A 102,515-nucleotide genomic window follows, 5' to 3' on the forward strand; every position below is an offset into this window, starting at 1 on the left:
GGGTCTGTGCCCTGGCGTTTCCCTTCGCCCGGGCACCATGGGCTGCGGCTGCCAGTGACCTGAGGGCTCCAGGCGAAGAAGTCACCAAGCCAGGTGTGCACGCAATGCTGTGGTCCGGCAGCAGGGGGCAGCACCTGTCTGAGTTGTGGCAGCGTGACCTTTACAGGGCGATGCCCCGGGGGAAAGAATCATTTGCAAAGCCAGGTCTCTGCTCCAGGGAGGTGCTGCAAGAGGCTGGCGGGGGGGCTAGGCCAGAACCCACCTACCCCACAGAGGGCAATGATATGCGGGGGGGGGGGGGGGGGGAAGCGAGCAAATCATCCTACCCCTCCCCTGCCAGTCTCAGCCCTGCTGCTTTGCAAGCAGGGGGTGGTGCTGGGTGGCACCTACCCTCCTGCCCCAGCTCACGGGAGGCCACGCGGGGTAGGACCCAGCCACTCCTCCAACCTCCCTGCTTGCGAGCGCTGCCCTCTGGCGGATCTGCCTGCTGCCTTGGCCGCTCGGATGTGGAGGTCAAAGGCAGCTGATGGCACCCGTGCAGCCCCCCCCCCCATCATACCGCCTCCCCCCACCGCTCCCTCGGATGGAGCTGGAAGCAGGACCCCTCGCTCTCTGTCTCACTTTGTGCCCCTGGTGCTGGCCAGCTGTTCCCCTTCTCCCAGGCATGTGCCCCAGTGGGATGGGTAGGAAGGCCCGTCGTGTCACCTTTTCTCCAGCCCCTATGCCTCACCCAGCACTTACCAGCAGCCAGGCTGACGCAGGCGGGGATGGGTAACGGGCCAGCCCAAGTTTGAAGAGCAGGAAAACAATGTCCCAGCTCATGAGAAAGTTCCAGGCCTGGGCAGGTCCCGAGCTCGCCCTGAACTGAACTGTTCCCTGAAAATCCTTTCCCTGTTTGCTCTGCACACTTGTTTAGCCAGCAGGCAGGGCCCCTCTGTGCTCAGAGGCCTGGCCACCTGTTCAGCGAATGATTAACCACCCCCGGGTTGGGAGGGGATGGGCAATGGGGGTGTGAGGGCCTCACTCCTCAATGTGGGAGCGGGATGCGGAGAGGCTGGCATGGGTCCTCTGCACCCAACATGCTGCCAGACAAAGCTTTGCTCCTCTGGGGTTTGGGCGTAAATGGTGCCAGCTGTGGAGAGCGCCAGCCGGTGCTCATGGCCGGGCGGGGCAGCCTCGTCCCAACACCTGCAAAATCAACCTCGGTCCCTGCACGCCCCGCCCCAAGCGCCTCTCTGAACCTCTCTTCCCTTGGCACCAGTCAGCACCCGTCATGTGGCTGGCTGCATGTGCCCCCTGCAGGGGGCAATGCCAGTGGGCACCAGCTCCTGGGAAGGGGATGGACCTGCCCCCTGCTGCCGCTCAAACCCAGCTGGTGTTTGTACAGCAGAAGTGACGGTGGCGTTACCCAGTTACTGCTCCAACAAGGAAGAGCTCAGTGTTTGCTTTATCTGTCAGCACCTCTGCTTTGCTCCTTCCCCCCACTCCTCCCAGCAGCTGGTTTCCCAGGAGCATGTGTGGGGGTGGGGTGGGGGGGAGACAGGCCACCATCTCAGATCAGGGCCTGGTCGTGCTGGCCACCCCCAGCCCTAATCTCTGCCCCTAAGGGCTAGCGAGCGAGAATCCTCCATGGCTCGTTTGGAGCTAGGCCAGCGGCGCTGGGAGATGGGTGCAGCTCAGGGCAACTGCACCTGTGTGCCGCCTCCAGCAAAGGCCCCCACCCTCAGGTTCCCGGCTGTCACCTGTCTCAGGTGGAAACACACCTTGCTCCCTTCTGAGCGGTGTATCTCCAGGCTGAACGGTTCCCTGCCTCCCTGGGTTAGGGGCCCTGCTTGCTCTCCCTTCTGTGCCGGCCGACATGAGTGCCACCCTATGCCAGCCAGCTGCTTTTCTCCTTAAAGGAAAAGCTCTCGAGAGACAATATTAAAAACACCCATGCACACGCTAACAAGCTGACCGGAGATCACCCGAGCCTGGGCTCTGGGGGAAACCCCCAAGGGGTTTCAAGTTCATCCCCACTTCAGCTCAGAACAAGCACACGCTCTTATGGGGTCTCGGTAGTGGGCTTGCCAATTTTGGTTGGACGTATTCCTGGAGATTTAATCACATGACATCACCTTTAATTAAAGATTCAGCTTTAATTCCTGGAGACACCAGGCCAAGCCTGGAGGGTTGGCAACCCTACTTGGCAGGCCCAGCCCTTCCAGGGGTCTGACCAGGTGTCACAGAGTCCCCGGGCGATGCTCTGGGACTGCTCCCCATGAAGCCAGGCAGGACTCTGGGGAAGTCTCCTCTCTGGGAGCAGCCTGTCTGCAGGACACACAGCTCACCCGGCTCCACCTTCCTGGGTCTGACCTCGGAGCATTCGGCATCCTCTGCCCCTCCCTGCGCTTCCCACAGCGAGTCCGCTCAGGCGGGCTCCTGGGGAAGCCAGAGGGTCCTGCCCCCCAACTCCGCAGTCAGACGTGACTCTCAGCCGGCCAGTAAAACAGAAGGTTTATTAGACGACAGGAACACGGTCTAGAACAGAGCTTGTAGGTGCAGAGAACAGGACCCCTCAGCCGGGTACATTTTGGGGGGCAGTGAGCCAGACAACCCCGTCTGCCCTTCACTCCATGTCCCAGCCAGCCCCAAACTGAAACTCCCTCCAGCCCCCCCTCCTCTGGGCTTTATTCCTTTCCGGGGCCAGGAGGGCACCTGATTCCTTTGTTCTCCAACCCTTTAGCTCTCACCCTGCAGTGGGGAAGGGCCAGGCCATCAGTTGCCAGGAAACAGGGTGTCGGTCATTCTCTGTGTCCAGACCCCTGCACACACCTGCCCTCTAGGGCGCTGCAATGATTATACACCCTTATCCCACCCCCTAGAGACTTAAGAACTCCAAAGGGGAAACTGAGGCACCCCTACACTATTCAGAAGAAACATTAAGAACAGTCCCACTTCGTCACATCTCTCCCCCCTTCAAGATCAAACTGAGCGGGGTCACTTTAGCCGGTGACCTGGGGAAGTTCGAAGCCACCAACATTCCCATGGATGCCCCAGCATCTCTCCCGTTCCTTGGTGGGAGTTACACCAGGCCCTTCCAGTTTCACGCCCTCCCTTAGGTCGGGGGTGGTCGATAGCACTCGCATGCCGCATATGGGAAGGTTTATGCGGCCCGTGCCCTTTGGCCACCCCAAAACCCCAGGGAGTCAAACTGGGATTGGGTCTTCTCCCAGCGCTCCAGTCTGGAGGGCTGCAATTCGGGCTCTCTTGGTTAAGGGTCACCATCTTGACCTGGGCCACATACTGTTCACTGACAGAACTAGCATGGAGACATCCCTTTCTCCACAACCTTGTCTCCCCAACAAGCTGGCCAAACACAGCCACTTGGTTATAGGACTGTTTAACTTTCTTAACAGCTTTCACTCCATCTGAGACCTTCTCAAAGCTATCCACACTGGATCCTTCAACAGGAAAGTCAGTGGATCCATTCACGACAGAAAATTTCTGGCTGTCAGGAACTGAGACTTTCTTGATTAAATCACTTTCACACCCTTCAGTGGCAGTAAACTGCTTGCAAAGACTCCATGAGGATTCCTTTCCCTAGGGCTTTTCTATGCAACAATTCACCCCTCACAGAAATTCTGCCCTTACCCTCTTTACCTAGGGCTTGCTCTAGAGGAACACTTTCCTGAGCAACAACAGACTCTTTCTGGGTCGCCCTTACATCCAGAATTACCTCTGGCCCATCCGGCGGATTCCTACACAATCCCCTTTCAGGCAAACTTACAGACTTCCTAGATAAAAGGTCAGAAGCCTTCTCCTTCCCTTTGCCACACACTAGCAACAGGCAAAATACAAGCACCACAATTGTCTGGTCTCTGGGATTTTACATAGACACTAACTGGATGCAACCTAGTTACAGGGCCATTCTCCCGAGCAGACACAAACTTAGGACCCTTCCCTTCCTGGGCTTTAGCTGAATCCAGAACCAACTCTGAGACAACTGCATTATTCTCAACCATCACAGGCTGAAAGGCCCCTTCTGTCTGCTCCACAGACAAAGAAGAGCCGGACACACTTTCTCCTTTCCCAGACACACAGCTTGGGATCTCATTCCCCTGGTCCCAGCACACAAGGCTGGTCACAGACAACTGCTTGGAGATCAGGGTAGCTCCCTCCATAGGCAAGTCAATACCCCCGACAGACACAGGCACGTTTCCTTCCCTGTCACACTTCTCCACCCAGCTAACAGGTAAGGTCCAGGGACACTCATCTTCCGCTCTCCTCGCCTTCCCACCCTGCTGACTAGTCAAAGCCATCAGCTCACAAGGCTGCCTAGGCTCATCCAAACTTCCGTTACCAAGCACCTTGCCACTCCCAACAGATCCCCTGCCTGTGTCTCCCCCCACTCAGCTGGGGTCTCAGCTCCCACTGTGCTCAGGGCTGCCCTTGCTGTCCCAGTGGGGGCAGGCCACTGCTTTCCTCACTGCATCAGAGCCAGCCTGAGCCCCAGCTCCGGTGTGCAAGGGGGCGGGGAGCATCTCTCTGTCCCACCCAGCCCCAGGGGTCTGCTTACAGGCAGGCAGGTAGCCTGATCCTAGACACTCCTCCCTGCTGCCAGCCAGGTCATCTACATTTTCTCTGACCATTTCCCTCTCCACCGATTGGTTCCCTGGATTCAAATTCAAACCCTTGGCCATTACAGGAGCAAGGCCTGGATCCTGTCCCAAAGAGACACAGTCACCCCCCAACAGGGTCTCGCAGCTGGTATCCTGGAGAACCCCAATGACCAGCCAGCCTCACCCCTCCTGGGTCTGCACAGGGATCTGGGCCATAGGCAGGGTGAGGGGCATCGTCCCTGGGACCCTCACCCATCTCACACAGCCCCTCAGCATCTGAGACTGCACCACCCGGGGCCTGACAACAGTTCTCTCTGTCCCAGGATCTCGCCACCCCAGGAATGTCTCCCCATTGACCATCACCTTCTGCTCCCACTGGAGGTCCGAGGGGCCCGACCCCAGGGGAACTCCACACAGACATATAGGTTGGGGTCAGGAGTGGGAGCCTGTCCACCTCCCCACCCATCTGGCTGACGGAGTCTATGGCCTTGGGACCCAGCAAGGGAGCTAGATACCAGGGCTTTTCCGCAGGGTTCCCCTGGTTCAAATCGCCAGCCTGCTCAAAGGCAGTGAGGTGGGCATCCACATCCCCCCCCTTAACCAGGGGCAGCAATTTAGTCTCGAGGTTCCCTGCGGAACTGGCCCCCCGGGGTCTATCCCCACTCACCCTTGGGGGGTCCCCTATGCCTCTCCGCTCCACCACCGCCAGTTCACGCTGCTGCTGCTTCTGCAGCTCTTTCTCGGGCTCTCGCTGTCTCTCACGGTCCTCTCGCTCTCTCGGACTCAGCTCCAATCCCGTCCGTCTCCGATCCTTGGATGGGGAACCCGATCGTGAAGACCTCCGTCTGGTCGGGGACAGGAGTCTTGGGGATGCCTGGCTACCACTCCAGCTGCTCCCAGATCCTGCTATAGCCCCATTTGGGGTCAGGAATCTGTTTCTTAGAGCGGTCATCCTCCTCCAGCTGCACGATGAACTGTGCTTTGGTGAACTTTCCAATGCTCAACCCTCTCTTTCTGCGCAGGGTTACAATGTCCTTCTTCAGGAGACGGTGACAGGCTGTCACTCCGCTCTTCCCAAGTTGCTGTGGACTCACAGGCCTGTGTGCTCTCAGCTCCCCACGGTTTCCAGGGAGAACCCCTAGTGTGCCAGCCCTTCTCGAGGTCACCACCTCTTTGCCAGGGTCGAGCTGCAGACTCCTCCGCCCCTGGGACTGCTCGCTGCAATCCCCCAGGGGACCCTGTTACTGCAAAAGTCCTTCTCTCTGGTCACACACTCCCAGGGATTAACCGCCCGGTGAAACCGTCTCTCTCTGAATCTTCAGCAGCACGCCTGGTCCTCGTCAATCCCCCTTCGTTTTACTGCTCCCCAGTCACTTACTGCATCACGGGGTGCAGTAGATCCCACCTCTGCCACCAGTTGTCACAGAGTCCCTGGGTGATGCTCTGGGACTGCTCCCCACGAAGCCAGTCAGGACTCTGGGGAAGTCTCCTCTCTGGGAGCAGACTGTCTGCAGGACACACAGCTCACCCGGCTCCACCTTCCTGGGTCTGACCTCAGAGCATTCAGCATCCTCTGCCCCTCCCTGTGCTTCCCACAGCGAGTCCGCCCAGGCGGGGTTCTGGGGGGGCCAGAGGGTCCTGCCCCCCAACTCTGCAGTCAGACGGGACTCTCAGCCAGCCAGTAAAACAGAAGGTTTATTAGACGACAGGAACATGGTCTAAAACAGAGCTTGTAGGTGCAGAGAACAGGACCCCTCAGCTGGGTCCATTTTGGGGGGCAGTGAGCCAGACAGCCACGTCTGCACTTCACTCCTCGTCCCCAGCCAGCCCCAAACTGCCTCCCCCTCCAGCCCCCCCTCCTCTGGGCTTTGTCCCTGTCCCGGGCCAGGAGGGCACCTGATTCCTTTGTTCTCCAACCCTTCAGCTCTCACCTTGCAGGGGGGAAGGGCCCAGGCCATCAGTTGCCAGGAAACAGGGTGTCAGCCATTCTCTGTGTCCAGACCCCTGTACACACCTGCCCTCTAGGGCTCTGCAATGATCATACACCCTTACCCCACCACCTAGATACTTAAGAACTGCCTAGAGGAAACTGAGGCACCCCCACACTATTCAGAAGAAACATTAAGAACAGTCCCACTTCGTCACACCAGGGTATTGTCAAGCTGTTGCAGACCATCCTTGGCATCAGCCCTCTGGCCCCTGCGGGTATCTAGCCAGCCAGGCCACATCCGGGTCCTGCTGGATCCCGGCTTTCTGTTTTTCTAGCCTTCGCAGCAGGTCCGCTTGTGCAATTGACCCGGGGGCTGGCTGCAGCCAGGCTCGGGAAGGGGCTGTTGACTTTTTGCCACTCCGTGGGGTGGATTTACTCATGCACAATTACTTCAGCTCTGTGGGCAAAGTGGGCCACTGTGTGTGCAAATAGAGGGCTCGGGGCGGGGGGAAGGGGGGGGGAGGCGATCAGACAGGGCCTGCAGGAGTCTTATTGTTGCCCATTGGACCCGTCCTCCCACCGGCCCCCAGCCTCCTGTCCTAGCGTCTCCATCTGACGCTGCCAAATCCAGGCCTGTGCCATCGGCCCAGTTCAGGAATCCCCTTCCTTGGGTAGGGGTGGGGCATGCTTTGGGCTGTCCCACAGCCGCTGCATGCAGGTGTGCACAGGTGTCCCGGGGCAACTGGAATAGGGCTCCATCCTGGGTTGCTAACAGCCCCCCCCCCCCCCCCCCCCCCCCCGGTCACAGGGCATTTTGTGCCAGCCCCAGGAGCAGCTGCTGTGTGCGGTTAGCTCAGTGGATCAGATGAAGGGGTCGTTTAGATCCTGCTCTATGTTTCTACTCATCCAGGTAAGGAGAACAAACATTTATCCTGCAGAGAATAGGCCCCAGCCCAGCAAGGACCAAATCCTGCCCTGGGGCATGTGGGGTGTCAGCAGGGGTAGGAGGGTTCGACCCGCAATGAACATGCCCCCACCCCCAGCGCTCTGCACAATGACTGGACTCCATCCTGCTCATGTAGGTCCAATCTGGCTTCACAGGGAAGGGCAGGAAACGGATTTCCTGCCAAACCGGTAAAACCACCAGCCCGGCCAGGTGAGCAGCAGGGAGACAGGAGGTGTCAAGGCGAGGACACCTCCCCCCAACAGGGCAGAGGGCATGGGACACACCCGGCTATGGGACATATGGAACATATGTTCCCCACACCCAGCTATGGGGCAGGAGGACAGGTGCTGGGGTGGGACCACACCTAGCTATGGGGCCAGGGGGACAGGTGCCCAGGTGGGGTGGGACCACACCCAGCTATGGGGCAGGGGGACAGGTGCTGGGGTGGGACCACACCTGGCTATGGGGCCAGGGGGACAGGTGCTGGGGTAGGGTGGGACCACACCCGGATATGGGGCAAGGAGCTCCCCAACCCGCCTCCCCCCATTCCTCCTCCCCCTCCCCCTCCCCAGGGTCCCATTTCTTTGCTGAAGGGGGGGAGCGGCTGGGACTGGGTCCTCTCCCCTTGTGACTACCCCTCCCCCTTCTTTGTCCCCCCCCCCAATCCGCGGGGGGGCAGGGAGTCTGCCCCCCAGGTCTCCTCCCATGCGGGGAAGAAACCTGCCCCAGGCCCCCCTGTATGGGGATGGGGGGTCCTTGAGCCAATGAGGAGCCGGTTGGGGTGGGGGCTGGCAGCCCGGCGGCCAATGGGCGCAGAGAGGGGCGGGGCCTTACGGCCGAGCTGGATACAATGTAGCGCTGGGTGCTTCCGCTGCGGAGACTCCGCTGGCAGGCGGCGGCTGTGGGGCGCCTGGGGTGGGGGCTTTGCTGGGGGTCCCGGGGCGGGTCCGACCGCGCCCAGCCCCGCTCTGCTCTGCTCCCGCGGCCCTGGGAAGGTAACGGTGCCACGGGTCCCTTGACACCCCCCCAGACTTGGGGGGCTTTAGATCAAAGCGGCCCCACCCCCTATCTCTCCCCACACCTCTGCCCCACTCCCACCCGGTGTCTCCCCCTTCCCTCCCCACGCCGTCTCCCCCGGGGTCCCCCCGTCTGCCCCATCCCCCTGCCACTCCGTCTCCCTTTGGGTGCCCCTTTCCCTCTCCCTCCCACGTCCTCCGGACTTCCCCCCCCCCAGTGCCCCCCATCCTCTGCCCCTGGATGCTCCTTCCCTTCCCTGGCACTGCCCTCTCCCCCTCTTACCTCTGACCCCTTCCGTCCCCACCCCCAGGGTTTCTCTGTTCTCCTCCTTCTGCCCACAGAGAGGGCATCTCTCTCTGCCCACCCCGCTCTCTCCCCTGCCGTGGGGCTGCCCCATCTGCTTGGGTCCTAGGATCGCTCCCTCTGGAGGGTTGTACCCTGGTGCCCTTTGTCTTGCTCTGCTCCTGTCCCTTAATTCCCCTGGCCCCTGCGCTCCACTCGGATGGGAAGGTGACCCCTACTGCAAACAGAAGAAGAACCTGGACTGTGGGTGCTAGGGGGTTAATTTAATTCTGGGACCGGTCCCACTTAGGGAGAGGAGACCAGCCTGGCTCTGAGCCCTCCAGGGGCTGGCGAGTAAAGAGCCGAGCTCTGAACGGAAGGTGGGGGGCGGCTCGGCGTGGGTGCCAGGTGTGAATGTGTGTGGGGGGGGCGCCCCTGGAGCGGGGAGATGGAGGTTGCAGGGTGGGGCTCGGGGGCTGTCTGGATCACTTGAATCAGAGGGTGTTCTGGGTGGAGGGGGGCAGGAGAGGGGGGGTGCTGGCGGAGGGTCCCCTTGGATGCTGGGGTGGGAACCTGGGGCATATGGAGGGTCCCTTGAGGGCAAGGATACTGGCTGCACTGGGGGCGGGGATGGAGGGCACTGCATGGGGGTGCCACGAGGAGGGTGGGGGGGCACTGGGTGGGTGGAGGCCTAGGTGGGGAGGAGATCCAGGGGGGCCATGTGAAGTGCGCTGGGTGGGTCTGTCCCTCTGTCCATCCATCCCCTCCCTCCAGTGGGGTCTGGCTGGACAGAGAGCTCCCCCCCGTTGCTATAGAAACCCCCCCTCGATGCTCGTCAGCCAGCTCCGTTTGCTGTGGCCACCAGCCCTTCCCAGCAGCCTGGGGGGGACAGGGGTTGGGGCCCTCGTTGGATCCCAACCGCCTGTTGGAGTCTCTGGGGCGCTGTTGGCTGCCTAGGGGCTACGCTCTCCTGGTGAGTGATGGGGGGCAGCTCCCCCCAGATGCTTGGGGGGCAGGGATGGCAAAGGGGCTGGGAGGGGGAGACGCTTCCCATCATGGGGCGGGGAGGCTTGAGCTGGTGGAGGGAGGTCTGGTTCCCCCACGCGTGGCTGCCCAGCCCCATAGACTCCCTGAAGGTCCTGGCGTCACCCATTGGGATGGATTGACCTAGTTTAGACCCGACTGTCGCTCTCTGGTTGTCTGCCTCTGCTTCCCCCCCGCACTCCACCGCTCTGTGGGTTTGGGGTTATTTCCACCTCATTTCTGAGCCAGCTGTGAGCCCGGAAGAGGGCCGGGGTCCCCGGAGCAGAAGGGCAGGACCCGTCCCGTGGGGGGAGACGCGGGCCCGTGAGGGGCGGAGGGGGTGGAATAGCCTCTGCCAACATCCTGCCTCTGGTAGCGATCGCCCAGGCAGACCCGTGGGCTGGGTCCCCCTGGAGTCGCTAGCATCCCCCTGGGGTGGGAGCTCAGGTTAGGGTCCCCTCTGAAGAATGATGCCCCCCCCACCTTTGTTGCCTCACCGCCCAGGGGGGCAGGCCCTGGGGATGAGCCCCCCATCATCCTCCTGGCATGTTTGCTGGGGCGGGACATTCCTGGCAAATGTGCCTCTGGCTGGCTTCCCTCTTCCTAGTGCCCCATCTCTGCCACGACCCTGGGGGCTGTAGGGGGTGGGGGACTGGGGATCGATCCCTGTCCCAGCTCGCTCAGGGCTACGAGTGTTGCAGAAGGAACTGGGGAGGGGGGATAGTGTTCTGAAGGGGCAGAAATCCCAGCCAGGTGGGGGGAACAGCTGGGACAAAGTGGTCAGATCCTGGACCCTGGCAGGGCGCGGGCACCGGAGCCAGGGGGGCAGGCGGGGCGGCGTTTCCCACTGTCTCTGCCCCTTTATGGGTTTAGCTTTGGACTCTGCTCCTGTCCCAGCTGAGCCTGGCTGTTAATTAATGATTAAGCTGCAAGGTGCGGGGAAGAGTCGCCCCTTCTGGTGGCTTCACTCAGCGCCCCCCACGCCAGCATCCTGACCCGCTCTCTCCCCCTAGGCCGTGTGAAGCCCTCCCTGGGCAGCATGGTGCTGGGGGGTTTCAAGGGCTCCTGGCTGGCCTTCCATGTGGGCATCGTGATCGGCTTCCTCAGCACCTTTTACCTGCTCAACGGCCTGCTCTGGCCGCAGCCCCCAGGTCCCGAGAGCCAGACACCCCACCCTGATGTCGACCCCTTCTGGGTCGTCCAGCAACTGGCGCTCCTCAGCGCTGGCCACCCGCACCTCTCAGGTGGGCGATGCCAACGGTGGGGGGCACTGGGGGATGGAGGGATCCTGCAAGGGCCGTGGGGCGCGGTGGCTGTACGGGAGAGGGGGTGGAGGGCTGTGGATTGATTGTGCAGAGGCTGGGAGAGGGAGTGGGGCAGCCAAGCTGGGACCAGGGGCTGTGGGGTGGGGTGGACACAGGCGGGCCAGGGCTCTCCAGCAGCGCTTGCCCCTGGGGGATCCCCTCAGATTGATCCTGGCAGCCGCACTAGGGGGATCGGGTGCCATCCTCCACTCGGCTGCAGCTCCCCTCCTGTGCCAGCTGGCAGGAGACCCCCGGGAAATCATCAGCCCCCTGCAGCCTTCACACCCCCACTCCCCTGTCCCCTTCGGGAGGCTGCTTGGCGGAGACGGAGGGGATCCTGGCGCCGGGGCAGGGATCGTTCCTGGCGGCAGGGAACCCCTGACGCAGCTGTGCGGCTGGCCAGCGCGTGCACTGGGCACCAAGGCAGGAATTGCCCCCCGGAGGTGGGTGGCAGGGGGAACTGGAGAATGGTCCCTCCTGGGCAGTTTCACGCTGGCCTAGATTTATTGGCCTAGATTTATTGCACTTTCAGTAAACGAGAGAAGCCTGCCCCACCTCACCTCCCATTGTCCTTGCCCGGTTCAGCGTGTACACCAAGTTCGATGGGCTCCGGGAGGCCCTGGCACCGGCGCCCGCACCTACCTGCCATGCCAGGGGCTGGCTCAGTCTTGGGGCAATTGGGGAGGTGGGGGTGTCTCCTCCGGCCGCCCCCGTGCACCTAATGCTCTTTCCGTGCCCAGGGGAGGTCAGCGCCACCGCGGCCGAGCTGTACAGCAAGGTGCGGATCCTGTGCTGGGTCATGACGGGCCCCAGCAACCTGGAGACCAAGGCCCGGCACGTCCAGGCCACGTGGGCGCGGCACTGCAACGTGGTGGTTTTCATGAGCTCGGTGCGGGACGACGGCTTCCCCGCCGTGGGGCTGGACACCAAGGAAGGCCGGGACCAGCTGTACTGGAAAACCATCCGGGCCTTCCAGTACGTCCACCAGCACCACCTGGAGCAGGCCGACTGGTTCCTCAAGGCGGACGACGACACCTTCGTGGTGCTGGACAACCTGCGCTGGCTGCTGGCCAACCACACGCCCGAGGCGCCCGTCTACTTCGGGAAGCGCTTCAAGCCCTTCGCCAAGCAGGGCTACATGAGCGGCGGGGCGGGCTACGTCCTCAGCAAGGAGGCCCTGAGGCGCTTTGTGGAGGGCTTCAGGACCCAGGTGTGCAGCCACACCTCCTCGGTGGAGGACCTGGCGCTGGGCCAGTGCATGGAGAAGATGGGGGTGCGGGCGGGGGACTCCCGGGACGCCGCTGGGCGGGAGACTTTCCACCCCTTTGGGCCCGAATCCCACCTCACCGGGAAGTTCTCCAAGAGCTTCTGGTACTGGAACTACTGCTACTATCCCATTGTGGAGGTATGTGGCCGCCTGCATGCCTCCCTCCCGTGGTATCCCCTGGGCGTGGGTGCCCTGGCTGCGTTCCCTTCCTCTCCCCTGGGCCTGGGTTCCTGGGCTGCTTTTATCCCCTCGTGGCATCCTTCGGGCGTGGGTGCCCAGGCCGAATTGAGCACAGGCCCTGCTGTTCTGGCTTCTCCGTGGCCAGGGGAGGTGGTTCCGTGGTCCAGGCCGGGGTGCCAGGTACCCAGCCCGCAGGCCTCTAAGACACCCCAGCAGCACGTGGACCCCGCGTAGCTGCCTGGGTCCCACTGGTGGCCTCCTGTGGAAGGGGTGGGTCTCAGCCCCACGTTGGCTTGGTCCCTGGGGCCTCTGGTACTTTTGCGTGCCAGGGCTCCTGCAGATGGGCAGCTCACAGAGCTGCGGGGGATCGCGGTGCCCCGTGGAACCCAGTGGATAAGCGGGCAGAGTTAATAGCAGTAGCCAGCCAGCGGTGCTGCCCCGAGGGGGGCCAGATCCTGGTCCAGAGCCAACGCCCCTTCTGCCCCCAGGGGAGCAGGGATGGGATTGGGGCCACGGAGTTGGGGGGAGGTCCAGCACGCTGCCTGTTTGCTGCTCATTGGAGGCTCCTGGCAGGACGGTCCCGTGGCTTGCACCAGGGGGGTGGGTGGGAAGGGGGGGATCTCTATTGGGGCTGCTCCTCCTGCCCTATTCACACCCCTTTCCCTGGCTCGGGGCCTCTCCCGTGAACCCTTGCCCTCCCGCGCTCTGCAGGGCCCCCAGTGCTGCTCCGACCTGGCCATCTCCTTCCACTACGTGAGCCCCGAGCTGATGTACACCCTGGAGTTCCTGACCTACCACCTCCGGGCCTATGGCTACCGCTACCGCTACCAGCCGCCCCTGCCGGAGAACGCCGCCCGCCTGCTGCAGCGCCAGGGGCGGCCGAAGGCGGCCAAGGTGACGCTGCTGGTGCAGGGCACCAAGAGACTGTAGGGGGGGCTGGGAGGCTGCGGTCGGTCTGGGGTCGAGCGTCCAGAGGCTTTGTGCCTGAGGTGAGGCGGGCGCCCTGGGCGAGCCGTGGCCGGGAGCCACGTGGCAGCCCCTGGACTGGATGAGGGCGCGGGGTGTCTCGGTCTAGCTCCCGTCCCAGTTGGCACTGACTGACCCCCTTGCTGGTAGAGGGGCGGGGAGACCCCACATAGAGGGTCCCCTCCGGGGCAGGGGGAGGCCTGGGGTGGGGGGTTCAGCCTCCTGGGCTGTGTCTCTGGTTTCTGAGGGTGCCACCCTGGCCCCTTCCGACAGGCCAGATCCCTCCGAGCCCTCAGAGATAACTGGAGCCCGACAGGTGGTGAGTTGGGGAAGGGGAGGCTGGAGCTACATTTGGTGGGGAGGGAGGGTCCTCTCAGCCTCCCCTCCCCGCCCCCCACAGTCAATAGGGCAGGGTCACAAGGCACAGGGGAGATGAGGCAGGTAGCCCAACCACTGAGGAGCCTTTGGGGCTCTGTCTGATGGGCCCTTCCAGGAAGGGGCAAGTTTGGCTCAGTCCATGGGCCCTGGGGGCTTTATAATGGGGAGGTGGTAGGCACTGTCCTAAGGAGTGAGGGGGCGGGGAGCAGCCATCTCTCCCCCCCCTTACCCCACAGAGGGGCCTGGAGGGTGTGAGGTCTGAGGAGGGCACATTTCCCCCTTGTGGGGGGAGGAGGAGGAGCTGGGATGCCATGATGGGGGCACATGGGGTGGCATGTGATGGGGGTGGCAAGGAGTTCTGGGGGCAGGGTCTGGCTGGGCTGGAGAGGGCGCCGGGGAGAGAGGCCCTTGGCAGTGGGGACGCCGAGGCGGGCGGGCATGCGAGAGGCAGAAACGCTGCCCTTGGCTGGAGGTCCCCGACGCAGAGCTGCCCGGCGCCCGGCCAATCGCAAATTGTGGGCGGAGAGAGACCCCGTGGCAAGCCACGGGCAATACCACTACATGGTGAGGGGGCCACGGGTGTATCCACCGCCTCCAGATTTGGCTGGAGCCCTGCCACGGATCAGTCTACTGCATGGTGAGGGGGCCACGGGCAATACCACTGCGGCATGAGCTGGAGCCCTGCCAGAGATCATACCAGTACGGGTGAGCAGGCCACGGATCATACCACTGCGTGGTAAGGGGGCTATGGGTGATACCAGCCACGGATCAGACCACGGCAGGTTGAGGAGGCCACAGGCTGAGCTGGAGCCCTGCCACGGACGGCAAGCAGGAGCTCGGCAGTGGATTGTACCACTGTGGGGTGAGCAGGAACCCCGCAGCAGATGGCACCTCTTCACAGCCTCACTTGTGGCTTCTCTTTGTTTTGTGAAATGCCCGTGGCAGCCCCCCACTGCCACGTGGTGGACTGGAGCAGGGGGGGTCTCCTCACTGTCTTGATGGGCAGAAGCGAGGGGCTGAGTGGGCTGTGGGGTGAATAAACACTGCTTTGGTTTTTTTAAAGAGAAGAGCCGTGACCTGGTTTTAGCTTCCCCTCCCTGGGCTCCCGCCGCTGTGTCTGGGCTCTGTCTATGGCAGCACCCAGGGCTGAGCGGGTGCTGACCGCGGTGCCCACAGGGCCCAGCTACGCCCAGCCCCAATGGGTGGGTTGAGCCCAGCCTGGAGGCACCTGCACTCGCCAGCCAGGGGTGACTCCTTGGCCTGGCAGGGTCAGAGCAGGCAGCTGCTGGCATCTTGCTGGGGGTGGGGTTGGGGCTGCAGACAGGGCAGGGGAACTTGGCTGGCAGGGCGGGTGCAGGGGACCAGCCAGCTGGGGCCCTGAGGCTGATCAGCGCCATGCGGGACAGGTTCCCTGCACCCACTTTGTGGCTGGGGTCAGACTCCAGGCTGTGGCTCCGGGTGCTTCCTCTGACTCCCACCCCCCCACGCACACCCCTGGCTGAGGTGTTTGCACAACAGGGCCTGAGCTGGACGCTTCTTGTCCAGGGGCCTGGGCCTGGGTCCCAACCTGAGCAGGGCAGCCTTAGCCCCGGAGGTGTGGAGGCATTAATCCCTTCCCCCCCAGAGTTGAATCCGCCTACGCTTTGCAATGTGGGGATGATGACATGGCCCAAATGCAGCTGGCTCTGGGGTGGAGGGCAGCGGCTGCACGGCAGGGCTGGGAGGTGAAGGGACGCCAGGGGGTGAGATCTGTGCTGCCAGCCGGAGGGGAAGAGGTGGTGGTTCAGAGTTAACTGTGGCTGTGCCGGCTGGAAGGTTCAGTGGGGGAACGGCTGGGTAAGGACACGTGCCTCCGTGGGAGGGAGCTGCTGGCACTTTGCTCTGTTCTTCACCCCCCCATCCCTGCAGTTCTTAAGTCTCTAGGGGGTGGGATAAGGGGGTGTGATCGTTGCAGAGCCCCAGAGGGCAGGTGTGTGCAGGGGCCTGGACACGGAGAATGACCGACACCCTGTTTCCTGGCAACTGATGGCCTGGGCCCTTCTCCCCTGCAAGGTGAGAGCTGAAGGGTGGGAGAACAAAGGAATCAGGTGCCCTCCTGGCCGGGGAAAGGGACAAAGCCCAGAGGAGGGGGGGCTGGAGGGAGTTTCAGTTTGGGGCTGGCTGGGACATGGAGTGAAGTGCAGACGTGGCTGTCTGGCTCACTGCCCCCCAAAATGGACCCAGCTGAGGGGTCCTGTTCTCTGCACCTACAAGGTCTGCTTTAGACCATGTTCCTATCGTCTAATAAACCTTCTGTTTTACTGGCTGGCTGAGAGTCCCGTCTGACTGCAAAGTTGGGGGGCAGGACCCCCTGGCTTCCCCAGCACCCCGCCTGGGCGGACTCGCTGGGGGAAGTGCACGGAGGGGCAGAGGACACTGAATGCTCTGAGGTCAGACCCAGGAAGGTGGAAGCCGGGTGAGCTTCTTGCCCTGGGGACAGGCTGCTCAGAGAGGAGACTTACCCAGAGTCCTGCCTGGCTTCGTGGGGAGCAGTTCCAGAGCATCGCCCGGGGACTCTGTGACAGCCCCCTCAAGGATTGAACTCACAACCCTGGGTTTAGCAGGCCAATACTCAAACCACTGAGCTATCCCTCCACCCGGCCTCCTCTTCCTCCCCAAACCCCTGCCACACCGCCTCCGCCCTTTGCACTCTTCTTCCCACATCACCTGGCCCCACCTTCCCCCCCCCCCACCCCGGCGCTCCTCAGGCCCCAGCCTGGCCCCTCCCGTCCAGCGCTTGCTGACGTGGGGAAGGGAAATAAGGAAACTGTTCAAAGTACTTTTAGCAGCTGGAAAGGCTGCAAAGGATCTGGTGCCATGTGCCCAGCCATGCCCCCTCCCCCGCCTCCCACTGTCCCCCCGCCAGAGCTCTGCGGGTCGCCCGTCAGGAGACCCTGGCTCAGGGCGGCACTGAGCTTTGCATCAGGCATCCAGGACTCAGGCTCTGGGTTGCCCACCGGTCTCTAGAGGGGTCAGGCAGGGTGGGATTTCTCCCCTGGGCTGCATGGGGGCCTTGCTGGCCCATGAGGCATCGGGAGTTGGTCACGGTGGGAGACCAGGCCAGCTGGACCAATGGACCAACGTCCAGCTGAGAGCGAAGATCCCAGTGGAACCGTGTTCACCCCTGGAGAAAGCCCCGGGAGCCCCTGGCCTTGTCCCTCTGCTCTTGGGTTCCCATGACGTGGAGGTGCATCAGAGCAGGATCTGCCCAGGGCAGGTGCTTGGTGTCAGGCCCCAACCGGGGTGCCGCAGTACGTGGGAGAGACTCCGGGGTGGGGCTTGGGTATAGTCACCGTGACATGCTGCTTTTCTGTGTGCACATTTCCGGGGCCAGGACAGTCTCTTTGCGGCTCCCCGGGGAGGCGAAGCTGCAGCCTCCGGCGAGAGCTGGATCCTCGGAGCTCAGGGAGTGGTGGCTGGCTTGGGGCAAGCCGGCCTAGCCCTCTGCAGGAATGAGAGCAGGAGCTTGAGCCGCAGCCTGAGCAGGGGGAGCCGATCCCTTGGGCTGATGTGCAGGAGGATAAAGGTGAGCAAAAGTCTGCCCCGTGCAGGAGGTGATGGGGACAGACACGCTTGGCTGCCTTCGCACTGACCCAGGCCCCGACGATATGGCAGCACCAGGGGTTAATGAAGGTAGCCAGTATTCCCTCCCCTCCCACAGGGATCACAGAGCCAAGCAGCACCCCAGGACCCCAATACTCCTGACCTGGCTCTGGGGCTGGGGAGGGGACGGTGGCTCCCCACAGAGGAGGCGGGGAGTGAGATCAGCGGTCCCTAGACAGACGGACCCCTCTCACCTGCCAGGCTACAGCCCGGCGGAGGGTGCAGGTTTCATGCCGTGGGTGGCCACCAGACATGGTTGGTGGGTTCTGGGCAGGAAGCAGCGTGTATTCTAGGACCTTGGCACCTAGTCCCTGCGGGGGCCGAGTCGCTCCCTGTGAGCTGTGCCCGGTGGGAGGAAGTCTCTGATGAATCTCTCCTTGCGGATGCCTGATCAGGCCCTGAGTTGCCCACCGGTCTCGAGAGGGGTCAGGCAGGGTGGGATTTCTCCCCTGGGCTGCAGCATAGAATATCAGGGTTGGAAGGGACCTCAGGAGGTCATCTAGTCCAACCCCCCTGCTCAAAGCAGGACCAATCCCCAATTTTTGCCCCCGATCCCTATATGGCCCCCTCAAGAATTAAACTCACAACCCTGGGGTTAGCAGGCCAATGCTCAAATCCCTGAGCTACACTTCCCCTCAGTGGGTGACTTAGAGACCCAGCCCGCTCTCAGATGAGGTCGGGGTGTTGTGGGATTGTTGCAGGAGGTCTGTGCATGCTGCTACAGGGGATCAATGCCAATGCTGGCAAAATTAACCGGCAAAACTGCATAGCATAGGCCAGGCCCAAGGCAAAAGCTGTCAGGTGATAGAGACAAAGCGGGGCTGGGCTGAGGGGAGGGAACTGGGTGCTCAGATGAGATGTGGGAGGGGTAGGGTGACCAGATTTAACGGAGAAAATACCGGGACACATGGGGGAAGCCGAAGCAAAAAACGCCGGAGCGGCCAAAGCCGCAATGTCGGGATGCGGGACAAAGACTAAAAATCCGGACAGTCCCGATTTTATAGGGACGTCTGGTCACCCTAGGGAGGGGATCGGGGCTGAGCACAGGAGCAGCTGTGGGGGACTCAGTATCCAGGCAGCGTCTTGACCCAGCATGTGTCCCAAGTGTCCCCTCTACCCCCCCGAGAAGTGGATGAAACGCAGGGTCCCGGATCGAGGGGAGTTTCTATGTTTTGTTTGGTTCCGATTTGGACCCAGACCAATTTAAGGGGAATGGTGTTCCCCACAGACCAGGCAGCCTGAAACTGACGGAATCCTTGTCAGTTTCACATCTGCAATCCAGGGCTCCCCAGAGCCCTCTGGCTTTGGGACAGCCCTGCCATGCACACTCCCCAGGCTCAGGACTTGGGCAGGCCGGGGAAGCCAGAGGGCCAGGAGCAATGAACCCAGAAGCCCTGGCTTGGACTGCGGTTCTCTTGGGGCTCCAGCTCTGCGGCAGGGACCCCGAAAGCCCTGGATGCAACCACCGACCCTGGAAAACCGGGGACCCCCACAGCCCTTCAGAAACCAGGCAGGTGCCATCAAAGCCCTGCCTGTGACTGGCTGAAAATTCATTGAACCCAAGGTGGTTCCGCGAAATGTTTCAGTTTTGACGAATCGGCAAAAATTCCTGCCCAGCTCCAAACTTACCTGTTCTGTTGCCCCCCAGTTCCCCGCCAGCCCCAGCAGCCCACTTCTCCATGAACCAGGCGGATACCGACCCACAGGAACAAAGCAATGGCCAGACTGTCTCAGAACTGAGGTCCATTGAACCCAGGGGCCTGTCTGACAGTGCCTGCACCAGACACTTCCGAGGAATTTGCGAGAACCCCCCCAGTCAGCAGATATGGGATAAACCAGCCCTCACCCCAAAATCTGTCTCTCTCTCTCTCGTCTCATAGAGATTAAAGCAGGTGGTTTCATGTCTCTTCCAGAATTTGCCAGCATTAACTAGCCTAACACTTGTTACCGATTGCAATGTCCAATCCTGCTTTGAATGCTTGGCCTCAGACAGTCATGTGGCAAGGAGTTCCGCAATCCAACCACATGTCATCTACAATAAGTATTTCCTTGGCTGTGCAGAGAGCTCTGTGGGGGTGGGAGCCAGCTCTGCATGCGCCCCTTGCTCCTGCATCATGGGCAGGCAGCTTATTCTGGGTCACCTCATGCAGATCGGACGTGCCGCCTCGCCATGAAGCTCCTCCCCAGGAGACAAGAGCTGTGGCTTTGCCTCGGCATGGCTGTGGGGCTTGCCATGGGATTTACCTTCATCTACGCCTTCAGGACAGAGCAGAGCACGTCAGCGCTGGTGCGAAGAACCCACCACTGTCATCGCCCAGGTGAGGGATGGACATAGTCTTTCTAATGCCAGAGCTGACCCCCTGCCCCCAGACCTGGGTCAGGGAAATCCCCTATGGCCTGATGGAGGCGAGTCATTGAATTGTAGCCCACTTGCAGGTCAATGGCTGTTGATGGTTGGTTGACACCCGTCCGGGCGCTGGTGACTTTCCTGGCTGTTGTCTCTGGAGAGCTAAAATCTGGCTGATTCCCCAATTTACAGCACATTTTACTGACAGCCATGTAACATAATCGCATGTAACACAATCGCATAACTCCATATGCACTAATGATACAGCTGTTTAGAGAGAACCGTGGCTTTCAGCAGATCATAACTTTTCCCCCGATACCTCACATGACATGCCTTATATGGAATATCACAATTATCTATACGTGAGGAATATGGGAGCTACAGGGTGCCCCCCGAGGTATAGAATGTCACACCACCCCGCTTCGTTTATTGCAAGAGGGTTAGTCACTGATTAGCTCCAAGGCAGTTTGTGTTATGGTTCTTTTGGCATCCAGCCATCAAGGCCATGAGGTGGCGTGCCTCGGTTTCCCCCTTCACACAGCAAACCAGATTTGTTATGGTTTCTCTGCTGTGGTGAGCTTTAAATCTGTTTACAGGTATTAACTGAGAAGCAGCGTTATCAGAAGCTTTCTTAATATGACAGGTGTCTTCAATTACCATCTCTACTATGTCCCAAGGCTCGTCCCAAAAATTGTGCATAATGTATCTTATCACAAGGTTTAACATTGGTATCAAAATTCTTATCCCAAGACTTAACATTAATATCAAAATTTTTATCACAGCTGGGCATTTACAAGTATCTTTATGATCCCATGCCCTCTGTTCAGACAGTCTGGTTTGAAGTTGGTTTGTTTATTACCCATGGTGTCCTTTGCCTCCCACCCATGTAATCAGTCATTGGCTTTTCTTTCCCTCCCTCCAGTGTTCCCGTCTGCCTGGGTTCTTATTTTAATCATGTTTCTGGGATTTTGGGATCTCAGGGTCTGGCAAGACAGGGATCCTGCACATTGACTGGCCCTTTGGGACGCTGTCTTCCAACCCCAGGACTGTACATATGCAAAAACATTCAGCTTCCTTTTTGAGGTTAACCTGTTTTTCCTCCCTCCCAGCACTGGGTTCTTCCCTGCCCCCTTTCCCAAGAGGGCTTTTATCTGTGCTCTCTGGGCTAGGTGTGTTTACCCTTTCATCAGATTTACCTTTTTCCAGCAGCTGTCCCATAACTTTTCCCTGTCTCTCACCAGCCTGGGGGAAAACACCCCCCTCTCTGTCAGTTGGGTCATTTGTATTCTGCCAAACTACTGTGATGGAGTAGGGAGTGGGGAGTTTTGACCTGGGAGTTTTACTGGTACGGTCTGCATTGGTGCTGGATGGTGGTGGGATATCAGGGGGGGACTTCACTTGAGGGATGAGGCATGTAACCTGAGCCCAGGAGGGGGTTGGGGGCCAGGTGACACCTTCTGCCCTGGAAACTGGACAAAGGCTGGAGGAGGAGCCGGGAGTGTGGCTGGGGGAGACAGCTGGAGGGGGTTTCAGTTTTGGAGCTGGCTGGGGAAACGGAGGGAGGCCCAGAACCAGGGTCTGGCTCCCTACCCCCCAAGATGGACCTGACTGAGGGGTCCTGTTTTCTGTACCTACAAGCTCTGTTTTGGACTGGATTCCTGTTGTCTAATAAACCTTCTGTGTTACTGGCTGGCTGAGAGTCACGGTGAATCGCAGGAAGTGGGGGGTGCAGGGCCGTGACTCCCCCGCACTTTTTGACAGCAACCACCTGGCAATTTCCTGGTTCCAACTCCTCTGCTGTCCCAGGCATTGGAGCTGCATCTTGATGTAATGGGACCCAGTTACTTTCCAAAAACATACCAGAAATAGCATCCTGACAAACTGGGCCCTGGATTGGGGTGTCCTCCACCACCCCTTTCTCTGTCCCTGAGAAGTCAGCTGTGTGACGGCTCCCCTCCAGGACGTCGGTTACACAGTTCCCTCTAAAAAACCTGGGGCACAGGCTGAGTGCCTGGGTGCACGGATGTTGACCCAGCCATTCAGTCCTGGGCATCCTCTCTCAAGTGATCACTGTGGAGACATTCCTGTACCCCCACTATGCCTTCCCCAGTTCCCTCCTCTGGGACCCCTTCTAAGACACATCTCTCTGTGCTCCTTAGGAAGGGATCCATCACTTGCTCACCTGCAAAACTCTGCCAGCTAACAACTGGGGCAGTTTCCTTGGTCACTGACAACCCCTCTCCTGCCCCCGATCCTGGGGCATGTTGCCGTCTGCTGGAAAGGAGCTAGTCTCAGCCCCTCCCATACTTGGAAGCACCCTGCTTCCCTGTGTTACAGGGTCACAGGAATCCTCACCCACTTCAACGTGGTTTCTGAGATCCCCTGCGCCTTCTCTGGGCTCTCCTCTGGGCCACATTGCTCTCTGCTCCCTGGAGCGGGGTCTTTCTCTGTTTCGTCTGCAACCTGCTGGCAGCTAACAACCTGGACAGTTCTCTCCCTGGCAGGCATTACACCCCCCTCCCTTCCTGAGGTGGTGCTGCCTCTAACTGCAATGTAGGACTTGGTCTCAACCACCCTCCCACCTGGAAGCATGTGGCTTCCCCCTGCTGCAGAGGAATCAAGGAGACTCTCTCCCATTCTCTCAGTGGTTCCTGAGACCTTACCCTTTCCCTCGGGGGTCCCAGCATAAAACTCCTCCTTGCTGCAGGCAAATACTTTAACCTGAGCGACATGGAAAAAATCCTTACCAAGCAGCAGGTCGACAAGGAGATGTTCCATTACCCCCATGGTCAAAACACTTTCCAAACCTTCCCACACCACATGGATTTTAGCTAGTGGTACGAGGAATCTGCTTTCACCCAGCCCCACAATCTCTGCCGTTTGGCCAGGTAATACAGTAGCCTTTGCTTAACCAGAGGGATCTGGGCCCCTGCATCCCTCTGCCCCAAGTACTCCCTGCTGTTAATGCTGACAACCTTTACATGCTCCATATCTGGTTCTGCAGAGGCTAAGCTCACAAAACCAATACATTAGGTTTCCATCCCCTGGGGGTTTTCTGGGTTGAGGACAGCAGAACCATAGGCGCCAACTCTGAGGGTGCCCCGGGGCTGGAGCACCCACGGAGAAAACCTGGGGGGCACTGAGCACCCACTGGCAGCCCCCCTATCAGCCCCTCCCCCCCAGCACCTCCCGCCTCCCCCAGTGCCTCCCACCCGCCATGATCAGCTGTTTCGCGGCATGCAGGCAGGAGGATCTGGGGGGAAGAGCGAGGATGCGGAGTGCTTGGGGGGAGGGGCCGAACTGGGCGGGAAGAAGCGGGGTGGGGGTGGAGCCTTGGGGTGAGAGGTGGAGCAGGGGCGGGGCCTGGGGGGCTGAGCACTCGTGGGCACTTTGGAAAGTCGGCATGTGAAAGTAGAATGAATTATATTTAAATTATAATTCATTAAAGAAATGCTGCTTGAAAGGTTTGTTGAAATATAGTTGTCAGGAAGAGAAACATTAAGAAGTGTGAGACAATGGGTCCTCAAACTAATTAACTTAGAGTTGCTACTGAGCTAGGAGATTGGTAAACGTTAGTATGCAAATAAGATATGTATGTATAGTTGTCAGTTTCTCTTCCTTTTGTCTCTTATGTTAAATTGGCTTTGGCGTATCTGTATAAATAAGTTAGCTTGAGCTTTTGCATGGGGCTCACATATCTGGGCGCATTGGCAAAGCACTTTGCTAATAAACAGAGTGGTCTGACAAATTATGTGAGTCCTGAATCTGACTTTGACAGGTGCCTGTGAGCAGAGCTAACGTTCACTATTGGTTGCCTGCTTCCTCCTAGCACAGGGCATCTATTTCTCAGGTGATCAGAGGAATTTCACGGCTCACACCTTTTGGGCTCTTCTCTTCAGGAGCTTTGGGAGGAGGGTTAGAGGAATGCTTTTGGGGAGGTGAGGGCCCAGCCTCCCAGCCACTCTCCTTCTTGCTAGAGATAAAACAGGATCTTCCCTTCCCACCGGGTTTAAACCCCTCTTTTGGTGTTTGCTTCCAGTAGACACCTGGGTCTGTTCAAAGACATCAGCAGGAGATGCCGTTTCCTCCGCAGACTTTACATCTTTGTCCCAGAGACTCTGCTTTACGTCCGCCCGACAGATGCCTAGGAAATGCTCTTGAGTAACAAGAGCAAACATCCCCTCAAAGCTTGCAACACCTTTGCCCCTCGCCCACTTTCCCATCAAGTCTTTCATTTTTTTCTCATGCTCCCCATTACTCATACCAATATCCCTCTTAAGATTCCTAAATTTAACTCGATACGTTTCAGGGGGAATCGGAAACCTTTGCAAAACAGTGGTTTTGGATTTACAATAGTCTCAAGCACCCTCAATAGGCATTTCATTGAATACATTCAGCACTTCACCAGTTAATTTTGCAATCAGGGTAGAAACTCGCTGATCATCAGGGATTTCAGGCACTGCACACAGCCTTTCAACAGTGCGCAGATATTCAGCAATCTCGTCTGACATAAGTGGTCCCAGTTGTGGATTTTTGGAGTGACGGGAATCGCTGGGGTCGGTGGGTTCTGGTTGGTGTTTTCACTCTCTTTCTCCTTTATCTCCAGTTCTTTCAGTTGTAATAGTCTCTGGTGCGCTCTCTCTTTTTCTACAACCTGCAGTCTGAAAAGCTCCAACTTCGCAATGGCTTCACAGCTTTCACTCATTTTCCGGCTTTTCTGTCCCTTCGTCCCTTTCCCGAAATAAGCAACCAGAAAATAACAAACCGGTAGCCACCTCCTGACTCTCCTTAGCCACCACACTTAAAGCCTCATGTAAAAATCTTTACACCAGTGTGTGAAGTGCAAATCTTGCTCAGTACAACACACAGCAGGTGTGTATTTCATCCCGCTTGCTGCACCCCCAACACAACCCCTACAGTTAGAACACCAGGAAATTTCCGATTTAAATAGCTGAAAAAATGAACTTAACAATTTTAAAATCCCATGACTGTGAAATTGACCGTGAATTTGGTAGGGCCCTCGAAATAAGGCGTTGCCCTTCTGTTCCCAGAGGAGGACAACGCGATCGCGGCCGAGCTGTACAGCAAGGTGCGGATCCTGTGCTGGGTCATGACAGGCCCCAGCAACCTGGAGACCAAGGCCCGGCACGTCCAGGCCACGTGGGCGCGGCACTGCAACGTGGTGCTTTTCATGAGCTCGGTGCGGGACGACGGCTTCCCCGCCGTGGGGCTGGACACCAAGGAAGGCCGGGACCAGCTGTACTGGAAAACCATCCGGGCCTTCCAGTACGTCCACCAGCACCACCTGGAGCAGGCCGACTGGTTCCTCAAGGCGGACGACGACACCTTCGTGGTGCTGGACAACCTGCGCTGGCTGCTGGCCAACCACACACCCGAGGCGCCCGTCTACTTCGGGAAGCGCTTCAAGCCCTTCGCCAAGCAGGGCTACATGAGCGGCGGGGCCGGCTACGTCCTCAGCAAGGAGGCCCTGAGGCGCTTCGTGGAGGGCTTCAGGACCCAGGTGTGCAGCCACACCACCTCGGTGGAGGACCTGGCGCTGGGCCAGTGCATGGAGAAGGTGGGGGTGCAGGCAGGGGACTCCCGGGACACCGAGGGGCGGGAGACTTTCCACCCCTTCCCCCCAGAGAAGCACTTGATGGAGAATCTCCGGATTGATCGCTTTTATCCCAGCTACTCCTTCTACCCCGTCCTGGTGGTGAGTATAAGGGAGTCCCGGCTTGGGGCAGCTGGGAGGTGGGTGGCCCGGGCCGAGGAATACTGGGCCTTGTATCTCTTAAGACGAGACCATCATGGTCCCCTGATTCCTGGCACTGTTCTTGGCTCTGCCCATCAACCCAGTTCTGCCCTCAAAACAGGCTCCGCCCACCTTCCCAGCTCCGCCCACTCCCTACAGTTGGTGCTGATGCCGTGGGGCTCGATGTGCTGCTCTGTCCCCCCTACTCCCCCCACATGAGCTGGGCCACATGAGCCTGCTACAGCCTGGGCCAACAGATCTGGGTCTGCTGGCTCATGCGCTTAGATCTAGTGGTCCTGGGTTCGATCCCCATGACCCAGCCAGTCGGCTCTTGGTGCGTTTCAAGGCCAGCGGGGACCCTCGCGAGTCACGTGCTGACCCTCTGTCTAACCCAGGCCGGTGAACATCATGCAGGGGTTCAGGTGGGCCCCCCCTTTGCACGTGGCTGAGCTGCCTGCCTGCCCGGCTCAGTCACGCGGCCATTTGGGGCAGGATTCTGTCTCTTCCTGTGGTCCAGATCAGCTGTGTCCCCCATGAAACCCGCCCCCAGGAGGCAGTTATAGGAGCTCCGACCCCCCCGGGGCAGGTTTCTTTCCTAGCACGGTTGGCTGAATTCACATAGTCCTGGTCTCCAGCAGGGCTGAGCCACCGTCTCGCCATCAGGGTCTTGCCTGGGCTGCGCTGAGCAGGGCTTTGAATAAGTCGCTAGGCCATATTAGCGCCACCAACATGCGCCTCGTAACGCTTCAAGGCCCCGTCTGCCGATGAGCTGCTAACCACCCGTGACTCCCGGCAGCAACCTGGTTATAACAGAACTGACCCCTTGATAGCCAGACCCTTAAAAGGCCGTGGGAGCCAGTAGCTTGACTAATGGTGCCTCTCAGTCACCGGCTCACTAGGGTAAAAGTTTTCTGCCACGCTGGGCTCCCTCCAGACCGGGCTGCGAGCGTATTAAACATGAGAGCGGCCACACTGGGTCAGATCAATGGCTCATCTAGCCCAGTGTCCTGTCTTCTGCGCCCGTGGCCAAGGCCAGGTGCCCCAGAGGGAATGAACAGAGCAGGGACTCATCATGTGATCCATCCCCAGGCACCAGACTCTGTGCTGGGCTTCCAAGTGACATGGGTGTGTGTGTGGGGGGGTTCACCTGTAAAGACCCCCCTTTTCCCCATGCGCCGCACAGCCGGCCTCTCCCCGCACGGTGCCGGAATCCTGGGGCCGACGGCTGCGCATCGGGGCACGAAGGTGTTGTTGCGGGGGGTGGAATTGTGACTGGCAGCGGCTTGGGGCAGGGTGGCGTCAATTGCTGCCCTCGGGGTATAGCTGTGTTGGGTCCAAGGCAGCTCAGTCTGGGGTGGGCTGCAGGCCCCTGAGCGCGGCTGGCTCTCGTCCCCACAGGGTACCCAGAGCTGCTCGGATTTATCCATCTCCTTCCACTACGTCAGCCCGGAGGAGATGTACCTGTTGGAATATTTGAGCCAACACCTGCGCCCGTACGGATACCGGCCCCGCTACCAGCCGGCGTCGAGGACCTGGAACCGCACAGAGCCCAGGGAGGGGTGACTGTCGGGGGCTCCGCAGCGGGACGCCAGCCAAGGGTGCGAAACCCTAAGGGCCGGGGTTACCCCAATGGTGCTTCAGAACCGGTGTGAGGCTGGACCCCCGGTGCCAGGGGCTGTATAAAAGCGACCGAGGGGAGGGAGGGGGCATTTGACGCTGGAGGGCTGTGTGTAGGACGGGGGCGTGGTCACAGTGGGACGGAGCAGAGCCTGATTAGCCCCTTGTCCGGAAGATGCCAGGACCGGACATCACGTGCCGGGTTAGCCTCTATGGGTGTGGAGCGCAAGCTCAGAGCAGAGATGTGGTTCGGGGAGGGGGCTCTCAGGCAGGGCACCCCAGTGGGTTTGGGGGGTATTCTTGGGCACAACCCCGGAGGGAGTTTGGGGGGCCCCCAGTTAAGGGGGGGGGCAGATCTTGTCTACATATAAGGTGTCCTATTGTCATTGCAAACCTCCCTTCTCTTTAGCTACCTCCGGGTGAAACGAGGGTTTGTCTGTGGGGGAGCCCACTGCACTAATCACTGGAGGCGGGTCTGGGCACCCGTGGCCTCTCGGCGTTGGGGGATCAGGCCAGCTGGCGGACAAATCCCCTGTGTATCCCCAGGCCTTCCTTAGGGGGTGCCAGGCTGTGGGGCCCGTTCGGGCCATGGGATCTCTGCTGACCCAGTCCCCAAGGGAGCAGGTGCTGGTAATGGGAAGGCTCCGTTTCCCGTCAGCCCCCATCCTGTTCCTGCCAGTCTGGCCTTCGCTGCTTGACGCCCCCCTCCCCTCCCTCATCCCCCACCCCGGCTTCGCTGGGCCACTTTCCTGTGGGCACCAAAAATGCTGAAGCAGAGTGAGTTACAGGCGTCCTGTTCCCCCCCATCTCCCCTGTCTGATTCCCCCCCCCAGCCCCCCCCCCCCCAGCCCCAGCTTGCTCTGCAGGAAGGGTCGCTCCCAGCAGAAGGAACCAGGCACACGCTACAGCTCTAAATCTGACATTGTTACGTACTTACAGTTACAATCCAAGAGATTAAAACACTGTACACAGCCACGGGTGTCAGTGCTGGCTGGCCATGCCCGCACCCCCACCCCCACATACACACGCCCCCCCGCTACGATCCAGCCACGCCCGCGGCCGGCGTGGCCCCTGCAGAAGGCTGCTTCCTCCCCCAGCCTCCCAGACCCCCCTTCGCTGCCGAGGGGTAGCGCACTTGCGTTGTCACGCAGGCCAGTCAGTTATGCACCGTCCCCCCCCCGGTTCAGACCGGTGGCCCCGTCCTCTGGAGCCCACGGCAGCACTGGCGGTTGGAGGGACGGGGCAGCGCCCCTGCCCCCTAGGCCTGGCTCTGGCCTGCTTCTGGCGTCCCGGGGCCGCCACAGAGAGGGAGGGCAAGGCTTTCTTTGTGCAACACGGTAGCCGATACATTCATGAACTGAGCCACCCAGCTGGTTTGGAAGAACGGGGCCGGGGCGGGGGGAGCTGAGGGCCGGCTGCGGGCCCCACAGAGAGCCATGGAGCTCTCGGGCCACTAAGCTCAAGGTCGGGCCCAGCCACTCGGCCTGGACCCCCCGGATCAACCCCTGCCCAGGCTTGGACTTAAAGCAAGGACCGGCGGGAGCGGCTTTCAACTCAGCATTGGGGGGGTAACGTGCCAGCCAGCGCCCCAGGCAGCTGCAGGGATGGCCGATTGGTGTGCGGGGTGGGTCGGTATTACCCTGATCGCGTATCGCGCTAAAGCCTGAAACCACGTCACTCACAACAGCCACTTTCGGAGGCCTCGGCCGGGGGCCACAAAACACCGAAGGGTCACACGCGCCCTGTAAACATTGTGCTGGGGGGAGCTGCCAACCCAGCCTCTGGGAAGAGACAGCGGGAGGGCGATTTCTGGCACGAGCCTCAATGCTTGGCGAAGCAAATAAATTAAAACAGGGTCCCGAGAGGAGGCTGGAAAGGCCAGTCAGTGGGGAAAGGGACAGGGCGGGGGCTTTGCACAACAGGAACGGGTTGAAAGCTGGATCTGGCTGTAAGGAGGCGCTGTGCCAGCTCCTGCAGGGGTGAGCCAAGGGGGTGTCAATGCCCACAATGCCCCGTGCCAGGCGGCCCCCTCGCTCAGGCCTGGGAAGGGGGTGCTGCTTTTCAGAGAGGTGCTGACTGGGAGGGGCGGGCAAGGGGCAGCCCAGCGCCTCTGGCTGGGTTGGGAGCCTGGCTCAGTGGGCGTAGGCTGGCAAGGGGGGGGTTGGCACCTCTGCCTCGGGTGGGGAGGGGGAGGTGACCCTGCTGGTAAGCAGCGAGGAGATACCTGCTCCCACCCTCCCCGCCTCTCTGCCTGAGCCATCCAGGGAACCACCTTTTCTACAGCAGCGAGAACCCAGGCATCCTGACTCCCAGCCCCCGCCTGGCTCTATCCCACCAGACCCCACGCCCAACAGAACCCAGGAGTCCTGGCTCCCAGCCCTCTCCCCACACCCCACCCCCACTCTACTCATTGGACCTCACTCCCCTCCCAGAGCCATGATACAACCCAGAGATCCTGACTCCCAGCCCCCCCACTTTAACCCATAAGCCCCCACTCTCCTCCCAGAAACCCCAGTGGAACCCAGGAGTCCGGCGCTAGGGGGCTGGCTGAGACATCCACTGTCGCTCGCCTCACAAATAGTAGCAAGGACACTGTCACCCTCTGGTGTCTGCGCAGGGCCAGTGCACCCAGTTGGGAGCCCCCAGCCGCATGGGGTGGGGGCACAGCTGTTCCCTCCCCCCGCCCCCCCCCCCCCCCCCCGACCGCCATTGGTTTCCATGGTGGAGACGGAGAGCAGGGGAACAGGGCAAGCTGCTTCCCTTCCCCCGCCTTCATGGAATGGGAGGGGCACTAATGGGGGGGCCGCAGGGATTGGAGGTTCAGGGCTATGGCAGCTGGATCAGATGGATGGGGGGGGGTTCACCAGCTCAGAGGCAGCTGCAGGCCCCACTTGGCCCATCACCCCCACCCCCGGTAAGTCAGCCCTCTCCCCGTGCTGCGGGTCCCTGTCTGTCCCTGGGGGGGCTGGGAGGCGCAGAGGCCGCAGGCCGGGAACCCAAACACCTTGGAACGACACTGAACATGTTTCACCGTCAAAGCTCATTACGGACAGGAACGAACGACCCCCCTCCCCACCCCGGCCGTGTCCTTAAACCCCACGGGAAGGACGTGAGGGTGCGGCCAGCGGGGATCACAGGGCAAGTCAGTGCCAGAGCTGAGAACAGAACCCAGGAGTCCTGGCTCTCGGCCCTGTGCTCTGACCACTAGACCCCCACTCCCTTCCCAGAGCCAGGAACAGAACCCAGGAGTCCTGGCTCTCGGCCCTGTGCTCTGACCACTAGACCCCCACTCCCTTCCCAGAGCCAGGAACAGTACCCAGGAGTCCTGTCTCTCATCCCTGTGCTCTGACCGCTAGACCCCTACTCCCCTCCCAAAGCCAGGAACAGTACCCAGGAGTCCTGTCTCTCATCCCTGTGCTCTGACCACTAGACCCCCATTTCCCTCCCAGAGCCAGGAACAGGACCCAGGAGTCCTGGCTCCCGGCCCTGTGCTCTGACAAAACTGTCTCTCTTTGTCCTGCATGTTCCCGTCGGGGGAGACAGGGACATAACGAGCCGCACCAGCAGGGGCTGAGTAATAAATAGAGCATCAAAAATACAAATTGTCCGACACTGGCCATCCTGGAGGATGGGGACGCCCAGCGTCCTGCCCAGCCAGCACCCAGGGGCGGCCTCACCTGGGCACCCACCTCGCCCGCCGTGCCTGGAAAAGCTGGGTCCGTTGGGCCGAACGTCCCTTCGGCGTCCGGCAGGTGCGGCCCGCATGGGATGAAGTTGTCCCCTGACCACCCCCGCGTCCTTCCCCTCCAGCCCTGCGTCGGGCTCGGGCTCCGTCGCACCCGGTCCAGGTGGCCGGAGGCAGGCCCGGAGCCTGCTGGGGAGGGCTCTGCAGGGGGCCCAGGCATTGACAGTCTCCCCCCGGCTCTGGGCTGAGCCCCGAGGCCCTGCACGGGGCAGTCCGGCGGGGCTGGGCTGGCTATACCAGGGCGGTCCGAGTGTCACACCGTCCCATGCTGGCGGTGCTGCTTTTCCGGCGCAGGCTGGGCGTGGCGATGGTGCCGTGGCCCTCGCCGGGGCAGCCGTGCTGCAGGAGGATCTCGGCGCACTCCTGGCTCCCGGCTCGCCTGGCGTAGAAAAGGGCCGTGTGGCCCAGCGCGTCGCGGGCCTTCACTTCGATGCCGTACTGCGGACAGAGAGGCATGAGGGGATGATGAGGGGGCGCGGCTCCGGACCAGAGCGAGCCTGCCCCAGAACTGGGCACCAACCCCCCGGGGGGTCCCGGAGCCAGGAGGATCGAACCTCCGGCAGGTGAAACAAGCAGCCAGGGGCACCGGGGTGTGCGACTGGTCCGGGGGATCCCCAGGCTGGGCGATCTGGGCTCATCACCCCCAGTGCGGGGTAAGGAGGATCCCATCTGTCCAGCTCCGGGGGCTGCCCTGGGCTCCACCTGGCAGGGCAGGAGCCCTCGCTGGCTCTGATTGGCCGCCACGTATACGTCTCCAGGTACCCGTACAACTGGTGATGTCACAGACATTTCCGGAGCAACAGGCAGCGATGTCACAATGCCCAGGTTTATGACATCACGGCAGGCCTGGGCGGAGCTCTGCCATAAACTCGCTGCCGGAACGCCCTCCTTCGCCCTGCAGCTGGCACCCCGGCCCCGCAGCCCACGGTGCCAGGGGGCACATGGGCCCTGCCAAGCTCAGCGGGAGCCCCTGGCAAAGGCTCTGCGGCTCCCCCTTCCCCATCTGTCCCCCGCTCGCTATGAGCGAGGGCAGCAGCCTCCCCTGTGCCAGGGGGGAGGGAACGGATCCCCCAACCCCCCATGCCCCGGGGTGTCCCAGGCAGCCGGACGTACCCAGACCAGCAGCTGGGTGATGACCACATGGGGCAGGTCGCAGGCCAAGTGCAGGGCCGTGCGCCGGTCCTTGTCCCCGGAGCAGGTGTTGATCAGCTCCTTGGTGCTGTGTGCCAGCAGCAGCAGCAGGGTGCCCAGGTCCTTCTCCTGCACGGCCCGGAACAGCTGCTGCCCCAGCGGGATCTCGGGGCTCGGGAACGGGGCCAGGAACACCCGCTGCTCGTACTTCGCCCGGATCCACGACTCCCGCTCCTCCCTGCAGCGAGAGACGCACATGGGTGGAGATGAGTGCCCGGCGATGCAGACAGACTGGGCAGAGATGCAGAGCCCAGAGCTGGGGACCCCCAGGGGCCTGCAGTGCCTGGAGCCAGGGTACCCCCCAGGGATCTGCAGTGTCCAGAGCCAGGCATCCCCAGGAAACTGCAGTGCCCGGAGTTGGGTACCCCCCCATGCCAAAGTCCAGAGCCAGGTACCCCCAGGGACCTGCAGTGCCCAGAGCTGGGTACCTCCGCAGGGGCCTGGCAGTGCCCAGCTCATGACGCCTGCAACCTCCACCCTGCAGAAGTCTGGCAATGTCCACAGCCTGGTGCCCACAGGGTCCTGCTAGGTGAGAGAGGACTGTTATTTCCAGGGGCCTTTCAGCATCACCCCACTCCCCCCGGCCCCTTCCTGAGTCATTAGCTATTGCCCCCAGGAAACACCGGCCAGCTGAGTGGCAAACCCCACAGGGGGGCTGCATTCTTCCTTCTCTGCCTCTTTCCCTAGCAGCTCCCGCCCAGCCCCCGGGGGCTGGGCATGGGGCTGCCGCCTGGGGCGGGGGCTCACCGGGACGACTCGCAGGTGGGCTTCCGGCGTCCCTGGGTGTTCTTCTCCCAGATGCTGTTGGCGGTCTCGTTGCCAATGGACGTCAGCACCAGGGTGAGCTCCAGGGGCCAGTCGTCGAGGTCCAGCGAGCGCACCCGCGACAGGTGGGTGCCCAGGTTCCGGTGGATGCCCGAGCACTCGATGCAGATCAGCGCCCCCAGGTTCAGGCTGGCCCAGGTGGGGTCTGGGGGAAGGGGGGGAGGACAGGTCCCCATCAGCACCACGGCCTGGGAACCAGCCAGGCAGGGAGAGCCCCCCGGCGCCAGCCTCGGTGCCGCCCGCCCCCCAGGAGTGAGACTCACTTGGTGCCCCGCAGTCCACACACAGGGAATTGCCTCTGGCGTTCCGGATGGCCTGGATGGCCACCGCCTCGCTCTGGCTGTCCATCCGGGCCTGCAGGGAGCAAAGGGGGGGCAGTTGGCCAAGCAGCCGGGGAGCTGGGCACAGGCGCTCCAGGAGATCCCGGAGCCAGGACATAGACCCGCGCCCTGAGGTGTACCCCAGCTCTGGCCGTGGGGCTCAAGGCGAGCCACATCCGAGCTGAAACGCCCCAATTCTAGTCCTGGCAGTCTCCCCTCTGCCTTGTGGGACATCAGTGGCACCCACCTTGGGCTCCCCCTCTGCTCAGGGGTGAATCGCTTAGACCCCAGAGAAAGGGGTTTGACCCTGTTCCACCCCCAATACATGATTATGCCGGGAGCTGTACACTTTGGTTGCTGTCCCCCAGAAGTGGCTGCATTTCCCTCTCTGAAGGGACTGACTCAGGGCAGGCAGGGCCCTGCCCAGGTGGCGGGGCAGGGCAGGGCTCTGCAGGGAGTTCCCATGCTGTCCTGATGGCTCCGCAGCCGGACGGCAGAGAGAGGACTCTGGGGAAATGCCCCAGGAGGCGGCTGGCCCTGGGGAGCAGCTGGGGCCGCCATACCTTGTTTTTGCTGCTCTCGCAGCACTGCAAGCTGGCCAGGATCTGGCTCTCGATCGCCTGGACCCAGGCGTCCCTCTCCTCGAAGCTGCTGGCCTCGAAGTGCCACGTCTGGCCCGTGCTCGACACGATGATGAACTCGAAGTTCTCCTCCTCTGCAGAAGAGAAAGGGGGGGTGGGGAGGGAGTGTCACCACCTGGGCACCCCACCGGAGCGACCCAATGGCTCTGCACGGTCAGGCTGGGGGAGGTCTGTCTGCCGGACAGGGGGCGGTAAGGCTGGCCGAACACCCCCCCTGCTTACAGGTTTATTTGTAGGGAGGACACAAAATACCCCTTTAAAGGAGCTGGGGCCAGCTGGGTAGTGTCAGGAGGAAGCTGGCAGCTCGGTCCCCGGGGCGGGAGCGCCAGCGAAGCGGCACTTACCGCCCCCTGCTGGCCAGAGGGTGGCTGCGACGCGGGGGAACCCGGCTGGGAGGAGCGTACCAGAAGCATGCGGGCATGTAGCTAGCTGGGCGGGGCAGGGGCCAATGGCAAGTCGTCAGAGCAGTGCCCCTGCCTTCATCCGGTGCCAGCCAGCACTTGCGGGATGGGCATGGAGCTCAGCACCCGGCTGTCTGCCCTGCCCCTTGCCCTAGGCACGGCCGGGCTCCTCCCCGCCCCGGGCGGCCGTCGGCACCACACGATGGAAGCACATCGACATGCATGAGTGACACCAGCACCGCGTGACGGCCGCTGCCCGTTACCTGTTTTATAAATATTTCTTAAACTACCAAAGGTTTTTAATTTCCACATTTTGCGCTTGGCTGCGGAGCGTCCGGGGGTGGGGGGCAGCGGGAGGCAGGAGAGAATAAAGGGAGACAGTCAAGAGAAAAAGCCAGAAGACGGGGATCCCACCCAGAGGGGGGCAAAGCGCTGGCGGGGGAGGGAGGAAGCTGTGAGCAGTGTCAGCCACCTCCCCGCCCCCCGGAGAGGTGGGGAGAGCTGGATGGGGGCGGGCGCGCGTGCTGGGAAGCCATTCGCAGAGCGGGAATGAAACGCTTTCTAGCATCCGGTGGAGGGGCCAGCGCGGTGCCCGGTGCAGGGTCTGGCTGTCAGAATGGACCGGTATCGCCTGGACCGGGCCAGGAGGAGTTGTGCTGAGCGTGCCCCCCTGGGCTGGGCGTGCCCCATGCCACGCTGCTCTGGGTCAGAGTCGCCCTGCCCCCCAGTCTCCGTGGCAGTCCTTCCCCGCCAGGGCGGGTCTCCATGGGTATGCCTACGCTGCAGGGTTCGAACTCGGGCTCAAGCCGAACCCACTCCTGTCTACACACAAATCGTGCTAGCCCAGGGCTTGGACCCAGGCTCCGGACCCCCCAGGGGCGGAGGGTCCGAACCGGAGTCAAGCCGGGACCCTGTTGCTTTGCAGTGTAGACGCAGGCCCACTCATGCCCTGGGAGCCCGCCGAAGATGTCCAAGAATCCCACGGGCTGACTCTCTTTGTCCTCTCCCTCGAGGGCCCCCAGACTCCCCCTTGCCCCCCCGCTCAGCTCCAGGCACTTTCTCCGAGGCCGTTCCCAGGATGCTCTAGGGCCCCCGAGCCAGGGGTGCTGCTCACAAGGCTGCCAAGGGACGGCTCCCTGCATTACCGTGGTGACAGCCTCCCTCACCTTCCGCCTGTCCCGTTGACCCCTCGGTTTTTGAGGGGGTCATCAGCTTCTTCCGGCGGTGCTTCTTCCTGTCAATCATGGGCGAAGGAGGCGGGTCTTTGCCGCTGGGGCTGGAGCTGGACACCCCTTCTCCGGCCAGGGACCCCTCTGCAGAGAGACATGGGCGGGAGAAGTCACCCCATGTCCCCCCCATCTTCCGACCCTCTTCCCCCCCCCCCCCCGGCGCCTGGAGAACCCCACTGGCATTCTCAGGGATTGGGAGCCAGCCACCCCCTCAGGCTCTGGAGAGGGATTTCTGGGGGCCCCTGGGCGCAATTGGGGCTCCAGGTTCTAGGTATCAGCCAATCTCTGGGGTCCTTGGGCAGCAAAAAGCCGGGGTTTGCCTGAAACATTAGCGCCTCCATCACCAGAGGTCCTGCTGGGAGTCCAGAGTGCCCCACAGCCGCCACGTACCCCCCAGTGGCCTTCCCTGCCCCCTTGCCGCTCGCCGGCCGTTGGCAAGGGACGCCGGGCGCTTCAGGGGGCAGCGCCGAACCTACCCCCGCTGGAGGTCTTGGTGCTGGCCGCCGAAGCGCAACGCTGGAGCGGCCGATCCGTCTTCCCTGAGGCCTTGGCCGCTCTTTCTGTCGGGATGGTCAGCGCCGCCGGGGAGAGGCTAGCTGTGGGGAGAGAAGGGGAGCTGAGGGGTCTCCCCAAAGCGGAGGACCCTGGATCCAGCCGAGACAGCGTGCTGGGCCCGTATGATGACATATGGACCCACCGTGCACCGGTGAGCACAGCTAAGAAGCAACCCACTGGGCCACTAGGTGTCACCGTTGAGCTGTGTTCGACGGCTGGGCATAGGGCTCGGGCTGGGGGGACCTGGAGTCACCCCGGAATGCCAGACCCTCCTGGGGCACCCAGCCCAGCCTCCCTCTCTGTCGCAAAAGCCCCAAGTGCCCCAGCAAGAGCCAGCCCCCCTCGTGCCCTCCCAGCTGCCCCTCCCCCCGTTGTGCCAGCCTCCCCTACACACACGAGCATCAGGCCGCCCCCCCCGGCCTCCCCCACTTCCCTGTGGGCTCGGCAGCAGGGAGACGCCCAGGCCACCCTCCACCTGACACTGACGCCCAGGCTGGGAGGTGGCACGGGCTGGGTCCCCGCACAGAGCTGGGCCCTGCGGTCACTTACCGCCACCCTCGGGCGCCGGCCCCCCGCTCACGTCCCGCAGCAGGCCGTTGATGCTGGAGGAGGGGCTGCAGGCGGAGATGGCCCTGGGGGGGGCGCTTGCCGGGCACCTTGACGGTGGTGCGCAGGAGGTCCATCCCCTTCCCGTGGGTGCTGTGAATGTAATCCTGGGGGGAGACGGGAAGTCACCGCAAAGCCCCCGGGCAGCCGAGGATCTAATTCCACCCGGCTCTCCGCCCTGCGTGCCCATCCCCACGGCGCCTGGCCTGGCCCCAGCCCCGTACGGCGGGGCGGTATCCCCTCTCCCCTGGTGGGACGGAGCAGATTGGCCCCCGGTCCTGAGTGCTGGCGCTCAGTGGGCCCGGGGGAGATGGGGGAACCAGAAGAACCGCTGCGTGAGCCACATCTGGCTGGGGGGCTGCTGATCTTGGAGCCAGGAAGCAGCTGGCACCCCCCGCCCCCGGCCCCCTGGGAGCTGCAGCGACGGGCTAGGCTGGGCGCTCAGCCACTGCTCATGGCAGTCGGCTCAGCTGGGCAGGGCCCTGGCGCGGGGGGCGCGGCCAGGCACTTACGTTGATGCTGGGGTGGTAGAAGAGGAGGCCGTTGCTGGACAGGGTCACGTATTTCTTCTTCCACTCCTTGTTGAGGGAATTGCCGCTGCGTTTCAGCAGGAAGCTCTGGGGGGAGTGAGGCAGGTTAGCCAAGGCCGGGAGGTGGGGGACTGCCGGTCATTTATGGAGCCCGTCCAGCCCTGAGGCACCTCCTCCCGCTGGCCTCGGCACGGACCCTGTGCCCTTCCCGGGGCTGCCTGCCGGCGGCTCGCAGAGTGTGTTATCCGTGCCAAGGAGGGCCCCCCCCCATTTTACAGAAGGGGAAACTGAGGCACAGACCGAGGCTGTGCCGGGTCACCCAGCCAGCCGGTGGCTCAGCTGGGAATAAAACCCAGGTCGCCTGGGTCCCGGTCCAGTGCTCTGTGCCACCGCCTTCTCCCAGGGACCCCTGCGGCTGGTATCCCGCTCCGGGAGGGCCAGGGAGGTGGAGACAGCGTTTGCCCATGTGTGCGGTGGGCTGGCTGGGTGCACAAATGCCAGGGAGGCTGAGCTGAAGCCATGAGATCTGTGCGCATCCCCAGGTGTTGTGTTCCTGGGTGGGCATGCGTGTGCCAGGGTGTGTGTGTGCGTACGCAGGGTGTGTGTGTTTGCTCTGTGTGTGTGTGTGTGTGTGTGTATGTGTGCTGTGCGTGCATGTGTGTGTTTGTTGGGTGTGTGTTTGCTGGGGGTATGTGTGTGTGCGGGTGTGTGTTTGCTGGGTGTGTTTGCTCGGTGTGTGTTTGTGTGTTTGGTGGGGGGGTGTTGGCTGGGTGTGTGTTTTCTGGGGTTGTGTGTGTGTGCATTTGTGGGGTGTGTCTGCTGGGGGGGTGTTTGCTCTGTGTGTTTGCTGGGTGTGTGTGTGTTTTCTGGGAGTGTGTTTGCTCTGTATGTGTGTGTTGGCTGGGTGTGTGTTTGCTGGGGTTGTGTGTGTGTGCGTTTGCTCTTTGTGTTTGCTGGGGGTGTGTTTGCTCTGTGTGTGCGTGCGTGTGTTTGCTGTGGGTGTGTTTGTGTGTTTGCTGGGGGGGTGTTGGCTGTGTGTGTGTTGGCTGTGTGTGTGTGTATGTTTGCTGCGGGGGTGTTTGCTCTGTACGTGTGTGTTGGCTGGGTGTGTGTTTGCTGGGGTTGTGTGTGTGCGCGTTTGCTCTGTGTGTTTGCTGGGTGTGTGTTTGCTCTGTGTGCGTGCGTGTGTTTGCTGTGGGTGTGTGTTGGCTGTGTGTGTGTGTGTTTGCTGGGGGTGTGTTTGCTCTGTACGTGTGTGTTGGCTGCGTGTGTGTTTGTTGGGGTTGTATGTGTGTGTGTGTTTGCTCTCTGTGTGTGTGTGCGTTTGCTGGGTGTGTTTGCTCTGTGTGTGTGTGTGTGTGTGTTTGCTGGGTGTGTGTGTGTGCGTTTGCTGTGTGCGTTTGCAGGGTGTGTGTGCTTGAGGGTGTCGCTGTTGCAAAGGAAAATCCTGGGTGCACCTCTCGGGCACTGGGGGGATGCCAGCTGCCAGGAGGCGAGGGGGCCCGGCTGTGCCCTCGGCTCTCACCTGTTTGATTGGGATGGCGCGGCCGCTGCCCGTGCTGTCCCCTCTGCTCTCCAGGCTCCTCTTCTCCGAATCGCTCCCCCGGCGGTTCTGCAACGCGACAAGGAGCCCTCGGCAAAAGGAATGTGCCCCCAGGGGTACCACTGAGGCGTCCCCAGGGCACGTCGCTGTCCCACCCCCGGGAGCTCCACTGAGCCGGCCCCAGGGCACGTCGCTGTCCCGTCCACGGGGGGCACCACTGAGCCGGCCCCAGGGCACGTCGCTGTCCTGCCCCTGGGGGCACCACTGAGCCGGTCCCAGGGCGTGTCACTGTCCCGCCCCCTGGGGCCACCACTGAGCCGGCCCCAGGGCGCGTCGCTGTCCCACCCCCGGGGGCTCCACTGAGCCAGCCCCAGGGCACGTCGCTGTCCCGCCCCCGGGGGCACCATTGAGCCGTCTCCAGGGGGCACCACTGAGCCGGCCCCAGGGCACGTCGCTGTCCCACCCCCGGGAGCTCCACTGAGCCTGCCCCAGGGCGTGTCGCTGTCCCGCCCCCGGGGGCACCATTGAGCCGTCTCCAGGGGGCACCACTGAGCCGGCCCCAGGGCGCGTCACTGTCCCGCCCCCGGGGGCACCATTGAGCCGTCTCCAGGGGGCACCACTGAGCCGGCCCCAGGGCGCGTCACTGTCCCGCCCCCGGGGGCACCATTGAGCCGTCTCCAGGGAGCTCCACTGAGCCTGCCCCAGGGCGTGTCGCTGTCCCGCCCCCGGGGGCACCATTGAGCCGTCTCCAGGGAGCACCACTGAGCCGGTCCCAGGGCACGTCGCTGTCCCGCCCCTGGGGGCACCACTGAGCCGGTCCCAGGGCGTGTCGCTGTCCCGCCCCCTGGGGCCACCACTGAGCCGGCCCCAGGGCGCGTCGCTGTCCCGCCCCGGGGGGCACCATTGAGCCGTCTCCAGGGGGCACCACTGAGCTGGCCCCAGGGCGCGTCGCTGTCCCGCCCCTGGGGGCACCATTGAGCCGTCTCCAGGGGGCACCACTGAGCTGGCCCCAGGGCGCGTCGCTGTCCCGCCCCCAGGGGGCACCACTGAGCCGGTCCCAGGGCACGTCGCTGTCCCGCCCCCAGAGGGCACCACAGAGCCGGTCCCAGGGCACTTCGCTGTCCCGCCCCCAGGGGGCACCACTGAGCCGGTCCCAGGGCACGTCGCTGTCCCGCCCCCAGAGGGCACCACTGAGCCGGTCCCAGGGCACTTCGCTGTCCCGCCCCCAGGGGGCACCACTGAGCCGGTCCCAGGGCACGTCGCTGTCCCGCCCCCAGGGGGCACCACTGAGCTGGTCCCACGGCGTGTCGCTGTCCCGCCCCCAGGGGGCACCACTGAGCCGGCCCCACGGCGCGTCGCTGTCCCGCCCCCAGGGGGCACCACTGAGCTGGTCCCAGGGCATGTCGCTGTCCCGGCCACGGGGGGCACCACTGAGCCGGCCCCAGGACACGCCGCTGTCCTGTCCCAGCCCCAGGGGGCGCCACTAAGCTGGCTGGGAGCCAAACCCACCTGCCCGTGCCCCACCTTCCCATGGGTTCCCAACCCCGGGCGGCTGTGGTGCATGGCTGCAGCCCACAGCGGTGCGTGGCCGGGAGCAGCACGGGGCTCAGGGGAACGGCACCGTCAGACGCGCCCGGGCGGGAGCTCTGGAGATGGGGGGGGGCTCACCGTGAAGAGGCTGGTGCGGCGCTTGGCCCCGCGGTGCAGGGAGCTGGGGGTGCCGATCCCGACCGAGCCTTCGCTCCGCAGCTCGCGGTGGCTGATGTTGGGCGTAGACGGCAAGGAGGAGGAGTAATCGCTCGTGTGGCCTCCATTACTGGCCTGGAAAAGAGCCCCGGGCACCTGGCGTCAGCGTCCCCCGGCCCGGAGCCACCTGCTGCCCATGGGCCCCTTTCTCCCTGGGCCACGGAAATGCCCCCCTCTGACGGCTCCTTCTCCCCGACGGGCTGGGGGCCAGGGAGCACAGTGAGCATGTGGGGGTTTAGGGGTTAGAGGGGCGGGCGCGGGACTCCTGGGTTCTATCCCCAGCTCTGGGAGGGGAGTAGGGCCTAGTGGTTAAAGCAGTAGGGCCTGGGAGTTAGGACTCCTGGGTTTTATTCTCTGCCTATAACCCCCCCCCCCCCGCCCCCGCCACACAGTCCCCCAGGGCCAGGGCAGTGATAGCTCTTCCTATGCCCCCCTCCACGGCATGCTTGTCCCAGTTGCCCCGGTTCAGCGGGGAGATGGGGCCCAGCTGGGCATTGTGGTGCCCTTGGGGCTGGAACTGGCCCAGCCGCCGGCTCCGTGAAAGGGGCTGCAGGCCTGGCGGCGGCTGAGGCTGGGGAGGGGGCGCCCCTGGTGCTGCGGTGCCCCCCGCTGGCTAAGGGAGGCGCTGGCTGCTGCCGCTGGCCGTACCTGCCCAGGGTGGATCCCGCCCACGGGGGTGGAGGCGGCCGAGTGGCTGGGGGTGCTGGGCAGGGACTTGCAGGAGGCCAGGAGCTGCTGCTGCTTCTTCAGAGTGACGACCTTCTGGGCCACTGGGAGGGGAAGGAAAGTCCCGTGAGAGACAGGGAACCACGCGGACCCCCCCCCCCGGAGGGAGAGCCCCCCCAGCCATGGTTAGAGGGATCCCCCAGGGGACACACGGCCCCAGCCACGGCCAGGGGACCCCCAGGGAGACAGACCATCCCAGCCACGGCCACAGGGACACCCCAGGGGACACACTGCCCCAGCCACGGTTAGAGGGACCCCCCAGGGGACACACGGCCCCAGCCACGGCCAGGGTACCCCCAGGGAGACAGACCATCCCAGCCATGGCCACAGGGACCCCCCCCCGAGGGAGAGCCCGCCTCAGCCACGGTTAGAGGGACCCCCCAGGGGACACATGGCCCCAGCCACTGCCAGGGGGACCCCAGGGAGACAGACCATCCCAGCCACGGCCACAGGGACCCCCCCCGAGGGAGAGCCCGCCCCAGCCATGGTTAGAGGGATCCCCCAGGGGACACATGGCCCCAGCCATGGCCATGGGGACCCCCAGGGAGACAGACCATCCCAGCCACGGCCACAGGGACCCCCCCCCCCGAGGGACAGCCCGCCCCAGCCACGGTTAGAGGGACCTCCCAGGGGACACACGGCCCCAGCCACTGCCAGGGGGACCCCAGGGAGAAAGACCATCCCAGCCACGGCCACAGGGACACCCCCCCCCCCCACGGGATAACCCATCCCAGCTAAAGCCAGGGGGACCCACCAGGGGGAGAGCCCACCCCAGCCACGGCCACAGGGATCCACGGGGGAACAAACCACCCCAGCCCCGGCCACCTAGACCCCGCCTCGGGTCCCGGCCCAGCTGAAAGGGAAGGAGCAGCGGGGGCCCCGCGGCGCGGACCCCCCTGGCCGGCGGTTACCCTCACTGAAGACCCGGTCGACGTTGAGGCCGTAGGTGGCGCAGGTCTCGTAGTAGAGACAGCGTCTCATGTCGCTGCAGAGCGCCCGGGCCTGCGGGTCCTCGATCACCCGGGGGTTGGTGGAGCTGATCTTGTCTGGGGGGCGGGAGAAAGAACGGCCCCTTCTCACCCGGACGGACGGACCGAGGGACGCCGGGGTGGACAGGCACCACCCAGCTCCGCACCACCGCCCCCCTCTGGCGGCCGGGCGCCGCCCCCCGCGAGGGGCCTCGGGGCTGGGATCAAGTCAGGGAGGGGGAAAGACGCGCGGCGCGCGAAGGGTTAACGCCCCACGCACCAGACACAGCTCTCGGGTCTGGATCCTGGGGGCCACCGGGGCCAGCGCTGGCTGCGAGGGGAGATCGCCCCCTAGTGACCCCCGCCCCACTCCCCGCAGCGCAGCGCCCCCTAGTGACCCCCACCCTGCTCCCTCTGTACAGAGCCCCCTAGTGACCCCCGCCCCGCTCCCCGCAGCGCAGCGCCCCCTAGTGACCCCCTGCCCCACTCCCCACGTACAGAGCCCCCTAGTGACCCCCCGCCCCGCTCCCCGCAGCGCAGTGCCCCCTAGTGACCCCCCGCCCCCCTCCCCGTGTACAGAGCCCCGTAGTGACCCCCGCCCCGCTCCCCGCAGCGCAGCGCCCCCTAGTGACCCCCTGCCCCACTCCCCGTGTACAGAGCCCCCTAGTGACCCCCCGCCCCGCTCCCCGCAGCGCAGCGCCCCCTAGTGACCCCCACCCCGCTCCCTCTGTACAGAGCCCCCTAGTGACCCCCCGCCCCGCTTCCCGCAGCGCAGTGCCCCCTAGTGACCCCCACCCCGCTCCCTCTGTACAGAGCCCCCTAGTGACCCCCGCCCCGCTCCCCGCAGCGCAGCACCCCCTAGTGACCCCCACCCCCTCCCTGTGTACAGAGCCCCCTAGTGACCCCCACCCTGCTCCCTGCAGCGCAGCGCCCCCTAGTGACCCCCGCTCCCCGCAGCGCAGTGCCCCCTAGTGACCCCCCGCCCCCCTCCCCGTGTACAGAGCCCCGTAGTGACCCCCGCCCCGCTCCCCGCAGCGCAGCGCCCCCTAGTGACCCCCGCCCCACTCCCCATGTACAGAGCCCCCTAGTGACCCCCCGCCCTGCTCCCCACAGCGCAGCGCCCCCTAGTGACCCCCACCCCGCTCCCTCTGTACAGAGCCCCCTAGTGACCCCCGCCCCGCTCCAAGCAGTGCAGCGCCCCCTAGTGACCCCCACCCCGCTCCCTCTGTACAGAGCCCCCTAGTGACCCCCCGCCCCGCTCCCCACAGCGCAGCGCTCCCTAGTGACCCCCACCCCCCTCCCTGTGTACAGAGCCCCCTAGTGACCCCCACCCTGCTCCCTGCAGCGCAGCACCCCCTGCTGAGCCCCCTTCCTCACTGCAGCCCCTGGGATTGGCTCAGATATCCACCACCTACCTCGTGACGGCCTGCAGCGAGCGCCCACTCTGGGCCTGTCCCCTTCCCTGCCCCTCCCCGGGGCCCCACCCCTGCCCACACCCCACTCACCCTGCGTGCCCACCAGGGCCACGGCCACCTCCGAGGGGCTGCGGTAGCCGGTCAGGAGGCTGTAGTGCTGCGAGACCTCCTGGAAGCTGGCTTCGTTCTCCAGGCTGAACACAAAGACCACGGCATCCACCCAGCTGGCGAACTGTGTGTGTGGGGGGGAGAGAGAGCGGGAAGGGGGGTTGGCTCTCTGTGCCGGGGGGAGGGGTCCCCAACACAGAACCAGGGAACCCCCCCGCCCCGCCTTGATGCCAGACCCGTGGGGGCGTCTTGGGAGCCGAGACACCGGGAGCCAGGGATCAGCCGCGGGAGCATCCAGTGCCCTGCGTTACCCCACCCCCCCGGGTGTGGCTGATCCCCCCCCGGCCCTCCCCCAGTGGTTACCTTGGCATCCGGGGCACCCCCTTCCTCTCGGATCAGTAACAGGTGACTCTGCCCGTCCACCACCAGTTCCTTCTTGAACTGTCCACCTGGATCCAGAGAGAGCGGGAGAGAGCAGGCGCTGAGCACGGACGGCCCCTGTGCCCGACGGCCCCTGCCTGCCCGCGCCAGGTGTGATGAAGTGGGACCGTTCTTAATGTTTCTTCCGAATAGTGTGGGGGTGCCTCAGTTTCCCCTATGCAGTTCTTAAGTATCTAGGGGGTGGGGTAAGGGTGTATGATCATTGCAGAGCCCTAGAGGGCAGGTGTGTGCAGGGGTCTGGACACAGAGAATGGCTGACACCCTGTTTCCTAGCCACTGATGGCCTGGGCCCTTCCCCTCTGCAAGGTGAGAGCTGAAGCGTTGGAGAACAAAGGAATCAGGTGCCCTCCTGGCCCGGGAAAGGGACAAAGCCCAGAGGAGGAGGGGCTGGAGAGAGTTTCAGTTTGGGGCTGGCTGGGGACATGGAGTGAAGGGCAGACGGGGTTGTCTGGCTCACTGCCCCCCAAAATGGACCCAGCTGAGGGGTCCCGCTTCTCTGCACCTACAAGCTCTGTGTTAAACCATGTTCCTGTCGTCTAATAAACCTTCTGTTTTATTGGCTGGCTGAGAGTCACGTCTGACTGCGGAGTCCGCCTGGGCAGACTCGCTGTGGGAAGCGCAGGGAGGGGCAGGGGAGGCTGGAGGCTCCGGGGTCAGCCCCAGGAAGGTGGAGCCGGGTGAGCTGTGTGTCCTGCAGACAGGCTGCTCCCCAAGAGGAGACTTCCCCAGAGTCCTGACTGGCTTCGTAGGGAGCAGTCCCAGAGCATCGCCCGGGGACCCCGTGACACCAGGCTTAGCTCCCTCCCAAGCACAGGCAGCCTCGTCCCAGCGCTCGGGGGAGGCGTTTGTTTGGGTCCCAAAATCAGCCCCCGAGGTGACACAAAGCTCAAGTCACTGGCCTCTGCTCAGAAGTCCTAGCAGGGGGCTGTGGGTCAGGAGTGAGGGGCACCGGCAGAGCTGGGGGGAGCCCAGGGCTGGGTAGCAGGGGGCTGCGGGTCGGGAGTGAGGGGTGCCGGCAGAGCTGCCAGTGCCATGCACCCCCCAGCAGGGTCGGGCCTGTGGACTACGGAAGCAAAGAGGACATTGGAGGCTGAAGCCTCCTGGACCCAGGCCCCGTGTGTGGACGGGCCGGGGGCTCATGGCTGCAACTGCCTAGTTGCTGGCCCTGGTGACTTAGCCTCTGTGTCTAATCTGGGCCCATTCGGGCTCTGGGCAATGGCCGGGGGGAAGCTGCCACCAGCTCTTCGTGCCCAGCCTGTCAGCTGCGCGGGATTCAATCGGGGCCATTGTCTGCAGCTCCCTCGGTGCCAGCAGCTGGCCCAGTGCCCTGCCCCCACCCCACCCCCGGGCCTGGGGGGACTGGCAGCAGCTTCCCATTGGGAGAACGGAGGGGTGGGAGATGGGGATCCACCGAGCCAGCCAGGGGGGCCCAGCTGGGACAGAGCCAAGGCCGGGTGCTTCCCACAATGTACCCGATGGGGCCCTGTCACCTGGGGCTAGCGGGGGAGGAGGGGAGAGGTCAGGGTGCCCAGCTGGGACATGCCCAGTTAGGAGAAAATCCAGGTATGGCAAAAATTAGGCTGACGGGCACATTCAGGCCCCGGAATGGGCACGGTCTGGTCACAGAACCGGCAGGACCTGGCCACGGAACCGGTGCAGTTTGGCCACGGAAGTGGCAGGATCTGGCCGCGGAACCGGCACAGTTTGGCCACTGAACCGCCAGGACCTGGCCACGGAACCGGCACAGTTTGGCCACGGAACCAGCACAGTTTGGCCACGGAAGTGGCAGGATCTGGCCATGGAACCGGCACAGTTTGGCCATGAAACCGGCACAGTTTGGCCGCGGAACCGCCAGGAGCTGGCCACGGAACCGGCACAGTTTGGCCATGGAAGCACCAAGATCTGGCCACGGAACCGCCAGGACCTGGCCACGGAACCGGCACAGTTTGGCCATGGAAGCACCAAGATCTGGCCACGGAACTGCCAGGACCTGGCCACGGAACCGGCACAGTTTGGCCATGGAAGCACCAAGATCTGGCCACGGAACCGCCAGGACCTGGCCACGGAACCGGCACAGTTTGGCCATGGAAGCACCAAGATCTGGCCACGGAACCGCCAGGACCTGGCCACGGAACCGGCACATTCTCCGCTCTGCTGGCTGGATGCCCAGGCCCGAGGGAAGAGTTGGATTTACCGCCCCCGACACGCCCCTGCTGGTCTCTGCAGGGCCCTAAAGGAGTGGAGCAGCCCGAGGCAGGGCCAGACCAGGGTGGGCCCCCCCTCCCCGCCCTGGCACTCACTCTCGGCTGGCTCCAGGCCCAGGTAGGAGCCGGTGAGGAAGCGATGGACGAGGGCCGACTTCCCGCTCTTCATGCTGCCCAGGACACCCTGGGAGGCCAAAGGGCAGAGGTCATGGCAGGCCATGCTCGGTCGTGTGCTAGACAGTGCCCCCCCGTCCCCCCCACTCCAGTCACGCCCAAGCCCCCCCAAGCACAGCCCCCCAGGGGTCACTGGCCAAGGTGTTGAGCCAGTGCCCAGCCCGCCCCCCTAGGGGGAAGGAGCTCCCCTGTGTCCGGGGGCCCCATGCACCCCCAATCCCTCCCCCAGCCCCCATTGGGGGGGGCCCCCCAGGGCTCTCTGCTGCCCCCTGTGGCTGGGCTGGGAGAGCCATGTGTCCTGGAGCAGGCCTGGGGCGGCATCCGACTCCACAGCCCCCCCCGGGCACAACCCACAGCACAAGTCACGGGGCCTCTGAGCTCGGGCACCTGAACCAAGGCCAAGTGTGAGCTGCCAGGCTCGGTGCCATGAGGCATTAACAGTGAAATGGGCTAGCAGGGGGCTGCGGGTCGGGACTGAGGGACACCAGCAGAGCTGGGGGGGCAGGATCCCAAGACTGAGGGCTATGGGTCGGGATTGAGGGGCACTGGCAGAGCTGAGGGGGGGAGCCCAGGCCTGGAGGTTGCGGGTCGGGATTGAGGGGCACCGGCAGAGCTGGGGGGGAGTCCAGGACTGGGGGCTGCGGGACGGGATCGAGGGGCACCGCAGAGCTGGGGTGGGGGAGCAAAGGGCTGGGCTAGCAGGGGGCTGCAGGTAGTGATTGAGGGGCACCAGCAGAGCTGTGGGGGGGACCCCAGGGCTGCGAGTCAGGATTGAGGGGCACCCAGTAGGTGGGGGGGCGAGGGAGCCAGGGCTGTGGGTCGTGATTGAGGGGCACCCGGTGGGCGGGGGGAGGGAGGAGCCAGGCCTGGGGGTCGGGATTGAGGGGCACCGGCAGAACGGTGGTGTGGGGGAGACCCAGGCCTTGGGGTCGGGTCTCACTGCCATAAATCCCATGTTTCCGTACGTCCCGCCGCTCGGTGGCTGGGGGGGGGACGAGACACCTACCAGTCTGAGCTCCGGGATGGAGCGGCTGAGGGTCCATTCCTGGCTGTTTGCTATGGCCTCTGAGGAGAGAAAGAAAGGGGGCATGAGGCCCACGGAGATGCCCCTGGTGGGCCAGGCAGCTCAGTGCTGGCTCCCGCTCCCCCCGGCTACAGAGCCCCAGCCCGCTGTGATGAAGGGACGGACCCGGCTCTGAACCACCAGGGAGTTTGGGGCAGAGGGCTCGGATCCCGCCATGGCACCGAGTCCCCCGGGCAGAGAGGCGACGGTCATCGGGGCCAGTCTCCCAGCCACGCGCACCAGAACAAAAGGCAGCTCTGTGCGCCCTTGCGGTAGGGCGGGCAGCTGCCAACCGGCCCTGGCAGGAGCCGCGCGGGGGCAACGCCACCCCGGAGGAGAAGGACGGGGCCTGAAGGAGCGAGTGTTGCAAGGGGACGGAAGAGGAGGTGACGGTGGGAGCAGAAAGGGCTGGCATTAGCCAACTGCAGGCCTGGGCGAGTGCGTGGGTCCCAGCCAGGTGCCAGCTCCTCCGCGGAGCCAGGCGGGCATCGTGCGTTCCTAGTGCAAAGGCCTTGATCCCGGAGTGATGGACACTTCTAAGAGAGAGACAGATAGATAGATAGGGTGTATGGGGATAGATAGATGGAGGAGTGGACGAATGGTGTGTGTGTGCGTGCGTGTGCGTGTGCGTGTGCGTGTGTGTTTAACCCTTTCCATGCTGCGCTGCCATCGACACGTCTCCCTAATGTCCTTGCTCTGCCGGGCTGATCGTTCCATTAACGCTTATTACTGTGGCCTGAGCCCCATTTCCCGCAGAGCTGCCCCGAGACGGAACTGCTGGGTCCTTCCCGCCCAGTCCCGCTCCCTGGCCGGCTGGGCCGCGGACGCAGGCCGTGCCTCGCGGTTGGCTCTGTGCCGCTGACAGACCGACGGGCCCCACTCCTCCTGCTGCTGATGCATTGCGCTGCGCCTGGGGGAGGCTGGCTCCGCTTGATGTTTCACGGCGCCTTGGGCAGCTGGTGGGTGCCAGGTCTGCGGGGGCGGGGGGGCAGGGCGGGCCAGGGACGGATGCATGAGCAGCCACTCAAGACCACCCTGCCGACCTGAACAGCCGCGCCTCCCCGAGCAGGCCAGGACGCGGCTTCGGGTTCACTCGGGGCTGGAGTGACACGGAGAGAGACAGGGACGGGAGCAGGGGCGTTTACATCGAGGATCTGAGCGTTGCTGGCACCCGGGACCCAGAGCAGGCCTGGGGTGGGGGGGGGTTACATCGGGGATCTGAGCGCTGCTGGCACCCAGGACCCAGAGCAGGCCTGTGGGGGGGGGGGGTTACATCGGGGATCTGAGCGCTGCTGGCACCCAGGACCCAGAGCAGGCCTGTGGGGGGGGGGGGGGGGGGTTACATCGGGGACCTGAGCGCTGCTGGCTCCCGGGACCCAGAGCAGGGCCGGGGGAGGGGGGGGGGGGTTACATCGGGGATCTGAGCGTTGCTGGCACCCGGGGCCCAGAGCAGGCCTGGGGGGGGCGGGTTACATCGGGGATCTGAGCGCTGCCAGCACCCGGGACCCAGAGCAGGCCTGGGGCGGGGGGGGGGGGGGGGGGGGGGTTACATCGGGGATCTGAGCGTTGCTGGCACCCGGGACCCAGAGCAGGGCCTGTGGCGGGGGGGGGGGGGGGGGGTTACATCGAGGATCTGAGCACTGCTGGCACCCGGGACTCAGAGCAGGCTTGGGGGGGGGTTACATCGGGGATCTGAGTGCTGCTGGCACCCGGGGCCCGATCCTCCCCTGCCTCTAACCTCGGGCCCAACACTGCACTCTGGCCTCTTTACACCAGCCAGACTGGTGCAAAGGGGCCTTGAGGCAGGCACCGGGGGTCCGGATCAGGCCCCCTCGGTGCGTACCCAGCTGCCGTCATCCAGTGCTGCCCTGGCCAACGGGGCACGCCGCTCTGCTTCGGGAGCAGTTCCCCCGTGCTGCGGTCGGTATTACCCCCCACCGCTGGGGAGGGGGGAACGGAGGCAGGGGAGAGGGCTGTGCCAGCCTGGGGACGGCAGGGCCTGGAGCCTTGGAAGCTGAATTGGAAGCTACATTGGAAGCTGAATGGAGCCACGGGGCGCCCGGACGCGGAGCCGCGGCACAGAGAGGCTATTTACACACAGGCCTGGCCGCTCGGGGAGACACTGGGTTATTGAGCCCTGGATGACAGAGGCACGGATCAGCGGCTGGAGAGCGACGCGGGAAAGCGACCAGGGCAAAACTCTATCGCGGCATTTACATGCGGGGGTCCCCACGGCCCCGGGATCTGCCACCACGGCACCACCCCACAGACCCCCCGGCTCCGGATGGCAACAGCGTGGACGTGGTCCTGGGCTACACTGTACATACTGCCCCATATACACTCTGCTGTGCACCACAAACACTACAGATACCAGCCCCATATATACCCCACTGCCCCGTATAGCCCAGCATGGATCCAGGACCCAGTTTCACTATATATACTAGCCCCATATATACGGCACCCCTCCCCATATAGACCAGCATGGATGCCGCCCCTGTGGAAAGCGAGGGCGGCATCCACCCGGTGCTGTGTCTGGCTGGATTTGACTCCCAGTGATGGGGTCTTGCCTGCGAAGCAGACAGCCGGGGGGCAAGGGGGGTGTTAATGTCCTTTCTCTGCCGGTTTGCCCCGGCCCCAGCCCAGGATCTGGGCTCCAGGGCAGGTGACTATGGGGAGATTCTGGGCCCAGCCGGCGCCCAGCCGGGCTCCACGGCACCGCACGGCGGAACTCGCTCCGTCTCTCTGTTACCATGGAACTGTTGCTAAGCAACAGTGCCCAGCGCGTTGCCGAGCGACCCGGAGAGACAAGGGCCAAGGCTACAGGCCCGCTGGCTCTGGATTCCTGGAGCTGAGGGTGCTGCCTGACCGCCAGATTCCCGCGGGTGCCACCTCCCATGCAGCCACGCTGGCCGCTGGCCCCACGTTGGACGGCTTCCAGCTGGTGCCACCCCACTCCAACCAGCTGAGAGCCCCGCCACCCCCACCTAGGGGCGTCTCTCACTCATGCCCTGGCCCCCGATGGAGGATGCTACCCGACCCTCCTAACCTCCTGGTCAGGCACGTCCGTGGCTATCTTGTCGGGTTCCCATATGGTTCCCAGCACCACCTTATCTGAACACCTCACGCTCTTCAAACCCTCCATCCCGTCCCGTCCCCCCCCCCGCCCCGTGAGGTATGGGGAGTGTTATCCCTGTTTTTAAGATGGGGAAACTGAGGCACAGAATACCTAAGTGACTTGCCCAAGGTGGTAGAGCAAAGGGCATCAAATTCGGCTCTCCGAAGCGCCCTCACCACTGGGCCGGCCCTCTTCTCCAGGAAGGACTTTTTCAAAGGCACTCAGGGGGAAGAGCAGCCCAAGCCCCAGTGAAAGCCAGTTTTGTGCCTAACTCCCTTAGGAACCTCTGACTATCCCAGTGCTGCAGGGACACAGGGACAGATGGGGAGGGCGGGCAGGAGACCAGTAAACTGCCCCCCATCCATCGTATCAGGGAGACACCAGAAAACAGGGGCAAAGGTCTGGGTTAGCCGAAGAATCCAGCGAGGCTGTCTCTGCCGTCCGCCCTCCTCTCCCCGCGCGGCTGCCTTGACTCAGTGATTGCCTGGTGCCGTGAGTCACAGCGACAGGCTTGGCTCTCTCTGCGCCGGACTGGTGCCGTCATCTCGGGTTGTTATGTAAGTGCAGCTCGAACAGTCACCGAAGGAGGTCACTTGCCATGGTCCCCCGAACACGCCGATGACAGGACTCTAGCCCAAAACTGAGGAGCAGACACAACCAGCGTGGGCCTCCTTGGACGCCCCACGCTGGCAAGGATGCAAAATCTGGATCGCTCGTGGCCTGCTCCGAAGCTGGGAAGCTACTGGGGTTCAGAGCAGCGGCGGGGAACCCCTGGGCTCCGAGTATTCAGGAGCCACCAGCCCTGAACGAGGCAGATGCCCCGACCTCTCAGTTAGGGGCTGGACGGGGAGCCTGGATCCCGGGAAGCGGCCAGGCCAATCCACAAAGAAATCGTGCTCTTGGGTAGCTCCTGATGCCCCCCACTCAGACCCACGCTGCTCCCTACGGGCACGTGGCGCCGGCTCTGCACCCTGCCCCCTTGCCCAGGCCTCATGGGAGACGCTGCCCCCTGCTGGGGACACAGTCACATGTGAGGGATTGCGGCCTGTGATAAGGATCGGGCCGGGGCAGCAGCAGGGACCGCCTGCGGCAGAGCAGGGAGCTCGGGACTGAGCCTCAGACGCTGCCCCCCGGCCGTGCCCAGATGGCAAACACAACGCCAAGCTTGCAGGTGGGGGGGAGGGAGGTGGAGGGGGGGCAGGCAGCCCCCCTCCTCCCCCTCCCTGGCACATGGTCCTCGGGTGACAGCATCAAGCGGGCTGGGAGAAGCCACAGTCTGGCACCTGCAGGCAGCCACTGGATCGGTCGCGCTTGGCTGGGCGCCTGACAAGTGTCACCGAGCGTTCCCCTGACACAACCCGCCCCCCACCCTTAGTGTTAACGAAGGAGAATCCCAGCACCAATTAGAGCAGGTCCATGGGCAACAGCACAGTGAACGTCCTTCAAGGTTTCTGCCATGCAGCTTTGCCGGGGGTCGGAGGAAACCAGTGCAGGGCAGGCTGCCTGGGGTTGATCCCGGGGCTGTACGTCACTTTGGGTTGGAGAGCTACAAACCCCCCCGCTTCCTTTTGCAGCACTTCAGCCAACGTCTGCTTGCTCCCTTGTCTTGACAGCCCCCCCAGAGAGCAGCACCCAACATCTGCACTGGAGCACAGCTCCCCCTTTATGCAGTTCGCTGGGCTCTTCTGATAATCCAGCCGTGGGGGGGTCACCCCGGGCTATTCAGGTGCCTCGAAAGGACCTGAGCTCTTTTGAAAGCCTGGCCCCAGATGAAGTGCTGGAGAACTACGTCACAGCCGGATGGGTCCCGCCAGCCAGGACTTTCCCTGATGCCCTTTGGCTCAGCGGCATGCCACCGCCTGGACCCGTGGCAGCCAGACTGGACCTAATTCTCCTTTGCCCGGGGCCTTGCACCCGGTCGGGGCAAATCACTGCCCGGTGGATTCGGTCTCCCTTTGCCCTGAAGGATGCTCGATCGGGGCCCCGCCCTGGAAGCCGGGCATGCACGTACCGGGCTGGGCAGCACGCGTGCAAAGTGTCCGTGCAGCACTTCAAAGTCGTGCAAAGATGCGTGTGCACCTTTATCCGCGACAGGGAGCAATGGGGCTGCTGTCCCCCCCCCCGACTCGGCAGGCCTTTCGTAAGCTATTGGTGCAAAGCTCAGCCACCGTATTGCTGGGCAAATCCTGCCTCGGCACCAGGAACAACCCTTCCCGGCTATGACATCACCCCTCCCCCAGCCTGATTGGTGCGGAACCGCTCAAGCAGCAAATCAGCTCCCGCGACTGGGGCCAACTCAGCCGCCGCGACTGGCCCGGCAGGTTCGGCATCTTGCTCCCAGCAGCCACCAATATCGGCTGCGCGGTGGGAAGAAAAGCCCAGCATGCACCTGGCCAGCGGGGCACTGCTGCACATGGGGCGGGGGCTGGGATTCCTTCCTGACCCCCAGGGCCGAGAGATCAGCCTAAGCCTTGGAACGTGAGAGCTGACTGCCCCAGCCCCGGCTGTCAGGGCTGCAAGACAAATCTGATTAGCGGGAAAGGAATTAGCCAGCTGGCTTTGAAAGCCCCCACCCCCGGCTCCAGGTCCTCATCACAGGGCGAGCTGGCCCTTTAAGGGGAGCAGGGATTTATCCCCCTTCCCAAGGGAGGGGAGGGGCTCAGGTCAGTCCCTTTAGGGCCAGAGGGCCTGCAGGGATCAGGCGACACCTGGCCCAGGTGTAGCTGAGCCCGCCTCCCCTTAAAGGGCCAGCTCACACTGTGACAGTCCTAAGGAGGGATTCAGAGCAGTGGTCACGGGCGGTCGGGAGCCGAGGCTGTGGGCAAAGCAGGGCTCTTGCTCTCCGGAGGATGCTAAAGCCTGAGATACGGCCATGGAATTTAGGCACCTAACTCCCACTGAAACCAATGGGAGTTAGGCACTTACATACCATTGAGGATCTAGGCCTTCATCTCTATTGCTCTGGGATAGCCGGGAAAGAAGGCCGTCCTAGCCACTCGCAATCTACGCCCCTTGGGATGGAGGGCAGGGGCCTGGCACAAGGGCACGGAACCACCAGCCACGGGCAGGGCTGGGGAGACGCCGCCGTGGCTGGAGGATGATCCTTGCCAACGGTACCAGCTTGGGCTCTCTCCTTCTGTCAGGCCTGCCTGCTGTCTCTTTGGGGAAAGAACCATACTGCACCCAGGGTAACGGCCCCAATCCCCGACTAGGGTCTCCTGGCACAACCACAGTTCAGAGAGATAATGACTGTCGGCTGTGGCACAGTGCCCACCTCACAAAACCCACTGCCACGCTGGGCATTGGGCTTGTCGGCTGCTTCAGCAGGGAGCACAGAGCGAGCTCCCCTCTGGAGCCCGCAGAGGGTTCCCCAGGGCTGAGGGATATCGGCGGTGGGTGGTTTGGGTAACTTACACTGGCGCTGCCCGGGGCGTCCCATAGTGGGGGCTTGGGCCCAGATCCTAACAAGGTATTGAGGTGCCTAATGAGGGTCTGGGCTTTGGCCCTCCAAGGTGGCCAGGCTGGCATTGAGTTGAGACCAGAAGGAACCAGTGTGGGCATCTAGGCTGACCTGCCAGAGGCTCTTCCCCTGGGATTCCTACGTCCAGCCCATATCTGGTGGGTGAGCTAGAACATGTTCCTACCGAAGCTGAGATTCTCCAAAAGTAGGTCGGGCACCCGCTGACACCCCTTGGCTCCAACACCCAGAGATTTCCAAAATCCCAGCCCTACCTAGCTCCTCCCAGAGCCCTCGTTCCAGCAGACGCACGGTGCTGAGGCGGGCGAAACAAGGGAATGAGCACCTGACAGCCCCAGACCTGTTGTGTGTCTCCCCACTGTGCCCCCACGGGCAGGCAACCAGCACACCCTTACACCCCAAATGCTGGAGCAGAGCTCCCCTGCGCCGGGAGGAGGAGGGGCACCGCCACGCGACATGCGTGTGGCTCTGTGGCTGATGGAAGCCAACAGCTCCCTCGGTGCCACGGTGCCCAGACAAAACACCTTTTTAATCCCCCTCCGCAATCCCTTCCTCTGTCTGTCTAGGCCTCCTGCCGGTCGCTTCTCCCAGGCTGCGGTGTTTGAAATGCCAGTCAGCGGAGATCAAAGGCAAGCCTGGCTGTTACAGAACCGGTGCGCCGCGGGGACGCCGCCCCTGATTAGCACCCCCGCTGCGCGGAGGGGGAGCCGACGCAGGGCATCAAAGGGACCGGCGCAGGGATGCCTGGGCGTTCGTGTCTATACACTGGATCTGCCAGGCAGGGATGGCCAGGTCCCTGTCGCCGCATGCTGTGTGCCCGCCGGGACATGGCACGAACCCCCTGGCTCCCTGCCTTCAGGACAGGCCAGTGTCCCCCTCTGCCAGCAGGTAGGTTGTGCCACAGGAAGCCTTCCGGAGACCAAGGCCTGGCTCTGCTCTGCCCCCTTGTTCACCCAGCCGGGTCGCCCGCCTCATGCTTCTGTGCTTCTGGTTCCCTCTCGTTCCTCAGCCTCAGGAACAGTTCCCCGGGGCCGGGCGGGCGGCTACTGATACGACCCGTCTGGGCTGGAGGGGGCACTGTACGTCTTATTAACCCGTCGCTGCAGGGAACCAAGGGGCAGTGAGGTCTAGTGGGTAGAGGCTCTCCCCTGGGACTAAGGAGACTTGGGTTCTGTTCCCAGCCTTGCCACTGCCTTTGGGCAGGTCACGACGCTGCTCTGTGCCTCAGTTTACCTGCCTGTACTATGGGGGTAATGATATTTAGCTCTTTTGTAAAGTGAAAAAAAAAAACCTGCCCCGTGCCTCAGTTTCCCCTCCCACTCTTAGCCATCTAAACCATGAGCTCTTGGCATCAGGGAATGTCTCTCAGTCTGTGTTTGTACAGCACCTAGCACAATGCTCCCCCCCACACACACTAGCTGTTACCGTAACACATCTAAATAACGCTAGAGGAGCACTTCCATGCTCAGGCGTTTTCACCAAAAAGCCCAACTGAGCTGCCCTGGACTTTTCCTGCATTTGCTCGTCACGGGAAGGGAGGATGGCCTTCTTTAGCCCTAAACAAGGCCTTGGTTCCTTCCAGCCCAGGTGCTCCCTGTTTATCACCGTGGTGCTGGGAGGTGCTTAGAAGCTGCCCTCAGCTGAGTCACCTTAGATCCAAAGCCAATCACAGGCCTCATTAAAGCTGACGGGCGGCCATGAGAAGGAGCAACTCCAGCCAAGGCAGTAGCCGCAGGGCAGGTCACAGCAGAGCCGTGTGGGCTGAGGGGTTTCCGTGGGGCAAGGAGGCAAAGGAAGCCAGGAGCAGGAGTTGTGAGCAAGTCGCAGAGAGACAGCTCTCCTTGGGCACAGAGCCTGCCGGAGGGCAGACCTGGGGATTTCTGAGCAAGGAAACGGCTTGCTGTGGTTTGTCCCGCTGCGTTCAGGGACAGGGGACTCTGTCCTGACTCGGAGCATCGGCCAGGCCCGGCAATCGGCTGCACCACTCAGGCTCAGGCCAAAGGGCTAACGCTGCTGGTCCTGCTTCACAGGTGAGCCCAATTGCCTCATCCCAGCTCTCACGAGGGACAGAGCCCCCGACTCCCAGTCTGCTGCTCTAGCCACTACCCTCTACAGCCCCTTGCAGTCCGCCCCATGGAGGCTGCTGCAATGGAGAATGGACTGCGGAAAGCCACCGACAATAACCCCCGCGGCCAGGAATTCAGGGACCGCGCCGCCCAGGATGGCCAGAGGGCTGATGGGAAGGTGTTTAATAAACACCAATAGCTCTCCGTGATTACTAATGAGTTGCTCCGATCGCGGCTCAGGGACCAGCCTCCCTGCAGACGGGGCTGGAGAGGGAAGAGTCCTGTTAGCTCAGCCAGGCCAAGACTCGGCCCCACACCTGAGCTGAGTTTGGAGGGTGCTCAGCTCGCCCCCCCCCCCCGCCCACCCACCAGCTGGGGGCATCGGAGCCACGCCAGGGACGAGAGGAGCCTTGGGCCACAGCAGAAACGAGGTGTCTTGGGTTTTTGGCAGTGAAACCTCCAACCTAACACAACAGCAAGTGGCTGGGTCCATTCCCGGCCCTGCCACGCCCCTGCTGGGTGACCTGGGGCAAGTCGGTTCTCTGCCTCAGTTTCCCCTCTCACGCCTTGTCTATTCGGACTGTGAGCCCTTCAGGGCTCGGACTGTCACGAGCGGGGCCCTGCTCTCGGGTGGGACCTTCGGGTGCTACCGTACTACGCACGCTAAAGGCGAGGCAGGGGTGCAGGGCAGAGCTGGACTCTGATCCCCGTGCCCAGAGAGATCAGCACTTGGGAGCCTCGCTGATTTCAGTGGGCCAGCTTGTGGGCTAAGGCCCTGCTCCATAGGAGCAAATGGGGTAAAAGTCTGGCTCCCTGGCCCCCCAATTTCTCAATGGGATTGTGGGGGTGAGGTTTCACCATCCAGCTCAGAGGGGGTGGGGGGGGGGAGTGTTTGTGAACTGGCCCCAGAAGCTGCCTGTCTCTGGGCGGAGAAAGGCACTTCCGAGACACAAAGCCAGGTGATGATGGCTCGTTTCAGAGACGAGAAATAATAATGGGCTTCCCACGCTGAATCACCCGTCAGGCAGCTCATGAAGACGCCGGGATCTGCCAAGCGGCGAGACCACAAACACGCCCGATTGCCCACTGAGGTTGGAGGCAGTTTCCCAGCATTGTCTCCCGGCCCCGGGCGCTAGGAACTCATCTGGAAAGGAGACGCCCCGTAACCTGGTGCTTGGACTCCGATAAACGCTGTGGAGAAAGGCACCTGGAAAAGGCCTCAGGACTCCTGGGTTCTGTAAGTCCCAGTTTGCCCTTCCTGGGTGACCTGGGGCAAGTCCCTTCCTGGCTCCGTGCCTCAGTTTCCCCTCCCGCCCTTCATCTATTTAGACTGTGAGCTCTGCAGGGGAGGGGCTGCCTCTCGCCCTATGTCTGTGCAGCCCTGATCAATGGGGCCCCGAATCTTGGTTTGGGGCCTCTAGGTGCTACCGTAATGCACCAGGTAGCAGCACAGTGAGCACAGGACCCGGGCGGTTCAGGGCCTCTGCAGAAAGGTCTCAGGAGCGGGAAGGCTGAGAGCAGGGCTGGCATAGGCAGGTGACATGCAAGCTTCCCACCCCCCGCTCTGCCAAGGGGCATCACTCCTGTTCTGCAGCCAGGCCCTGGGCTCCCCACACCCCCAGCTCCGCCGGTACCCCTCAATCCCAGCCCCCTGCTAGCCCAGCCCTGGGCTGCCCACATATACACATCTGGGCTCATGACCCTCTATTCTGACCCAGAGCCCTGGGCTTCCCTGCCCCATGCCTCAGTTTCCCCTCCCACACCTTCTCTATTCGGACCGGGAGCTGTTTAGGGCTGGGACTGTCTCTTTCATCAGGAGGCACGTGGGTTATCCGAGCCCACAGCAAGGCCCCAGGTCGGGGGGTGGGCGGGAATGACTGCGTCAGTACCCAAGGCTGGCGTCGCTAATTACGGCCTCGTTACCAGAGTGACTGTGAACCTGGCCAAGGAAGCAACGCCCCTCCCCAAGGGGCACAAATCCACTCCCTCTCCCCAGCCCGAGTTTATCTGACTGGCTCCAGCATCAAGGTTCCCAGCGGGCGGGTCTCGAGGACCAGACCCTGCCAACTCAAGCCAAGCCTGCAGCATGGACGCCCCTCGCAGGGGCTGAGCCAGATTCCTGGCTAGTGGTGAGACGGCGGGTGAGCAGCTGGCAAGGGTCCGAGCGTGACGGACCAGGGGGACCCCGGCACAGGCCAAAGCAGATCGAAACTCCTGCCCTGCTTTCATAGCCTCTCTGGGCCCTCGCTTGGCTGCAGATGAGCTGCAGTGCCCGCTCCTCTTCCTCGTCCGGCCTGCTTGTGCCACACTTCCATGCTGCCCTTCACCGTGGCATCTACCCCCCCGCCCCCCCCGTTCTCATCATGTGGCTGGATCTTTGGAGCGCTAAGGAAAGCCATCGTCCTCCAGCATCCTTGGGTCCTCACTGACTCACATCCAGATCATGGCCCACCCTGCTTTCTCCACACCCTTCCTGCTTTGCCTCCCCCGCCACACTGTGTCACCAGCGGGGTGCCAGCGTGCCCTGGCGCAGCGGGTAGGACAGAAGCACCCCCTAGCCAGGCATGGAGCCTTTCACAAGCCATTATACTTTCTGACGGGGGAAAAAAAACAACCAGCATCATGTCAAATTAGACTCAAAACCCAAATTGTGAAGGAACAAATTGAAACGGAGCCCGAGGACGCCCGCGACAGCTCTGGGAACAGGAGCAGGCATCCCTGCCACTGGGGGGGGTCTGGCCTGCTGCTCACGACAAGCAAAGCAGCCACAAAGGGGTGGGAGGGGAAACTGAGGCAAGGAGTGTGTGGGAAGGACATGTCCAGGACCAGAACCCAGGCCTTGCTGTTATTTCACTGCAGAGGCTGGGGCAGTTCTAAGTCCCAACACCGCTGAGCGCCTCAGTTTCCCCTCCCACCCTTTGTCTATTTAAACTGTGATCTCCCTGGGACATGGACTATCTCTCACTAGATATGTGCAGTGCCTGGCACAACAAGGCCCTGAGCTCACTTGAGGCTGCTTGGCGTTACCGCAGAATAACCACACAGAGCAAAGGATCGGAGACCAAACCATCGGGTTCGGGAACATCAAGGCGCTTCCCTTCACCTCCCTTGGCTCCCCCATCCCGCCGCCTGTCCCTGCGGCCCCACAGAAGAGGCCGATGCAGAACGCACGGCCGGGGAGACCAAGGTTAATCGTGGGTCATTTCACTGCCTGGGAACGTTACTCCCCTAGCAGAGTTCCCACCCCTAGGCCTGCCACCCCCACCCGCCCCGCTCAGCTGCTGCCTCCGCCCACCCCTCAACTGCCCCCCGCCCCAAGGCTGCTCCAGCCCTGCTGGGCAACACGGACAGATACTGAGGGGCAGCCAGCGAGAGGGGAAACTGAATTTCAGGCAAAGTTTCCTAGCAGCAAGCCATCTCCGGCTGGGAAGTAAAGGCCAGGGGAGGGGCAGTGACCCAAGCCAGGCCAAAGCCCCGGGGAACGCCCTGCAGGGGCAATCCGGTGCGGGCCCCAGGAGAGGGCGTCAATGGAAACTACACGGTACTTCCCAGACCTGGCTTCTACGGGCCAGATCCCGGCTGGTGTAAACTGACATCACCCCACTGAGGTCAGTGGGCCAGATCCCACCCCCTGCAAATGGGGGAGGGGCCAACCCCAGGCGCCCCCTGAAAATCGGGGCATGTCGCAACTTGTGTCCTCCCCCCCAACCCCTGCAATCAGGGCACGTTGCCCAGGTTCCCCCTGCAATAGTGGTGTGCCACCCTGGGCTCTCCCCTGCCATCGGGGCACGCTGCCCCTGGTTTCCCCTGCAATTGAGGTGCAATTGAGGTGCAATTGAGGTGCGCCACCCACAAAGGGTGCTCGGTTCTGTCTGGTTCCAGCTTTCATGCCAAGAGCTTGGCTCAGCTCCCGTGAGCTGCCAAGCGGCTTCCTCCTCAAGCCCAACCTCCTCGAGAGCCCGCGACGCCCATGGAAAATGCCCCCGGGGCGCTTCGCACCTTACAGATGCGGCTCAGCGGCAGGTTCCCCTGCTTCGGCTGGCGCCCGGGCAAGGCAGCTGTCAGAGATGCTGGATTGAGGCCGGCCATGGCTCTCCCGGCTTCCACCAAAGCTTCCCCAATTTAACCCCATCCAGCCAAGGAGCCTGGTCTCTGGTCTGACAACCCAGCTCCTTACCCAGCGACGGGTCTCCGCTAAGGGGGTCCCCACAACTGCGAGGGCTGAGGGGGCTACAGCCATCCACAGCTCCTGTTGCTGCAAACAGCTGTCTTCGACACTCCTGAGCAGTGGGCACTAAGCCGCCCCGGAACGCCGCCCCAGGGGTCAAGGAGAAATAGCCAGGGGGTTGAATTAAATTCCACGGCTTTGGGGGGGGGGGAATTCCACTCCGGGAAAGCAAAACCATTCAGAAATTCCCTCTGCAATACAATCCCAAAACACCAACCCCCCAAACCCTGTGTTTTGGGCCGAGCAAAACGTCCCACTCGAATCAAAATGTTTCATTTCGACATCATCACGGGAAAGCTTCCTGCTCAAATGTTTACAAGGCAAAAGAAATCTCTCCACAGCACCCAGCCATTTGGAAGGGAAAATTCCAACCCACCCGTCCGAAAAACGTCGAAACAAAATGTTCCAGTCTCGTCGAACGGCTGGTTTGCCCTTTCCTCCCCCACCAAGGAAATCGACACGTTTCTGTGCAACGTTTCACCACCGACCATTCTGCTCGGAAGCCGTCAGGAGCCCAACTCAGGTGGGAGGGACTCCATCCCTTTCGAAGAGGGAGGGCAACTAGCTGTTGGAACAATTCACCAGGGCTCGCTCCTGGTGGATTTGCCGTGAGCGGCGATTTTAAAACCAAGGCAGGATGTCTTTGCAAATTTACAAATATGCTTTTTATAAAGCTGTTTTGTGGAGGTTTTTTTCAGTGTTTCGGGCAGACTGTCCAAGAGACAGGGAGTCAGGACGCCTGGGTTCTGTCCCCAGCTCTGGGAGGAGAGTGGGGCCTAGTGGTCAGAGATCCAGAGGTAGGGGGGCTGCATTATCGGCGGACAGGAACCAAGTATAATATTGGCTCTAGGAATTCTTCTAGGGATGGGCCATGGCCTGTGGCATCCAGGAGGCCTTGGAATCTGGGAATCTACAAAGGTATTTTCCTCTGGAAAGACGGTCCGTTGGAAAATTCCCAACCCACCTCCCAGATGGCGGCCGCCACTCCACGGTGTCACCTTGGGAGAAGGAAGAAGCTATCTCGGCTTCTGCCCATTTCAGTGTTAGGTATTTCCCTGCTCCCTCGGGATGCTCTCCACGGAGCAGTCCGGCTGCCCCCCCGGGACTCGAACCCTGGTCTGAGACTACTGTGTTCGCACGTGAGGAGCTCAGCAAATTGTGAGACGGCTCTGCTGGCCCCATGCCCACCTCCCACTTCCGCTAATCGCCCAGAGAACGCAGCGAGGGAGGGGGCCATGTTGGGGGATCCAGGGAAACGGGGAACAAAGGGAGTGAGAAGGTGCAGAACCCCCGTTACAGCCAGGGGTGCGTGTGCGCAGAAACCAGCATTACATGAGCATCCCCCATTCGCTCAGAGCCTGGCTGCCAGCCAAGACAGCTTTGCAGCTACCTAGCGCTGTGCCTGCTGCTGCCTTCGGTGACACCCCCCACACACACACACACACCCCGATCCATGGCGGAGAACATGCTCTCCGGCAGGGCTAGATCAGGCCCACGTCCCAACCTGGCTCACCTCCCGGCCTGCCCGACGGCGGGGCGGAGGCGGGATGCATGAGCCTTGACATGGCACTTGGCATTTGGCTGAGAACCACAGCCCCTCCAGTCCTCGGAGGGGAGGGCATTCCCCGCTCTGGGCAGCCCCAGGCCGCTGGGCTTTTCCAGCTCACTGCCGGGGCAGGGGCTGGGGGGGTCCAATCCTCCGGGAACAGCTTTGCAATTCCAGAGGACGAACAAGTCTTCATGACAGCTCCCCAGAGGAGGGATCTGGCTCCAGCAGAGCCGGGCTGATTCAGCCATTGCAGCCGGAGGGAAAATGGAGATGTCTGGGACCCGCTCCTGCCAGCGTCCGTTCATGCAATTCCTTCTCCCGGGCACCAGCAGCTCGGTCATTTCCTACCTGTTACACACCAGAGACTGGGGATCTGTTCTAGATCTCTCACGTGTTTCCACGGACCCCCCACCACCGCAGTGTCCAGGTGCTGCACAATCTTTAATGCACTGATCCTCAAAATGCCTGGTTTTTACAGGTGGGGAATTGAACCGCAGTGCCTCTAAGGCATGGAGTTCTCCGACCTTTCGGGATCTGAGCCAGAAAGACTCAGGGCTTGTCTACAAGGAGCCATGGGCTGCTCCAGCTCTGCCGGCATAACTCCCCATGTGAACCCTCGACAGTGGCTTTAATCTGGAGTAAGTGCTCCACTTCAGAAGCTCATAATAATAGCTAATCATTCTATTCGGTCCATATGCCAGCCCATGCCCATCACCCTGGCCTCTGAGTCTGACAAGGGGCCTCCTTTATCCCACCAGAACCACAGACACAGGGAATATTTTAATGAAATTACTTCTCTGTTTAGCTTTTCCTCCCCCTTTCCATATCCCAGCTTGCTGTCCTGGCAAACAGGCTTTTCTGTTCCCCTTCCACGCTGCGGTTCTTCCCAGCCAAGCCCCTCTCTCTACCCCACAGATAAAGGCTCCTGAAATATTTGAAAAACAAAATTTGCAAATACACGTTTTATTAAGCTGTTTTATAGGGTTTTTTTCAGTGTTTCGGGCAGGCTGTCCAAGGGACAGGGAGTCAGGACGCCTGGGTTCTGCCCCCAGTTCTGGGAGGGGAGTGGGGCCTAGCGGTCAGAGATCCAGGAGCGGGTGGGGGCTGCATCATCAGAGGAAAGGAACTAAGTACAAGACAAGCTCTGGACCAGTGCTGCCCTGCGCTGGGGCTTCTCCTTTAGGGATGTAGGGCTGGGTTGTGGAATTAAAGTCTGGCAAGGAGGCCCACACGGACATGCCGCATCCCTGAGCTGCCGGAGCTACCTGCGGCCAGCTGGGTTGTTGCCTGGAGGATGAGTGTGTGTGTGTGTGTGTGTGTGTGTGTGCGCGTGTGTGTGTATTAACCCTTTGCACCTGCACAACAGGGGAAGGGTGTGTATGTGTGTGTGTGTGTGTGTGTGTTTGTGTATTAACCCTTTGCTCCTCCACAACAGGGGAAGGTTGTGTGTGTGTGTGTGTGTGTGTATTAACCCTTTGCTCCTCCACAACAGAAGAAGGGTGTGTGTGTGTGTGTGTATTAACCCTTTGCTCCTCCACAACAGGGGAAGGTTGTGTGTGTGTGTGTGTGTGTGTGTGTATTAACCCTTTGCTCCTCCACAACAGGGGAAGGGTGTGTGTGTGTGTGTGTGTGTGTATTAACCCTTTGCTCCTCCACAACAGAAGAAGGGTGTGTGTGTGTGTGTGTATTAACCCTTTGCTCCTCCACAACAGAAGAAGGGTGTGTGTGTGTGTGTGTATTAACCCTTTGCTCCTCCACAACAGGGGAAGGGTGTGTGTGTGTGTGTGTGTATTAACCCTTTGCTCCTCCACAACAGGGGAAGGGTGTGTGTGTGTGTGTGTGTGTGTGTATTAACCCTTTGCGCCTCCACGACAGAGAAACGGTTGCGTGCTGGTTAACCCTTTGTGCTACCCCAAGGCCCTGCGGCTCTGTAGCGCTCTAACCCCGATGCAGCAGGAGCGGCCTTGGGCTCGCCCGGCAGAGCGGCCCGCGATTCCCGGTTGCTAAAACGCACCCGCCAATCAGCTTCCTGGCCGGATTCATCCTTCATGTTGCAAAAAGGATCATTACAAGCGCAGCCCCGCCTCGCCGCTGGAAAGTCCTTTTCCTGCCCTCTGCCCCCGGCCGTATCCCAGAGAACCCGCTCCCATGTCATACAGGCCGGGCTAGGACCCCGCTTGGCTCCCATCACAGACGTTCAGAGGGTCAATCCAGGCTGCCCCTTCCAGCCCTTGCAATTCCCACCTTGCTCCTGGGAGCCGATTCTGCGTCCCTTTCCCACGGGAGACGCTCGGCAAGGGGAACGGATGCTCGGTACCCACCTCCCTGCCAACGGAGCGTTTCCTAGGTGATCCCTCGCCATTTCACCGTGGAAATTTTCAGTGGCAAACACGGACGGGGGCGGGGGGTGTGTGTGTGGAGGATGGGGGGAGAACGCTCCTGGTTTTGAGAAGCATCTCCGAGCAATCAAAGCCACAAAATCATAAGAACATAAGGACGGCCATATTGGGTCAGACCAAAGGTCCATCAAGCCCAGTATCCTGTCCTCTGACAGTGGCCAATGGCAGGTGCCCCAAAGGGAATGGACAGACAGGTTATCATCAAGTGATCCATGCCCTGTCACCCAATCCCAGCTGCTGGCAAACAGAGGCTAGGGACACCATCCCTGCCCATCCTGGCTCATAGCCATTGATGGACCGATCCTCCACGAATTTATCTAGCTCCCTTTTGAACCCCGTGATAGTCTTGGCCTTCGCAACACCCTCTGGCAAGGCGTTCCAGAGGTTGACAGTGCGTTGCGTGAAAAAATACTTTCTTGTGTTTGTTGTAAACCTGCTGCCTATTTATTTCATTTGGTGGCCCCTTGTTCTCGTGTTCTGAGAGAGAGTAAATAACACTTCCTTCTTCACTTTCTCCACACCAGTCATGATTTTATAGACCTCTTATCACATCCCCCCTTAGTCGCCCCTTTTCCAAGCTGAGAAGTCCCAGTTCTATTCATTTCTCCTCATACGGAAGCCGTTCCATACCCCTAAATCCTAGCACCAGAGTCTCCGGGGGGACAACACAGCCACAGGCTAAAACCCTGGGGGGCGGTCACATATTCGCCAAAAAGCAGCAGGTCCCACTGTCTGGGACAGTTGCATTAATCAAGGGTTAATAAACGCCGAGCAGATGTTTCAATAAATGGCTAATCCATTGTCGTAGAGTCCACCGGGTCAAAGCCCCACCTAGAATCCGCCCTGCTGGGTGTCTCACCACCCCTAACCCGCGCTGCTCATGCTAACCATGTAGGGACCAGCTCGTTGGCATGTGTTTGTGCAGCGCCCTGCACAGCGGGGCCCTGGTCTCGCAGCTGCAAGACTCGCCCCCCATTGGCCTTTATTAACCCTTTAGCAGCAGTGCCTTGACACCAAAGGCCCCTGTAAGCGGCAGTTTCTGAGTTCACATCCCCGCTCGGTGACCCCCTGAGACACCTAACGCGGTGGCTCTTGGATTTCCACGGTCTCAGAAACCCGCCCGCATGATACCGGTCAAAGCGTCCTCCTCTTCTAGGCAGATTCCCCTGGAGAAGCTGTGGGAGGACCAGGCTTTCTAAGGGGGTGCATCCTTAACCAGAGCCCCCCATCTCCATGACTGACACATACACAGAGTGAAGGCTCCAGGCTCCATCACACCCCAGAGCGGAGCTTCTGGGGGTCCGTGCCCAGGCTCACACTTGGGACTGGACACGCAAAGTTCCATAACACAGATTTGCCGGTAGCCCCCCTACCCCGTTGCCTAAGGGACGGGTCTGCGTCATTCTCGGGGGGAGCTGTGGTTTTACTTTGCCCATCAAGAGCCTCTTTCGCCATGGATCTCCGAGTGCCGAACCCTCGTCAGTGGCACCTCCCCAAGTGGGGACTGTTACCCCCATTTACCAAAAAGGAAACTGAGGCACAATGGAGGGATGTGACTCACCTGTGCTCATTAGGGAAATGTGACAGAACCCTGGCTTCCCAGCCCCACCTGCTCTAACCACTAGACCCCCCACCTCCTCTCCCAGAGCTCAGAATAGAACCCAGGAGTCCTGGCTTCCAAACCTCCCCCCATCCCAACCACTCCCACAACTGCAGAAATAATTCAGCAACCCGATCCACTCCCCGCTCCTCGGCTTTCAAGGCATCCCCCCCAAACGCCTCACCGTACCCCCTCCCCTCCACTGCCCCCTCCCCAGGCCTGCAGCCATACTTACTGGGCGAGGACTCCTTGGCTCGCTCGGGGCTCAGCAGTTCCCGGCTGCCCAGGCCCAACCCGGGCCCGGGGTGGGTGGGGGTGGAGGCCGGGCTCTTCGTGAAGATGCCGCTGATGAACTTGAGCATCTTGCGGTCCCGGGTGGAGGCCCGGCCGCCCTCGCGGCCCCGCTTCAGCCCCACGCCGGCCTCCGAGGGGCAGAAGCCCGAGGCCGCCGGGCCCTCAGAGTCCAGGAGCAGGTCGCTGTTGTCCAGGGTCTTGCTCTTGCCTTTCCGCGGGGACAGCTTCACCCTGGCGGTGGCCCGGGGGGCCGCCTCCCCGCCGCCCTTAGGGGCCCCTTTCATGCGGCCCTTGGCCTCACTCTCCGGCCACGACAGCCGGTTGCCTGGGCCCCCCTTGTGGGCGCTTTTGCTGGCCTTGGGCTCGGAGCCCATCTTGACGCCGCTGGTGGTCACAGTTTTGAAAGGCTTGTTGCTGACCAGCCGGAGGCGCCGGCTCCCGGCCGCTGGGTGAGGCGAGGAGGCGCCAGGGCCCAGGTGGGAGGAGAACGAGGAGCCCCCGGCTCGCCCGCCACCGCTGCCCTCGGGTGCTCCGGGCGCCCGCCCTTCGGGGCAGCCCCAGCTGGCATGGCTCAGCAGCAGCCTCCGGTCTGGAGCCACCGCACTGGAGGAGCAGCTGGTGGTGAGGGCTGGCAGATCTTCCCGGGAGGTCTGGCTCCTCTCGCCTGGCACCTCCAGGGTCTCATTCACCCCCGGAGTCGCTGGGGCCACAATGGCTTCTGGCTTTGGGGGCACAACCGGGGCAGCTGGGAGCAGTGCAGCGTCCGGCTTAGGGGGCAGAGCTGGGTGCAGTGCAGCGTCCGGCTTAGGGGGCACAGCTGGGTGCAGTGCAGTGTCCGGTTTAGGGGGCAGGGCTGGGTGCAGTGCAGTGTCCGGCTTAGGGGGCACAGCTGGGTGCAGTGCAGTGTCCGGCTTAGGGGGCACCGCTGGGAGCAATGCAGTGTCCGGCTTGGGGGGCACAGCTGGGTGCAGTGCAGTGTCCGGCTTAGGGGGCACAGCTGGGTGCAGTGCAGTGTCCGGCTTAGGGGGCACAGCTGGGAGCAATGCAGTGTCCGGCTTGGGGGGCACAGCTGGGTGCAGTGCAGTGTCCGGCTTGGGGGGCACAGCTGGGGTTGTTGCGTGCAGAGCGGTACCCGGCTTGGGGGGCACAGCTGGGGCTGCTGGGTGCAGACTGGTGCCCGGCTTGGGGGGCACAGCTGGGGCTGCTGGGTGCAGACCGGTGCCCGGCTTGGGGGGCACCGCCGGTGGCGTCAGGGTCAGAGGAGCCTCCGCTTTGGGATCCGGCGCTCTGGGGTCTTCAGCCGGGGCACCCGGGCCCGGGGCGCTGGGCGAGGGCAGCCCCGGGCCGGCCCAGAGCGCAAGCAGCCGGCCGGCGCTCTCCGGGGAAGGGGAGGGCGAGGGAACCGGGGTCCGGGGGCTGCTGGGCGACAGCTGCAGGAAATAGTCCCCCGGGCCGGAGCTGCTGGTGCTGATCCAAAGCGCATCCTGCCGGTGGAAGCTCCGCTCCTGCCGCTTGCTCTTGGCGCTTTCCTCCGCCCGGGGCCCCTCGCCCTCCCGGCGCGCCGTCACCCCGGAGAGGCCGGGGGCGGCCGGGCTGGAGCCGGGCTGGGGGGCTCCATCTCCCGCCCCCGCCTTGGCCTGCTCCTCCGGCGGCTGCACGGACTCGAGCTTGACCAGGGTCAGGGAGATGAGGTAGGTGGTTCTCCGCTGCAGGCTGGCCCCTCTGCTCATGGGTGCCCGGGGGAGCGCATCTGCGCCCGGCGCGCCTCGCCTTCGCGGCCACCGGGCCGGCTGCGCCGAGAGCCCCTAGCGGGGCGTCGATGCCCGGGCCCGGCCGCTCCGCGCAGCCCGGCGAGCTGGGAGGCGGCGAGCGCAGGAAAGACGCGCAAGTCCGGGCATCCCCCTCCGGCCGCAGCCACTCGCGGCCCGGCCGGCCTCGGGGCGCAGCGGGGCTCAGAGCAGCCCCCGCCGAGCGGCGCCCAGGCAGCCTCGGAGCGGCCGACCCCGCGGGGGGCTCCTGGCTCTGGCACTGCTCCGGGGCCCGCGGCGCACGGGCCCCCCCATGCGTCCTCCTCCTCCGGCGCGCAGCGGCAGGTGCCCCCCGTCAGGAATCGGCCATGTCGCCGGCCAGGCTCCGAAGCCAGGACCCAGCCCCCGCCTCCCCCTGCGGGAGCGCTTTCGAGGGGCGCTGTCGGAGCCAACGCCGCGTCCCCCGCTGCTTGCAGAAGGCGGCGCGGGGCGGGGTGGGGTGGGGGCGGGCGCGGGAGGGCGGAGGGGGCGTCCGCAGAACCGCAGGGCCGGCGGAGGGGGCCCCCCGGGCGGAGCGGGGCAGCCGCCCCCTCGCGGGTCGTCGGTCCGGAGACTCAAGCCCCCACCCCCGCCGAGGGAGCCGCCAGCCGCCGATGGGGACCCGGGGGAAGCGAAGGCGCATCTGAGAGTTGGCACCTTGGAAAATCCAACAGCCCAGGCGTGAGGCTGCCGGCTGCAGAGGCGCGGGGAAAACCTGGGCTGGATTCCCCGGCTCGGGAATCCCTGGCCCCCTTCCCCGCCCGCCCCGAGGAGATAGTGGGGGCGCCTATGCGATAGCCTGGCAAAGAGGGCACCCCCGGGGAGGGGGGTGACCCAGTAGGGTGAGAGCGCTGGGCCAAGCTCAGAGGAGCAGCTGGAGGGGGGCACCGCGTCTGGGGGAGCGGGGAGGGGGGGAGGCTGAAGGGAAATCTGTGGGGCAGGACGTAGCACCCAGGGGAGCGGCCCTAGCAGATCGGAAGCCTGCCTGCTGAACAGCCACCCATCCCTCTGCGTACCCATCTCGGGCTCTGTCTGTCCAGCCCACCAGCACCTCCCACCCAGCTACCTGTTAGCCTGCTCTTCTTATTACTAATGTTTATTTGTGTTACGGTAACCAATGGACCAGGACCCCACTGTGCTAGGGGCTGTACATTATTTATTAGGTGTATTATGGTAGCTCCCAGGAGCCCCAGTCACAGACCATTCTGCCAAGCGCTGTGCACTACTAGTTGTATAAAGGTAGTGGCTCCCATTGTGCCAGGCGCTGTACATTATTAGCTGTATTACGGTAATGGCTCCCATGGTGCCAGGCGCTGTACATTATTAGCTGTATTATGGTAATGGCTCCCATGGTGCCAGGCGCTGCACACTATTAGGTGTATTACAGTAGCGGCTCCCATGGTGCCAGGCGCTGTACACTATTAGCTGTATTATGGTAATGGCTCCCATGGTGCCAGGTGCTGTAAATTATTAGCTGTATTATGGTAATGGATCCTATTGTGCCAGGCGCTGTACACTATTAGCTGTATTACAGTGATGGCTCCCATAGTGCCAGGCGCTGTACATTATTAGCTGTATTACGGTAATGGCTCCCCTTGTGCCAGGCGCAGTACATTATTAGCTGTATTACGGTAATGGCTCCCATGGTGCCAGGCGCTGCACACTATTAGGTGTATTACAGTAGCGGCTCCCATGGTGCCAGGCGCTGCACACTATTAGGTGTATTACAGTAGTGGCTGCCATGGTGCCAGGCGCTGTACACTATTAGCTGTATTATGGTAATGGCTCCCATGGTGCCAGGTGCTGTAAATTATTAGCTGTATTATGGTAATGGATCCTATTGTGCCAGGCGCTGTACACTATTAGCTGTATTACAGTGATGGCTCCCGTAGTGCCAGGCGCTGTGCAAACAGAACCAAAAGAATCCTTACAACCGACGTGTTTTAAGTCTCTAAAGTGCTCACTGATCTGTCTGTCCCCAAACACGCCTCCCTCTCTCCATCCACCTGCGCGGCCCTCATCTCCGGCACGCCACTCGAGTATGGCCCACCCGCCCCGGCCCCAGACGCCCCGGCAGTGAGCTCCGCAACTCCCCCCACCCTGAGCTCAGAGCTGGGCAGGAAGTTTGGAAACCCGAAACCCTCCCCCGGGAGCCGAGGCCTTCAGCTGGGAGACCCGGGTTCAAACCCCTGCTCTGCCTGACGTGCAGCAAGAGACCTGGCTTCCAGTCCAGCTCAGGGATGTACGGCTGGGTCTCCCGCCTCAGGCCCGGCGGCCATTCAACGCTTTGTACCCAATGGACCCGCTGGGGCAGGACAGATTCTGACTGTGTAGCCAGATGGGGGGAGCGGCGGGTTCGAATCCCTTCGCCAAATCAGCTGGAATAGGGCCTTGAACCAGCTAGCCCTGCCTGGGATCCCACAGGACTGGGGGGGCGGGCAGAGGAATTGGAACTTAAGCAATTTTTAAATGAGAGGAAACCTCTCCCCACGGTTCAGCGGCCTAAGGGGTGGGGGGTGATTGACAGCACAGGAGCCGGGGGGGGGGGGGGCTCTCTCTATTCTGAGCACAGGCATAGAACAGGAGGAGGTAAAAGCACCCCCCCACACACACCCACGCACGCTTTTCAGTCCCCACGGCCCACCCAGCCTTCTCCACCGAGGCTGCCCGGTGACAGGGGCTAATTAATGCTAATTGCTCCTGAATATCCCCACTGACGGGGGGCCGTTACAAATGATTCACATTCAGACCCAGCGTGCTCCATGAGCCACCTTCTCCACCCACTCCGCTTCCTTTCCAACACTGTCTCCATCCAATGGGCAGCCTCGCCCCCACTCTGTGACTGTCAATCCTTGAAGGGGTGGGGTGGGGGTAGATATAACTCTGCCCTGCCCTTATATGAGCAGTACCAGTGTCCCCCCGCCCCCCGGTCACTGGGGGAAGCACCCGTGCAAGGCCTAGCAATCGCTGATGCCCTGTTATTAGTGGATCCAGGGACTGAATGAAGCCTTTTGTATTCCCGGTAATAACAACGCATTCTGCAGTCATGGAAAAACACCACCCAGCGATCGTTCGCCCTGTGTTACAGATGGGGAAACCGAGGCACAGAGCAGGGAGGTGATTAGCCCAGGGTTCACTGCAATGGCCACAGCCCCAGGCAAGGCTCGGAGAGTGTTTCATAAAGGTGCAGCGGGCCAGTATGGTCATCCCAATGTACCGATAGAGAAAGCGAGGCAGGGAACTCAAAGGCAATATCTGCAAATCTTGTGTGGGGGGGGGGCAGTGCTAAAAATCAGCCCCCTTAAATTCATAGATAGAGGCCTCAAAAGCAGCCAGCTGCTTAGGCACACGTGTGGCCTGTGACGAAGTGGGACTGTTCTTACTAGGGCTATGATTCTCGCTTACCTAGAGACTTAAGAAATGCATAGGGGAAACTGAGGCACCCCTACAGTATTCAGAGGAAACATAAAGAACAGTCCAACTTCGTCACATGGCCTGATTCCCATTGCAGCATGGCCAAAGGGAACCACCGGGAGGGCAGGTGAGACAGCAGGGGCTGGGGGCGACACCCCACTCGCACCTTCTCGGCCTCCAGTGTCAGCTGCAGCAGACCCCAGGGATCAGAGCCGCTGAGCCCAGACTGGTCAGTAGGAAGCGGGAGCTCACAGACCCCCTGGTAACCCCCTGGACCAATGCTGCCACCTGCCAACTCACTCTCCCGCCCTGGGGTCCTGCAGGAGCAGAGGCACCCACGCCGACCTCCGGCTGGCTGGAAGACTGCCCCCCCCCCCGCCCCAAGCCCCGTTGGACACAGTCCTGGCCACAGTGGCCCCTTTCCCTGTGTGCCCAGCGCATCTCACTGTGTGACCTAGCTGGGGCAGAACATGGCTCGCTGGCAACATGCCACCCCAGTGCCTGGATCTGAGCACTAGCTCTCCACTGAGCCGAAAGGCCAGCTGAGCCCCCTCATGACTGTGAAGTCTGACTAGTGGCCAGAGATCCAGACCAGGACTGAAGAGATCTGGGCTCTGCCACTGGCCTGCTGGATGACTTGGGCAAGTCATTTTCATGCCTCACGCCTCAGTTTCCCCATCTGCCAAATGGGGCTAGGGATCCTGGCTTCCTTTGCACAGCGCTTGGAGAGCTACTGACAACAAGTTAATTATTATTTTTAATTATCACCATGCTCCCAAATCATCTGGATGCTGAAACTGTCAGCCAACAGTGGGGGGAGGAGTCCAAGTGAGAAACAGAGCTGTCCGAGGAGCTGGACCTAGGGAACTCACTGCCACAAGAGATAAGGAACCTCAGGCCTTGGCACGATCAGAACTAAATGCAAAACCCCAGCTCCCTTCCCCTATGATCTTCACGCAGAGTGAGCACCCACGCACACCCCCGCCAAACAATAGAATCCATTGCGCTTAACAAATGCTATCTCCTGCAGGTTGGGAAGGAAATGAGAGACTGTTACCCCTGTTTGTATCTTTAAAGATTCGGGAGGCTCCCAAAGGAGCCACCATCTTCATTATTCTGCACGTACTGAGAAATCCACCCGTCTTCCCCTCCTGGCTTCCGGCAGTCAGAGATTTAGGGTTGTCCCAAGCATGAGGCTTGTGTCCAGGGCCTGGAAAAACTCTCCCGTGGAGAGAGATTGAAAAGATCAGGGTTGTTTCCCTTGGGAGAGGCATAAGCAGGGGTATGATAGAAACCTATAAAATATGGAGTAGTCCAGAGAAGGGAGATCAGGCACTTCCATTCTTCTTGCCTTGTGGCACAAGGATCGCAAAGCGCTGCACCATGGAATCATGGACTATCGGGGTTGGAAGGGACCTCAGGAGGTCATCTAGTCCAACCCCCTGCTCAAAGCAGGACCAACACAACTAAATCATCCATCTTTCCTGTGTTTCTCTTACAACTCCCCCTGTGAGGTAGGGATATTCATTACCCCCAGTTCGCCAAAGGGGGAACCGAGGCACAGAGAGGCTAAATGCCCATCTCCCAAGTCCTAGCCCTGGTGCCCTAACCACTGGACCGTCCTTCCTCTCTGACTTACTGTTTGGAAGGGATATTAATCCTCCGGTGTCATGCTTTAAGCCACTCTAACGATTAGAGATCGGGGGAGATCTAATGCTGGGGGAGGGGAGTTTATCCCACCCATGCTGACACCCTCTTCCTCTGATGCATCTAGTGCTGGACATCGGACTAGAGGGACTTTGGGTCCAACCCACTCTGGCAATCTCTGTGTTCCTACGGGCTTCCTCTCCCACTCCGTGAGTAGCCCCCTGGTGCCCTGGGTTAAGCAGCAGCGGGGCCCAAAAGCCAAGGCCTAGCAGGTGGATGAGACAAATGGGCCGGCGAAGAGCCACCTGGTTCTGCCAGCACAGACCAACCGCGAGCTCGGTCCCCGCCGCAGAGTGTAATCCGTGGCTCCATTGCCCAGCCGGATCAGGAGGGAGAGACCAGACGGCTGGAGAGAAAGCCGCCGACCACAGATCCCGATTCTTAGCGACAAGCCCAGTTTTCGCTAGAAAATAACACCCCCCATCCACTGCTGCTTGATTCTGGATGCTTCTCCCCACCCCCCCACCCCCCCGGAGCCGACAGGAATAGATCTGTAAAAGGATCCGATCCAATCCGGCTGCCGCTCTGAGTCAGAAGAGCTGACAACAAAAATTTCCGAGATTTAAAAGAAATATATGTATCCAAAAAATCCACATTTGGTTGTTATGGCAACGGAAGCCCTGAAAATGCAGCAAAACCAGCAGGCGTAATTAAGCTAAGTGGGGGGAAATCAGCGTTCAGGGGAACGGTTAAAAAGCCCCTCAGGAAAGACATCTCGGGGTGGGGGGGGGCAGGGAAATGAGCGAGTGGGTGCGGCGGAGAGAGGGGGGAGCAGGAGGCAAAGGCAAAACCAGGCGGCGTAGAAAGGCTGGATCAGGGACGCAGCCTCTGTTGGCTGCACCCAGACGGGTCCCGGTAGCCACGCTGCCCCCCCCGGCCCCGCCCCACAAAGCCAGGGCCTGAGATGCTGGACGACCCAACGTCCCTCTCTCTAGACCTTCGCTTGCGCTTGGCCCAGCTTTCTGCCCGGGGAGGGGGCGGATCCTGGTGTCGATCGGCACCCGCCGCGGGGCCATGGTGTTGGGCGTGGAAGCAGCCCGCCTGGCGCTAGGCGCTGTACAAACACAAGCCAAAGAGCCACTCCCGGCATTCGTTGCTTTAACTGCAACATTGCCACTCACACCCCGGCTGTCAGCTCCCTCCGGACCGCAGCGTGGCCCCTCCCTGGCACCCGGTCTGGCAGGGTACGGGGGTATGCTCTGTCTACCCCCTTCACCTGCCCCAGCCTCCTTCCTTTGCCCTGCCAGGCCCCCTCATGGCATTTCCTGCACCAGGCCCGATGGGCTGCAGAAGGACCCCGGCCCTACTCTCTCTGCTGCGATCTCGCAGGTGGGACAGCTGGCATCAATCAGCTGGAGACACAGGGTGCCCCCCCCCAGCCCCGGGTCAGGGGCAACAGGCCAGCGGGAGCTCAGGGCTGGAAGTGGACTGGAAAAAGTGCATGGAGGGGGGGATGAGGGGGCGGAGTCACACTGATCAGCTGGGCTCTTTCTGCTCCCCCTCCCCTCCTGTGAGAACAGGGCTCCTGCTGGGGGGGGTGAGTTCTCAGAGGGGGTCATCCCCCCCCCCCCCCAGGCAAGGCTGCAATGTGCACCCCCTGCCGCAGAGACCCTGCTCCAGTGGAAGGGATTTTACTTCCTAGGTGTGTGACCCCCTGGGCTCCGTGCTGGGTGGGTGGGGCCAGGGCCATCTCACAGCGTCTCCTCACCCCCCACCCCCCGCTTTCCCTGGGGAGGTGTTAAGGGGCAAATAGCTGATCAGGGCAGTGGCCCAGGCAGGATCAAGCAGAGGACCCCCTAGGACACGAGCTCTGTTGCCAGCCCCCCGAGCTCTGACCCTGCACAGCCCCCTCCACACGCAGCTTTGCCTGGGAGACCCTGCGCCCCCCTTCTGCCCTCCCCAGAGGGTGCCCCGTGCCTTCTGGAGCCCACGGGGAGCAGCGGGTAACGCAGAGCAGCCTCGGGGTGGCTGTAATTGCCACTGAAACATGGGGCGTGCCAAGGGGGCCTAAAGCCCCATCCCACCTGCCCCTCCCACCCCATCTGAGGTCATATCATCAGGTCTATGACATCACAATCGGTCGCTGTGGGAAGCGCCGCGATGAGGTCACCGGCAGACGCCCTGGGACACTCTCCGCTGGCCTTTCGGGCTGAATAACCCCCAGGTTATTTCAGGCAAATCTAAATCTCTATCCCCGCCCCGCCCCCCGCCCTGCTCTGCTCCAGACGCAAACAGCCGCTCCTCACTCCAAGCCGGAGTTATTCTCAGCAGCAGCCTCTCCGAGCCGCCCTGCGTGGTACCTCTCTGCCACGTTAGCACTTAAACCCCGCTTAGGCCCCCGCCCTCCTCGGGGCGCCATTGAGGGAAACCGGCTCCCCTGTGCCTTGCCGTGGGCGGGGGGGAGCACTCACCCCTGTGCTGAGTAGGGTTCCCAACTGTCTAATTACACAAAACCAAACACCTTTGCCCCGCCCCCTGCCCCGAGGCCACGCCCCATGCCCTGCCCTTTCTCCAAGGCCCCACCCCTGTTCACTCCATCCCCCCTCCCTCTGTCGCTCGCTCTCCCGCACCATCATTCACTTTCACCGGGCTGGGGCAGGGGGTTGGGGGTGCAGGAGGGGGTGCGGGATGCAGGCTCTGGCCTGAAGGCGCTTACCACAGGCGGCTTCCAGGTGGCGGCGCAGCGGGGCTAAATGCCGTGGCCCCGCGCCAATCCCAGAAGCAGCCAGCACGTCCGTGAGGCCCCTGGGGGGGCAGGGGGCTCTGCGCACAGACCACGCCTACAAGTGCCACACCCGCAGCTCCCATTGGCTGGAGTCAGCGCGGGGGGCGGAGGTAGCGTGCAGAGTCGCCTGGCCCCCTCTCCAGGGGCCGCAGGGACGTGCCAGCCATTTCTGGGAGCGGCGCAGGGCCAGGGCAGGCAGGGAGCCTGCCTTAGCCCCGCTGCGCTGCCAGACTTTTAGCGACGTCAGATCTCCCGGTTTGGCTTCAGTAGCCTCCAGGAGGTAGGGCCTGATTCCGGGAGACTCCCGACGACACCGGGAAGGTTGGCAACCCTAGTGCCGAGGGTCGAGCCGGGGAGCATGGGTGTGTCACTAACCCAGCCCCGCCTGGTCCTGCAGGCTGGGCAATATGGCTGCTGGCTGCCCAGGGCCATGGCTGCCATCTTGGCAGATGCCCGGGCTCTAGCCGGGAACTGCCAGCTCGGCGGGGGGGGGGGCTCTCACAGGCCCAGGTGGATCAGAAGCACATCACGTGGCAGTGGCACATCTCCCTCGGTTCGCCCACCCCTTGACCCGCCCCCCAGGAGAGGCCCGGAGCCAGCTGCTCCGGGGGATCCGGGTCCCTCGGGCCAGGGCTGGTTTGCCAGCATGGTGGGGAGCTGCCTCCACCCCAGGCGCAGTTCCTTTCCTGCAGAGAGCGGCTGATCCTCGAACTCAGTGCCGTTTGCTGCGGGGCAGAGAAGGGTTTATTTCCCCTTTGCAAAACGCTGCCTGTGAATTCAGCCCGGGGGGACGGGGATGGCGTCCCAGCCCCGTGAGCTGCGGCAGCTGTGAAACTCCAGAGCAGGCCCAGCGCCGGGAGGTGCACGACGAGCTGCCCCCATGCCCCCAGCAGCATTCTTCCACCCCACCCAGGCTGGGGCCCAAGCAGTTCAGCCCCACAAAACACGCCCCCCTGCCCCCTCCACTAAGGCGGCTGACAAGGCTCCAGTCAGGGTGGGTGCCTTTCCCATGAGCAGCTGGGCCCCCTCCCCCAGCTCTGCCGGTGCCCCTCACTTCCGACCCACAGCCCCCTGCCAGCCCAGCCCTGGGCTCCCCCCCAGCTCTGCCGGTGCCCCTCGCTCCCGACTCACAGCCCCCTGCCAGCCCAGCCCTGCCCCCCGCAAGCCCTGCTGGTGCCCCTCACTCCCGAACCTCAGCCCCCTGCCCGCCCAGCCCTGGGCTCCCTCCACACGGCAGTTCCCTCCCTTTAACCCGGGAGACAAGAACGACCCGGGTCCCTGTTACAGGGAAGGGCCCAGCTCTGCCTTTGACTCTGCTCTGATCCCCGCTCCTAACGAGCCGGTTTGTTCCTCCTTGGGGAGCTATTTATAGCCGCAGCCTCCCGTGCCCGGCTGGCACAGCAGGCCCTGCAGGGAGCGAACACAATGGGTCGGGGAGGCATCGCAACCCCGCGAAACCCCGCAGGACACCGGCTCCCCTTAAAGGGCCACGGGTCTGGTGCCAGCAGGCCGGCGGGAGAGCCCAACCCCGCACCCGACAACGCACCCGGGGCTGGGAACAGCTCTGGGCAAGAGTCACCCCAGGATCCGAATGAGTCTCAGCGGATCCGCTGGAGTCGACTCACCAAACCGCCAGCCCGGAGCGGGCCCTTGGCAGAGAGAGAGCCCAGCCGCGGACAGCGCCGGGAGCTGCTTGTTCTTTAAACCCACCACATGGAGAAAGTGGGGCCTCGTCAAAGCTGCAGCCCGGCAATTCACCGTAGACAGGCCTAGGCCAGCGATAGCTGAGGGGGAGGAGGGGGCGCTCCTGGCTGAAGGTGGGGAGCTCAGGGCTGGGACAGCCGGGGGCTGTGGGTCGGGATTGGGGGGCATTGGTAGAGCTGGGAGGGGATCGGGGAGCCATGCCTGAGACAGCTGGGGGCTGTGGGTTGGGATTGGGGGGCATTGGTAGAGCTGTGGGGGGATCGGGGAGCCATGCCTGGGACAGCCAGGGGCTGTGGGTCGGGATTGAGAGGCATCAGCAGAGCAGCATGGGGAACAAATTTGCCCACCTCCCACTCCCGCCGGGCTGGGCTCATGCCGCAGCTCTCCCCGATACACGCTAGACACGACCCCATTTACTGAATTAAAGCACAAAGCCCTGGTCACGCCCGCAACGGGTCCGTGCAGCGACCGCCATGGCGTGAGCCGCCTTCCGGGACCTGGACCACAACTCTGCCTCTCACATCCATTGCCAGGAGCAGCCAGGGGCCCCCAGGGAGTGGTGCCAGCCTGGCACCGGCAGCCACCTGGCACCTCCTGCCTGAGCCACGAACGCTGGCGAGGAGCGGTTACGACTGCGCAGGGCTCTGCCCGTTGCCAGCCAGGGGTGCCGGGCATGCAGGGGAGGGGTTGGGGGATAGCGGGCCCTGTGGGGGTCCCCTTCCCCCATGCCCTCCTCTTCCCAGCCGTCCCTGACGCAGCCCCGGCCTGCCTGACGATGGTGATTCAACTTGACCGTGGAGCCGAGCACAGCGGAGGCTCCAGAACAGGCGCGCAGGGGCTGATGGGTGGCAGGAGCTGGGTCAGTCGTCCCCCACAGCTGCTGTCTGGGCAGGGCTGGGCCCGAAGCCCCTTCCCAGCTGCTAAGGCAGCAGGCAGGACCCTACGGGGCGGGTCTGGGCGGGAAGCCCAGAGGCTCTGATCTCAGCCAGCGGCGTGCGGTGCCGGCTCTCACGGGGTTCACCCAGCTGTGACTATGGGAGCCCAGCGCCCGCCCCGGGGTGGCGCCGGGTGGGCACAAGCTCAGCACGCCCTGGCGTGAGATCACCCGGGATTCTCCACCCCAATGGGTCGTGGGGAGTGAACAGAGGGGGGCAAAGTCGGGGGGCGGCTTCATCCACTGTCCCACTGCCACCCCCACCAGCCCCACCAACACCCCACTTCCTCCTTCAGCCCCCCCAGCCTCCACACCCCCACTGCTCCCCCACCAACACCCCCACCGCTAGCCCCACCCACCCACCTGCCCCCCATTCGGTTTGCCAGCCCCCAGCTCCCCATGCCTTGTACTCCGCAAACCCAGCCAGGCAGCAGAGCTATGGCTCCCCCAGAGCGGGGTCGTCCCCCTACGCCCCGGCAGGGCTATAATAAACTTGTCCGTAGGCGGCTTTCCGGGAGGCAGGGCCGCACTTATACAGGGGAAGCGGAGAGAAGATGTTGGCTTCCCGGCAGGGTGTTTGCAGCAAAGGGGAACCTCCTGGGCCCACCCGCTCCCCGCTGCGCTCGTCCCCAGAGAGGAAGGGGGCCCCTCCTCCCCGCTGCACCCCAAGTGCTGGGGGAGAATGGGGCATGGTGCCCCCAGATCCCGCCAAACCCCTCCCCCTTCCCCACTGCATCCAAGGTCTGGGGAAGAGTGGGGCATGACCCCCCACCCTGATTCCACAACCCCCACACTGCACTGAGTCCTGGCATGAGGGGGGGCGGCTACCCCCACCCTGAACCCCCGCCCTTCCCTGCTGCATCCACGTCCTGGGGTAGAATTGGGTATGATTCCCCCCCCCCACGATTGCCCTTCCTTTCCCCAATCCCTCCTGACCCTTCCCAAATCGGGGGGAAAGTGGGGCGCGGACCCCTCCCCTGTGGCTGCAGGGGGCAGCTCCTCTCCACCTCGCACTGCAGCTGAAATGCAGGGTGCCCCCCTCACCGTGCAAACTGGGGTATGCCCCCCCCCAAAGCTGCTCAGTGTGGCCCCACTGTGCCAGGATGCTACAGCCCAGGCTCTGCCTTTGGGGTGGGGGCCGGGCCAGCGCTCTGCCTCGCAGCGGCAGCCCGGCCATGTGTGGTAAAGCGCAGGGTGCCCCCCCCCGGAGACTCTGGGGAGCCAGGAGCAGCCCCCCCACCCCAGCTCGTGACAGAGCTGCGTGCATCACCATGGAGACCCACCCACGGCCTGTGCTGCTGCTGAATCCCCGCTCGTTCCCCCTGCACCCCCCCCAAACCGCAGCCTGCGCTGGGGGGTGGGGGCGAGTTCACCCCCTGTCTCCAGCATGCCCCAGGACAGCCGGGACCATGACTTGGGCATCCCGGGGCTGGGCTGCCCATAGAGATGCCCCCTTCCACGTGGCACCGGGCATCTGCCGGAGCACCCCAGCGCCAGGGGCAAGGAGCGCCCTCTCCCTGCTCCAGCCCGCGGCCGAGCTACAGGGAACCCTGCCATGGCGGAGCAGCTGGCGGGGCCGGCCGGGGCTCACCAGGGTGCCCGTCCCTGGGGCTCGGCTCAGCAGAGCGGGCACTTGGCAAGAGCCCCACCGCGGGAGACAGGCTCCGTGTGCCTGGCGTGCGGCTCCCCTCCAGGGGTTTGGTTCCTGAGAGCCCTGCGCAGCCTCCCCAAAACCGCGGGCACCGCAGGCACCGGCGGGCCAGCTGCCTCCAGCCTGAGAGCCCGCCCCGAGCCCGGGGTCAAGTCCCCCAAAGGGCTGCCGTCTGCAGGAGCCCGTCTGCTGAGATGCCTCCTGCTGGGGCGGGCCGGGACCTAGCTGAGGGACACTAGAGTCCCCCCAGATCTCGCCCGGGAGGGCCCCGGCCGGGTCCCTTGGCACCCCCAGCCCCTCCCAGCACACGCTGCGGCCGGGGTGCTCCAAGCAATGCACACGGCAGCACGGTCCCATCCAGCCCTCCGGCAGGATCCTTTGGGCTGCGGCCTTGCGGCCCCTCCTGAAAGTTCAGCCCAGCCAGGGGCCATGGCGTGGGCCGGAGATCTGGGACACGTCGGCGGGGCGTGGGGCCGGGGAGGGAGGGCAGAACATGAAGGGCTTGGCCGGCTCAGCGACGGCCGAGTTCCCCGCATGATGTCAGATGCCCCGCTGCTTGTGACATCACAGCCGTTGTTGCGGCAACCAGCTGTGATGTCACCCAGCGCATGCCAGGCTTTCGGAAGGCGCGGTCCCGCGGTCGGCAGGATGGGGGCGGAAGAGAGTCTGGGGGATGGACCGGTCTGGAGCTCAGACCTCTCCCTGGCTGGGTGGTTACGTTTAGGGTCCGGGCAGGGGGGCTCGGGCCCATCTCGATGTCAGGGGACTGTTGTCCCCTTACTAACACTCAGTGGGGGGGTTTCGGTTGGCTAGCTCCCAGTCCCAAAAGAAAGGGGAAGGGACGATGGGAAATCAGGCCCCTGAGACTGATTGTCTCCCGGGCAATGGGGAGAGGTCAACGCTCCAGGTCAGCCTGATTGACAGGGCGGGCAGGGTAATGAGGGAGTCAGGGGGCCGGGGCAGGGGGGTCCCCTCCTTCATACGAACCGGAGTTGCCTGGGTCAGACAGGGTGGGGCCGAGCTAAGGAGACAGCAGGGGCCCGAGCTAAGCTGGGAGCAGAGCTGGGCCAGCCAGAGGGGCCAGAGAAGCAGCCCAGGGAGCAGACCTGTGCTGGGAGCAGAGCTGCAGCCCCAGAGCCAGGGGGGCCGGTGAAGCAGCCCAGCAGTAGCCGTGCTGGGGCAGGGTGGAGTTGGAGCTGGGGCTGGAGCAGTCCGGAGCCGGGTGCGGTAAGCGGCTGGGAAGAGCGAGGGGGACCCTGGGCAGCGGGCCCAGCGCAGGGAGACGCCCCCAGCCAAGAGGCTCTGCAGGCCAGGGGGATCGTAACCCCGACAGGGGTGACGCTGGGAAGAAGGGTCCTGCCACGTAGAGCCTGAGGGCGTGTGGCCACCGCCAGGGCATGTATCTGGCCCGCGGCATCCCTGCAACACAGCTGGGCCTGGGCAGGGGCTGGGACGTGTGAGGATCAGACTGAACGGCCCTGATGTTCCAGAGACGCTGGGTGTGACGTCCCCGTGCCACAGAGCGGGGTGACGCATTTTCCTTTCACCTTTCCTGTTTTTCCCTTATTTTTTAAATCGATTGCTGTTTAATAAATTGTATTTGCTTTGAGCTGTGTGTGATGATCAGTGGGTCAGGGAAGCGTCCAGAGTGGCGAGAGCCCCCCCGGAGTGGGGATACCGTAGCCCCTGCCCTGAGTGACCACGACAAGGTTGAGGGTCGAGTCCCCCAGGAATCCTGGGCCCAGCCTTGTTGGGGTTACGAGGACTCAGCCACACAGGAGAGTGGAAGGGGAGCCCTCGAGGTCAGGCAGGCGTCTGGGTAAAGGGAGTGGGAGCGAGGACTCAGCGAGGCCCAGTGGCACTCATGAGCCCTGGGGGGGTCTAATGCCAGCTCTGCCACTGACTCCCTGGCTGCCCTTGGTCAAGTCACTTCCTCTCCTACTCGTCGTCTGTGTAAGCTACACGCTCCTTGAGGCAGGGGCTGTATCTGTTCTCACTAGGCCCTATGGTAATACACAGCCGGATGGATCTCCTTCGTAGATGGGCCGGACGGTGAATGCCAAAGAGACAGGATGGATCGAGGGGTCGCCTGCTGGTCCTGACACCCGCCCCCCCAGGCTCTGGCTGCTCCATGGAACCAGCATAAGAATAGCCATCCAGGGTCAGTGCGATGGTCCATCTAGCCCCGTATCTGGCTGCTGACAGTGACCGATGCCGGGTGCTTCGGAGAGAACAAGACAACGTAGTGATCCATCCCCTGTCATCCAGTCCCAGCTCCTGGCCGTCAGAGGCTGGGGATGCCCAGGGTTGCATCCCTGACCAGCTTGGCTAATAGCCCTTGCTGCAGGTTTTTCTCGCTGCTGGCTGGCGCGGGGGCTTCGCTTCCCCATTTGGCACGTCTCAGGGAAGCAGAAGACGAATCGCAGCCCACACAGCGGGGCCCGGGACGCAGCCAGGCAGCCGGCACTGCTGCTCCATCTGGCCAGCCCAGCGCACGTGACTGCGACAGGAAGATACCCCCAGAGGAGCCTGCTGCTTGCTTGCGCTTGGAGCCCCAACTGAGACCGGTTCCTCTCCGCACCCCCCTCCCGTGTCACCTCGAGGGGGCGGCCCCGGGCACACGCTCCCCTCCGCAGCCCCTGCCCGCAAACCGTGGGCATCCGGACTGTGTCCCCATCACGGGCCTCCCTGCCCAGCCAGGGTGGCGAGTGGCACGTCCCAGTGGGGCTTAGGTGTCTAATCTCTCCCCACTCTGCCTCCCCCAGCACAGGATCGGGGCGGTGAGACGGCGGGGCTGGAGCTGCTGGCTCAGCAGAGAAAGCCAAGGGCTGAGCGCATGGCATTTCCCGGCTGCAATGCCTGGGAAACCTCCCAGACCTGGCAGGCTGCGGGGAGGGAAACCAAACAAGCCGTGTTGTCTCTCTCCCTTAGTTACCTGCTAGGGTGGCGCCCGGCTGCTGGAATTCACCCCCTGCCCACAGCTGGCCTGAGTCAGCACCGCCGCCAGCGCCCGAGGGCAACCAGGGCAGCGCCGAGAGCGAAGTGTTCGGCGTGCGACGCGCTCGCCAGCTCGATACCCTGTGCCCAGGGCACAGCCACCTGCCTTTCCAGAGGTGCCCAGCTGCCCCGTGGCAACCGGACCGCCTCCCCGTTGTCATGACAGCAGCACAGCGGGTTGCTATGTGGGATCCGGCAGCCACTGTCGAAAGGAACGGGGGGGGCGGGAGAGGCCAGGTCGAGGGGGCCGGCGAGCGCCCCGCGCCAGCGGCGGGGAGGCCCAAGAGGAGCGGGCGGTGACAGGGCAGGACGGGCAAAGCCGACGGCACGGCAGCGCCGCGGGGGCTCGGCTGGCACCGCTCCCAGGCCCCAGATGCCACCTGAGAGAGCGAGAGCGGCCCGGCGAGCTCTTGGCTCGGTGGAAATGCCAGCCCGTGTGTCAGCCACCAGCCGGGGGCGGTGCCTTCGAGATGCCAGCGGCAAGGGGCACCGTGCCCTGCAAGGTTTGGGCAACAGGGCCCCTGCCTCCTGGGGGAGGGTCGGAACTGGTGGCGGGGGCCGGGGGGTGAAGGATCCAGCTGGGGCAGCCTTGGGCAGATCTGCACTTCTGGGGGCTTCTCCTTCCTCCCCACCCCAGGCACTGCCCCGGCACCGGGGCGGGACAGAGATCTCGTCCCAGGTGAGGCGACCCAGCTGCAGGGAATGAACTGGAGCAAACGACCCCTGAACCACGAAGGGGGAGACCTGCCCCCCTTCCCCCCCCCCGGCCCTCTCCCAGCCCCCGTGGCCCAGCCCCAGCATCCCGGCCCATAACCCCGCTGGAGCAGCAGGACGTAGGGCAGGGAGATGAGGCCCAGCCCCTATATTGCTCCACTTCCCCCCGCACCCCATAGCTAGCCCCCTGCTCACCCCACAACCAGGACACCACTGGCCCCCAGCCTGGCCCTGCTCATCCCATAGCCCCCTTCCCCCGACCCCTGCCAGCCCCAGGCACACAGATGCCCCTGATGCAACCGGTCGTGGACAGGGGTGAGTCCCAGCCCTTCACAAACGCCCCCTCCCCTCGGTCCCTGTAAAGGCCCCGCGCTGCGTGTGCCACACGGCACCAGCGCCCACGTCTCCTTCCTCGCCATGGCCCCCGCTCCGGCACCCGGGATCCACCTCTGCGCCAGAGCCAGGCACACAGAAGCCACCCGAAGAGCCGGGCGCTGGCATCGAACCTGGCACCGGCGAGAGGCAGCCCCGTCCAGGCCCCCCAGCGGGCGGCGGCGGAGAACGAGGCGGTGCCCCGTTGCACAGGGGAACCGCAGCGCTGAACGCCAGTGCCGGGGCCGGAAAGGGCCTGGCGTGGGGCCACCCCATCCTGAGCCCCGGGCGGCCGCTGCCGGTGAGCCCGGACTGCCCCTCCGCACGAGGCCGGGAGCGATGGTGCCCGGGCGCCTGGTGCCCGCGGGGGGCTCGGGCCCCGACAGCCAAGGCGAGCGCTGGGCTCCGTCATTCTCAGATGCCCAGCTGGGACAGGCCCCATCTGTTGTCCCCGGCACCTGCCCCCAGCCCGGGCACCATCCCGCCCTGCCGGGACGTGGCCACGGGATCAGCAACAGCCCAGCTCCCCCCCCCGCAGCCCAGTGCAGCTCCCCTCCCCATCAGCACGGTCCAATGCCCCTCCCCCCAGCCCAGTACAGCTCCCCCCCACAGCATGGTCCAATGCCCCTCCCCCCAGCCCAGTGCAGCTCCCCTCCCCACCAGCACGGTCCAATGCCCCTCCCCCCAGCCCAGTGCAGCTCCGCCCCCACAGCATGGTCCAATGCCCCGCCCCCCAGCCCAGTGCAGCTCCCCCCCCACAGCATGGTCCAATGCCCCTCCCCCCAGCCCAGTGCAGCTCCCCCCCCACAGCATGGTCCAATGCCCCTCCCCCCAGCCCAGTGCAGCTCCCCCCCACAGCATGGTCCAATGCCCCTCCCCCCAGCCCAGTGCAGCTCCCCTCCCCACCAGCACAGTCCAATGCCCCTCCCCCCAGCCCAGTGCAGCTCCCCCCCCAGCACGGTCCAATGCTCCTCCCCACCAGCACAGTCCAGTGCCCCTCCCCCCAGCCCAGTGCAGCTCCCCTCCCCACCAGCACGGTCCCATGCCCCTCCCCACAGCCCAGTGCAGCTCCCCTCCCCCCAGAATGGTGCACTCCCTTTTGCTACAGAATCAGCCCAGTCACGCCCCCACCTGGTGCAGCTCCCCTCCCCCCCCACCCAGTGCAACTCCACCCCCCAGCACAGTGAAACTTCCCTCGCCCCCAGCATGGCGCACCCCTCAGCCTAGCCCCTGCCCCCCACATGGTGCAGCTCTCCCCATCCCCGGCATGGGGCAGCCCCCTCTGCTACAGCCTCAGCTCCCCCTCCCAGTCCCATACAAGGGGGGAGCAGGCGCCCCAGGAAACTTGGAGGCAAACTCCAGCCGGAAGGCGCACAGGGGCCTGTAACCACAGGAACCTCCCTGCTGCTTGGAGAGCGCGGCTGTCATCACCGGCTACTGGCTCAATGGGGCGGCAGTAATGCTGTCAAGCAAGGTGCAGGCAGGGCAGCCGGCTAGTGGGGCGGGAGGGCAGCTGGCCACGTGGAGGCTGGGCTTCCGAATCCCCAGAGTGGCCAGCCCCTGGCATGGCTGGGGGCGGGGGGGGGAGGGGCGTGTGTACACACGGGTGTGCAAGCCGGCATGCATATGTGTGCGCACGAACGGATGTGCGCATGCAGGCGGGCCTGTTGATACGTGGGTGGCCGCATGCAAATATGTGTGGATGCGTGTGGGTGTTTAATCCTAGGGAGCAGCTTTGTGTGTGTGTGTGTGTGAACGCAGGTGTGGCTGAACACCAGCATGTGTCAAGTGTCGTGGGCCTGTCTGCGTTAACACACGGGTGGCTGCACACCAGTAGGTGCATGTGCGTGCGTGGGGGCGGGAACGTGTGAAGGTGTGTGTTGTGTGCACACAAGTAGGCGCGTGTGCCGGCGTGTGCTAAGGTGTGACCGCACACAAGCAGGGGGGTGTGCGTGCACGCGGGTGGGAGCGTGTGCAGGTGTGACTGCACACAAGCACGGGGGTGTGCGCACGTGTGTGCAGAGGGAAGGAGCCACTCCCTGTGGGAAGGAGCTCGGTGCAGAGGCCCGGGCGGAGGGAACTTTCCAGCTGTCCGGACCAGCTGTTTCCGACGTGAAAGGAACGTCCCTGGATGGCCAAGTGGGACAGAGCTGACGACGGGAGCCCTGGGAAGGGGCTGAGTGTGTCAGCCAGCTGCTGCGGCAGCTGCCTAGGAGAGAGCTGGCAAGCTGCTGAGGGTCAGACGACGACGCATGCTCTCCCTGGGCAGGCCGGCGGGCGACACTGGCGCCCGCCGGGGATTCCCAGGTGGCATCGGGAAGGGATGCGCCGTTCGCTTGGTGGCTCCGGGACACAGGGAGTGGGATGTCCCTGGGATGGCTGGCGTTCCCTGTCTTCCTCCCCCGTTCTGCTGGCGGGCAGTGCCCCGGGGCTGCTGCGCTTTACCCACCGAGAACAGGGGGGCAGCAGGCTCCTGGCCCTGGACACGCTCCCAACGCCAGCCCCAGGGCCTAGCGCAGTTCTTGCCACAGGGGGAGATCTGGGGCCTAGCTGCTGCTGCTGCCAGCCCAGTATCCTAGGGCATTGCCAGAAGGGGCTGGGGTTTGATGCCTGCTGCCGGGGGTGGGCAGGGTGGCAGAGTCCCCTCTGGAGGGAGCCCTGCCCTGGCCAGCCCTCCGGCATCCACAGGAAGGTGCATGAGAACCTCACTCGTCCCTCACCGTCCCCTTCGAGAGACGGCCCCGCGTGCCGGGGACACCAGCCTGGTGCAGGTTGTTTGGGGCAGAGGCGACCTGCGTGACGGATGCCTACCCCGGCTGCCCTCCCCCACCGATCGCAGGAGGCTCCAGAAACCCACAGGAAAGCGGCCTAACCGACAAGTCTCTACGCCTCCACGGGGCTCTCTCCCCTCCCCGCCCACCTCCCCGGCCGTTTGCGGGATCGCCTCCCTCTTTGCACAGCAGCCAGAGCCGCGGAAGTGAGGAGGCAAACCCAGTGTGCCCCTGCCAGAGCCAGCCTGGTCCCAACAGCGTGGACCTTACACTGCACAGAGCGAATCACTCACTGTCTCCTCCAGTGCCAGCCGAACGCCCGTCCAGGGGACCAGACACCCCCCAGCCACTGGCTGGGCCTGCTCCGATTCCCCCCCTGCACAGCCCTCGCCTGCCCGGACCCCCCCCCCCCGTCCCCTGCCACCCAAGCCGAGATGCCACCTCCTCAGGGGAGCTGGCGGGACTTGCCCTGAGAACGCAGGCGCCCGGCAGTGGCCTGACACTGCCGCGGGACATCGGGGGGAAGAGCAACAAGGGGCGCGCTGCGCACCATCCCCCGCACCCCCACTCTCTGCGAGCCGCCGGGCGTGGTGTGTTTCAGCGCCGGGCCGGGATGAGCCCTCTCGACGGCTTCCCACCGGCTCCTCCCCAGACTCAGCAATCCAGCCACCGCGTGCTTTTGCCCTGGAAAGCAGAGCCTCCCGTGGTCACCCGCGCGCCAGGCCCCTCTGTGGGGCAGAGGAGCCCAGCCCAGCCACGCCCCTGCCGCTTACCTCGGACGATGCTCAGCGAGGCCTTGATGTTGTTCTTCAGCGGCTGGTCACTCACATGTTCCACCAGGCGGAAAACTTTGTTCAGATGCAGTTTGACCCCCTCGTGCCTCTTTGCCTCTGCGCGGATGGCTGCAGACATCAACTGCTTCTGCACGTTCATGGTCCCTGGCCCCTCGCCCCGGCTGCTAACTCCTGGCAGGGCTACGTCTCGGTCTTCTGCCCATGGCTCAGCCCCCCCGCCCGCGACCAAAACTACCCAGATCCTCCTTAAAAATGAAAGGGGCCCCGGCCCATCCGGCTGGGTCTGTGGCTCTGTCTAGCTCTGTCTCAGCGGCACTTCCTGAGTGGCGCGTCACCCAAACCAGCAGCCTCTGCCGCCCGAGCTGATTCTGACAGCACGCACAGGGTGTCGCTCGGCGAGGGCCCGCCGGCAGCAGGAGCGGGGCCTGCGAAACACCCCGCAGGTTCCCAGGCAGGGCAGGGAACTCCCACAGCGGGTGGAGCAGCTCGTCGGGCTGCTTCGTTGCCAGGTGTTTGGAACATTGGCTGCCCGCAACGTGTAATTATTTCATTCATCTCGGCGGCACCCAGATCAACAGCTGTCCCATCGGCTATGCCAGGACACACCCAGCTGAACACGCCTATCCCTGCACGCTCCCCCCCTCCGCGCACACCCATGTGCATGCACCCACCGACCCCACATGCATCCATCCAAACGTGCCACTCGCACCCTCACACCCATCCGCGCACACGCCTCACCGTGCACACAGGTGCACGCACCCACCCGCCCATGCAGGCACCCCAACCCCCGTTCATCCCGACATACAAGCCGTCCGGGCACCTCCACGTCCCCGTGCACACATCCCCGCGTGCACATCCATCCACCCATGCACGTGCCATGCACCCACACAAGCATGCCTTCCATGCACCCTGCATGCAGTCCACCCCTCCGCATGCACACGCATGCCTGCCCACACCCCCCTGTCCTTGCGCACAGGTATCCAGCCATCCATGCACAAATACATACAGTCATCCACGTCCACACATTCACCCACACCCCCCTAGCTAGCGATCCCTAACCCCCCCCCCACCTACACAGGCACCCTAATGTAACCCTGCACCCACCCATGATCACCCGTACAGACCCATCAGTGCACACACACACACACACACCCGCCTGTGTGCACAAACATTGTACATCCCCAGCCATACGGATATATCTCATCCACTCAGATCCATATCATCTCATCTAATCTATCCAATCCCCCCACCTATCTATCTATCCCCATACACCCCCTCCCCGACCTCTCTCTCTCTCTCCCCATGCACCCCCTCTATCTATCTATCTATCTATCTATCTATCTATCTATCTATCTATCCGCATGTCACGGAGTGTGGGGGAGTCCAGGCCCTGCACCCCTCTTCCTGGGATTCACCGTGACTCTCAGCCAGCCAGTAAAGCGGAAGGTTTATTGGACAATAGGAACACAGTCTAAAACAGAGCTTGTGGGTACAACCAGGACCCCTCAGTCAAGTCCTTCTGGGGGGGCAGGGAGCTTAGACCCCAGCCCTGGGGTTCCCTGCGTTCCACCACCCAACACCAAACTGAAACAAACACCCCCCGCCCCCCCCCAGGAGGCTCTCTCCTGCAGCCTTTGTCCAGTTTCCCGGGCGGAGGTGTTACCTCCCCCTCCCCCTCCTGGCTCAGGTTACAGGCTCTCAGGTATCCCATCCCCAATGAAAGTCCCCTGCCACATTCCCAGGTCAACACTCCCCCCTCCCTGCTGCGTCACACCACCCCGCTCCCTACTGCGTCATACTCCCGTTTATCCAGCGTTAGCCCTTTCTGCCCAGGCATCATACTGGGCGCTCATCCTGAGATGTTTATCCACGGTGATCCTTGCATCTTAAATTCTCAAGGCAGAAGTGGGGTCTAGTGGTTAGAGCCAGTGGCTTGGGTGTCAGGGTGCATCTGGCCCTGTTGTAAGGGATCCAGAGCTGGAGTTTTTAGCATGGGGGGGAGGGGGAGCATTATGGGAGAATCATGTGAGCTGGATGTTTCTGCTAAAATTACTGTCATTGTTAGGTTTCAGAGTAAACACCCACTGAGGTGAACAACAACCCTTTACACCTCTCTCTGGGCTGTCATCTCAGGCTGTCTGCAGACTTCCGTGTTCAGAAGGTTTTATTCAGAGCCGTAAGGGGAAAGGGGCCCTGACTTTAGCGGGGATCCGGGAGTCTGGACGCCAGGGTTCTAGATGTAGCTCTGGGCTGAGCTTGCATTTCACCTCCCTTTGCAGGAAGCAGCGAGCGTCTCCAGAGCAGTGAGTGTCTTTGCAGCATTTGTGTTTTGAACAGCACGGGGACATCGAATGTGCCGCCCCATCAGCAATGCGGGGCCGGTCCCAGTGAATGGGAGGAAGGCTGTCTGCCCGCCATGCTTACAGGCGGTGGATATGATCGTATCCTCATGAGTCGGTTGGATGCTGGTGAACACAGGGGAACACAGTGCTCTCAAGTGTGGGGCAGGAAATGCTGAATGCGTGTCTCTCCCTTCCGGGAAAGCCCCCCTCAGCCCTTTCCCCTATGGGGTTTTTTTGTCAGTTGCACAAGCCCTGGCTGGGGAAAGGTGCAGGCCGTCGTCAGAGTACACCACAGAGAGGTAGGAAGTGCCAGCCTCCTACCTCCGCTGGCTTCCTCTTGACGAGGTGACGTTTCAATCAACACAGCCGCTTGCTAAGCGGGCCTGGGTTTTCAGTATTACTCAGCTCCTGTCTAGGCATCGAACGGAAGCAGACGGCTTTTCAAAAGCATTTGGCACCCAGCGGCTCCCTCCCAGAGCAGTGGAGGATCCCCTTCCCCACTGGGAACAATGGCGTTCTCCCCCCATCACCACCTCTCTCTCCCACCTTATGGGAGCTGCTGGGGGCTGAGAACTTTTGCAAATCTGGCGCCTTAGAGCGCCACCTGGTGGCACCTCTCACCCACCCTGGTTCTCATTATGTGTGCTTTGCCGTTCGGGGCATGGTTTGAAGAGCGCTAGTGACGGTGGATTTGGGTGGGCTTTGTAAGGGCATTACAGTCTCTGATCTCCTGGTATCCGACCCGGCCTGCCTCCTGCCACCCGCCTCTCCGGCTGCCCTCTGGCCCGTCTCGGACTCTGATCCTCTGGGCTCCTGACTCTGCCAGGACTCAAGTCCGGCCCTGTGGACGCTGTTAGAGCAGGAGACACCCAACGGAGCTGCTGCAGCCTTTTGCGTCGCGTGAAAGCGGAGTTCAGTCTTTGAAGCAACGCTGCATTGTTGTTCGTTTTGTGATGCGCGTTCGTCCGGGGGCAGCGGCTGCAAGCAGCGGGCGAGTTTGCTCTCTGCCTTCAGTTCTAACTAGTTCAGTGCTTACAAGTGACACTAAGAAAAGACCCAGAGTCCACGGCACTGACTTCTCTTCCCATGGGGAGGCCTCAAAATCGGCTCCCACTTGGCAGAGGGGCGACGATATTAACGCCCGCACCCCGGCTACGCTGCACATCCCACTGGTGCTATTGCCAGGGGGAATTACAAGGCCTAAAATGGCCAGTGAAGACGCCGCTGGCAGTGAGCAAAGGGTGCCAGCTCGCAGCCTGCTAAGCCAAGCCACGACCTCCCCATTCACCAGGCACCGGCGGCCGGGAGCCATGAAGATTCGGCCATAAATCCCCAGCAGCTTCGCCCTTTGCAGGGGTCTTTCTGTTGCCTGCAGAATCAGAGGCGCTGCCAGAGAAATCACACACAGCGCAGCAGGGTCTGGCCGCGCTTCGCAGCTTGGCACCCCAAGGCGGGGAAAGAGAGAAGGCGTTGGAGCCCAGACAGAAGAAGTGATTTGGGAAGCCTCTGGTTTCGGTGGGGGTGGGGGGCAAACCTCAAAGGGGCCTGGTTCTTAGAATGTTCTGAGCCCCCTCCCTCTGGAAAGCAGGCCCCGTCAGGACATTTCAGTCAGGCCCCCTGGAAACAGAGGGGACCCTCCGTTTGAACAGGAACGGCCCTCCCAACCCAGCCCTTGCCATCACAAGCCGCACACATCCCCGGCCTCTGATCTGTTTGCAGCCCTGCTGAATTTGTCCTCCATTTCCGCACGGCGGTTCCCCGCTGCCTGACCCGTCTGGGCCAGCGGCTCTCCTGGGTCGGGGGAGAGGGGCGGCGTGTTCGCTGGGCAGACACAGCCGCTCCCTTCGTGACAGCGCCCATCAGAACAGCAGCTAGACGAGTGTTGGTGGCGACGGGAGAGTTCTAGGCCTGTAAAGTGGTTCTGGATCCCTGCTCTCATCGCAGGAAGGGCTAATCGAGCTGCTAATGATGAGATGGATCCAAGGCCGTCCCGGGGCCGCATGGCTGTTTAAAGGGCTGGTCCTGCTCCCCTGGAGTTTTGCCATCGATTTCAGGAGCAGGCTTCGGGAAGGCAAAAGGCTTCGCTCTCCCCAGGCAAACGAGGTTTGTGCATTTCTTCACGGCAGCTCTCATTAGCTGCTGCTGCTGCCAGGGGATCCCCCCACCTCTGCAGGTGATTAAGGGGTCTTCGTGGCGGACAGGAGAGAGGTGATGGATTTGGCCGCAAACCGCATCACCTGGCAGGGCAGTTGGGATTACTGCGGCCACAGGACCCTGAGCCAAAGGGCCAGGCCCTGCACTCACCGGGGCTGCCTGCTTTATTAGGGCGAGGAAAATGCCCCTTCTCCGGAGCAAGGGGTGTGTGCGTGTGCCGGAGAGGGGTCCGCATCTCTCAGCACTACCATGGCCTGGCCAGCAGCCTGCCCAGGGAGTTTCCCTGACACCTGCCTGCCCCCTGGAGACTGGGAACGGTTAGGACAGCTGCAGGGCAGGGAGGAAGCCCGGCTTTTCCAGGGCATCTGTGCCTGCTTGCTGCCGAGCCAGCAGCTCTCAATCCCGTGTGCGGCCGGGAGGGATTCCTTTGCCGCCATAAGGGATGTTTTCCATCTAAACTCCACCTGGAGACCTCACTGCCGTCCACCATGGACAGCGACAATGGGGCAGGCCATTAGCCCGGCTGCTTTACCAGCGCGAGCTCAGTGGCTGGCTGCTCGCAGGGGCCAGGGCAGCGCTGAGCACAGCGCAGATCACAAGGCAGAAGCTCGACTCATGACCCCCCCACTCTCCCCGTTCCAAGAGCCAACGGAGCCGAACAAATGCACACACGGCGCATTAACCCTGGGGCCTGCGGGGGGGCAAAGGGACAGGGACTAAAAGGGCTCTGCACTTGCCCGAGGTTATTACCTATTGTCACATAACAGGCCCCGTACGCACCCTCCCGAAACAACAATCACTGCAAGAAACTAGCAGCAGGAGCCCCATGTGCAGGCGGGGTGGGGCGGGGTTCCCCACCTGGGACCCTGAAAACAAAAGGCAAGAGGGAGCAGCTCAGTGAGGGAAAGGTTTATTGTCGTGGTGCTGAGTGGAGGGGGGGGGGCTCAGGGGGAGTTGGGGTACGAGGAGGCGAGGTACCGTTTGCCCTCTCCGTACTCCGAGTTGGCCCAGGAGTAGGTCTGAATCTGAGCCGATTTCCCGTCGAGGCTGAGCGTGCACCTGCAAGGAGATGGACGTGAGGCCGCTGGGGGGGCCGTCCAGAGCCATGTCGCCCTCTGAAGCCTCGAGGCCTGAGTGTGCCCCGCAGGGCGATACAAACGTGTCCCCACGGGGGGTATTTTTTAGAAGCTTCAGAGGGTTTAAGCCAATCCTGTGTTTTGTTTTCCTGTGGCCGGACATGAGTTTTGAACACTTGGGGTTGGCAATGCTGAGAAGGCTGGAATCCTGATCCCAAGCCCCCTGCTCTAACTACTAGGCCCCACTCCCCTCCCAGAGCTGGGGACAGAACCTAGGAGTCCTGACTCCAGCCCCCGCTGCTCTAACCACTTCACCCCACTCCCCTCCCAGAGCCAAGAGAAAACCCAGGAGTCCTGACTGCCAGCTCCCGCTGCTCTAAGGATCAGACTGCAATGATCGCCTTTGCCACAAAAGTCTGCGGGGAAGGAGACATTAGCAGGCTTCTCAAAGGGTTTTACGCACAACAAAGAGTTTCTAAACAGTACATCACCTGAAAGTCCGTCCCCCCCCCCCCCGTGCCGGTGGCTCTTCAGGGGCGGCCCCCCACTGGGTCCCGGCCTACCTGGCATTGCCTCTGATACTCACAGCTTGTTGGGCCTGGTTTTGTAGCACAGTGTGTACACGGCCAGTTCAAACTCGGGGCTGGAGCCGATGAAGAAGGAGCCGACGCTCTTCAGGTAACCCGTCCAGCTGTACTGGAAAGCCATGATGTCAGGGTAGCTGGTCCACTGCAACCAGACAAGGAGACGCAAGAGGTGGGTGCCCCTGGCAGCCGGTGCTCTGGGCTGTCTCCGGTTGGAAACTATCTCAAGAGGGTGCATGGGATAAAGGATGGCACCAGTTCGCTACCCACGAGCCAGCGCCGGGCAGGGAGACGGGCAGCCTGCTCGCCAGCCGGCGGCAGGACTGCAATGGCTCAGGACTCCATGGGAGGAGACTTTGTCCTCCCTGTCTGTGCTGGGCCTGCAAAGGGACTCACTGAGCCCCCCACCACTGGGACTGAGACTTGAACCCAGACCCCTCGTGGGGCTAGGAGGCGGCAGGTTGCGTCAGTGAGCAGAAAAGGATCCTTCCTCCGGTCTAGGAGCCATGCTGAGCTGGGCTGGGCTGGGCACCACCTGCCTCTGGATTGGGCGGGTAGGAGCCGCACTGAGCCGGGCTGGAAGCCACCTGCCCCTGGATCGGGAGGATAGGACCCGCGCCGAGCTAAGCCCAGTGGACGCCCTCCCCCCAGCACTCACAGGCCCATTGTAGCTGTAGCTCAGGTAATTGATCTCCCCGTTCTTCTCCAGCTCGTAGTAATGGACCCAGTTGTGAAAGCCTGAGACTTTCCCGCTCTTGATTTCCCCTGCAGGCGAGAGGAAGCAGAGCTGGAGTCACGGCCTGTTTCTGGCTCCTTTCCCGCCGCGCCCCGAGAGCAGGTGGCGCCCCCGACAGCTTCCCGCAGACCCTGTGCCCTTCCCAGCGGGCCCCTCACTTTCTTCCAGCCGCTCCTCACTTTCCCCTGAGTTCCCATCGCCCCCGGGGATTCTGAGCGTACACGGGGATCTGTGAAGTTCTCTGGTACAACTGCCCGACCGCAAGGCGCTTTAGGACAATCATTCGCGGGGCTGTATCTGTCTGTTCAGCAGGGCCCTAGAACCTCGGTCGTCTCGACACCGTGCTAACGTGGGTCGGGGTGAATTAATACCCTGTTGAGTGGCTGAGAATAGCTGACTGTCCTGACCTGAGAAATGCTGTTCAAGGTAAAAGCCGGCCTGAAAAGTCCCAGCGTTAAATTTGGAGCCAGGCAGCTTACGGCCAGGAGGATCCACCAGATTATCCGGAGTGACGTGTGTATTGCAGGCCACCACCACCACCCCAGTACTCTGTACCAGGGGGTTATCCCCAGGAAATCCCACCCCAGGCTTGGCTACACCACTTATCAGACTGGCACATCTAGTCTGTTCCATTTCAGTTTCCACGTCTAACTGGCCCCTTGGCAAATTCCCAGTGATTGACCCCCCACCCTCCCCATTCACAGTTGTGTGATTGACAGAAATTACAACCCTGTGATTGTTCCCGGCAGCCTCTGCCACTGGCCTGGTGGGCAAACTTGGGCAAGTCGCATTCCTGTCTGTGCCTTAGTTTCCCATCTGTAAAAGGGGGCTAATGATACCAGCCTCCTTTGGAAAGCGCTTGGAGATCTATGGATCGAAAGGGCTGTACCCAGAGCTCGGGCTTCTTCTTCTTAAACATGTGGCCTGATTTTCACAGAGGCAGTTTTCAGCAGGTCAGCCCCTCTGCAGATGAGGCTGCTGCTTGCTCAGGAACCTGAATATTAGGGGCCAGATTTTAGGCCCCCCATGTTTGACGTTTCCGGCATTTGGAGGGGGGTCTCCTCCAGCAGAAGGGGCTCTGCAAACGGGCATGCTGGAGCCTCGGGTTTATTCATCTTTCCGACAGCCCCTGGAGCTGTGCCTTTGTGTTGTGCCCTCATCGGGGATCCACCCCCCACCGCCCCATGAGCAGCGCTGTACCGTGGAAGACGTGTTCGAAGCCAGAGGAGTCCATGGCCGCTCCCTTCGAGCGTGAGTAGAGCCCGAACCACATCTCCTTCAGGTCTGCCTTGAAGTCACTCTCCGACAAATAGATACCTGGCCCGGGGAGACAGCAGGTGTCAGAGCTGGTCTCCAGCAGGGCAATGCAGCTAGCTCCCGGGGACTGAGCTTCCATAGCCCAGCCAAGGGAGATCTCAGGTCTGAATCCATCAGCTGGCCAGATTCCACAGCACGCAGCCCAGCGAGGGGCAGCAGGGTGTTTGCATGGCTCTGGCATGGGCTTAACGGGGTCATACGCCACCTGCTCGCTTGTAAGAGCTGGTGAGGCCCGAAGATAGCGATCGCATGTTCTCCATCGCCAGCCTCGCTATTTAGAACGTCAAACCCTCGTAGCCGGGACACGGGGCCTTCTCCCTGGACCGAGGCTGCCTCCCCTCCGATCCCACGCCCACTCCTCTCTGAGTGTGCAAACTGCCCCTCCACGGCACATTTCCCCGTCTCCTTTGTCACTCCCAGCTGGCAGACTCCCGTCGGGCGCAGGTGCAAGCTACTACCTCTGTGTCACGCATGCACCCCGCTGGCAAGCAGCGAGTGTGACGAAGTGGGGGGGTTTCTTGGTTTTCCTTTGGTTTTTCCCATGGGTTGCATGCAGGGGGGGTGGGACTCAGTTTCCCTGGGCGTTACTGGTTTAACTAGGCAGTGGGAGAGGGAGGTTGTTGTTACAGAGGACTGGCGACAGAACTTGGGGCCCCAGCCAATGGCCTGGATATTGGAGACCACAGCGACTGGTGACCTGGTGGCCCAGCTCGGGAGTCACAGCCAGGTCTGGCCAGTGGGAGGACAATGGGCTGTGGAGAGAGGACCCCGGTGACCTGACCAGCCGGTTCCAGCCAGAGGGGGCCAGAGGATGGAAGAGAGGAGAGGAGGCCCAGGAGACCCTGTTTACGACCCTGTTTACCTGGAGAGAAGACAATGGACAGAGGCCGGCTTGGGGCCCGTGGTATCAGATGCCCAGCTGGGAAGCAGGGGGGCTCAGGACTGGAGAGAGAGAGCAGGCAGAGCCCACCTGGATGCAGGGGAGACTGGGATGTGCTGTGCGGAGGGAGGCCAGGCCTGAGGCCCTGAGAGTTTCCTATGCTGGGTTCAGACACTCAGTGACCCCTCCTGTTTTACACTGGCTGAGAGTCACTCCGGTCTAGAGATCAGAGGGGCATTATTCCCTCTAGGAGTGGAGGCCCTGGGGATCCAGAGCAAGGGGACTCCCTGAAGGGGCCCATGGCAGAGACAGGCGTGCTAAGGCTCAGAGAGGTGCGGTTCCAGGAGGCGAAGGGGCTTAACCCCTGAGAGTGAACCCCCGAGAAGGGCTGTCTCACTGAAGGGGGTTCCCCCCGGGGACCGTACGGGGCCAAGAGTGGGCACGTGACAGGGAGTTCCCCGTATGCCTTGGTTTTAACAACAGCCTTATCTTTCGTTGCCTGAATCTTCCCACTCCTGCCTCAGAAGCAAAGCACGTGGCGCTAGCCCGGCGGGTGCGATATTTGCCTCGCCGGGACGCAATATTTGTGACAACTGTTTGCGGCGAGCAGCTGAGCGGGGAGGGATGACTGGGGTGCTGCGGATGCCGGCTTTCACAGTCTGCTTTTGAGTGCCACGCTTGGTATTTAGCCCGCGAGCAGACGGTGCATTGGGAAATACACCAAGAAACACATGTTCGTTCTCCAGCTGATGCGCACTGCAAGCTTCAGAGAGGGAGCCAGCTGTGGTGAGAACAGGCAGTCCTGGTTGCCGGCGCTGATGGCCAGCAGGTGCCGGGAGCTGCGTTCTGCTCGGGTGAGAGCCGAGCTCGAGGGACAGGTGTCACGGAGTGTGGGGGAGTCCAGGCCCTGCACCCCTCTTCCTGGGATTCACTGAGACTCTCAGCCAGCCAGTAAAACAGAAGGTTTATTGGACAACAGGAACACAGTCCAAAACAGAGGTTGTGGGTACAACCAGGACCCCTCAGTCAAGTCCTTCTGGGGGAGCAGGGAGCTTAGGCCCCAGCCCTGGGGTTCCCTGCGTTCCTCCACCCAGCCCCAAACTGAAAACTAAACCCCCGAGGGGAGGCAATTCCTTGCTTGGACTCCTGCCAGCGCAGCCAGGGGAAGCCTGTCTCCACGGCACCTGGCAGGGCTACAGGATCCTGCAATGAGCCGAGGCTGGGGATTAGCTGTGGTCTCTCTAGCACCTGGCAGCAGACACAACCCATGTCATCACCTAGCTGCGCACTGCCACACGGTTGGTGCTTTACCTTTAGAAAGAAAGAACTGGCTCAGTTTCTCCATCACCCCGGTCTTGAAGATTTCATCCAGGAAAGCGTCCACCTCCTGTCTCTCGGAGTCGGTCACCACCTCCTCCTTGCCCGTCATGCGTTCGTAGTTATTCAGCAGAGCCAAGAGCCTGGCAAAGGTGGGCTTGGAGAAGAGGGCATCCTCGTCCACGTAGCTGAAGAGCCTGGCAGGAGAGCGGAGAGAGGGGGTTAGGGACGCTGCTCCTAGTCACAGATCCAGCCGGAGAATCGGAGGCAGAGCCGGTGAGCTGATCTCTGCCTTAAGTACTTATCTGGGCCCCAACACCAGAGCATCAGAGGGCCTCACAATCTTTAATGCCTTTATCCTCACCGCCCCACTGGGGGGCAGGGAAGTGCTATTTTCCCCACTGGACACGCGACAATCTGAGGCAGAGAGACTAAGTGACTTGCTCCAGGTCACACCAAGAAGTCTGTGGAGGAGCAAGGGATAGAACCCATGTCTCTGGCTGGTACTCTAACCACTGGACCATCCTTCCTCTCTGACCAGAGACTAACTAGTCCCTCTCGGATCATTATAAATGGGACCTGCGGAAGGAGGCATCCCTGCCAGAGAGCCAGAACGAGGCCTACGTACACTTCCGTCCCCCTTCCTGCACCCCCACACCCTGACCAGATCCATCTGCCGTGTGTGCATGCTACCTCTGTGTCACTCCACTCTGTCTGCCCTGCGGGAATTTCTACGTGGCTGTGGAAGGTTCTGCCCGTGCAAGGATATGGTGTAATCTCAACGCACCCTCCCCCGTGATCTGTACATCCCACACACGTGGGTTTCCCAGCATCTCCTGTCCCCTCCACTCCACCCCCGTGCCCTCACTTCTGCTTGGCGTAGTCTTGGCCTGCACTGGTCTGGTCAGAGGAGATCTTGTGCTGCAGGTTGAGGATGATCTCGCTGCTGGTGGCCTTGTTCACGTCGGCAGAGTACAGCGCCTCAGAGATGCTCCTGATCTCACTGTCGGAGACAGAGTAGAATGAGGGGACCTCCCGCTGCTCACCTTCCCCTGGAATGGCAACGAGAGGGACCAGAGTTCACTACGGCCTCGCCCCAGTGGCCAGATACTAGGGTAACGGGCTAGAAACATGGACAAAGAAGCATGTACAGCTCTAGTCCCCAACTCCCCTCTTACCCAGCTCAAAGGAGGAGCTGGCTCATTGAAGGCATGATGGCTGGTTTATTCAGTTCATCCAGCTAATGTGCCTATTAGAATAGTCACTAAGCCATCCTTGTTGTGGAATAATTACTCCCAAGGAACCCTGTGCAGGCAATATAGCCAAAGGGGAGAATCCAGCTTCCCTCTTCCGTGTGCTCCATTCCTAATACAGTACCCAAGTGTCCATACGCACCCTCCTCCCTGGGTCTGAGTAGGGCCTACTTCCTCTCACGTGTGGGAGAGAACCCAGCTCCGACCATCTGGAATGAGCTCCATCTACCGTCTGCTTCAGACACTCCGTTTCCTTTCACACCTCGGCTGTCCAGCACAGCCTGGTCTCTACGCCACCCTCTCCCGCTGCAGCTATCCCACGCTACCTGCTGATTCTGTGACGCATTTGCAGGATGAAGCCGCGTTTCCTGGATTTTCCATTCTAGATACGGATGAAGCCCATCCACACAGACCCCCCTTCAAATCACTTTCACCTTTCTGGGGGTTTCTTAAATTTTCCCTCTCTGCTTGACTCCACAGCTGTACAGAACATCCCCAGGACTCCCTCTCCTGAAGGATTGATCGACAGGGGGCCTGCTTTACATTGTGGATCGGGAACCAGGACTCCTTTTTCCCTGTACAGAACATCCCCAGGACTCCCTCTCCGGAAGGATTGATCGACAGGGGGCCTGCTTTACATTGTGGATCGGGAACCAGGACTCCTTTTTCCCTGTACAGAACATCCCCAGGACTCCCTCTCCGGAAGGATTGATCGACAGGGGGCCTGCTTTACATTGTGGATCGGGAACCAGGACTCCTTTTTCCCTGCTCCGCCACTGACTCACTAGGAGGCCTCGGACAAGGCATTTTTCTATGTGCCTCAGCTTTGTTCCTCTATCCAATGGTGATGTGGATACTGACCCCAGGCAGACCCTCAGTGACAAGAAGGGGAAATGACACTGTTAATGTAACATAGCTGGGAAGCAGGGGATGTTGCTTCTCTCTCTTTCGCGCCCCAACGCCGTCCTTGGGGTGCGTGCAAGCAGAAGTGGGCCGAAGCAGCTCCCCGTCTTGGAGGCAGCTGGCCCAGACTGCCCCATATCACCTGCCCGGTGCACAGCAAGACTCAACGGCCTTGAGAGCGAGTCGTGCTGGAGCTGAAATCCCGTCAGAGGCTTTACAGCCAAGAGCTCTATCCATGGATTTTTAACGAGCCCTAAATGCACGTATCTCTGGGAACACGGGAGAGAATCTGCTCTCGTCTGTAGATACGGCAGCCAAGCCTTCGCCTTTAAAGTTAGAACTACAAATCTGACCTTAATTATTCACGAAGATTCTTGGGATCCCGGCTTTCATTCTTTGCTGTGCATTTTCTCTACGTGAGTACACAAGGGAAACAGGGAAGTGCTATTTTTGCCTTTGCTGGAAACTGCACGGACAAGTTCTCGGCACAAACAAGCAAGCAGCTAACCACGAAACCAGATGGGAAACAACATGGGTGAAATCCTGGCCTCTCTGAAATCAATGGGAAACCTCCTGTCGGCTTCATTGAACTAGGATTTCTGAAGTGCTCGTGCATAGGGGGGGCTACGACTTGATTTCACGTGTTTGATAAAGTGCATGTTACACGGTGGTTATTTGCACAAAGTAAGCTGCAGGGGGGAAGAGCAGCTATCGTCGATGGTGAACATACGCCAGGCGAATAACATGTTAAGCAAAGAGTGATTGCAGGATACTCGTGCAGCAAAACAGAAAGCGCTACCAGAACACAGCGTACAGACCTCACAGGAGAAGAGCCCCAAGTGTCAATTTTGCTGCCACGCTTTAGAACTAGACCAGGGATTGGCAGCCTTTCAGAAGTGGTGGGCCGAGTTTTCATTTATTCACTCTAATTTAAGGTTTCGTGTGCCGGTAATACACTTTAACGTTTCTTAGAAAGTCTCTCTCTGTAAGTCTATATTATATAACTAAACTATTGTATGTAAAGTAAACCAGGCTTTTAAAATGTTTGAGAAGCTTGATTTAAAATTAAATTAAAACGCAGATCTTATCAGTTTAGTGCAGTGGTTCTTAACCTGGGGTGCATGCACCCGCTGGGGGTGCGAGATACCCTTTCCGGGGGGGAGTGAGACGTGCGAGATTTTTTTAGAAGGTAAATCATCGAAAACACAAATTAAGCACGGGCACATAAGTGCAACTACTTTGCTTCATCAAACCTATGTGTTTATTAACATTATACATTTTTAACGATTACTGTAATATACAAAGTTTTTAAGTTTTTAAGCTAACTGTAGTGTAATTTTTGATAAGGGCTGCAGAGCACTGGGCCCAGGCCAGGAGTAGAGCCCTGGTCTGGCTGCCGGTACCCCAAGCCGGAAGGAGGGCTGAGTGGGGCCAATGGCCGGGACCCCGGCTGGCAAGGGGCCGGCGGCCAGAACCCCAGACCAGCAGCAAGGTGAGTGGGGCTGGCGGCTGGTATTCCAGGCCAGCAGTAAGCTGAGCGGAGCTGATGGCCGGGATTTTGGCTGGCAAGGGGCCGGCGGCTGGAACCCCAGACCGTCAGCGGGCTGAGCGGGGTGGCAGACAGAACCCCAGACCGGCACCGGCTCACTCGCTGCCGGTCTGGGGTTCCGCTGGCTCCTGCCAGCTGGGATCCCGGCTGCCGGCCCGGCTCAGCCCGCCACCGGTCTGGAGTTCCGTCCGCCGGCTCCTGCCAGCCGGGGTCCTGGCTGCCAGCCCCACTCAGCCCGCCGCCGGTCTGGGGTTCCATCCGCCGGCTCCTGCCAGCCGGGATCCTGGCTGCCAGCCCCACTCAGCCCACTGCCGGTCTGGGGTTCCATTTACCCAGGTTGGTGGTTTTGCCCAAATTTGTCCCCAATGATGGCCAACGTCAGCTTTTCACGGAACAGATTTTTGAATATTTTTTCATAG

General features: G+C 62.3%; 4 protein-coding genes across 6 annotated transcripts; 2 read left to right on the forward strand and 2 right to left on the reverse strand.

The window, feature by feature from the left end:
• The first annotated feature begins 8,309 nt into the window (after positions 1-8,309).
• LOC102941510 (glycoprotein-N-acetylgalactosamine 3-beta-galactosyltransferase 1-B) lies at positions 8,310-14,961 on the forward strand. 3 transcript variants are annotated; one of them, XM_043532823.1, is made up of 4 exons: positions 8,310-8,472; positions 10,813-11,043; positions 11,844-12,508; positions 13,262-14,961. In XM_043532823.1, the coding sequence occupies exons 2-4, from the start codon at positions 10,839-10,841 to the stop codon at positions 13,478-13,480; spliced, it is 1,089 nt and encodes a 362-aa protein (XP_043388758.1). In that variant the 5' UTR covers positions 8,310-8,472; positions 10,813-10,838; the 3' UTR covers positions 13,481-14,961. The 3 variants fall into 3 exon arrangements, with proteins under 3 accessions (XP_043388758.1, XP_043388759.1, XP_037739950.1); XM_043532824.1 differs by having other exon boundaries at positions 11,844-12,313; XM_037884022.2 differs by lacking the exon at positions 8,310-8,472 and adding an exon at positions 9,519-9,749.
• A 4,730-nt stretch (positions 14,962-19,691) lies between these two features.
• LOC102947920 (glycoprotein-N-acetylgalactosamine 3-beta-galactosyltransferase 1-B) lies at positions 19,692-27,201 on the forward strand. Its single transcript, XM_043532826.1, has 3 exons — positions 19,692-19,854; positions 24,935-25,599; positions 27,037-27,201. The coding sequence occupies exons 1-3, from the start codon at positions 19,707-19,709 to the stop codon at positions 27,199-27,201; spliced, it is 978 nt and encodes a 325-aa protein (XP_043388761.1). The 5' UTR covers positions 19,692-19,706.
• Positions 27,202-28,158: 957 nt separating this feature from the next.
• On the reverse strand, positions 28,159-68,674 carry AGAP2 (ArfGAP with GTPase domain, ankyrin repeat and PH domain 2). The gene is given in 20 exon segments (XM_043532794.1): positions 28,159-31,438; positions 32,114-32,369; positions 32,939-33,161; positions 33,280-33,370; positions 33,900-34,051; positions 34,642-34,701; positions 35,545-35,691; positions 36,084-36,203; positions 36,712-36,802; positions 36,804-36,875; positions 37,281-37,385; positions 38,824-38,910; positions 40,510-40,662; positions 41,236-41,357; positions 42,225-42,359; positions 43,787-43,928; positions 44,168-44,253; positions 46,546-46,633; positions 47,630-47,688; positions 66,357-68,674. Coding segments are annotated over 20 exon segments (4,185 nt in total). The 5' UTR covers positions 68,146-68,674; the 3' UTR covers positions 28,159-31,231.
• Positions 68,675-93,395: 24,721 nt separating this feature from the next.
• LOC102947473 (poly(U)-specific endoribonuclease-D) lies at positions 93,396-99,780 on the reverse strand. Its single transcript, XM_043533159.1, is given in 8 exon segments — positions 93,396-93,540; positions 94,144-94,286; positions 94,800-94,906; positions 96,078-96,194; positions 98,386-98,588; positions 99,260-99,463; positions 99,465-99,514; positions 99,769-99,780. Coding segments are annotated over 8 exon segments (951 nt in total). The 3' UTR covers positions 93,396-93,425.
• Between the last annotated feature and the right edge of the window lie 2,735 nt (positions 99,781-102,515).

The sequence above is a fragment of the Chelonia mydas genome, chromosome 20 (genome assembly GCF_015237465.2).
Source record: "Chelonia mydas isolate rCheMyd1 chromosome 20, rCheMyd1.pri.v2, whole genome shotgun sequence".
NCBI lineage: Eukaryota > Metazoa > Chordata > Testudines > Cheloniidae > Chelonia > Chelonia mydas.

Bases quoted from the DNA above. Each gene is read 5' to 3' on its own strand.
- LOC102941510 (XM_043532823.1), top strand. From the start codon at position 10,839: ATGGTGCTGGGGGGTTTCAAGGGCTCCTGGCTGGCCTTCCATGTGGGC. The intron at 11,044-11,843 runs GTGGGCGATGCC...TTCCGTGCCCAG, and splicing joins TGGCCACCCGCACCTCTCAG to GGGAGGTCAGCGCCACCGCG. The intron at 12,509-13,261 runs GTATGTGGCCGC...CGCGCTCTGCAG, and splicing joins GCTACTATCCCATTGTGGAG to GGCCCCCAGTGCTGCTCCGA.
- LOC102947920 (XM_043532826.1), top strand. From the start codon at position 19,707: ATGAAGCTCCTCCCCAGGAGACAAGAGCTGTGGCTTTGCCTCGGCATG. The intron at 19,855-24,934 runs GTGAGGGATGGA...TTCTGTTCCCAG, and splicing joins CCACCACTGTCATCGCCCAG to AGGAGGACAACGCGATCGCG. The intron at 25,600-27,036 runs GTGAGTATAAGG...TCGTCCCCACAG, and splicing joins CCTTCTACCCCGTCCTGGTG to GGTACCCAGAGCTGCTCGGA.